Source organism: Dendropsophus ebraccatus, chromosome 1, assembly GCF_027789765.1.
Source record: "Dendropsophus ebraccatus isolate aDenEbr1 chromosome 1, aDenEbr1.pat, whole genome shotgun sequence".
Classification (NCBI taxonomy): domain Eukaryota; kingdom Metazoa; phylum Chordata; class Amphibia; order Anura; family Hylidae; genus Dendropsophus; species Dendropsophus ebraccatus.
In genome coordinates, this window is record NC_091454.1 from 136,105,178 (window position 1) to 136,229,883 (window position 124,706).

At 43.8% G+C, this 124,706-nt stretch overlaps 3 protein-coding genes across 5 annotated transcripts; 2 read left to right on the forward strand and 1 right to left on the reverse strand.

Moving 5' to 3' along the window:
- The first annotated feature begins 22,101 nt into the window (after nt 1-22,101).
- Nucleotides 22,102-52,639, forward strand: IRF5 (interferon regulatory factor 5). The gene is made up of 9 exons (XM_069956273.1): nt 22,102-22,186; nt 31,927-32,177; nt 38,129-38,318; nt 38,462-38,502; nt 40,410-40,443; nt 42,672-42,974; nt 43,407-43,796; nt 48,961-49,079; nt 51,671-52,639. Exons 2-9 carry the CDS (start codon nt 32,004-32,006, stop codon nt 51,917-51,919), a joined length of 1,500 nt encoding a protein of 499 aa, XP_069812374.1. The 5' UTR covers nt 22,102-22,186; nt 31,927-32,003; the 3' UTR covers nt 51,920-52,639.
- A 12,182-nt stretch (nt 52,640-64,821) lies between these two features.
- On the reverse strand, nt 64,822-98,443 carry TNPO3 (transportin 3). Of its 2 annotated transcripts, none has more exons than XM_069979452.1 (23): nt 98,033-98,443; nt 93,641-93,841; nt 91,698-91,771; nt 91,456-91,612; nt 88,759-88,902; nt 87,932-88,107; nt 83,003-83,141; nt 81,480-81,626; nt 78,596-78,703; nt 77,997-78,088; nt 76,602-76,741; nt 76,196-76,387; nt 73,222-73,313; nt 72,212-72,288; nt 72,041-72,101; nt 71,787-71,927; nt 71,173-71,289; nt 70,995-71,089; nt 70,544-70,700; nt 68,378-68,545; nt 67,993-68,105; nt 66,546-66,640; nt 64,822-65,505 (listed from the first exon to the last, which is right to left on the reverse strand). In XM_069979452.1, exons 1-22 carry the CDS (start codon nt 98,144-98,146, stop codon nt 66,580-66,582), a joined length of 2,766 nt encoding a protein of 921 aa, XP_069835553.1. In that variant the 5' UTR covers nt 98,147-98,443; the 3' UTR covers nt 64,822-65,505; nt 66,546-66,579. The 2 variants fall into 2 exon arrangements, with proteins under 2 accessions (XP_069835553.1, XP_069835547.1); XM_069979446.1 differs by having other exon boundaries at nt 71,787-71,945.
- On the forward strand, nt 98,304-112,448 carry POLR1H (RNA polymerase I subunit H). 2 transcript variants are annotated; one of them, XM_069979471.1, is made up of 5 exons: nt 98,304-98,549; nt 105,913-106,046; nt 106,176-106,279; nt 107,450-107,559; nt 112,351-112,448. In XM_069979471.1, the coding sequence occupies exons 2-5, from the start codon at nt 105,917-105,919 to the stop codon at nt 112,373-112,375; spliced, it is 369 nt and encodes a 122-aa protein (XP_069835572.1). In that variant the 5' UTR covers nt 98,304-98,549; nt 105,913-105,916; the 3' UTR covers nt 112,376-112,448. The 2 variants fall into 2 exon arrangements, with proteins under 2 accessions (XP_069835572.1, XP_069835563.1); XM_069979462.1 differs by lacking the exon at nt 98,304-98,549 and adding an exon at nt 105,698-105,771.
- Nucleotides 112,449-124,706: the final 12,258 nt, after the last annotated feature.

Here is a 124,706-nt window from a genome sequence, read left to right on the forward strand (position 1 = left end):
GTGTCTGCCCTCTCCCCCAGTAGCTGCCACCTCCCTAGTCCCCTATCCTCCTTTAACCCCTGTGACCTGTCAGTGCCCTCCCTCCCTGGTGCCAGTCAGCAGTGCCCAGTGCTGCCTGGCTGATCAACTGTGCTCCTCTGCCCCTTGTGCCATTCAGTGTACCCTTGTGCCAATCCCTGATCCCCTGCACCCATCTCTGATCACCTGCCATCCTCCTCCTTTGTCTGCCCTCTCCCTTCTCCCCCCTAAGCTGCCACCTCCCTAGTCCCCTGCCATCTTCTTCCCACCCCTGTCTGCCCTCTCCTAATCCCACCCCTGTGACCTGTCAGTGCCCAAATCCTCCCCTGTGCCAGCCAGCAGTTCCCAGTGCTGCCTGCTCCTCTGCCCCTTGCCACCTCTGTGCTTCGTTGGTGGTACAGCTGCAGGGAGATCCAGCTGCATCTGTGCAGCTTTCTGTTTTCTTGTCCTCCTCCCCTCTTCATCTGTGCCAGTCTCCTCTGTCCCCTTTCCTTTCTGCCCACTGCCTCCCTCCCTGCCCCTTGCCTCCTCCTCTCTTCCCACTGCCTCCCTCTTTGTCCCTTGCTGCCACTTCTTCTCTGCCCACTGATTCCCTCTCTGCCCCTTGCCTCCTCATCTCTGCCCACTGATTCCCTCTCTGCCCCTTTGCCACTTTCTCTCTGCCCACTGACTCCTTCTCTGTCCCTTGCCTCCTCCTCTCTGCCCTCTGACTCCCTCTCTGTCCCTTGCCTCCTCCTCTCTGCCCACTGACTCCCTCTCTGTCCCTTGCCTCCTCCTCTCTGCCCACTGACTCCCTTTCTGTCCCTTGCCTCCTCTTCTCTGCCCACTTATTCCCTCTCTGCCCCTTGCCTCCTCATCTCTCCCCCTTGCCTCCCTCTCTGTCCCTTGCCTCCTTCTCTCTGCCCACTGACTCCTCTTTCCCTTGCCTCCTCCTCTCTGCCCACTGACTCCTTCTCTGTCCCTTATCTCCTCCTCTCTGCCCACTGACTCCTCTTTCCCTTGCCTCCTCCTCTCTGCCCACTGACTCCTTCTCTGTCCCTTACCTCCTCCTCTCTGCCCACTGACTCCTTCTCTGTCCCTTACCTCCTCCTCTCTGCCCACTGACTCCCTCTCTGCCCCTTGCTGCCACCTCTTCTCTGCTCACTGATTCCCTCTCTGGCCCTTGTCTCCCCCTCTCTGCCCGCTGACTCTCTTTCTGCCCTCACCTACACATCCCTAAAATGGCTCAGCAGAGGAGGCATACTTGTTTATTGCCTCTGATTCTGAGACATCCACTGAGGGAGAAGACGACGATCCTTCATTCCTTCTTCCTTCCCCTCCCTCCTCCTCCTACTCCTCCTCATCTAGTGAGTGCCGCCACCCCAGGACTGAGCCCCAGGAAGCTCCACAAGGCCCCTCAACTGACCCTGTCTGGACCCCAGCCCCTGACACCTACGAACCACAGATTCCGGAGTTTGTTGGTCGCTCTGGAATTCAAATTGACCCTAGTGACCCTTTTCAACTAGGACTTTGTCAATTCGATGGTGGCGCAGACTAACCTCTACGCCCAACAATGTTTGGCCCAACATCCCGAGTTCTCTTTTACTAGATCCCAGAGATGGACCCCCGTCAATGCAGCCAAGATGACCACATTTTGGGGTCTCACGCTACATATGGGTCTAGTAAAAAAAAAACACAGTTCGGCAATACTGGAGTGGGGATATACTGTACCATACCCTAACTTTACAGTATGGCCATGCACAGGGCACGCTTTGAGGCAGTCAGGAAATTTTTGCATTACGCTGATAATGCAACATGCCCCCCGAGAAGTGATCCCACATATGACCGGCTTTTTAAACTAAGGCCGGTCATAGATCATTTCTCGACTAAATTTGCCAAGGTGCATTTCCCTGAGAAATACATCTCGATTGACGAGACCCTCGTCAGTTTCAAGGGACGCCTCAGTTTCTGCCAATATATTCCCAGTAAGCGGGCAAGACATTCAACCCCCAGAATGCCCCCCCCCCCTCCTGGGAGTAAGTGGGAAGATAGTTTGGGAACTTATGTTCCCACTGCTGGATAAGGGTTACCACCTTTACGTGGATAACTTCTACACCAGCGTCCCACTCTTCCAGTTGCTCGCTGCCCGAGCTACTGTAGCTTGTGGCACCGTGCGGAGAAGCCAAAGAGGTCTCCCTCTAAGTTCCATCTCCGAGCCCATCCGAAGGGGTGAGAGCAGGGCCCTTACCCATGAAAACATGTGTCTGGTCAAATATAGGGACAAGCGTGATGTCCTTATTTTGACCACCATTCAGGGTAACGGCACCACCCCTGTTGTGTTCGAGGTACCACAACCATGGCATTGAAACCGGATTGTGTTTTGGACTACAACCAGTACATGGGAGGAGTTGATCTTTCAGATCAAGTCCTCAAACCATACAATGCCATGAGGAAGACCAGGACGTAGTACAAGAAGCTGGCCGTCCACTTAGTCCAAACGGCATTGTACAATTCTTTTGTACTTTGCCGAAGTGCTGGCTACACAGGTAAGTTCCTTCAGTTTCAGGAAGTGGTACTGAAAGCTCTTATCTTTGGAAGCCAAGAAGAAGCGGGCCCAAGTACTCCTCGAACTGCAGTCCCCCGTATTGTGCCCGGCCAACATTTTCCTGGGATAGTCCCCCACTCTGGGAAGAAAGGAAGATCACAGAAGCGATGCAGAGTGTGTCATAAGAGGGGCATTCGAAGGGACACATGTTACCAGTGCAACACGTGTCCCGACAATCCAGGCCTCTGCATCGGAGATTGCTTCAAAGCGTACCACTCGGCCATGGACTAAATTCATCTCTTGCCTCAGGTAAGTTATGATTTTTTTTGGAGGGCAGACTTTCCATGTTGGCATCACATACCGACATGGAAAGTCACACTGGCCTGACTTCCTTCATCTACTAGAGATGAGGGAGTATACTCCATAATCGGCTTCGAATATCGGCATTAGGAATGCTGCTATCTGGCTGCTCTGTGGATACAGCCCAAGTCCCGCCAGGAAAACAGGGATACAGCCTAGATCATAGGCTGTATCCCTGTTTTCCAGGCAAGACTCTGGCTCTCTCCACTTTCTCCACGGAACAGCCAGACAGCAACATTCTAATGCCGTTGTTTGAACCCAATTATCAAGTATACTCGCTCATCTAATTTTTTTTTTTTTAGGAGACATACACTGCATAATTAGTGGAGGGCAGACTTTCCATGTCGGCATCACATGCCGATGTGGAAAGTCATACTGGCCTGACAGTTGAGCAGTGTGAAAATTGGTATTTCTACTTTTCATCCACTGCAGCACATTCAGTCCAAGAAAATAAATTTTAGAAATACTGATGCACCCTACACCCCTCAATATATTTTGGGTCGTGTAGTTTTTGGGCATTTATTTTATTTTCTTGACAATGTCTGCAACTGTCAGCCAATGCCATGCATATCTCCTAATTTAAACCTCAAATACACATGGGACTCACTTTGGCTCCTGAGCGCCATTGTATTTGTAGGCTTATGATTATAACTACATTTATTTATTTGTGTTTTTTTCTAGAAGGGATATGCACAGAATTATTAGGGTATGTTCACACTGAACAAAATTAGCCTAATCCCGCCTATTCAGTGTGTCTATGGTAGGGCTTGCACGCCTCCGCTCTCCGTTCAAAGACTTCACTTTTCAATTCATTGAGTGGAGAGTGGAGGCGTGCGAGCCCTACCATAGACACACTGGTTTAAAGTGAGGCAGGCCAGATTCTCTGCTGCAGAATTCCGCCAATTTTGCTCAGTGTGAACGCGTCCTTAGAGTATGTTCACACTAAGTAAAACTGGCGGAATTTCGGAGGGAACTCCGAAATCCACAATACTCCTTGTGATACTATGTAGGTCTATGTCTATGAGAGGGCACGCGCCCGCCTCCTCTCTGCCACTCTCTGAGAAAAAGATTGAACATGTTAATTCTTTCTCGTGGAGTGCGTCAGAAAGGAGGCAGCCTTGCACTCTCTCATAGACCTACATAGTATCACACTGAGTCTGGCGGAATTCCTTCCAAAATTCTGCCAGTTTTACTCAATGTGAACATACCCTTAGTGGAGGGCAGACTTTCCATGTCAGCATGAAATACCGATGTGAAAAGTCATTCTGGCCTTACAGTTGAGCAGTGTGAAAATTGGTATTTCTACTTTTCAACTACTGCAGCACATTCAGTCCAGAAAAATAAATAGAAATGCCTAGCACCCTACACCCCTAAATAAATTTTTTTGAGTGGTGTACTTTTGTAATGGTGTCCTTTTTGAGCGTTTCTCTATTTATATTCCTGAGAATGTCTTCAACTGTCAGCCAACTATGTGCATGTCTAATTTATTTTTTTAAATTTTATTCCAACCTGTCTGTCAACAGTGGGGTCCATATATTCACTACATCCCTTGTTTCATTTTTGGAGGGGTGAAGTTCAGATAATGGGGTCACTTGTGGAGGGTACCCACTGTAGTGGTAGCCTGGGGGTTCTGTAAACTGAACATGGCTTCTGTCATCCCTACTCATTTATTTATTATTTTTCACTTTTAACCCCTTGTGAACATGAATAATTCAAATTTACAGCAACATTTTATTTTAAAAAAATTAATTTTTCATTTTCACAGAACAGTGTTCCACCTATGTGCCCCTCACCAGTGGGGTCCATATGCTCACTACATCCCTTGTTACATTCATTGAGGGGTGTAGTTTCCATATGGGGGTCACTTGTGGGGGGTACCCTCTGTACTGGTAGCCTGGGGGCTCTGTAAACTGAACATGGCTTCCGTCATCCCTTCCGGCCTGAAAAGGGCACTAAGTCCTTTTGGAGGCTTGTCCTGCATCCAAACAGCAATTTATCCCGACATGTGGGGTATTTCCACACTCACCACTCACCAGTGGGGTCCATATGCTCACTACACCCCTTGTTAGATTCCTTGAGGGGTGTAGTTTCCATAATGGGGTTACTTGTGGGGGTTTTCCACTGTTTTGGCAGCACAAAAGCTTTGTGAACCCGACATGCCCTTCGTCCTTCATTCTGGCCAAATCCAGCTTCCAAAATCCAAATTGCGCTCCTTCCCTTTGGAGGCTTTCCGTGCACCCCCTTGGCACTTTGTGTCCACATGTGGGGTATTCTTGTAATCGGGATGAATTGCTCTACATGATTTGTGTTATATTTTTTCTTTTAACCCATTGTGAAAATGAAAAATTGTACATTACACCAACATTAATGTGTAAAAAAGTAGAATTTTCATTTTCATGGCACATTGTTTTACATTTGTGCCTGTCACCAGTGCGGTCCATATGGTCACCATACCCCTTCTTAGATTCCTTGAGGGGTGTAGTTTTCATAATGGGGTCACTTTACGGGTGTTTGTTGGGTTTTGGCACCCCAGAGCCTCTGCCAACCAGAAGTGGTACTTTGAAAATTGGCCAATTATAATGAAAGCTTCAAAATTCACTAGGCGCTCCTTTACATCTAAGGCTTGTGGTTGAGTCCAATAGCACAATAGGGGCACATATCATATATTTCTATAAACTGCAGACATGGGGCAATAAAAATTGTGGTCCATTTCTCTAGAAATAGGTTTTCTATTATGATAGATATTGGATCACAATATAATTTCTGCAAAGAAAATTGAAATTTTCAATTTTCTTACTCACTTAGATTTTATTTCTGTGACTCATCTAAAGGGTTAAACAACTTTCTGGAAATGATTTTGCATAGTTTGGGGGTGCAGTTTCTGAAATGAGGTGCTTTGTGGGGCTTTAAAGCATACAGTCCCCTCAAATTCACTTCAAATGTGAACTGGTCCCTAGCAAAATCAGATTTTGAAATTCTTGAGGAAATTTGGAAAAATGCTGCTAAACTTTGAGGGTCTGTTCACACGTACAGACTCGCTGCGTATTTATCGCTGTTAGTTTCTCGCACATAAATTCACAGTGATACTGATTGCTATCAAGTCAATGTATGTGTATTCTCGCTGTGTGTTTGGTGCGATTTTTAAATGCGAGTTTTGATTTTCACAAGCAAGTTCAACACCACAAAAAACACAGCTACTTTCATGCGTGTTTGATGCGAGTTCTGTGCGAGTTTTACGCAGCGAGTCTGTACGTGTGAACAGACCCTGAAGCTTTCTATTGTCTTAAAAAAATTGAAGGCAAGTTTAATAAATGCTGCCAACATAAAGTAGACATGTTGCTAATGCTATTTTATATCTAATTTATGTGGCATAACCATTTTCCTTGCAAGCAGAAAATTTCAAAGTTAGAAAAATGCAATTTTTCACGTTATTTTGTGGTTTTTCATAAAGATAGGCTACAAGTATAGACTCAAATTTACCAGAAATATAAAGTATAACATGTCACGAGAAAACAGTCTCAGAATCAGCCAGATAGGTAAAAGCATCCCGAAGTTATTAACAGATAAAGTGACACAGGTTATATTCCTGAAATTTGGTCCGGTCCTTAAGGACATTTTGGGCTCCGTCCTTAAGAGGTTAAACCTTTTCTGTTCTTTATATATGAGGATACCTCTACAGGCCTCAACATGCAGATTCTGACTGCACTGCATAGTCTAGTGGTATATGGGTGGATCACAGTGAGCTGTGGAAAACCAGTTGGGACCTGCTGTTTAGTGTCTGTACTGACAAAACCTCAGAACAGGGCAGACAGATCAATATACACAAATCAATTCAGAGATTAAGAGCAGAGAGTATGGCTTCTCATACTTGTGCAAATCTATGATGTTAGCCATTGGTTCACAGTAGACATACATAAACATGACTTTGTATTCGGAAATTGAGAAAGCACATTCGTATCTGTTTAAAAAAAAAAGAATTGTCATATTAAAACTGCTTTTATACTATACCATATTAAGAGAAAACAAAGTGATGGTGGCATTTAAAGGCACATGCCCTACTAGAGTATATAAATTAAAGTGACACTGTCACCCCCTTTTTGCATTCTGACTTCTCTACGCAGGTGTAAAGAGTAAATTTATCAGTTTTCATACCTTATTTTATATCATAGGTCATGGTGCTTGTTCCAGTAAAAAGTGATCTTTTATCACCTGTGGATTGTACTACCTGGGCGGGGTTTCACAACCACAGTGCCACTTAGCCACGCCCACATCACCACAGTAGGTCCCTCTGTAATGTCATTGCCACATAGGCCCACCCTCTCAGTGGCCATTGGTATGGGCAACCTAGAGGGGGTGTGGCCTAGATCTTTAGGCCAGCCCGTTCCAATGGGTGTCAAGGGCGCATAGGCCTAGAAAGTGATGGCGTCACTGAGGGGCGTGGCCTATGATGGCGATGTGGATGGGGCTAAGTGGCGCTGCACAATCCGCAGGTGATAAAAGATCACTTTTTACTGGAACAAGCACCATGACGTAAAATATAAAATAAGGTGTGAAAACTGCTAAATTTACCCATTACATCTGTGTAGATAAGTTATAATGCAAAAAGGATATGGTGAAAAATATGATACTGACATTATAGTCAAACAGAGAAATTATAGCATATCATAGTAGTGGCAAAAAATATCCTATAAAAAGGATAACACACTATAATACTATGGGACACATTCATCAAGAGTGAATTATCTGAATGCTGATCTTTCCTTAATCCCCACCCACACTGTTTTCTTTCTTTACCATAATAGTACAATTATTTTTATTATGTTTTGGGGGTAAAGGATACACGGACCCTTAGCTGTAATATTCTATAACTGCAGGCCGGGTTAACATGCAGACCAATTAGCATCACATGCTGGTTTCCTGACTGCGAAGTTCACAGGCAACGTTAAACAGTCAGGACAGAACAAATGGAGCACACAATACGTGTGCAGCCACTTCTGCACTCTATATGGGACCAGCCGACATTTTCTAGGGCTGAACTTGATAATGTTCTGGGGCCCCATAGGCAACAGATGAAGTGGTGGCCACTAGTGTGGGATGTAGCCCTAGGGCTGCAAGGAAAACATGGATACAGCCTACGGCTGTGTTCACACAACGTCAAAAAAAAGAGCAAAAGTGGGCGCCTTTTCTATTTAAAAAGACATCCATTGCATTGAAATAAATGGGATGAGAGACGTCCTATGCACACAATGTATAAAATAAAGGACCTTGTCTGAGTGGATGTCAAAATAATTATCATGTCAATTATTTTTGGACGTCTATTGCAAACAGCGGACATTATTTTTTAGGTGCTCACACAGTTTTTCTTTTTTCACTATTTCTACTATTAAATTCAATGGACAATGGTATACCCGTCATGTGGCCGTTAAGGGTAAACAGAGAGGGCCCCAGGGGTGAGCCCTCTCTGCAGCCCGTGGTCCCCGCGATCGACGCGGCCGACTAATTAACTATTCAAATGCAGCTGTCAAAGCTGACAGCTGCATTTGAAGAGTATATATGCCCCCTGTCCCTGGTGTCTAGTGGGGGATCTCCCCCCCGCGATGCGATCGCGGAGGGGAGATCTGTTCTATTTAGATCCGTTCTATTTAGATGGTCTGCAGCAGACCATTATAATAGAGCAATAATCTGATGGATCATTGCTCTATTATATACACAGCATTGATCTGAATGGGAGATCAGTGCTGTGTATATAGAAGTCCCCCAGGGGGCTTCTAATTACTGTTTGTAAAAATAAAATAAAGTGTTTTTATTAATAAAAAATCCCTTAAATAAAATAATTTTTCCCATTTCTGATCTTGTACGGTAAACGGCATAAGTGCAAAAAATCCCAAAGTGCAAAATTGTGCATTTTTGGTCGCATCAAATCCAGAAAAATTGTAATAAAAAGCGATCAAAAAGTCGCATATGCGCAATCAAGCTACCGATAGAAAGAACACATCATGGCACAAAAAACGAAAATTAGCCCAGTCCTTAAAGACACACCCAAAGGGCAATTAATAACCCAAACTAGAATAATGTACCAACAGCCATTAGGAGGAGACCTCAAAATGACGGACCTCATTTTAAACAGAGCTGAAAAAAAGTTGTGTGAACATAGCCATTGGCTGTATCCAAATTTTACACAACTCCCCAGGGCTGTATCCAACTTCTCCAGCCACCGGGAGTCAAATGCTAAGCATTTGGGAAAGGCCCCGAATATTCGGCAAGTTTGCTCATCAGCAAATGTGTGATGTGCTCCATTCATTCCAGGATTCTGTGGATGGGGATAACTTAAAGGGAGTTATCCATGCTTACAAAAATATAGCTTTCTTCCTTTATATAACTTGCTTGTGGCTGCAATTCAATAAACAATGCTTTTTATTCTCACTCTGATGTTTTAAAGAGGTGTAAAACCTCTGTTTGCTCTCGTAAACCGCTTTCTACTCTTTTTCATCCCTGATCCTGAGCATTCAAATTGTGGTACACGTACAGTGAGCTTGCCTGCTTTCACAGTTACTTTACTGCCTCTCCGCGCATGCACCGCCACTGATAGCGCTACAGCTATGTTTTGCTTGGAAATTCTGCAGTGTGAACAACAGAGCGGAAATTACATTGAAAATAATCAGACATTGCTCTGTTCATTCTTTTACAGGAGGAATTTCCAGCAGAATTTAAGAGCGGATTCCTCTTCAATTCCTCGTCTTTTGCTCAGTGTGTATGAGCCCTTACCTAGAAAATTGCTATCAAATTGCTGCATTGATTACATAGCTATGGTCACACGTCCTCCTACTCTCCTACACTGCCCTCTCACTCCTCCCTCTTTGACTGACAGACAGGGTTCTTTAAAGGGGTTATCCCAGGGGTGGGGAACCTCCGGCCCGCGGGCCGCATCCGGCCCCTGAGACCTCCCGATGCGGCCCGCGGCCCGCAGCTCCCCTGTGATGCTCGCCGCTCTGCTGGGGAAGAAGCCGGCATACACAGCATCCTCCGCTGTCTGTGACAGCTGCCGGATACAGGAGGATGCTGTCTGTGCCGGCTTCTTCCCCAGCAGAGCGGCGCGTGTCTTTAGTCTCTTGCGGGCCGCGCGCGATGACGTCATTTCAAAGCGCGCCGCCTGCAGGAGAAGACCGGCACAGAGGACCTGGGATAGAAGAGGACATGGGCAGCGTGGGAGCGGAGGTAAGGTGAGAGGGATGTTTATTTTTTTATTTGGGGGTTAACTAGGATCCCAGGGACATGATTGATGGGGGGGACAACTAGGCTACCAGGGACATGACTGATGGGGGGGACAACTAGGCTACCAGGGACATGACTGATGGGGGGGACAACTAGGCTACCAGGGACATGACTGATGGGGGGGGGGACAACTAGGCTACCAGGGACATGACTGATGGGGGGGACAACTAGGCTACCAGGTACATGACTGATGGGGGGGACAACTAGGCTACCAGGGACATGACTGAGGGGGGGGGGGGGGGACAACTAGGCTACCAGGGACATGACTGATGGGGGGGGGGGGGACAACTAGGCTACCAGGGACATGACTGATGGGGGGGGGGGGGACAACTAGGCTACCAGGGACATGACTGATGGGGGGGGGGGACAACTAGGCTACCAGGGACATGACTGATGGGGGGGGACAACTAGGCTACCAGGGACATGACTGATGGGGGGGGGCAACTAGGCTACCAGGGACATGACTGATGGGGGGGACAACTAGGCTACCAGGGACATGCCTGATGGGGGGGGGGAATAACTAGGCTACCAGAGACATGACTGATGGGGGGGGGGAATAACTAGGCTACCAGGGACATGCCTGATGGGGGGGGAATAACTAGGCTACCAGAGACATGACTGATGGGGGGGGGGAATAACTAGGCTACCAGGGACATAACTGATGGGGGGGACAACTAGGCTACCAGGGACATGCCTGATGGGGGTTAACTAGGCTACCAGGGACATGCCTGATGGGGGGGGGAATAACTAGGCTACCAGGGACATGCCTGATGGGGGGGGGGACAACTAGGCCACCAGGGACATGACTGATGGGGGGGACAACTAGGCTACCAGGGACATGACTGATGGGGGGGGACAACTAGGCTACCAGGGACATGACTGATGGGGGGGACAACTAGGCTACCAGGGACATGACTGATGGGGGGGACAACTAGGCTACCAGAGACATGACTGATGGGGGGGGGACAACTAGGCTACCAGGGACATGACTGATGGGGGGGGACAACTAGGCTACCAGGGACATGACTGATGGGGGGATAACTAGGCCACCAGGGACATGACTGATGGGGGAGACATCTAGGCTACCAGAGACATGACTGATGGGGGGGGAATAACTAGGCTACCAGGGACATGACTGATGGGGGTTAACTAGGCTACCAGGGACATGACTGATGGGGGGGGAATAACTAGGCTACCAGGGACATGCCTGATGGGGGGGGGACAACTAGGCTACCAGGGACATGACTGATGGGGGGGACAACTAGGCTACCAGAGACATGACTGATGGGGGGGGGAATAACTAGGCTACCAGGGACATGCCTGATGGGGGTTAACTAGGCTACCAGGGACATGACTTGGGGGTTAACTAGACTACAAGGGGCATCACTGGGGGTTAACTACAATAGCAGGGGCACTAGGGGAACAATACTATGCCTTGTCCTGGGTGCTGCAAACCCCCGCTACTAACTGCCGCGCACGGTATGCGGCCCTCGAATGATTTTATTAATGCCCGACCGGCCCTCGACATGGAAAAGGTTCCCCACCCCTGGGTTATCCAGTGCTACAAAAACATGGACAATTTTCCCCCTCTCTTGTCTGCAGATTGGGTGGGGTTTAAAACTCAGTTCTATTGAAGTAAATGGAGCTTAATTGCAAACCACACCTGAACTGGAGACAAGAGTAGGGAGAAAATTGGCCATGTTTTTGTAGTGCTGGATAACCCCTTTAAAGAACCCTGTCTGTCAATAAAAGAGGGAGGAGAGGGCAGTGTAGGAGAGTAGGAGGACGTGTGAATTAAAGATCACAATAGACACACCGCACCCATAGCTATGTAATCAATGCAGCAATTTGATAGCAATATAGCTCATACACACTGAGCAAAAGACAAGGAATTGAAGAGGAATCCGCTCTTAAATTCTGCTGGAAATTCCTCCCGTAAAAGAATGAACAGAGCAATGTCTGATTGTGTTCAATGTAATGTCCGCTCTGTTGTTCACACTGCAGAATTTCCAAGCAGAATTTTCTGCCGCACATCTACTTTCCGCCCAAAGAAGTAACATGTCAATTCTTTTGGCAGAATCTGCTAGAGGAATCCTATAGAAGTCAATGGGATTGAATTCTGCTTAAAATTCTGCTTGCATTCTGCTTGAATTCTACTCGAATTCCGCTCAAATTCAGAAATCGTCAAGCATAAATTCCTCGTCTTTTGCTCAGTGTGCATGAGCCCTAACAGTTGAGACAAACGTCACAAGGATTCCAAAAACAGTTTGGGGACTCCTGTGTCATATATGGCTTCCTTCAGGCCCTGCACTACACGTAAGACCCAAAGTCCCCCTTTAATGTGAGTGAGACATCTGTTTTCCCTTGTCAGATGTGGTGACGATATTGTAATTTTCCCTTAACTTAAAGGTATTGCTGTAAAAGCATGGCCTAAGGGGAATTCAGAGGATCTACATTTTACTGCTTCCTTTAAATTCAATGGCAAACCCCTAAGATGGCTGCAGGATGACAGAATTACTTTATGTCAAATGTTTTTGCCTCTACAGACTTTCATAGAATAACAATCTTTCACAGCAATTTAGTAGTATATACACTCACCGGCCACTTTATTAGGTACACCTGTCCAACTGCACGTTACCACTTAATTTCTAATCAGCCAATCACATGGCGGCAACTCAGTGCATTTAGGCATGTAGACATGGTCAAGACAATCTCCTGCAGTTCAAACCGAGCATCAGTATGGGGAAGAAAGGTGATTTGAGGGCCTTTGAACGTGGCATGGTTGTTGGTGCCAGAAGGGCTGGTCTTAGTATTTCAGAAACTGCTGATCTACTGGGATTTTCACACACAACCATCTCTAGGGTTTACAGAGAATGGTCCGAAAAAGAAAAAACATCCAGTGAGCGGCAGTTCTGTGGGCGGAAATGCCTTGTTGATGCCAGAGGTCAGAGGAGAATGGGCAGACTGGTTCGAGCTGATAGAAAGGCAACAGTGACTCAAATAGCCAACCGTTACAACCAAGGTAGGCAGAAGAGCATCTCTAAACGCACAGTACGTCGAACTTTGAGGCAGATGGGCTACAGCAGCAGAAGACCACCTGTTACTAGCATGGTGTACCTAATAAAGTGGTCGGTGAGTGTATATTTCCTGTAATACAGGGACAAATGTTGCACCGCCAAGAGGAGGTGCATACTGTCCTAGTTAATAATAAATATCACCATTGAATATTCATAAAAGGGCAAAAAAAACTTTAGGCTATGCTCACACAATATTTTTCAATGGCTGTTATTTTAGATTCAAAACAACGTTGTTTTGACTGTAAAACAAAGGACATTGTTTAGCATACTTTGGTGGCTGCCATTGCAATGACAGCCATTGGTTTATTACTTATTTCAGGTTTAATGCTGGCCCCTTTTAACACCCTTTTGAGTGTGAATTTTAAAAAAGTTACATTGAATTTAGGTTAAAAAAAAAGGTTTAATGACGGCCAGAAAATAAATCAATACGTGAACAGCCAAAAATAATGTCCGAAAATTAATTTCATGATCATAGTGTGTGAACATAGTCAAAATTGTATTTGAATATTTTGATTTTCTTGTATTTATTGTGGGTGGTGAGCATCATAGGTGTTGTTCAAAATTTTATTTGAGTTTGAACCCAGCATAATGCTTTATTTGAGTTTGAGTGTAAACCCAGCATAATGCTGGACAACCCCTTTGAGGCTACCTTTACAATCTGGAGGTATTTTAAGGCCATGTTCGCAATTTGCAACAACGGCTGTGATTTATACAAAACTTACATTGTATGTGTGTGAATGGAATCCCGGCTGGAGCATAGTATACACTCCTGCCGGGATTCTAACCAGCCGCACGAAAAACTGACATGTCAGTTTGCGCGCCCGCTATTAATTGAATAGCGGACGCAGAGAACCGCAGAGCGGATCAGTTCACACAATGGAGCACGCAGCTCCGGCCGCACGCTCCACTGTGTGCAGCGTGAATTGGTATGCGGACGCACACTGATGCGCCCACATCCCAATTTATCAGAAATGAAGATCATCTGCAGTACCGGCCAGGATGATCTTCAGTAACACCGGCCGGGTCACAAAACAGCCGATGTTTTACAATGTGTGAACGTGGCCTAAGGGTGCGTTCACATGGAGAGGATCTGCAACACAAACGCAGCAGATTTGCATAAATCTCGCTGCGAGTTTGTCGGGTCCTGGCAGTTCACTGTCACTACATACTCGCAGCAGTCTGAACGACCGATGCGTGTACGTAATTCTGCCGGCCCCTTAACCCCTTTGGCTCCCACTCTTCTGTGTCTGTATATATGCAGTGTCCCAGAACAGAGTATTTGTCTGTCACTTTATCTCTACATCTTTGTTATAACCATTCCTGTTCTGAAAACCTATTGTCCACTGCAACCGTGTATTGTGTAACCCCCTGCAGTATTCAGGTTTACTGCTATGCTCGCATTCCATGTATATTCTTCTGTATATGTCTTAATGGTGATGATGCAAAGGCTGGTGTATCACGTGACCGTGCCCTGTTGCCATGGTAGCCCCAATGGTCATCGAGCTTTGGCTGGGGTTACCATGTGACTTCCTGTTCCACCTCAGTCCTGTCTCCTACCTTCCAGGGGATAGGGTGTGTTGCTCTGCTGTTCCTGAGTCCTATCTCCTACCTTCCAGGGGATAGGGAGTGTTGCTCTGCTGTTCCTGAGCCCTATCTCCTACCGCAGGAGAGGCCTGCGTGTGCTCTGCTGCTACAGTCCACTGGCTGTGTTCCTGTCTCAAGTATTCAAGATCCTCATCTGGGTGTCGCTTCCAGTTATCCTTCTCATCATCTCAATTCATCTATTGCAAGTATCCATTTCAGATTTATTCCACCCAGCATCTCATCTTCAGTATCACTACTACTCCCATCATCCGTCACGCTACGCCCACAGCCTATTGCAGCATCACCCATTACTCTGCCTTATTCAAGATTGCATCCGGAGAGACTGTTGCTACTAGTTACCACCGTTACAATAAATATACAACTACCGTTGTTTCTGAACCTTGGCATTGGTGTGAAAATTGATGCCCTGACTAAGGACAACGAAGAATCGCATGCCTAGTCTCTGCTCGGTCAGGAGTGACCCCTCGTGCCTAAACCGTGACAACCCTCTAGCTAGCAGCTGCCCCGGTTCCTGCCCGCAACAACACCTCTCAGCGGAGTGGCCCCTAGGGGCCCGGGCACCGCATATACATTACCTCTCCTGCACGGGGTCCCGGCGTACTGCTCTCCCACCCGGCCATAGTGTGTTGCCAAGCCGCAGCCACTGATTGGCTGGGGGGGGAGAGCAGGACGCCGGGACCCCATGCAGCGAGAACAGGTAACGTATATACAGACACAGCGGAGCGGGAGCCGAAGGGGTTAAGGGTCCAGCGGAATTAGATACACACAGCGGTCGTTCAGACATCTGCGAGTATGTAGTGACAGTGAACTGCCAGGACCTGCCAGACTCGCAGCGAGATTTACGCTGTGAGTCTGTACGTGCGAACTGACCCTTAAAGACGCTGTAATTTTTTATGCCAAATCCCCTTTACTTTATTATCCGCTCCCTGCTTTTGGCTTCAAAAATGGCATCAAGGCACGGCAAAGCACCCAAAAATATACACCACTCACTTGTTGTCGGCTAAATTTAGATAACTTGTTCACCTGTGACAGCAAATGCTGATACAGGACGGGTGTGGATTTACCTTGGCTCAGCTAGGGCATGTATGTGTCACACCTGAACTTCATGTAACAGGAAGTGGCTTTCATGTCATAACTTTTTATGGAACTAATTGGCACAATATGGGAAATCCACGTCCAACAGGATAGTCCAGGTCCTGACACACATAGAAAAATATTTACATTGTTTTATAAGCAGGCATTTAGCTTTGTATTGTTTTATCTAATCATGAGTCATGCAGTGACCTGGTCAGACTGTACATTTTCTGCATGGGATTTTCTATGAACACAATGGTCAAAAACCGGACACAAACAGCAACCAATCACAGACCTGCTTTCATTCCTAAGAATGGGCTGTGATTGATTGCGACCTGTCTGAGGCAAAAAGGTTGATAAATCAGGGCAATATATGAAGAAACACAGCATCCTATAAAATACTGAACAGGCAATTCATTTGTTGTCCCAGTTTATTATGAAAGCAGCTGCATTTGGGTGGAACAAGACACAGGGATGGGGAACCTGCAAAACTACCCTTCCCACCATGCCTGGACTGTCAAAGCTGCCTATATAAATATAATCCACATAAATGACCTGTGGCAGCTGTCTTTATATAATTGATGGAAGAAATACTTCACATTTTTATAGAAAAATCGACACATGTAAAAACTTTCAATTCCTACATAATTTACATTATGATTAGATCAACAGTTAGAACTTCACATAATGTTAACACCCTTGAAGTCTGTTTTAATGCAGATTCTAAAGGGGTTGTCCAGCGAAAATCTTTTTCTTTCCCATCAACTGGTGTCAGAAAGTTTTATAGATTTGTAATTTACTTCTATTAAAAAATCTCAACTCTTCCCATACTTATCAGCTGTTGTGCTCAGAGTGCTCACTGCTGACATCTCTGGCCAAGACAGGAACTCTGTTTTGGTTTTATATGAATCCCCATAGAAAATCTCTCCTGCTCTGGACAGTTCCCCCCTGGACCAGAGATGTCAGCAGAGAGCACTGTGTCAGACTGAAAATAAAACATTTCCTGCATGACATACAGCAGCTTATAAGTATGGGAAGACTTGAGATTTTTTAATAGAAGTAATTTACAAATCTATATAACTTTCTGATATCAGTTGATTTAAAAGAAAAAGTTTTTTGCTGGACAACCCCTTTAAAGCCTAAAATAGTAGTAGATTTAAAAGAAAAACAAAACATAATATGAGAAGTACATTATTTTCAAGATCCCTCCCCTCATGATCCACTCCTAGCGTTGATTATAAAACCTCATGAAAAAAACTTAAAGGGGTGGTTCAACAAACAAAATTTTCTTTCAAATCCAGTGCCAGAGATTTACTTCTATTAAAGGGGTTATCCAGTGATACAAAAACATGGCCACTTTCTTTCAGAGAAAATACGATTCTTGTCTCCAGTTCAGGTGCGGTTTGCAATTAAGCTCCATTCACTTCAATGGAACTGAGCAGCAAAACCCCCCCCAAGCTGGAGACAAGAGTGGGGCTGTCTCTGGAAGAAAGTGGCCATGTTTTTGTAGCGCTGGATAACCCCTTTAAAAAAATTACAATCCTTCCAGTACTTATCAGCTGCTGTATGTCCTGCGGGAAGTGGTAGTATTTCCAGTCTGGAGAGCAGGAGAGGTTTTATATGGGGATTTACTACTGCTTTCAGAGGTGGCAGCAGAGAGCACAGTGTCAGACTGGAAAGCGTCTAACACGTGATGCAGGACTTTTTTTTTTAAGAAATAAATTACAAATCTCTGCCATCAGTTGATTTTAACCCCGTAACTGTCATTTCAGGGTCATTTTTTTGAAAACATTAGTACAAGCGATTTTAAGAAACTTTGTAATAGGTTTTATGTACTAAAAGAGTTTCCTTCTGGACTGAAAAAGCAATCTCCCAGCCTCCCCCCTCACATCAAATGAAGCAGGATTTCTGTCTCCATTATGTGGCTATGGAGAGGGGAGGGGCTGTTAGGAGTGACTGAGCACGGAGGATTTCTGCAAAGCACAACACCCTGCAATCTTCTCTCAGTGAGTTCATAGATAAGCACTGACCTTTCTGACCCCAGAATCCTGCGGTTTAGGTGCCCAGACAGTCTTCTCTGTAATGAAGACGTGTTTGCCTGATAATGCACAGATAAGAAGTCAGGGGGGAGGCTGGGAGATTGCTTCTTGAGTACAGAAGGAGGCTTTTTTGGCTGATGAAACCTATTACAGAGTTTCTTAAAATCGCTTATACTACTGATTTCTGCAACAAAAAAAAAAAACATGACAGTTACGCTTTAAGGTCAAAGCCAATTTTCGTTTTTGCACTTTTGCTTTTCCCACTTTATGTTTAAAAGTCCATAGCGCTTGCATTTTGTCACCTAGAGACTTATTGAGCGCTTATTTTTTGTGAAACAAATTGTACTTTGCAATGACAGGCATTATTTTTCCATAACATATGCTGCGAAACCGGAAAAAAATCATTTGCACTGTCAAATTGGGAAAAAAAAAGGAATTTGTTTTGATTTCGGGGAGTTCTGCATTTACGCCATTCGCCCTATGGTAAAACTGACTTGTTATGCATGTTCCTCAAGTCGTTACGATTACAACGATATGTAACATGTATAACTTTTATATTATCTGATGGCCTGTAAAAAATTCAAACCATTGTTAACAAATATATGTTCCTTAAAATCGCTCTATTCCCAGGCTTATAGCGCTTTTATCCTTTGGTCTATGGGGCTGCGTGAGGTGTCATTTTTTGCGCCATGATGTGTTCTTTCTATCGGTACCTTGATTGCGTATATACGACTTTTTGATCACTTTTTATAAAATTTTTTCTGGATTTTATGAGACCAAAAATGCGCAATTTTGCACTTTGGAATTTTTTGGCGCTTACGCAGTTTACCGTGCGAGATCAGTAATGTGATTAATTAATAGTTCGGGCGATTACGATACCAAACATGTTTGTTTATTTATTTATTTTTATAAAATGGGAAAAGGGGGGTGATTTGGACTTTTAATAGGGAAGGAGATTTTTTATTAATAAAAAAACATTTTTACTTTTATTTTTACTTTAACTAGATGTCCCCCTGGGGGACTTGTATATAAACAGCACTGATCTCTCATAGAGATCAATGCTGTGTATATACACAGCAAAGATCGATTAGATCGGTCATAGATTGCTATGGCCTGCTGCAGGCCATAGCAATCTATTGCCGAGCTGGGATCAGCGTCATTTCGACGCTGAGGCCAGGCACGGGCAGAAGAACGGATCTCGGGGGGGGAGATCGCGGGGGGGAGATCCGTCCCACTAGACACCAGGGACGTGAGGTCTGAAGCCTCTAAGTGCAGCTGTCAGGTTTATAGAGGCTAATAGAGGCACTGCCCAGCAGCACATGTCAACCGGGATCAGCGCCGTTCAGAGCGGGGTCCCGGCGGGACCCTGCTCTGAACACCCCACGCGGCACCATGATGTATCAGATACGTCATGGGTCGCTAAGGGGTTAAAGAATTATTTTTTTTTTTGCCAAACTATCCCACCAAAATGGCATGTGTGAATACACTATGAGGCTATTTTTGCCTCCCCATAGAAAACCTCTCCTGCTCTTGTCAGTTCCTGTCTCAGCCAGAGATGTCATCAGAGAGCACTGTGTCTGACTGGAAATAATACAACACTTCCTGCAGGGACACACAGCAGCTGATAACTATGGGAGATATTTAACCTCTTAAGGACATATGCCATACCCATACGGCATACATCCTCAAGAGGTGTTCAGAGGGGGGCCGCGCTGTGCCCCCGCTCTGGACTGCCGCGATCCCAACTGGTATCTGCAGCACGGGACCGCGGCTATTAGCGGGATCAGGCCGATCGCCGCTCCCGCTATTTAAGACCGTTAGATGCAGCTGTAAAACATGACAGCTGAATCTAACAGTCTTATTTGCAGCCCATCCCTGGTGTCTAGTGGCGGGATCCCCCCCGCAATGCGATTGCGGAGGGGGGATCCTTTGGTTTTACCGGGACTCAGTGTTGAAATGACGCTGATCCCGATTCGGTATTGTATTGCAATGGTCTGCAGCAGGCCAGACCGATCTCATGGTTCGGTGCTGTGTTATACAGCTACACTGTTCTCTATGGGAGATCAGTGTAGTTGTATTAGAAGTCCCCCAGGGGGACTTCTAATTAATGTAATAGTAAAAAAAAAAAAATGACACCTCAATCAGCCCCATAGACCAAAGGATAAAAGAGCTATAAAAATGGTAATAGAGCAATTTTAAGGAACTTTTTTTTTTTTTGCAAATGGTTTTATTTTTTTTTAAAAGCCATCAAATAATATAAAAGTTTTAATCGTACCGACTTGAGGAACATATATAACATGTCAGTTTTTCCATAAGACGAACGGCATAAAAAACGAAAACGCAAAAACGAAAATTGGCTCCGTCCTTAAGAGGTTAATATAGAAGTAAATTACAAATCTGTATAAATTTCTTACACCAGTTGATTTGAAAGAAAAATTTTTTTGCTGGACAACCCCTTTAAAAATTCTGCAGCCAGATGTTAGCTGGAAGTCAGATAGGAAATATAAAATGCTATACCTACAATTAGCGTTCAACAGATCTGTCAGAATGTTTGGGTTCGGCAACGTTATCTGAACCTGAAAGTTCTGCATTTGATTCTAGGCAGATACAGAATTTGGACGCAGCCTTAGGAAGTCATGGAAAACATGGAAACAGCCAAGTCTGTGGGGGAAAAACACCAAATCAAAAATCAAAAGGAATGGGAAATAAGAGACCTATACATTATATGATCCAGCGGAAGCGTAGGTTTTAATTATGCCAACTTTGCATATGTTTACTTACACTTTTGCATAGGTGACTGGACATTGTCCCGAACACCCCACCACCACAAAAAAAAAATCTGCATTTTAATACAAACACAACACGGGAAGCACAATCTGATCTAAACAGATGAAAGAAATTTCTTGAACTATGGTGGTAATTTCTCAATGCACTACTTATCAATGTATAGTGCAAATACCTGTACCCTGGTTACCACACAAGCTGCACACATGCCTGTACCCTAGTCACCACACAAGCTGCACACATGCCTGTACCCTAGTCACCACACAAGCTGCACACATGCCTGTACCCTAGTCACCACACAAGCTGCACACATACCTGTACCATGGTCACCACACAAGCTGCACACATACCTGTACTCTGGTCACCACACAAGCTGCACACATACCTTTACCCTAGTTACAACACAAGCGGCAAACAAGCGGTACCATGGTCACCACACAAGCTGCACACATGCCTGTACCCTAGTCACCACACAAGCTGCACACATACCTGTACCATGGTCACCACACAAGCTGCACACATAACTGTACTCTGGTCACCATACAAGCTGCACACATACCTGTACCCTAGTTACGACACAAGCGGCAAACAAGCGGTACCATGGTCACCACACAAGCTGCACACATGCCTGTACCCTAGTCACCACACAAGCTGCACACATACCTGTACCATGGTCACCACACAAGCTGCACACATACCTGTACTCTGGTCACCACACAAGCTGCACACATACCTGTACCCTGGTCACCACACAAGCTGCACACATACCTGTACCCTGGTCACCACACAAGCTGCACACATACCTGTACCCTGGTCACCACACAAGCTGCACACATACCTGTACCCTGGTCACCACACAAGCTTCACACATACCTGTACTCTGGTTACCACACAAGCTGCACACATACCTGTACCCTAGTTATCACACAAGCTGCACACATAGCTGTACCCTGGTCACCACACAAGCTGCACACATACCTGTACCCTAGTTATCACACAAGCTGCACACATGCCTGTACCCTAGTCACCACACAGGCTACATACAAATAGGTACACCACTCACACCATAGTAGGGCCACCAGTCACCACACTGTGGTGTCCGCACAAGTACAGCACAGTGGGGCCGTGCACATAGCCGTACATACAATAATACAGCCTGCATAGTAGTTTCGGGCGCTACCACTTCCGGAAGGGAGGGGTTCCTATCACCTGTTACCCAGTCCCTGCCCTTGTACACTTCTCCCTGACTAGGAGCTTGGACCAGGAAGTTGCTCCCCCTCCTTCTGCTTTCACATGTAGCTTCTGCTTTTTTTGTTTATTCGTAGTGTTTTCACAGAGCCGCTGAATGTGCGGCGCCCGGCAGAGCCCTCACCTCCACAAGGTATGGCTGACAGGAGGGACAGCTGAGGGGCCGCTCCCAGTCACCGGGGCAGGTAAGCGCTCCTGCGAGGGCGGCGGACACCGGGGACGTCTACACTGCAGGGCTGGAGGGCACAGTGGTGCACGGGCAGGGTATATGGGGGGCACAGTGGTGCACGGGCAGGGTATATGGGGGGGCACAGTGGTGCACGGGCAGGGTATATGGGGGGGCACAGTGGTGCATGGGCAGGGTATATGGGGGGCACAGTGGTGCAGGGTATATGGGGGGGCACAGTGGTGCAGGGTATATGGGGGGGCACAGTGGTGCATGGGCAGGGTATATGGGGGGGCACAGTGGTGCAGGGTATATGGGGGGCACAGTGGTGCACGGGCAGGGTATATGGGGGCACAGTGGTGCATGGGCAGGGTATATGGGGGGGCACAGTGGTGCACAATCAGGGTATATGGGGGGCACAGTGGTGCAGGGTATATGGGGGGCACAGTGGTGCAGGGTATATGGGGGGCACAGTGGTGCATGATCAGGGTATATGGGGGGCACAGTGGTGCACGGGCAGGGTATATGGGGGGCACAGTGGTGCAGGGTATATGGGGGGCACAGTGGTGCATGATCAGGGTATATGGGGGGCACAGTGGTGCACGATCAGGGTATATGAGGGGCACAGTGGTGCACGATCAGGGTATATGGGGGGGCACAGTGGTGCACGGGCAGGGTATATGGGGGGGCACAGTGGTGCACGGGCAGGGTATATGGGGGGGCACAGTGGTGCATGGGCAGGGTATATGGGGGGCACAGTGGTGCAGGGTATATGGGGGGGCACAGTGGTGCAGGGTATATGGGGGGGCACAGTAGTGCATGGGCAGGGTATATGGGGGGGCACAGTGGTGCAGGGTATATGGGGGGCACAGTGGTGCATGGGCAGGGTATATGGGGGCACAGTGGTGCATGGGCAGGGTATATGGGGGGGCACAGTGGTGCACAATCAGGGTATATGGGGGGCACAGTGGTGCAGGGTATATGGGGGGCACAGTGGTGCAGGGTATATGGGGGGCACAGTGGTGCATGATCAGGGTATATGGGGGGCACAGTGGTGCACGGGCAGGGTATATGGGGGGCACAGTGGTGCAGGGTATATGGGGGGCACAGTGGTGCATGATCAGGGTATATGGGGGGCACAGTGGTGCACGATCAGGGTATATGAGGGGCACAGTGGTGCACGATCAGGGTATATGGGGGGGCACAGTGGTGCACGGGAAGGGTATATGGGGGGGCACAGTGGTGCACGATCAGGGTATATGGGGGGCACAGTGGTGCACGATCAGGGTATATGGGGGGCACAGTGGTGCACGATCAGGGTATATGGGGGGGCACAGTGGTGCACGATCAGGGTATATGGGGGGCACAGTGGTGCATGATCAGGGTATATGGGGGCACAGTGGTGCATGATCAGGGTATATGGGGGCACAGTGGTGCACTGGCAGGGTATATGTGGAACATTAGTGCACTGGCAGGGTATCTGGGGGGCACAGTGCTCACTGGCAGGATTGTCAGGTGTTATAGAATGGACACTGATCAGATACAAATCTGGAGTTTTATGAGTTGTGCTTCCTTCCTTCCTTCTTTGCGCAGAGCCAGGTGATCACTAATCTGTCATAAGACCCAACTTTTCAAGAATTCTAAATAGCAGATCTTGAAGAGTTCAGTGCTGTATTTATACTGAGAAGCCATTCTAGACCTCAGGAAAGCTGGGTGGCAACCTCTGTGACCGATGTAATAGGGCCAGCATGTAATAATGAACCAGGAGGATAAGTTGTCAATGATCAATGATGTTAGGAGGAGTGTATGCAGTGACAGTCTCTGGGACAATAGAAGATGTATGGAGCACTGGCTGTATATGTACACAGCGGCTCTGTACAGGCGGGGGCCTTTGTAGTAGTAATATTATTTGCTTTATTCTTAGAAAGGTTAAATAACATAACTACATATGTGGATGCAGGGAGGTGGTGCTGTTTTCCCTGTGCAGATTTAAAGTTGTCTACCATGAAAGTCCAGGTGATCAGACATCCTTATACAACCCTGCCAATTCTCTACTGTGTATGGGGGCCTCCCAGCTCTCCACCAACAGATCATGTTAGTACATAGAACAATTGGGCATGTTGGATTTCCACGGTCACATCCTTTTGCCTTATAGAAGATAATACTGTCAGCGGTGTCAGGTAGCGGTATAACTCCCCTCTCCCGATTCAGAACATGTGAACATTTGCCGGAACTAAACATTCATGTGTATGGAGTAAACAGGAGAGAGAGCTGTTTTCCTATTGAAGATACATGGGCGATTTTATATAGTATATACACCAGGGATGGGGAACCTTCGGCCCTCCAGCTGTTGCAAAACTACAATTCCCACCATGCCTGGACAGCCAAAGCTTTAGCTGTCCAGGCATGATGGGAATTGTAGGTATTCAACAGTTGGAGGGCCGAAGGTTCCCCATCCCTGGCACAAGAAGCTGGGAGTAGTTGACTGTGTTATCCCTTTTTATTATAAGCCAAGTCACCCCGCTTCCCTTTTTTATATTTGGTGCCCATATTTCATACATGTAGAATTTGTAGCACTGTCTTCTTCCAGGACTTGATCCTTTCTGCTGCCAGGTGTCATTTAGATTTTGTCTTGGGGACGTTGCTTTGGTGGATGTTTTCATATCCCAATAAATGCATGTATACTTAAATGGTGCCCTGTGGATTTCAAGGACTAGGCAGTATCTGTTCATTGGCAGAAAGTCCATGCTTACATGGGAGGAGAAGGGAAGATGCTGAATTTCCTTGCAAGTAATTTGACTGACTATTCCTACTTATAGAATTCTATTGCAAAATGTGACAAAAACGAGCAGACAACAATCACCAATTCTTTCATGTGTTTTTGACACGTTGTACACGTGTTTGCAGCATGTGCATTGATGTTTGCTAACCCCAAAGTTTATCAACAAATGAATATACCTCGAAAGAACTTTATACCAACTTATGTAGAAAAATGCCAAAGGATGCACTGACACAAGGCTGGAAATGCCCGCAACCCCAGAAGATTTTACAGCTGTTTTAATCAGGGCTGTGGAGTCAGAGTCGCCAAGTGGGAGCTAGTTTTTGCTGGAGTTGGAAAAAATGTACAGTCTCCAACTATATTTTATAATTTAATTTTCATATGAATTTTATAAATGTTCCTTATCAAAATATTTTATGTTCTATGGCTGCAGCAGGCTGCGTGTCATGGCCCCACTTAGAAATGCCCACTCAGTCAATCAGTTAGTGAGGTGGGCACAGCTGAAGTCAATGACTGGCTGAGTTGGTAGTTCCTGTGGGGCCGCGATGATTAAGGAGCATAGACGCAGACAGAGAGCTGATAACTTGGGACCTATGGCTGACCCCTCTCTATCACTATGGATGACCCCTGTATCACAGGGATCTGGCTTTTTTTAGCAGTGTTTCTGTGTTTATGGTGAATATTTAGTTAGAAAATTAGAAGATTGTAAGCAGGAAAAGACCATCTGCTCCTTCTAGTCCAGTTCTGAGTTGTTCAGCACACGGAGGCTGGAGACTGGCTGCATCTACTGCACACACAGGAGAATCTACTTTTTCTTTGCCCTATTCTCTCAGTGTGATAAATAACTCCCCTGGTATATGACTGGCCATTTATGAAGGAGCAGGAGTCGGAGTTGGAGTCGGTCCCTGATAAAATTCAGGAGTCGGAGTCAGAGCTGCGGCTTACCGACTCCACAGCCCTAATTTCAATCCAATGTTGCAGCAAGTTGTGTAGATTTTGGTGCTTTGCTTCAGGGTCTGTCACCTCCTAACTAGATATCAATAAAAGCATTCAAAATATTGTGGATTTCATAGGGAATTATCTGCAACAAATCTACTTTCTTCCTGCAGAATAAATTAACACATTGTGAATATCTGTATAGCAGCTCAACTTTGCCCAGAAATTTTCTGCCACCAAATCTGTTCTGTGTGAACCTGGTTGGTACTCAGCTTTTCCACAAACACTTGAATGGAAATGCTACCATCCTAGGGTATTTATTAGTGTCCATGGAGTTTAAACATTTGGCTGTTAAACATAAAAAAAAATGACTTCCCATATTCTGTAATGGCTGGATCGCAAAACTAAACTCGTATTCAGGTGTTTTGTTATGGATTTCATCATGAAACACTATTAAAATGAATCATGGATTATAAACTAAGTATCTGAACTGTTGTACAAACAGAAAAGAGGTTTTATGGGAGTGGAATGACTTCTGCAGATATAAATTATCCTTTCTCCCCATGGCTCTTAAATATAAAAGAAAAACTCTGGTGTCCCTACAAAATCTGCTCATGGGGTTTGAGAATTAAAGCGAGTGTACTAGCAGTGTATTCATTTTAAAATATCACTGTCAATAAAAATTTTTAGGCAGAAATCAATAGGGTACAGGAGATTTTAAGAAACTTTGTAATTTGGTTTATTAGCCGAAAAATGCATTTTTATCATGAAAAAGCAGTTTGAAGCTCTTCCCCCGTCTTCATTGTTTTCTATGGAGAGGGGAGAGATGAGGCACCAAAACAGGACAAAACAGTGTTAATTTACAGCTACATCACCAGGCTCTCTCCTCTGACATCAGCTCTGACCTCTGAATAGAGGCTCTCAGCGGCTCCCTGTGGTGTAATCCTTTGTTCTCTACTCTCCCTCCTCCCCTCTCCATAGAACAGACAGGATCCGACTGATGTAAAACAGTGGAGATTTCCTGATTCTGAGCAGTGGATGACAGAAAGGAGAGGAGGGGGGGACCTGGGAAAAGTCTTTTTACATGCAGATAATGGCATATTTGCCTAATAAACCCAATTACAAAGTTTCTTAATCGCCTGGACTATTGATTTCTGCAAAAAAAAAAAAGTGTTAACAACAGTGACTCTTTAAGTTTCTCACATGCATAGAATGGTGCCAGCGCAGGGAATGGGGCCTGCCTGTCCCCAGTGGGAGGAAACCCCCTCCCATCTATGATGCGGCTCCATTAGAAACAATTGTGCTGTGTCATAGAGGGGAGGGGTTTCCTCCCACTGGGGAAAGGCTTGCCCTCTTCCAGTGCTCCAGCCCCAGCCTGTGCCGGGAATAGAACGGGGCTGTACACAGGAATCAGGCTGCGGTATAAAAAAAAAAAAAAAAGGGCCACAGTGCCGGCACCATTCTATGCATGTGAGAAATTCACTTAAAGGACAACTCCGGTGGGACCCCCCCCCCCAAAAAAAAAACAAAAAACACAGACACCATACTCACCATCCCTCCGGTGACGATCGCCACTCCATTCGCCCGCCTTACCGCCGTCCAGCGATGTCTCTGACTTCCGGGTCCTGGGGATGGAAAAGGCTGCCAGTGCGCTTGCGCATCGGCAGCCTTTTCATTGGCTGGAGCGCATCACATGGCTTCCAGCAACCTCAGCCAATCAGGGCTGAGCAAGCTGGAAGCCATGTGATGCGCTCCAGCCAAAGAAAAGGCTGCTGGTGCGCATGTGCACCAGCAGCCTTTTCCGTCCCATTCACTCTCTATGAAGACGCCGAGGAGGAAGAAGACCCGGACCGCCCCCCCCGGCTCTGACGTCGTCGTCACCAGATGCCGCCCGGGAGAAGAGGACCGTGACGATCGTAATAGGTAATGTATTTATTCTTTAACTTCCGGGCGGGGGGGTCGGGGGTCCGAAAGTGGGGGAAGGGGGCCAGACCGGGTATTTAACCACATTACAAAGTTATATAACTTTGTAATGTGTGTTAAATAAACTAAAAAAAAATTTAGTCGGAGTTGTCCTTTTAAAGCATGAGACCTATTTGTAAAACTCCCATTTTGTTGGCAGTTTGCCAGCTGGTTTTCACCAGCTGACCCTCTAGAATAACTTATCTGGACTGTACAACAGCTAAGAGTCATACTTGTCGCACAAGTCAACAGAACACTAATGCTCTATTGTGCTCATCTCTAACAGCAACCAATCACAGGCTATTTTGAGAAATGAAAGCTGAGCTGTGATTGGCTGGTCAATAGTTTAGGCTACTAGTGTTAGCATAATTGTGTGGGGAATGTTACTATGGCACAGCCTGTGAATGGACAGTAGGGCTTATCTAAGTATTGTGATTGACCAAGTTCATGCTTTCATGCCCTACGGTTTGGTTTGCAGGGGGGTGGGGAAGGGTACTACATTCTACTTGTCCAAAAAGCTTTTATGTCTTTTACTGTAAAAACTACTGTATTTAGCAAAATAATGCACAAACACTAATGTGAATGTAACCTTAAAGGGTTTTCCCCATAACAAAAACTTAACTGTCACAATCCAAGCTCCAGTACAGTAAGCATATGGTGCATCTGTACAATGGGAATCCACAGAGCTGTCATAATGAAACTAATCCACGTGAGTTTTCTCTATGACTATATACAGTGTATATAATATATATGACTAGTGAAGCATACAGGGCTTTATGAATGTACATTTTTTCCACCGAGAATGATACACTATGCTTCACTGTTTCTGGCACTGCTAATTACACTGCAAGCTAAGTTTTCTTTGTATTGCAATATTCATATCTACACTGTATATTTTCTTAGACATATATTTCCATTTTATATGTGTGTGTGTGTATATATTATATTTGGAGGTACCAGTTGCTGTAAGTCCTGCAGAAAGTGGTGAATTCTTTCCAGTCTGACACGGTGCTCTCTGCTTCCACCTCTGTCCAGGTAAGAAACTGTCCAAAGGAGTAGCAATTTCCTATAGAAAACCTCTCCTGCTCTGGACAGTTCCTGTCACGGAGAGAGATGGCAGCAGAGAGCACTGTATCAGACTGGAAAGAATACACCACTTCCTGCAGGACACACAGGACATACTGGAAGATGATATTTTTAAATAAAAGTAAACTGCAAATCTATATTTTGTGACACCAAGTGATTTGAGGGAAAAATCAGTGGCGGAACTACCGCCATAGCGGCTGCTATGGGGCCCGCTGCATCAGGGGGCCCAGTGCTGCATCCTGTAATGGACCAGGCCCCCTGAGCAGACACTAGCAGCACCCGGCCGCTGAGCGGCCCTACCGTGTGCTTTAAATGCCCATCCGAATGTTAGACACTTTATCTGTGAGCGCTCCTGGTGAGCGCTCGCAGCTAAATGCAGGGCTGTGATTGACAGGGTCAGAAGCCAATGTCTCAGGGCCCTGCCAATCACAGTGTCCCCAGTGGCCCCCCCGTACAGCGTCCTCTGCGGCCCTGCCCCCCTGCATCCCTCTTCCTCCCGTACAGCGTTTCCTGCGCTCCCGCCTACTTCGTGTCCCCTGCAGCCTCCCCACGTCCTGTACAGCAACCCCCTGCTTCCCGTGCATCCCTCCACCTCCTGTATAGCATCCCCTGAACTACCCCACCTCCCGTGCGTCCCCTGCAGCCCCCCACCTCCTGTACAGCGCCCCCGCCTACCGCACAGCCCCCCACCCCACCTCCTGTACAGCAGTCCCGACCTCCCTGCGGCACCCACCCTCCATGCAGTGTCCCTAGAAGCACCTGCCCTCCCCTGTACAGTATCCCCAGAGACGCCAACCCCTCTCCCCAGGGCCCCCCTCACCCACCCCCACAGTGTCCTAGAGCCAATCCCCCCAGTGTCCCAGGGCCTCTGTGCAGTCTGTATCACCCCCCCCCCCAACCTCACGACCTGCCTGCCCCCCCCAAGAGAGAAGAGGAAGGCGGGCACAGAAGCCATACAGGACCAGTGGACAGAGCAGGAACCAGGACAGGTGAGATTACCCCCAGAGAACTACAACCCTCACCATGCCCTGCTAACAGTTTATGGTGAGAGTTGTAATTTTGCAGCCTGTGGACAGTCAAGTTGCAGAACTACAACCCCCATCATGCACTATTGACAGTCCATAATAGGAGTTGTGCTTCTACAACAGACTAGAGGATGACACAGTATAGGAGGGGGGGAGGCATGGGCACAGTAGATCTACATCTCCCAACATGTTATGTGGGGTAATATGCAGGACTACATCTCCCAGCAGGAGTTGTAGTTCGGCAACAAATAGGGCAATGACAGGGTATACGAGGGGGAGATGGTGCGCCTACAGCCATATGAGCCCTCATTCACATACTTATCTTGCCCGATGCGGCGTTCCATCGTTCTTTGTATGTTGGGGAAGGGGGGGGGGGCATACAGTTTCTTGCTATGGGGCCCCATGAATTCTAGTTACGCCCCTGTTGAAAATTGTAGTTTGGCAACAGCTGGTGATAACCTAGGCCCCACCCCCATTTCCCTGAGGCACAGGGGTTTAAGAAATCTACATTGGCTGCGGATCATGTGTAGATTTCTGCCATGATTTACACCTCATGATTGGGCGAAGGATTGGGCTACCCCACCTCCCTGCCCATCAGCAGAATGGACCAAATGCCACAGGAATCAAAATCAACCCCTTTTTCATGGTGTTGGCAAGGGACGCATTTGATAAATGTGCCCTTAAAGCCTTTTTGATTATTTGTGCTCTCCAATTTTGCCTAAATTGACTGGCTGTGTGATTAGAATTACTGGACCTTATAAAATTGTTAATAACAAGAAAAAACCCTGCAATGAAGCCTGGTAATGAACAAATCTCTAGTGTGGTCGGGTCCAATTGAACCTGAGCGTGTGGCATTTGATTATCGGTGGTTGGAAAAGTTAGATGCAGTTCTAGGGAAAATATGAACACAGCCTATGGCATCCAACATCTACTGCCACCGCTAATCAAATGCTGCATGCTGGACAGACTGAAGCATGCTCGATATGGCTCATCTCTACTGGTAACACTAATCACATGGCAACCAATTTGGGCAAACTGCAGAGTCTGGTTAGCTCTAATGATGTTAAAAAAAAGAAACTTAACAGAACTGCTAATGTGGGAACACAGCCCTACACTGAGAAAATAGAGGCACAGAGCAGACAGAGCTTTGTCACAGTTCAGGGCCACGGCTCTGAGGCTGCTATCACATGTGGCAGTTGTTTGGAAAACTGCCACTGAAGTTCTTGAGCCCAAACTAGGAGTGGATTCAAAAGGAATGGGAATATAAGGGTAAATTCACACAGGCGGATCTGCAGCGAATTTTACGATGCTAATTTGCAGCGAAATCTGCTGCAGATCCTCAGGCAATGTCTTTCAATGAGGATACATACTCGCAGCAGAATTTACATCCCGCTGCTAGTATGTATGTGACAGCGCCATTAACCCCGCCTGCCGGAGCATACTTTACCTCTTCCCCACGCCGGCTTGCTTCGGGGGCTCCCGCGTCTTCACGTCCCGTTCAGCCAGTGCACTGTTTGGCTTCTACTCCATGCTGGATCCACTTCTGGTTTTGGCTCAAAACTGCAGTAGAAGTTTTCCAAAAAGAACTGCCATGTGTGAAACCAACTTGATGGACAGTTTGACAGAATAAGCAGAACAGTCAGCTAGGATAAGGACTTAAACGCAGTCTGCAGAAGCAAAATGTTTGTTTAGTTTTTTTTGTTTTTATTTTAATGGAGACTGACGTGAAAGTTGTTTAGATTTGCATGTAGAAACACATTTCAGATAAAAAAAAAATGTTCAATGGTGTTTATAGCCTAAAACTTTATGGATGTGAAAACAACAGCACAAAACCATACAGATGTTGTTCTGAACTCTATAGATATATTATGATATTATTAGAAATATTTCGGCCATATATACATTATAAAAAAAGACATGATCGTCGGCACCCTTTAAAGGCTTGAATGACTGTATTCTGTTGTGTTTCAGGACACAATATGATACTGCAGCTGTTATATACCATTTCCATCCTGATTTCATAACAGTCAATTGACTGGCACGTGGACATGAACCCGCACCCTCGACGAATTCGTCTTAAGCCATGGTTGGTAGCTCAGGTGGACAGTGGGAAATACCCAGGGTTATATTGGGAAGATCAAGATCGCAAGATGTTTCGTATCCCCTGGCGTCATGCAACTCGTCATATACCAACACAAGATGATGAAAACACCATATTTAAGGTTGGTGCAAATCTGTAAGAAAAAAAACTGCTCTAATTAGAGGAATTGGATATAACTGCAACATTTATGGATTTTATCTAGGAATATATAAAATAATATAATTAACGAAACAGAGAAAGAGAAAGGTCACTCACCGCTTTTTGTTGCTTAAACTTCAGTTTATTCGGAACTGGTTTGCGAGTCTGCTCTGCAGCAATGTCGTTTCGTGCTTCTCTTTCTGTTTTGATTACTAGTTGGATTCTGCTGTGTATGTTGTTTAGTACAGAATCAAAGTAGTGCCAGACTGTCTCTTTGTATGCTTGCCATATAAAATTATATATTTTACTGGCCTATAATACTGGCTTATAGTTTAGATATAGAATTAGGTTTTGATGCTTCATATATTCTTTTATGGAACATAAAACATAACAAGATCTAAATGTTGTATGTGACAAACTTATTAGTGCAGAACACTTTTCTCATAACACACGGGATACTGTGAACTATAAGAAATAGTCTGTAAAAACTAGTAGTATAGTATCAGAAATTACAGACGTGTAAGTGTAGAGGCAGTGACTGAGTGTATGCACCCACCTTCTTACATCGCTCACATGTTGCCAAATGCCTCAAACTATTTTTGCCTGATGACTCGCTTGCCAGGGAAATGACAATTTGAGAAACTGTGCCTAAAACCCTCTAATAAACCACACTGTCTCCCACCTATACCATCTGGTGTACTGTTTGCCAGGCCCTTCTAAATCAGGATTTATACTGTCTTGGGAAATGGAGTTGGATATCACTATCTCTGAAGCTGAACTCCACACAATCCTCACCAACTCTCTGGCAAAATCCTCTGGCTTTTCAAGATGTGTCCTGCTTCAGAGGAAACCACTACAAACGCCTGTCCACATGGTTTAAAGAGAACCTTTCATCTAAATTTCACTGTCCCTAATATTAAAGTATATCTTTCCCTAAGTCTATCTATGAAGATACAGACTGCCTTTGCAGTCTGTATCTTATGCCTTACCTACTCTTTCGTATCTGTGTAAGCAAGGCCGGGTGCCGCCATCTTGATGACGTCATTTGCGTTCCACCGTTGGAACGCAAGTTGCGTCATCAAGATGGCGGCGCCTGGCCTTGCTTGCACAGAAACAGAGGATTAGGTAAAGTAGAAGATACAGACTGTAAAGGCAGTCTGTATCTTCATGAAGTCTATTTATGAAGATACAGACTGCCTTTGCAGTCTGTATCTTATGCCTTACCTACTACTTCGTGCCGATGCAGCAGGGCCGGAGCCGCCATCTTGATTACGTCTTTGCGTTCCACCGCTGGAACGCAAGTTACGTCATCAAGATGGCGGCGCCGGCCTTGCTGCACAGAACAGAGGATTAGGTAAAGTAGAAGATACAGACTGTAAAGACAGTCTGTATCTTCATAAATAGACTTCATGAAGATACAGACTGCCTTTACAGTCTTATACTTTACCTAATCCACTTGTTTGGTGTAGCTAGGCCGGGGGGGGGGGGCGCCATCTTGAAGACGTGACTTGCGTTCCAGCGGTGGAACGCAAGTGACGTCATCAAGATGGCGGGCCCCCACCGGCCTTGCTGCCGCTCTGCATGACAGGAGTTTCCGGTCTCGTGCCGGCTCTTTTGAAAAGAGCCGCCGCGAGGCAGGAAAGTAAAACAGAAATATTTAAAAAACGCAGCTTTAAAATTAATTAATTATATTTACAAATATTGTTAAAATTAGGATTTACATCTAATTAGGGAATAAAAAAAAATTCATTTTCGCCCGTGATTGGTTCTCTTTAACCCTTAGGGGACACAGCCAGTTTTCATTTTTGCGTTTTCGTTTTTCCCTCCTCGTGTATATAAGGCCATAGCGCCTGCATTTTTCCACCTAGAGACCCAAATGAGCCCTTATTTTTTGCGCAACTAATTGTACTTTGCTAAGGCAGATGTAATTTTTGCCTAAAATGTGCCGGGAAACCAGAAAAAAATTATATGTGTGGTGAAATTGAAAAAAAAAACGCATTTCTTTTATTTGGGGGAAATGTGTTTTTACGCCATTCGCCCTGGGGTAAAACTGACTTGTTATGCATGTTCCTCAAGTCGTTACGATTAAAACGATATGTAACATGTATAACTTATATTGTATCTGATGGCCTGTATAAAATTCAAACCGTTGTTAACCAATATACGTTCCTTAAAATCGCTCCATTCCCGGGCTTATAGCGTTTTTATCCTTTGGTCTATGGGTCTGTGTGAGGTGTCATTTTTTGCGCCATGATGTGATCTTTCTATCGGTACCTTGATTGCGCATATATGACTTTTTGATCGCTTTTTATTACAATTATTCTGGATTTGATGCGACCAAAAATGCGCAATTTTGCACTTTGGGATTTTTTTGTGCTGACGCCGTTTACCGTGTGAGATCAGGAATGTGATTAATTAATAGTTTGGGCGATTACGCACGCGGCGATAGCAAACATGTTTGTTTATTAATTTATTTATTTATTTTTATTTATAAAATGGGGAAAGGGGGGTGATTCAGACTTTTATTAGGGGAGGGGGTTTTGTGTTATTAAAAATACTTTTTTCTTTTACTTTAGACATATACTAGAAGCCCCCCTGGGGGGCTTCTAGTATATGCACTCTGATCTCTCATAGAGATCCATGCAGTATAGTTATACTGCATGAATCCATGAGATCGGTGTTCTATTACTTTTGGCTGCTGCAGCCAAAAGCAATAGAATGCCGAGCCGGGATCAGCGCCATTACGGAGCAGACCCCGGCCCGGTATGGATGCAGGGATCGCCCCCCCGCAATCGCGCCGCAGGGGGGCGATCCCCCCACTAGACCACCAGGGATGTGTAACCGCAAGTATTTAGAAGCAGCTGTCAACTTTGACAGCTGCTTCTAAGTACTTAATTAGCGGGCACGGCGATCGGACCGCGCCCGCTAATAGCCGCGAGCCCGGGCTACTCGCGGCACCCGGGATCGCGGCAGTTCAGAGGGTGGTCGCCGCGCGACCCCCCTCTGAACTCCCATAGCGGCACGAGGACGTTAAATAACGTCCTGGTGCAGCTATGGGTTAAGACACCAGAGTGGCTATATGCCTATAAATTATCGCCTATGGCCCAATATTTAAAGGGAATCTGTCAGCTCCTGGGCCCTACCTAAGGTGCTAACAGTGTGCTGTAGCTTGCATCCCCCAGTGAGCATGGTAATTTTCCCTGCAGCGGATTATGTACAATCTTATGTCACAGAGCAGTTGTTGGTGCCACACTTGACATGCATCCTCCTCCCTCTTTATAAATAATCAATGCTGCCCGGCCTCCTGCTCCCACAGCTATCAGATTGCAGATCAGTCCTCTGTAGGCAGTTTGTCTGAAAGAAACACTCAGGTATAATTGAATCCCTTCTCCCTAATGTGTTGGAACTGTGGTCTAGGGGTACCTCACCTGTCTAGAGACCAGCCAGCAGTTCATTTTCTGGTTCGAATCCCCTGATGGAAATTAAATAGATGTCTTTTTTTTTTTTTTTCCTCATTATTGTATCATTTTTAAGGTTATGTTCACACACAGTATTTTTGCTCAGTATTTTGCAACCAAAACCAGGAGTTGATTGAGAACACAGAAAGGCTATGTTCTCACACTGTTGAAATTGAGCGGATGGCTGTCATTTAATGGCAAATAGTGGACAATGTTTTAAAATAACAGTAATTATTTGCTATTAAATATGCAGTCATCCACTCAATTTCAACAGTGTGTGAAAAATACTGTGTGTGAACATAGCCTTAAAAATGATACAATAATGAGAAGAAGAAAAAAAGACATCTATTTAATTTCCATCAGGGGATTCGAACCAGAAAATGAACTGCTGGCAGATCTCTAGACAGGTGAGTTACCCCTAGACCACAGCTCCAACACATTGGGGAGAAGAGATTCAATTATACCTGAGTCTTTCAGATGTAAACTGCCTACAGAGGACTGATCTGCAATCTGACAGCTGTGGGAGCAGGAGGCCGGGCAGCATTGATTATTCTTGAAGAGGGAGGAGGATGCATGTCAAGGGTAGCACGAACAACTGCTCTGTGACATAAGATTGTACATAATCCGCTGCACGGAAAATTACCAAAAAGGCACCATGCTCACTTGGGGCTTCCAGCTACAGCACACTTTCACCACCTTAGGTAGGGCCCAGGAGCTGACAGATTCCCTTTAAGATGCATGAAACACAGGTTCTCTCTCACACATCTGGTGTTACTGCCCAGATATAAGGGCTGGAATAGGGTGAGAGAAATCATGACCACAGTAACTAAAACCTCCATTTGGTTATAACGCTTACCCTCAAATGACTTCACTCCCTACAAACGTACCCTAGCCACTCACCTATTAGCAGCGGGCAAGACCTTAATCCCCCTTAAATGGAAACAAACTGATCCCTCGACCCATGTGGAATGGCTGAACAAGATACATCAAATATGCCGTTTTGAAGAGCTCACAAGCTGGGCGGACAGAACCCACAATAGGTTTCTAAAACTAAAAACCATGGCTGGACTCACAATATGCAACATCCATTAACCTCTTAACTTCTAACCAACCCATCCCTCCAGCCCTCAAACACACTAGATAAGGCGCTTGTAATCAGAGGAATGAGCTGGATTAGGGCGCGGTTTGGTCGGACCCTAGTTCTTCTCACCACCACCCACCCCTCTGCTTCTTCTTCTCTTCATCCCCCCAAATCTCTGTCTTTTGGACCAGGAATGTAGGTCCCTAAAGGACTCCCAATGCACTTAACATCTAGGGGCTTAAACTCATATTCTGCTTCAGTTCCACATACTTTATACTTCCCCTCAGTTATCTAGTTTGATAAGGTTACTACTTATAGAGAGGCAGACAAGAAGAGCTGAGACTCCCACACCACCCTCAGAACAACCCAATGTACTTAACATCTAGGGGCTTGAAATCATATTTCCCTTCAGTTCAACATACTTTATACTTCCCCCTCAGTTATCTAGTTTGATAAGGTTACTACTTATAAAGAGGCAGACGAGGAGAGCTGAGACCCCACCCTCAGAACTCTCCTATCTTCCACATCTATGTTATATAAATGTTCTATGTGACAATCTATTGCTATTCCCTGGCTACTATGAAGAGTTAAAGAGTCACTGTCATTTTTTTTTTTTTTTTTTTGCAGAAATCAATAGTCCAGGCGATTGTAAAAAAAACTTTGTAATTGGGTTTATTAGCCAAATATGCCATTATCTGCATTTAAAAAGCCTTTTCCCAGGTCCCCTCCCTCCCTCCTCTTTTCCATCCACTGCAAAAAATCAGGAAATTGTGACTTGTTGCATCAGACGTACCCAGTCTGTTCTAGGGAGAGGGGAGGGGGTAGGAGGGAGTTAGCCGACAGCAGAACACTGAGAACGAAGGATTACAGGCACGGAGCTGGGTGACGCTGTAATCAGAGGTCAGAGAGGTCAGTGGTGACTGTCAGAGGAGATAAAGGGCGATGTATTTGTAGATTAACTCTTTGTTGTCTTGTCTTGGTCTTTTATTTAGCTCTCTCCATAGGAGAACAATGAAGACAGGGGGGAGAGCTTCATACTGCTTTTTCATGATAAAAATGCATTTTTCGGCTAATAAACCTATTTACAAAGTTTCTTAAAATCGCCTGTACTATTGATTTCTGCAAAAAAAATTCACGACAGTGACACTTTAAATATTTCATTAAGTATTCCTCAAGCTGTACATGACTCTTAGAATGTCACTGGTTTGTTGTTACAGCAGTTTTTGTATTCATGTTTTGTTATGCTAACAGAACATAACAGAATAAAAAAAAAATTACAGATGTATTTCAATGCAGAGCTACTTAAAGCTGTGGATAGCTTTCACTGTTTATGTAAGTTATTACGTTCAGGAGATTTTTAACTTGACATTCTCTGTATGTCTATCCTAACTTAAGGCATGGGCCATGGAAACTGGGAAATATCAAGAGGGAAAAGATGAGCCTGACCCCGCTAAATGGAAGGCAAACTTGCGCTGCGCCCTGAACAAGAGCAGAGAGTTCAAACTTTTGTATGATGGCACCAAAGAAACTCCTATGCAACCATTTAAGATCTACCAGCTGTGTGATCTCCCAGGACAAAATGAAGGCACGGGTCAAAACCTATTACATTTATATGTTTAACACAATAATAGTAAATGTTTTACTCACATACATTGTATTACACACATTACATTGCTTTCCATTTTAAAGTGGCCAATTATAACTATGCATATCATATTGATTTTGCAGAGCACTTGGTGGATGACAATGGATGTGATGAAGAGGAAGAGGTAACAATATTGAACTTTACATACCATTCATGGTATTCATTCATACAAATGCATGCAATTTATATTTAAAGGGGTACTCTGGGGAAAAATGTTTAAAAATGTGTCAGAAGGCTATACAAATTCTTGTAAAAAGAGTTTTCTTCCCAGTCTGACACGGTACTCTCTGCTGCCACCTTTTTCCCTGACAGGAACTGTCCAGAGCAGTAGCAGATCCCTATAGAAAATCTTTCTTGCTTCGGACAGTTTCTGTCACAGACAGAGCGAGGTGGCAGACAGAGAGAGCACTGTCAGACTGGAAAGAATACACCACTTCCTGCAGGGAAGTACCGGAAGGATACGTTTTTTTTGTAATTTCTAAATCTGTATAACGTTCAGACACCAGTTGATTTAAACAAAAAAAATTCCATGCAGAGTACCTCTTTAACAGAGACCTGTCAGAACATTCATGGTTTGAATGCATGACTTGCCACCAAGTTGCTTGGTTCCGTTAAATAATCTTTTACGCAGTGCTTTACACAACTTTGATAAAGTGCTGCTGGACTTATAAAGAACCAGTCAGCACAATTATGCTGATATAGATTCCAGCTGTACAGTACAGATCTACTGTGCGCCCCCCCCCCCCCCCCCCCCGCCCCAAGCGCACAAGTCCAGGAGAAGGACGGCAACCAGTCATCTGGGTGGGGAGCACAGAAAGGCCACTAACGGGTCTCCAATGAGCTACTTTTCCACTATCGACCACTCCCTTTTCCTACGATGTAAAGCTACTGCTGCAGAGGCAGCTGGTAGTCTCAGAGAGCTGCACAGTAGATCTATACAATCGTGCTGATTGGTTCCCTTTAAGGAACAACTGTGCCTCCTGCTTTACCCCACCTTTCTCAGCTTGACTGACAATTCTCTCTGTATACAGTAATAAGGAACAACCTGTCAGTCAAGCTGTGCTGGGTAGGACAAGCAAGAGGGTAGCCACCCAATAAACAACTCTTCCTACAGTACTTTAGAGTAAAACATTAAAGCGACTCTGTATGCACCACCCCACCCGACCAAACCACTAGTACCATCTGTTTGATGTGAGTACATCCTTACCAGTCGGGTCTTTTAAAATGCACCTGGTGCATCTCTCTCTCTTAGGAAAATATTAACCCCTTGCCAAAAAATGACGTTCCAGGAACGTCATGTAATGCAGGTAGTTCCTGGAACGTCATGCTGTCCCTGCCTCCCTCCTGCATCCCTAGCTGCAATTGGGCAGCAGGAGGAGGCTATTTCACACAGCCTCCTCCTGCTGCCACTGCCCGGAGGGGAGCAGCTAACCCCATAGATGCCGTGGTCCTTGGGACCGCAGCATCTATGGGGCATCCAGAGGGAGATCTGCTCCCTCCGACCCCCGGGTAACCATAGCAACCCAGACGCTACCCAATGCATGTGGGCTGCTATGGTTGTAACAATCAGGCCCCTGCAGTGAGGCAGGGGTCTGATCGTTTTAATGAGCTGTCAGTGTACTGACAACTCTTCTGTACTGACAGCTCATTCACTCTATAATACAATACAGCACAGATGTGCTGTAATGTATCTAATTTTTGTACAAATTTTGTGTTTTTTACAAAAAAAAACTACTTAGTGTATCAACCAAAGTATACCCCAAACATAAAGAGGAATATATGAGGAAAAAAACAAACTTGAATAACCGCAATAAAGGCATTGCAGAGTTTATTACTACATAAAGAGAGACAGGTCAGATTTGAAAAATACGCCCTGGGCATTAAGGCCAAAACAGGCTGCAGAGACAGGGGGTTAAATAGATTTGAGAGCACTAATATGCTGCAAATTATTAGGTCATTGTTATTACTATATACAAAATATATAGTTATAGCCATGGACATTACTAATATGTATCTCCTCTACGTTTTCAGATCGACCACATGTTCCCAGCGCTGGGTATTAGTGGTAAGTTCAGACATAAATAGGGATTAGTAAGGTTTACAGCTGCATGTTAGCACACGCTGGGAAAGACGGTTTAATAATAGAATTTTTGTAAACTGAATTGCTTTAATGTTAAAGTAAACCTAGCACTAACCTTGCCTATGCCTATGGTTTTATTATGGGCAGATTGGCACTGCAGTTCCAACAACTGGCTGCTTTTCTTAATCCGAGGTCCAGTTCTTGAGTTATAGGCAATAATATGTTTGTGAGGCGGTCTCATCAGGGGTGCTAGGACCACCTCCAGTGCACCAAAGAGGGTAATGGCATACATTGATTGTTTTAACTCAGGAAGAAGAACTCTGTTTAAGAAAAGCAGAAAAGAAAATGTTTGTAATCTGCATTGTGACACTGAGCTGGCCATAAAAAAATCTTAGCACTAGATTCACTTTAATAACTATTTTTCCAATTTCCATCCATAATGTGTCAGGCTGTTGGAACTAACATACACTGTTTCCCCAAAAATTAGACCTCCTCCAAAAATAAGGCATAGTGGAGAATTTACAGGTAGCTTAAATAAGCCCCCCCCAGAAAGTAAGACCCCCGCAGTCAACAGGGTTATGCTGGTTTGTGATGACTACTGTACAGTATACAATAGATATTCTTTTTTTGTAAATTCTTTATAGAAAAATAAGACATCCCCTGAAAACAAGACATGGTGCATCTTTGGGAGTAAAACTTAAAGTGACTCTGTACCCACAATCTGACCCCCCAAACCACTTGTACCTTCAGATAGCTGCTTTTAATCCAAGATCTGTCCTGGGGTCCATTCGGAAGGTGATGCAGTTATTGTCATAAAATATTACTTTTAAAATTGCAGCCCCGTGCCCTACGGGCGTATCTGTCCCCTATCTTTGCACCACCCCCTCCGTCCCTCCTCCCCATTCTCTTCATTATTAGGAATGCCACTGGAACAGATACTTCTGTTTGAACATTGCACAGGTGCCTTAATGATCCAGGCCATGTGCTGTGGTTACACAGGTGGGGAATAGGAAGCAATCTGCCTGGAGCATTCCTAATGATGAGGAGGGTGGGGAGGAGGGACGGAGGGGTGGTGCAAAGTTAGGGCACAGATACGCCCGTAGGGCACGGAGCTGCAATTTTAAAAGTAATATTTTATGACAATAACTGCATCACCTGCCGAACGGACCGCAGGACAGATCTTGGATTAAAAGCAGCTATCTGAAGGTACAAGTGGTTTGGGGGGGTCAGATTGTGGGTACAGAGTCACTTTAATATAAGACACTGTATTATTTTCGGGGAAACACTGTATCCGTGTGTGTAAAAGGCCCCTTCGCATGTATCTTTACCATATATTTTCATGTTGTGGTAGGGCCAGACGAGACAAAAGTGCTGCAGGTTTTCAGCTGCAAATTTGCGTTTAGAGAGGAATATGGAAATGTTCATTATTTTCTGAAGCACAATTTGCCTATTCTGCATTTAATGCAGAGAATCTGTACTAAATTCACAACAGCAAAAACTTTAAAGTGCATGCACTACCTAGATTTTCCTTCACTGATTAGAATCAGATACTAAAAGCTTGTCTTTTATTCTAATCTCCTATTTTCTGGGTGTTTTTTTTTAATTTTTTTCCCCTCTTTATGTACATTGTTATGGGGGCTGCCGTGTTGCCTGAGCTGTATTTAACAGCATTTAGTGACATGCTTTACTCATAGACATAGACAGACTCCCTTGAGATGAATGTGAAACATTACTGAACGTACTCTGTGACCTTTAAGAGTTAACTCCACAGGGAGCTGCTATTGTCTCCTTCTATCTACTGGTGTCACGTGTCACATGTCACTGCAATGCTGTATAGCAGCCTCCTCTTATCACAGACAGAACAGGAAGTCTCTACTTAGTTTTAGCCCCAGTGGCGAGAATGAAAACTGCAAGATTTCAGGATTATTTCATAATATTGATAGCAAAATGGAAAATTAGAAAAAAATTACCAAAAATTCTTTAAAAATATGTTTACCATAAAAGCATTGTTTAAACTGTAGGCCATCCTCTAATGACACATTTCCTTTAATATCACAATTAAAAAACCTCAAGATTGGTCAGTTTCCACACAGATTTTCTGCTGTTTTTTTTACCCAGTGTGTGAATGAAATTTCTAGAATCACAATAGCTACTGTTTTCCAAATTGTAATAATAAATTTGCTGTCATATTTTAATTAGTTTTGCTTTTTCAGATCCACTGCCTTACATCTGGCCTAAATCAGAACCCACTTTTAGCCCATGTGGAAGCCTCCTGCAGCAGAACCTGACCCCTGCAGATTCTGTTGTAAAACCAACTACCTCTGCTGGGTACCCTGGCGTTGAATTGTCTCCCCAAGGCATGGTGCCACAACCTGTAGTTCTTCCTCTTTCAGAACTCGTTCCCGCAGAAAGTATGGAGCCAGCTCAAGATCCAGCACTTCCTATACAAGGGGTAATGACGGCCCCCATTGAACAAGGCATACCAGAGTTGCATATTAGTCCTCAAATGCTGCCATGTGAGTAGAAACATGCAACCACAGTACAAACAACATGGTTGTGTAACCATATTTTCACTGATAATTTATTAGTAATAATTGTAGCATTGGTTTTCTTTTAATTTATGTACATGTTAAATGCCATGGTGTGCATTACATTAACACACCTAGCGTCATACAGCAGGGACTGAATGAGCTGAGAGCTCTTGCACTACGTAGATGTTGGGTGCACAATGTTCAGTTGAGGGTCTTACATGAGCCTGTACAAAAGCATTGCATTTACTGAGACACAGTAAACAAGGAGAGCAGGAGTTTTGTGCATGTGTAGTTTAGACATTTAGCATATTAAGAAGAGATGATTCCTAATTGGCTGTCACTGTACATCGCAGTCTGTTAGTAGTTTTGCATAAGTTTATGCCATCTACTTACTGTACTCTCACTTTGTTGTTGCAGTGACTGACTTAGAAATAAAGTTCTTATATAGAGGGAAGCAAGCAGGAGCGATGATTGTCAGTAACCCTCATGGGTGCCGCCTTTTTTACAGTAACCTTGAGCCAACTCCAGAGCAAGTGGAATTGTTTGGTCCTACAACTTTGGAACAAGTCCGGTTTCCCGGGGCAGCTGATATCGGAAATGAAAAGCAGAAGTTCTACACTAACCATCTTTTGGACGTTATGGATCGAGGACTTATACTTACCCTGCAAGGACAGGATATCTATGCCATCCGATTGTGCCAGTGCAAGGTCTTCTGGTCTGGACCATGTGCAAATAACCTAGGTGGACCCAACCCAATAGAAAGGGAAAAGAGAATCAAAGTATTCAGCCTAGAGACCTTTTTAAATGGTGAGTTTGGTTTCAGTTTGCAAAGTTTTAACAAGTTATTAAAAAATGCAAGTTGGGGGTTAAAAAATAAGTTTTCTATGAACAAGAAGTCGTGCTGTCCCTGGTTTCAACCAATAAACATCTTGCATTGCAGAAAGAAAGCCTGTCTCGACACCTCTCATATAACGTTTGTATATGCCGTTTTTCACCATTTTCACCTTTGATGGCACTTTTTCATAGCCTTAGTTGTAGGAAAATATTATATACTCTAATTATAACAGTTTTTTTTTTAGTGATTGATGAGTTTAAGAGGGGAGGAGAATAGTAAGTGATAAAGAGACTTAGAGATCTAATAAGTTGATTTGAAAATTTCTCATTCATTTGTACTATTGATTTATTTAAAGTTTGTTGAAAGATAAGTGGCCATTAAAGTGTACCTCTCATCATAGAAAACTTAACATTTCATGTAAAAAGTTTTGAACAATCTGGGTCTGAGTGTTTAGACCCGTATTAATTGTGAGAGCGAGCCGGAAGAAGACCACGTTAAGAGTGGTCCTCTCCTGACTTTGTGTCACTTGATGAGTCAGGCTACTAATGTAAGCCTATGGAGTCCAACTCTTTCACTGACACAGAGCAGGGAGTGTGGTGCAGTTAACTTGAGTGGCAATTGTCAGACTTTAGGCCCTTTTACATAGAACGACAATCTGTCGATACAGCAGGTTATCGCTCAGTGTGATAAAGACAATGATCAGCCTAAGAAACTATCATCAGCTGATCGTTGTTGTGTAAACCTGCTTAAAAACTATTGGCTGCTGCCACACATTGCTGCATGTAGAGGTGTGCGGCCAACTGCTTATGACTTATATACTTGCCTATTCTCCCCCAGTGTCCTACAGCCTTTTGCCTGTGTTCTTCGCTCTATGCTGACGCTTCTAGCCCTGTCTCTTTAGTGACAGGCTACTCAGCAAATCACTGGCCGAGACGGGACAGCAATATGGCCAGTGATTAGCTAAGTGGCCTGACACTGAAGAGACGTCAGCAGGGAACACAGGCCAAAGGCTGCTGGACCTGGTATATAGGGAAGTATAATCTTTTATATTTCATGTAAAAAGCAAAGGCTGCATGAACATGGCTAATGGTATATATATACAGTCCTTGCTGCATGATAATCGCTTTCTTGGAAATTTCAGGTCTTACTATGCAGAATGCCCACTGACCTGGTCTTATGTTAGGCGCAAAACTATTTAAGGCATTGGTTCTAATAGGGCTGCTGATATCCACTGTCCAAGGCTCCAGTAGGGACTAGGGTGAGATTTGGAACATCAAAGTAAGAAACTGTTGTGGTATCAAGTCCAACCCCTGATATTTTAATAAAACTAAAACTCCCAGAGCTGTGCACGCTGTGGCTGCTGGAGAGGATGATGACAGAGGGATGCTCAGTGTCCCTCAGTGTCCCCCTTCCATCATCCTCTCCAGCAGCCACAGCCCGCACAGCTCTGGGAGTCGAGTCGTGACATCACCATGTTATCCAGGAAGTGAAGCCTTGATGCAGTAGTAAGTGCAGGGAAAAAAGCACTTTATAAGCATTTCCTGTAATAAGTGTATATTGGGGATTTGTATAACTTTTAGGGGAATACAATACTTCAATAAAATTTTTCGCCAGACTTCTCCTTTAACCCCTTTGGGTGATTTTAGTGCCATTAATGAGCCTCCTTCATGGTGCACAACTGTTTTTCATTCTCCACATTTCAGGGGATGGGATTAGAGCTGGGCTGCCTGTCAGTAGTACACACACAATATTTCCTATGCCTTACTTAGTTTGCCATCACAGTATAGCATCTACTCCTCTGCTATACCATGAATGAGTGCTTGTAAAAATGCAACAAACAGGCTGACAGTGTGCTGAGGGATGATTTACTCAGAACACTACTGTAGGCGACATGTTGGGGGGGAATTACTAATTCCCTGACTTTGCAAGGTGCTATGTGAGCTGAAATAAAAGAAATTGCAGCAGCAAAACTAGGAAGGGGTTACACTAAAGGGAACCTGTCACCCCCTGTGACGGGGTGACAGGCTCTCGACCCTCCGCTACAGCCCCCTATACTCACCTGCTTCTTGATCCGGTCGGGTCACGGAGATATCAACCGATGCAGCCCGCTGAGAGATGAGTCCAACGCTCATAGAGAATGACGGAGCGCTGGACTCTCCGTCATTCTCTATGAGCGTTGGACTCATCTCTCAGCACGCGCGCCGGGCTGCAGCGGCTGAGATCTCCGTGACCCGACCGGATCCAGAAGCGGGATCAGGTGAGTATAGGGGGCTGTAGCGGGGTCGGGAGCCTGTCACCCCAGCACGGGGGGTGACAGGTTCCCTTAAGCACTGAACTGCTGCTGCTGACAAACTAAAGGGAGAGGGGATTACACTGCAGCTCTGTAGATATCATGCAGTAGGTACACTGGTATAAAAGTGGCAACCATAAGGCCAGTGAAGCCTGTCAATGTTTTGCATTATGACTTCTCTACACAGTCATTTTCATGTCTTATTTTATATCATACGTCATGGTGCTTGTTCCAGTAAAACGTGATCTTTTATCACTTGCGGATTGTGCTATTTGGGCAGGGCTTCACGGCTGAAGCGCCACTTGGCCCTGCCTACAATGCCACCGTTGGCCCCGCCTCTCATGATGTCATTGCTGCATAGGCCCAGACCATTGGAAGGGCCGACCTAGAGGGGGTGGGGCCTAGACCTTTAGGCTGTCCTGTTTCAATGGTCAGCGAGGGGCAGACCTATGTTGCGATGACGTCACGAGGGGCGGGGGCAACAGTGTTGTTGTGGGCGGGGCTACGTGGCGCTTTGGTCGTAAAGCCCTGCCCAGATAGCACAATAGTGGCGCTTTGGTCGTGAAGCCCTGCCCAGATAGCCCAATCCACAGATGATAAAAGATCACCTGTGTAGAGAAGTCATAATGCAAAAAGAGTATGACAAAAGTATGTGGACTATGCATCGACAAAATTACAGGGTGCTCAGAAGATGAGAGGAACGTAAATAGTACCAACAAAACTGGAAGGAAAGGCCTGTCATATGTACTCACTGGCACACCAAACAAATAAAGAAGAAAATATGTATCTTTATTTCACATAAATCAAAAAAACAAACATCACACTGGGACATAAGCAGTTAAAAACATCTAAAAAAAAAACAAATACCTCAAGGGGGCCCCACTACATATAGGGAAAAGCCCCCAGGACACTGACAAGCCAAAATGGCAATGACCTTATCTAACCAATGAATCTGATGTGATAACTATGCCCCACTACTGTCAACAATGATTATGAGGTAGAGAAACTACCAAAAGATATGCAAAAACAAGCAAGGGCAGATATAACCAAAATATTACCAAATTGTCAGAAGGTCCATGCAAAAATAATAATAAAAATAATAATTATAATAATAAATAATACAAAAAGGGGGTGACAGTGTCACTTTAAGATGTAAGAAAGCTTAACCCCTAGGCAACCTAGGACGTACCGGTACGTCCTGAGCTATGAAGCGCGCTCCAGAGTGGAGCGCGTTTCATAGCAGGTGGGGGCCGCTGGCGATCGCGCTGCAGCGTGACATTAACTCCTTAAACGGCGCGATCGCGTTTAAGTGTAAGTGACTGGAGTCCCCTGTCACTTACCGATCGGGACCCCCGCAGTGTGACTGCGGGGGTCCCGATCGTTAAAACGGACCGCCGGAGGTCTCTCACCTGCCTCCTTGCGGTCCGATCAGCGCTCTGGTCACTGAGCCTGCACAGGCAGGCTCAATGAGCAGAGCGCCGATAACACTGATCAATGCTATGCCTATGGTCAGTGTATAAAATGATCAGTGTATAAAATAAAAGTAATGTATGTACAAGTCCCCCAAAGGGACTTAAAATGTGTAAAAAAAAAAAAAAAAAAGTTAATCACTAACACACTACCCCAAAACCCCTCCCCCAATAAAAGTTTAAATCACCCCCATTTCCCATTATATAAATAAAACATATAAAAATAAATTAATAAACATAAAAATTAAATAAAATAGCTAATTGTCAAAAAAAGGATTTAATAAAAAAATATATATATAACATTAGAGAATCTGTGTAACCTGCATATGGTTGTGTTCGGAATGACCTATAGAATAATGGTATCATGTCGCTTTTACCATATAGTGCATTACGTAGACACAGGAACCGCCCAAACGTTACCATATTGCATTCTTTTTTACAATTTCACCTATTTATATCTTCATAAATAATAATTTTGGGGTCCCGTCATACATGTAATGGTAAAATGAAAGGCGCCATTACAAAGTACAACTATTCCTGTAACAAACAAACCATTACATGGCCCTGTAAATAGAAAACTGAAAGTGCTAGAGCTCTTAGAAGGGGAGGAGGGAAAAACAAAAGCGCAAAGATCAAAACTTGCGCGGTTCACTGGGTAATTTTGGGCCTGGTCTTTAAAGGGTTAAAGGGGTGGTGCCACGAAGAAATGTTAAATGCAACATGTATTAAACTTACAAGAATTTCTTAAAATGTATTATTTAAGAGATATAGCCTTACTAATTATCCTATGTGCCTGCTTTGTCGGATACCCTGTTGCCCTTGGATAAAGGGAACCTGTCACCCCCCCCCCCAGAGCCCGGCTGACCCTCGGTGGAGACCCTTATACTTACCCCGTGCACGAAGTCCTGCTCCTGAACCCGCTTCCGTTGCTGAGATATCACCGTTGGAAGCCCAGCGTGCGCCCATCAGAGATGAGTCAGACGCTCATAGAGAATGACTGCTCCAATAAAGGAGCGGGTCCAGGAGCGGGACTTCGTGCACAGGGTAAGTATAAGGGTCTCCACCGGGGGTTGGCCGGGCTTTGCCCCGGCACAGGGGGTGACAGGTCCTCTTAAAGGCCCGTTGGGCATCCACTTTCTTGGGTCACACATGCTCAGTTCAAACTCAGTCACATGACCCGTCCCATTATAACAGACAGCTGGTTTTCACTTCACATGCATGCAAGTAAGGGGGTTGTGGCAAAGTGTGTGTGTGTATGTATATATATATAATATTGCGCATCTGATTATACCTTCTTTGCTTCATATTACTTGCCAGCGCCGAAGGATGCATACAGATAATGAATGTTTTTTTGTTTTTGTTTTTTTTTGTCTGCAGAACTCATTGCATGCCAGAAAGGGCAGACTAATGTGCTTCCACCTTATGAGATATTTTTCTGCTTTGGGGAGGAATGGCCAGATCAAAAACCCAAAGAGAAAAAGCTTATTACAGTGCAGGTAATGAATATGTCAGAAAATCTGTGTCAGCATATTATGAACAATTCTGTTTTTTTCCTCAGTTCTTTCTCATAGAATATGAGATAAATAGCTATAAAGGTGATCAGCTGATTTTCACTAAAGGGTCAGACAGTTGTATATGCAGTGAAACCTCTATGAGCTGACTAGAGATGAGCGAACTTTTCAAAAGTTCGTTCCGACCGGACTTCCGGATTTTTTTGAAAAGTTTGGTTCGACCGAATTTCGGATTTCTTCGGATTTCATAGTTTAAAGCATCTATATGATATGGGTGTAGTGTATTTGGTTGAATTTAGCGCTCTACAGTCAGTAACATCATCTTTTCAATATCTCAAAGTCAAATTTTTTTTTTTTTTTTAGACTTTAATATTCACCATTACAGGGTCTATGCAGGAAAAAGGTCACAAATTCAGTGAAGGAGCAGCAGTAGTCATTGGAGGCCAGTGGAGGTCCAGCAATAGTCATTTGAGGCCAGTACAGGAGCAGCAGTAGTCAACACCTATGTCATATACACTCTCGCAAGGGTCCAACTATAGTACTTGTATATCTGTATAGCACTTTTTTTTTTTTAGTGTTTTATTCTACACACATGCACAAGATATATATTTGTGCCTCAGGAAAACACCTATGTCATATACACTCTCGCAAGAGTGACAGTATAGTACTTTGATATCTGTATAGCACGTTTTGGTTCTGTGCACCCTTTGCTTTCCTATGCTTAATCTATCTACCTATCTATCTTTCGCCCTCTCTATTTTTCTCTCTCAATCATATGTTTCTCCTCTCCGCTTCCCTAAAAATCTTTTTGTCTTTGCTTTTGTAGAATATCTTCTCAGTACAGCAGGGTGCAGCAGCAGCGTTTTGTCACTAACGAGGTCTGTGCACTGTTAACAGTCTCCTTCCTCTTTCTGTGCAGACTGCCTCATGTGGTCATGTGACCGCTCCTCTTAAAGCAATACCAACGTCACACAGGGAGTTTGCTAGTGCAACATCCCTGCTGATTGGATGTGTTCCGGGCATCATGGGAAAGTGCTTTTCCCGCCCAGAACACTTCCTGTTTTCTAAAATGGTGGCTGCCATTTTAGAAAGCAAGGAAAAATCTGACCAGACTTGGACTTTTGAAAAAATCTGAACTGGATCCCATACCGGCTGAAGCGGTTCGCTCATCTCTAGAGCTGACCACCCAATTCTGCACAAAAAAAAATTCATTTCTTTATGGGGGTGGTCTAGCCAAACATCAATGTAGAAAATGCAGAATCATGTCTTTTATCATGTGTTTAATGAGACTGCATTCATACAGCAAACAGTATACTGTGTTGTGAACTTATATATGGGAAGTATTGCTCAGCCCTAAAACTATTGTTTGAACTGAATACAGTATACCATAAGTACAGTATCAACTCTATACACTATTCTATTCCATCATTGGTATCAGGAGCTCTTTACACCATTCTATTACATCACTGGTATTACATTCTATTACAGCAGTGACCAGTGACAGTGAAGAGGGGGAGGGGGCATAGATTGTGGCAATGCAGTTCGCCAGCTTCTGTAAGCAGCCAGGACACCCTCCCCTCACTCCTTGTGGCCTTTGTAAACAGCCAGGACACCCCTCTCTTCTCTTTGTTGGCCTCCGTAGGCAGCCGGGACACCATAGGCCTAAGGTCTCTGCTGTCCATGGCTACCATTGGGATTCCGCGGTCACATTATAGAGTTAAAAGTCAGCACTGGAGCGTGACTTCAGTGCTGACAATTGTGGCGGGCCCTGGCTATCACTGACAGCCAGGACCCACCACGGTTGACACAGGCACAGCTTCTCTGTGTCTGTGTCATCCAGAGTACACTAATTACCAGGGAAGTGGGGGGGGGGGTCCCACTGGCTGCTGAAGCCATGAGGCCACTGTGGGTGTAGTTCCTGGACACTGGTGCTGTTTCTTCCTCCTCCCAGCTCAGCTGCACCTCCTCCTTTCGCCCTCTACCCTATTTCTTTCTGCTCGCGTGCTCCCTCCTTCTTCATGGCCCCGTCAGCCCTGTCAGGTAGCAATTTTAACATGTAAGTCCTGCTGCTGGTCTTTTTATGGGAGTCTTCAGCTACAAAATCTGCTCAAAAGTAGTGGTCTTTGGTTGGATCGGGGTGGACTTCTAAAAGAGAGGCATTGTCCATAAGAAATAATGGTTAAAAAATTGATCACAAAGAAGTGTGTGTGTGTGGGGGGGGGGGGATCTTTTCAAAGAAGTGGTCTACTTGGGATGTTTCACTGTATCTCCCTTTACAGCGGCTGCTTTAGGTGAAATGTAGTAGTATATGGTTTCTGTTAGGATGCTTCTTCAGAGCAAGCTATGCTACATGTTTCTAGCTTTGATCTTTGTGTAGGGGACTTCCCTCTATGACCTCATGGATCATTTAGACAGGAATAGTCCTAGTGGGTCAACTCCTTTTACATGAATTTACAATAGCAACTGTTTAATTGTGGTTCAATTTAATAATGTATGCAAAAAAAAAAACTCACAGCACTCTTCAATGTGAACTGGTGCCATTTAATAATGTATATATTTTTTTTGTTACCCTTTAGGTTATTCCTGTAGCTGCCCGCTTACTATATGAAATTTTCACAGGAGAGTCGTCCTGGTCTGCAGATAGTATAAAGCTCCAAATCTCTCATCCAGACCTAAAGGATAAGATGGTGGAGCAATTTAAGGAACTTCATCAGCTATGGCAAAGCCAGCAGACCCAATCTATGGGCCCAAATGCAGGAGTATCTAACCCTGGAGTAAATGTCAGCTCTGGACCCTGGCCCATGCATTCAGGAAGCATGCAGTAATAAGACTGCTAGATGTACAAGAATGTGGTTTGTGAAACTGTGTTTAGCACAGCGACTGAGAATACTGTTACAGAACCACATGAATTCGGTGAAATATACATCATCTACCTTAGAGGATAAGGTAGAAAGCACTGAGAGGCTTATGTGTCTGGTGTAAAAAAGAATGATACAGTTATGTTTCTAGTGCAGAAAATCTCAGGAATAATGTCCCAAACCGTTCTTTGGGGAAAAAAAACTGAACTAGAAAAATGAATGGCCGATAAACCATTGCTCATGGTTTATCCACTCTTTATGATGTTTGTGCAGAATAACATGGCGTTCATATGGCAGCGATCCATGTTCACACTTATGGTGAAACACTGAAGTTCAGTAGTATGCATATATCACTCTAGATAAATATGTAGAATATAGAAGGGAACAGGGATGTGGTTTCCATTTCTGCTTCTTCTAAGCTTGTTGTCTTCTGCTAAGGAAGTTTTGTATATCTAAAAAGAACCTTTCATAGTAGCGAAGGTTTTATTTTTTTAAGTAGAAAAATGTTTGCTTATCTGTCAGCTTTGCCTAATATTGCAGCTCCCAATGCAATAGTAAGAATAGACTGTGGCAAGAGAGGAAAATGTATTTTTTAAATAACATAAATATATATACATACAGTGTAAGGTCCTACACATGAACCTGTATCTCAATAAAGATGCTAATGTTGTATTTAATTATTCTTTACTTCCTGTCTGTGTTGTAGTTTTTATTGATTTAATTAAGCTTTGTCTTTAAGGGAATATGCAACCTTGCATCAATATACACACATATATATATATAATTGTATTTTTTTTTAATAAAGTACGAACCATGAATGTAAGCTGCACTTTTGGGCCGAAAAGGGAAAATTAAAAAATAAAATAAAAATAAATATATGTGTGTATGTATGTATATATATAAATAAATAAATAAATAAAAAAAATATATATATATATATATATATATATATATATATATATATATATATTATTAAAGTAAATAGATCAGATCCGAACAGTCTGGTTGTGGACTGTGTGCAAAAAAAAATAAAAAAAAATCTGGTTAAGCTGAAAAACAATGGCCTGGGATTCATTTTTGTTAAAGCACAGCACATAGTTTTCTGGTCAGTAATTCTAAACAAGATCTCCACCCAAAATATTGTGTGCTCCTCTCATGTAGCCATGGACTCTGTCATAAGCCCAGTTAAGGGGTAGGCATACACTATTGGGACACAGCATAATCATACACAGTTACATGATTTGTAAGGCTGAAAAAAGAAATCCATCCAGAGAGAGAAGCCAATTTTCCTTATATTAGGGAGAAAAATTCCTTCCAGAAATCTTCCTAAATCTGACAATTCTAGTGACTATAACCTGTAATGTTATTGCACTCCAGAAATTCATCCAAGTCCCTTTGGAACTCTGAATTTACTATAACCACAGAATTCTACAATGTCACTGCTTTTACAGAAATGAATACCCTTTTATGTTAATGTAAAAACCTTTACTCCATCCTAAGTATAAATAGATAATTGGAGAGCTCTCTGTACTGCCCTATAGATAGACATACACATAATTAGGTCATCCCTAAGCTATCTTTTATTTTAATATACTCTAATTTCGATCATCATTGTGGGTACTGTAGTCATCCAATTCCATTTACTACACTGGTTGCCAATCTTTTAACCTTCTTCATCTCCACTATATCTATCTTGTACACTGGTGCCTCAAACTGTACACAATATTCTATGTGTGATCTGACTAATGATTTGTACTATGGTAGAACTCTTTGTCATGTGCATTAATGCTTATTTTAATGCTTTGCCAAAAGCTGCAGTTACATTTACAACTAAAACTTCTAAGTCCTTTTCCATGTCAGTGTTAGTTAATGGGGAAAACGCACTAGGAAAGTAATCCTAACCTGCATTTTCCAACCATATGTACATAACCTTACATTTATCAGTGCTGAACCTCATCTGCCACATCTCAGCCAAAGCTCTCAACTTATCCAGGTCCATGTGTAACAGTGATCTATCCTCTACTGGTTAACTGCTTTAAAGTTTAGGATCATCTGCAAAAATTGACACTTTACTGTGCAAGCCCCCTACAAGGTCAATAAACATATTATATAAATGAGTATAGTGCCCAAAACCAACCCCTAAAGCGGCCCATTAGTAACCGTGATCCAATTAGAGTATGTACCAATTGAAGGAGAAGTCTGGCAAAATTTTATATTTAAGTATTGTAATGCCCCCAAAAAGTTATACAAATCCCCGATAAACACTTATTACGGGAAATACTTATAAAGTGCTTTTTTCCCTGCACTTACTACTGTATCAAGGCTTCACTTGTTGGATAAAATGGTGATGTCACGACCCGACTCCCAGAGCTGTGCGGGCTGTTGGAGGGGATGACGGCAGAGGGATGCTCAGTGTCCCTCCAGTGCCCTGTGCCCCTCCTTTAGCCTAATCATTGTGATTCCTTGCTGTATTTAAGTATGGTCTGTGTCATGAGCATACTATGTTTGTCCTGAATCTGACGAAGGGGCGCCATAGCCCTGAAACGTGTTATTGTTGGACTGAATAAATCGTGTTTTATGTGAACATCGGTTTCTAATACGTTGTTTGGTGGTGAGCGCAATCTCCAGGTCATTTTTTGTCATTTTTGGCACCATTTGGTTTTACCTGTGTCCCTCAGTGTCCCCGTGTCATCATCCCCTCCAGCAGCCACAGCCCGCATAGCTCTGGGAGTCGGGTCGTGACATCACCATGTTATCCAGGAAGTGAAGCCTTGATGCAGCGGTAAGTGCAGGGAAAAAAAGCACTTTATGGGTACAAACACACACACTGTATACGCAGCAAATACGCAGCAGATCTGCAGCAGATTTGGTGCTGTGTTCAGTTATTTAGATCTAATCTGCTGCGTATCGCAGCAGTAAATACGCTGCGTATACGGTGTGTGTGTTTGTACCCTATATGTGTATATTAGTGATTTGTATAACTTTTAGAGGGGTAATACAATACTTTAATAAAAATGTTTGCCAGACTTCTTATTTTAATTACCACTTCTATCACTATCACTTCTAGCCAGTTGCCCACTTACACACATTTCCCCCCATTTCGTTTTATGGACCAACCATTTATGTTGCACAGTATCAAATTCTTTGGAAAAATCAGGGTATATAACATCCAGCTGCTCTGGTCCAGTCTTGAGCTTACCTCCTAATGCTGTGTTTACACGAAGCAATAATTCGCCCAATAGATCGTTTAACGATTTTGAAGCAACGATTTGGTTTTTATAACTATCAGCGTTTAGACGAATAAATCGTTAGAAAAAATCATTAGAAAAATTGTTAATGCGATCGTTTTTAAGATCGCTTAAGCCCATCTTTTACATAGGGTGAATCTTTGAAAGACCGTTTACACGAATTTTTAGCGAACAATGAACGACGATTTGAGAACATGTTGAAAGCTCAAAATGAACGATTTTTCGCTCATCGCTTGATCGTTTGCTGTGTTTACACGGAATGATTATCGCTCAAATGCGATTGTTATTGCGAAAATTTGAACGATAATCATTCCGTGTAAATGCCATCTCCCACCTCACAATTTGTCTATTTTGTCTTTTTTTTTCCCCCAGGCAGCGCTGCACGTCATCATAGGTTAGGTGACATGTAATGGAGGGTCTACCTTATCCCTCTGCATTTTACCTGCCATATATTTATTCTCTGTGAATACAGTTATGAAAAAGGTTTAATAATGTTTCACTCGTCACTCTATAATTCTGCCTCCATTATCTTTTAAAGGGCTGACCCTTTAGTTTTAACTTTTTTACCATTTATATAATCTGAGAAAAAAAAATTTCCCTATAGCTCTTTGAGGCTGCTGTCACACGCGGCAGATTTCTTTGGAAAACTGTAGTTTTTCAAAGTCAAAATTGGATCCTGCAGTAAGCAGAAGTCCTTTTTAGTTTTGGCTAAAAAACTGCAGTGGCAGCTGTCCAAAAATTACTGCTGTTTGTGTCAGCAACCTAATGCTTCTTTGCTGCCACGTAAAAGCTTTTTTTTATTATTTATTGCACCCTTTACATTTTTCTTCAACCATATTGTCTTTCCCTTCCTAACCCTTTTACTCCCATAAGGTATGTACCACTCACAGTGAAAATGTAAAATAAGACTACAGACAATAAATGGGATATTTTTTAAGAAGACATTATCCCAGTCTATCAGAGGACAGCTGTTGGCAACACATCCCCTATTACATAGGAAGATGAACAGCAGACAGGTTAGAATTGATGCAGACAGACGACAAGCGAGTATCTGCTTGTTCATCTGCCGCTCACTTTCCTTTATAAAGTTTCAGTTTCCCAGTTTATATTGGATAGAGTACCATTGTAGGCAGGAGAACCTGCGTTACAGATTTTGGGGTGCGATTTCTCCCCTGTTCCTCGTGAAATTGAGAAATTTCAAACTAAACCAACATATTATTGGAAAAATTTGAGTTTTTTTATTTTTACAGTCTAATTTTGAATACTTTCCTGTAATTCCTGTGGGGTCAAAATTCTCACCACACCCCCAAGATGAATTTTTTGAGGGATTTACTTTCCAAAATGTGGTGACTTATGGGGGGATTTTATTCCGCTGGCACTACAGGGGCGCTGCAAACGCACCTGTTGCTCAGAAACCTTTTCAGCAAAATCTGCATTGGAAAAGCTCATTGGCGCTCCTTCCCTTCTGAGCCCGGCTGTGTGCCCATACAGTGGTTTACGCCCACATATTGGGTACCTTTTTACTCAGGAGAAACTGCTTTACAAATTTTGGGGTGCTTTTTCACTCATGTTCCTTTTCAAAATGAGAAACTTTAATCTAAACGTATATATTATTGGAACATTTAGATTTTTCATTTTTTTACGGCCTAATGGTTAATACTTTCCTCAAGCTCCTGTAAGGTCAAAATGCTCAGTATACCCCTAGATTAATTATTTAAGGTGTGCAGTTTCCAAAATGCTTATAGGGGTTTCCAGGATACCAGACTTCTAAATCCATTTTAAAAAAGAACTGGTCCCTAAAAAAAAAATCAGTTTTGGAAACTTTGCTGATAAATTTCTTAGCCCTGTTACACCCTAAAAAGTAAAATATATTTACCAAATTATGCCAGAATAAAGAGGACATATTGGTAATGTGACTTAGTAACTAATTTATGTGCTATGACTTCCTTTTTTTAGAAGCAGAGATTTTCAAAGTTCATAAAATGCAAATTTTTCATGATATTTTGTTTTTCACAAAAAACACACAAAATAGTGACCAAATTTTGCCACTAACAAAGTACCATATGTGACGAAAAAACAATCTCAGAATCGCTAGCATACGTTAAAGCATCACTGAGCTATAAGAGCATAAAGTGAGACAGGTCAGATTTTGAAAAATGATCCTGGTCATTAAGGACCAAACTAGCTGCAGTACTAAGGGGTTAAAGGGGTTGTCCAGCAAAAATCTTTTTCTTTCAAATCAACTGTTGTCAAAAAGTTATATAGATTTGTAATTTACTTCTATTAAAAAAATCTCAAGTCTTCCCATACTTATTAGCTGCTGTATGTCATGCAGGAAATGTTGTTGTATTTTCAGTCTGACACAGTGCATCTCTGGCCGAGACAGGAACTGTCCAGAGCAGGAGAGGTTTTCTATGAGGATTCATAGAAAACCGAGACAGTTTCCATCTCGGCCAAAGATGTCAGCAGAGAGCACTGTCAGACTGAAAATAAAAATACACTGCAGGACATACAGCAGCTAATAAATATGGGAAGAGTTGAGATTTTTTAATAGAAGTAAATTACAAATCTATATAACTTTCTGATATCAGTTGATTTAAAAGAAAAAGATTTTTGCTGGATAACCCCTTTAATACAGTAGGAGAAGGAAGTTTTACCCATTAAATTTGCCTTTCCATGAGGGTTACATATGAGGGCCACCAGTCATCATTGTTTTAAGAACACAAGTGTAGTCCCAAAGAGATAATCATAGATGATTGTGTCCCCACTTGTAGGTAACAAACATGAAAAAAAAATCCTTGAAGTAGCAATAAGAGTAGAAGAACACTACGGACTCAAGTGTCAAAGAGATATTTATTCAGTGTAAGTATTTATGTTAGGGCTGGGTGATATGGCCAAAAAATAAAATCTTGACTTTAAAAAAATTCAGACAATTCTTGATTTGATGTTCTATAGTACTAGCAGCTGTACTTGAATGAGCTGCAAAATTAGTATTTCAGCACCACAAGATTATCATGCCCCTGCCCTCCCCACATGCTGTAAAACAAAGCTGAACTTACCAGAAATCCAGGTCCAGTCTCCTGAAGGCAGATTTTAGACTTGTTCTGGTTGAAAAAAAAAACAGACTAAACACAAAGTCCAGTACAGAGTTACAGCTCAATGTATCAGTCACATGACTGCCTTCTCTGTGAGTGCAGATGAACTGGGATACACAGGACTTCCTGTGTTTAGACTCTGAGGGAAAAAAAAATGTAAATTGCAAACTTGCTTTATATCACATCTACTGTTGATTTAGATTTTGAAATATACAATTACAGGTAAACTTTAAGATAACTGTAAGTTGCTGGTAACCATATTATTTCATTGTGCTTTTGAGAGACTATGGGCTCCCTCAGAGCTAGGGGCATCTGGCCCCTGTAATAATCTGCCATTGCTGACCTCCACACAGGGCAGGAGCCAGAGAAGAGGCGTAAAACAGTCTTCTCTGTTAACTCTTTTAGTACTGCAGAATATTTTATACTGCAGTTATGTAATACTGTACATGACTTTTATTCTGCAATACACAACGAGTTAGTAGCTGAGCAGACCCCTTACTTTTATGCCTCTTCTATAGCTCCTGCACTTTAACAAGGTCAGGTTGGAGTTCGGCAGTGTAGATACTGTAAGACATGAATATATTTTCTACAGCATGTAAGTGATGCACAGTATAATTACTCTGCATTATTGAAAGGGTTAACAGCAGGAGACACTATGGGGGAGATTTATCAAACATGATGTAATGTGAAACTGGCTCAGTTGCCCCTAGCAACCAATCAGATTCCGCCTCTCATTTCTCACAGACGTTAAAAAAAATGAAAGGTGGATTGGTTGCTAGGGGCAACTGAGCCAGTTTCACTTTACACCATGTTTGATAAATCTCCCCCTATATGTATGGCTTACGTGATGTGAATACCAACACTTTCAGTACCTCCTCAGCACTTCTCATGAGGGAACTGACTGGAAACGCGGCTAGGTACTGAGCTGTAACTAATTAAAATAATGACGCAGAATGCTGCTAGGGGGCGGGACTAACACACTGAAGTTCCGGAATCTGAAGCAGTGTGGCGGACTCCATTTTTAAAGTAAGCAAAATTGAATTCACGATTTTTGGAAAAAATTTAATTGTGAGGCCCTTTAAAGGCGATTTAATTTGATGAATCAAAAGTCAAGCAAGCTAATTTCTGCTGAGAAATGATGCAGTAAATGCATATATGTCAGGTGGCACTCTTAGATTAGATTTTGTATCTGCTGCCGCTGTTGCAAGCAATCTGGCTTCTCCACTGATCAACCGACGCGTTTCCCCTTTAGGATAGCTAGGCTTATCAGGGATGTTTGTAGATTCTCAGCCGTGCCAAAGGTCATGATATTACCTCTATTGAGTGCTGGAAGGTCACAAGCACATTTAGAAACCTCTGTAGATATAGAGTTATGATGACAATTTGGTAAGCAGCGTTGTCCTGGCCTTAAATATAGGTGTGTTGCAGGTCCAAGCGACGTGTCACAGATATTAGATGTGTGAATAAATATCTCATTGACATTTGAGCCCGTAGGGACAAAAAAAAAAAAGTACAACAGCAATCTGCAGGTGAAGGGGGTTACCTTACATACTCCCCCTGGCGTACACACAATAAAAACCTGGTCTATAGAAAAATGAGGATCTTGAGGAGCAAACCATTTGATCAAACAGCGTGTACCATGTACCATGAGAGTATTCCCCTCAAAGCTAAAAAATGAAATGCTTCCAAACCTAGCTAGCCTTACTCACCAAGTCCCCCTGAATATTTTGAGCTGTCCCCTATCTTTCTAGCTGCCGCAGTTCCTGAGTTACAAGTTTTTCTAGAAACCGATCTAAATCGCACCAGCCAGTAAACTACATTTCCCATCATGCAGTGCATCTCCCTCATTGGTCCATGATATAACAGAGTTGAGGCAGGGGGTCGGAGATAAGTTGAAAGAGTGTTCAGCCAGTGGCTAAAGTCCAGGCGGCAGTCGGGGCACTTCTTCTGGTGGCTGAGGTTCAGGGGGGCTATTGGGTGGCCGGTGGCTGTACTTGGGGGGGCTTTGGGGAAGCTGTCTGGACACTGCTGAACAGATAGCTTTTTTCATTTTTAAAAAGGCCTCTAAAAATGAAACCTAGAATCTGACTGGTTGCTATGGGCAACTATTTCCCTTTCCCTCTGCAGAAGTTCTGATAAATCACCCCCATAGTTCCTTTTTTTATATAGCTCCAACCTACTCTGCAGTGCTGTAAAGATATTGTAATCACTCATATTGGTCCCTGTCCTCAATGGGGCTCACAATGTTTTGGAGTGTGTGATATAATCCAAGCTGAAATTGGAGGACATACATGCTGCTGTTATCCCAGTACCCAAACACTACAAAGCAACATGGCTACCTCATGCTGCCCTTACTGCTGCAGTTTCTACTGGGCTCATATGTTAGCTCCTCCTACAGGGGTGGGCTAAATCAGTGTGGATGCATAACCCCGCCCACCTGTTGACTCGCTGTTTCCTCACTGGCAGGAACAGGAAACAGAAAGGGAACGTGACATCACAGAAAGTAAACACAGGCAGAGTGGTCATGTGACAGAGCCTGAGAACACAATAAGCTCTCTAAATAAAAAAAAAATTAATTGAAAGTAAAATATACAGAACCCACAGAGATCAATGCAATGCTAGTTTATTGGATAACCCCGGACAATCTCTTTAAGGCCATTTCTGTACTGGTCCTGAAGGTGTTAAACACAGAGCAGTTATTTACAGCTCATGGCAGTTTCTGTAGCCCTTGGCTTGGTCTGTGACCAAGCCAATATAGGCCTTATTGCCAAAACTGTTATTTTTCCTTCCACATAGCCATATGAAGGCTTTCTTTTTTGTTGGTCAAGTTGTTTTTTTATAATGGCACCATTGTTCTGTATTGTGTGGCTGTACTTCCTGGTTGAGCAGTTCTACAGGTTTCAGAATGCATCGCTTTTCCTCAGCTGTTCACCACAGACCTCCACCCTGCCCATTCCCCGGCCAAAACTTTTGCAGAATATCTAGGCTGTGTTCACACATTGCAGTTTCATTGGGTTACTGAATTATTTGTAGTACTTTATCATTTCATTGTGTTCCCACCCCCACAGCACAGCACAGTTACTACCTGTAACATCACACAGCACGCTGTATATAAAGAACTTTTTTCTTACTTAATTATATATTTTTTCTTTTCATTTCCACGCACATATTATGATTAAGCATCTTTTGTCTTTAAAGGGGTACTCCGGTCGGGGGTATTTTTACCAATGGCCGGGGAGGGGGTGGTTATAAACGGCACAGGTGACTTACCTGGCAGCTCAGCCATTCAGCAGCCGAGGCGGGACTCTGCAATCCGGGACCCGTCGCTGGAACCGGGGAGGTAAGTCACCTGCAGCGTTTATAACCACCCCCTCCCTGGCCATTGGTAAAAAAAAATACCCCCGGACCGGAGTACCCCTTTAATGTTAAAGTGAATGTACCATCAGGCCCAGGCTGAAGCACTGGAGGCAGGCCGACCCACCTCCAGTGGGAGAAAACCCTTGCCCCTCTATGATGCAGCTCCATTAGAATCAATGGAGTCGTATCATAGAGGGGCGGGGGGTTCCTCCCACTGGAGGTGGGTCGGCCTGCCTCCAGAGCTTCAGCCTGGACCTGATGGTACATTCACTTTAAGCCCCACAGTAAGGACTTAATCCGATATTATCGTACATGGGATATACTGTTTATGCCATGTTTTTTGTCCAAGTGGGATCGGCAGTGGCGGCTCTGATCCTCTGTGCCGTTTAGCATCATGTAATTCACTGATTTTTAACCAGTGTGCCATGGCACACTAGTGTACCGCGACACATGGTCGGGTGTGCCGCGGGGAAAGTTCCCCAAACTATGGTGCCCCTGTGAAACAGGAGAAAACAATGGAGGAGAGAAACCTGGGGATGGGGGAGAAGCAGGGGGGAGAGAAACCTGGGGATGGGGGAGAGAAATAGCGGAGAGAAGCAGGGGGGAGAGAAGTTTGGTGGAGAGAAGCAGGGGGGAGAGAAGTTTGGTGGAGAGAAGCAGGGGGGAGAGAAGTATGGTGGAGAGAAGCAGGGGGGAGAGAAGTATGGTGGAGAGAAGCAGGGGGGAGAGAAGTATGGTGGAGAGAAGCAGGGGGGAGAGAAGTATGGTGGAGAGAAGCAGGGGGGAGAAGTATGGTGGAGAGAAGCACAGGAGAGAAGCAGGGGGGAGAAGTATGGTGGAGAGAAGCACAGGAGAGAAGCAGGGGGGGAGAAGTATGGTGGAGAGAAGCAGGGGGGAGAAGTATGGTGGAGAGAAGCACAGGAGAGAAGTAGGGGGGAGAAGTATGGTGGAGAGAAGCATGGGGGGTAGAAGAAAATAGGCCCAGGTTTCACACTGAGTGAGTATAAATACATTTAGAATCTATATTAACTATATGTATAATATGTACTGTTTTAGTGTCATTTTGTGCCATTTTGGTTGGTGGTGTGCCCCGGGATTTTTTAAGTATAAAAAGTGTGCCGCGGCTCAAAAAAGGTTGAAAATCACTGATGTAATTGAGTTACTGCATCATTTTTGTGAAGACACTGCAGTACTACATTGAAACTCAAACAGGTGAGAACATAGTCCTAATTTCACTGCAGAGTTTTGCACAGTGAAGTTGCAGCAGCTGCTTCTGGCCGGTCAGAGATGGAGAATCACTCAGGGGATCCAGCCAAGCCTCCTGTGACATCATGTCCTGCCCCCTGTCTGCATCATCAGCAAACACACACAATGTGAGACAGAAGCATGGAATAATTGTCTCCTAAGGTGGCAGAGCAGTGGGAGCAGGAGACAATGTGAATTGGCACAGAGGCCAGCTTTCTTCACTTCCTGGATTTCTATCAGCTACCAGTGTGGCAGAACCGCACAGATATGGTAATACATTATATAGACACATCTATATAACTTTTAATAGAAAACAAGTTTTCCTTATGTGGAGTTCGCCTTTAACTTATTTTGACTGCTTTAAAAAAAAATAAAAAATAAAAAAATTATTTGTTGTGATTTTTTGCGCCATGATCTGTACTTTCCATTGGTAGTTTGCTTGCATATATGTGACTTTTTGATCATTTTATTACAATTTTCTGCGGATTTGATGTGACCATAGTTTAATAGTTTGGGCAATTCCGCATACAGTGATACTCAATATCTTTATTTTATTTATTTTAATAAATTTTTAAAACCACACAGTAATCTGAAGTCCTCATGGGGTTCTTCTATAACCACAGGACTGACCTCTCATAAATATGAATGCAGTACATGTGTACTGCATTGATCCATGAGATTAGGGCTCGATTACAATGGGCTGCATGAGCCCATAGCAATCGAGTGCCGAGCCACGACCAGCGACATTGTAGTGCTGACCAAGAGCCTAGAAAGAAGCATCGGACGAAGCGCAATACATCCACTAGACCACCATGTATCAGAATTTATAAGCATTTAAATACAGCTGTCAGTTTTTGACAGCTGCATTTAAGTGTCTAATTAGCCAGGCGCAGCAATTGTCCTCCGCCCGCCAATAGCTTCAGTCCCTGGCTACTGATCTCCCCAAAGGACGTAATGATGTACAGGTACGTTATCGATCCTTAAGGGGTTAAGGATGTTCCATGAACTAATGAACATGCAATTACTGACAGATGCCTGGTTCCTAGAGATGAGTGAACCTTGTCCGAACCAGAGCATGCAGCATTTGATTACCGGTGGCTGAAGAGGTTGGATGCAGTCCTAAGGCTGCAAAGACTGAGCCTGAGCATACTCGAGGTTACTCATCTCTACTGGTTACCTAAATGATTAACGGACATGTCATGCAAGTAATTTAACAAAGTAGCATCATTTTTAAAGAATAGGGCTGACTTGCTTGGCGATCTCTGTACCCAGTTCTCAGCAGAGTGGGATAGATTTAACTTTGGGGAAAAAAGGGCATGTCTACTCACCTCTCACGCTTGGGTAATGTCACTGTTGGGCTGTCTTTACAATATAGGGGGTTGTTCAGCATCGGGGTACTGGCTTGGCTGTTAATTGCATAGTTTCCTTAAAGGGGTACTCCAGGCCGGGGGGTATTTTGGTGGATCGCCGGGGAGGGAGTGGAAATTGAAGCCAGGGGTCCCTTACCTCCCCCGTTCCAGCACCCGTATCGCGCCGCCCAGGACTACAGTCCTGCGGCCGCTTCCTGGTCAGAGCTGCCGCATGAGACGTGACGTCTCAAGGTAGCACTGCCATTCAGCGGCCGAGGCAGGACTCCAGAGTCCCAAGGCAGGACTCCGCTACGGCCACTGATTGGTAGAGCTGCCTTGAGATGTCACGTCTCATGCGGCAGCTCTGACCAGGAAGCGTCCGGGAGTACCGTGTGGCGCAATCTGGGCACCGGCTCTGGAAGGGGGAGGTAAGTGACCCCCGGCTTTAATCTCCCCCCCCCCCCCCCCAAGCGATCCACCAAAATACCCCCCGGTCTCGAGTACCCCTTTAACTAAACAGAAGCACTGAACTGTTACCACTAATACGGCAGATGAGAAGACCACTGAAGCACATATTTTGTCACACACAATAAACTTCATTTTTGTAAGTTTTATTTGCACTTTTTCTTTTCACAGAAAGTTTAGCTGCATATTTTTTTTGCATTCACGCAAATTTTATTTCCGCCAACTGATGATCTCATCTGACGGCTTGCTTTTTTTTTTTCTTTTTTTTTCTTATCCATTGCAATTTTTTTTAGTATTTTCCTGTATTTTTATTTTATTTTAAAACAAGTCCATCAAGGAAAGCTCTAAACCCTCCTAACCCCACCTTCTTCTCCCCCCCCAATCCCTCCAATAATGCATATGTAGCACTTGGGCACACAACATTGCCTGGAGAACCCCTTCACCCCGAATATTAGGACAATGTGGCACTGTGGGGGATTGGGACATCAGTACACTTCTGGCACGGTTTGCTCATCGAGGTTCTTATCACTGTGGAAGATTCTTACAGAATCCACAGCTCTACAGGGAACATTTGCCTCCGACCAGAAGTGAAGGGGTTTAACATTTTCCCAGTTCTTTACATTATCTTCAGCACACGTTACATAGGGACGCCATCCACAAAGCTTTCTTGGTCTGTCTTTTCCCTTGCTTTGCGTCCCCCATTTGGCATCACACACTATGGGGTATAGAAGCCAATCCACAATGGTTCTCTGTTCGGAAGGTGCCGTCTTAGTGGCCTGGGTAACCTGACTTCACTGAAAAGGAGCAAGAAAAATACACCGTGATACATAAAGAAAAGGCTATTAAATGATGATTGTATATCAATTGAACAGCCATTCACATAAAGAACAGGAAGGAAAAAAGAGATATGCAATAAGTAATTTATTTACAGGAATCTCCCAATGTCATAAGACTGTCATTGTGTACTGGATGACTTGTACCCTGCATGTAACTTGTAATTCCACTTTCGTTAATAGTTGCATTTCTCATAAGCAGTAACAATTCAGAAACACTTTTCTTAGAACTCTGCACTGTGCTCCTCTGTTACTCCAAGATATTTAGAGCTAAACTTGACAATTGGGTGTTCCATCGAGTATGTCCCTACAAGTGGCTATGCTGTGTGCAAACAAGACACAGACACGCCACTTTGCAAGGGAAAGTCCAGCTCCCTTTCCAGGTGTGGGGAAGGGGCGGGGCTACGTTACAATCCTCATCATGTGCATGCAAACCAAGCCTACACATGATATCCTAAAGCTGCACAGTGTTTTTGCAATACTGAAGATACTGTGCAGCTATTTGACATCGGGCCCAGGCGTAGTTTCGTACAAAAGCAATGATCAAGAATTAGATCATACCCACACCATGGGATCTAAGAAAGTAAATGCCGACAAAAGGCGGCTTCAGCTGTCTTCTGCTCGCTAGACAACTTCTTTAATGGAAGCATGTGCTCTAGGTTCACACTCTGTCATTGAGGCACAGACTACAGTAATTATGCAGAGTTCAAAAGAGTTCTCTAGGCAAAGAGGAACCAGAAAAGTGGGCTGGCTAAGTATGTTGTTTTTATTTCCATGCCCTAAGAAACATATGACATACATGAAAAAAATCCTCTGCAATCCTCCCAATGTAGCTTCATATTGGCTTCCAACTGGAGCTACAGGTTATAGCAGACAACTGTACAATATTCTCTGCCACATGTTTTCTCTTTTAAACTATAAATAAATAACAGGCTAAGATTTCCACAATACATCACCTAGTTGAAAAAATGAATCTGGGACACACAACAATCTTAACTTACCGTGACAGACAGGCTGGGTGACGTAGGAGCACAGCTATCGGAATAACCTGGTGAAATCTCTCAGCGCCCAACACACCTGTTTACATTCCTCAGCACTGGAGCAAACACAAGGGAAAGTCAGTATAGTTACTAGGTGCACACTGTAGCCCCTGCCCCAATGTGGATAATGCCAAAAACAAATAAAAATAGAGGCAAGAAAATGAATTATGCTCTGCTCCAGTACATTAGTATCCCAGGCTGTGTTTTTACCTGGTGTTCTTACGAACAGGGTTTCTAATAAATGTATAATTACACTGGTGTCTGTATTCAGCTTGGTGTTTCTGGCACCTGTACATCTTTGCGTAAAGCGACTATGTTCCCACAATCTGCTGCCCCTGTGTCAAATTGGCATGGCCTAGAGTGTCTGTGCCCAAGCTTGCGACACCCCTCCGTCCCTACTCCCCACCTTCTTCATCATTAGGAATGCCCCTGGGCAGGATTTCTCCTAATCATTACCTGTCTGAACACTGCACATGTACCTTAATAATCCAGCACATGTGCACCACTTAGGCAAGTGATGAATAGGAGAAATCCTGCCCAGGGGTGTTGCTATTGGTTAAGAGGGTGGGAAAGAGGAATGGAGGGGCATCGCAAACCTTGGGCACGGGTACTCTAGGCCACGCCAATTTGACACAGGGCTGCAAGTTTAAATTTTTTTTTTTTTTTAGACCAATGACTGCATCACCTGACGAACGGCCACCAGGACAGATCTTGGATTGAAAGCAGCTGACAATACAAGAGGTTTTTTTTTTTTTGGGGGGGGGGGGGGGGGGTAGTTTGTGGGTACAGAGAAGCTTTAAAGTGTAACTAATTTAAAACATTTTTGCATAAATAGTAAAAGCGATTTTAAGAAACTCTATTAAGTTTTATTAGGCAAAAAATCCTCTTTCTGTACTCAAAAAGCTGTTTTGCAGCCTTCCACCTTCTTATCAAAGTCGTTTATATTACAGAGGAGCAAAGTGAAGGCTGGATTGTGGTGTCCATTATAACCTGTTTAGGGACCAGGGATGAATGAGCAGGAACAGCAGATGCATAGTTTGCAGACTGCCTAGGCACATAAAATGCTGGATTCACAGGTCAGAAAGGTCAGTGCAGATCTTGGAAAGTGGTGAGATAAGATTGCAGGATGATGCGCTGTGGAGGGCTGCTATTTCTCCCCTCCGTGCTCACTCATCCTCCCTGGCTTCTCCCCCATCCATAGACCATAAAGGACACAGAAATCCTGCTTCTTCTGCAGTCAGGGGAGAGGTAGGAAACCAGCTTTTTGAGTACAGAAGGAAACTCTTTTACTTAATAACAACTATTATAGAGTTGTACTATTGATATTTATTGATTTCTGCAAAGTGACATTTAAATGACAGTCACACTTTAACACCTGGTGACCATAGCAGCTAGTAATCTGTCTCACCTTGTGACTTGCTTATGGAAGTCTGTTAACTGTTTATGAGTCACTGTGATAGCACCCCCTGACATCTCCTTTGGTAAACTCTTCAACGATGTTTCCAGCCATCTACAAAATGTCTAAAAGGAATAAAAAAAAAATTCACATATTTATCATCAGGTTTAGAAAATGCGAAGCATAGAACCATTACCAAAAATAAATATCCGGAAAAAAAAAAAAGAAACTTGCTCAGTTAGTAAACACTTATATTACAAACTTTTGCCACAAGTCCATCTATAACTTACATTGAAATGCTATATTAACAAATAACTCTCCACACTGATCAAATTAACTTATTCTAGAACTAGTGGACAATCTGAGCAACTAGATTCAGAGTGTGTGTGTTCTTTACCGGCCTATCAAAAATCATGATCTCCCAGACGACTTCAGCCACATCAGGCAAGGTGTAAGGTGGGAGGCAGAAACAGCATGCATGTAGAATCTGACTGATCAGCTGCTGTCCGAACTGGCCCAGCACCTGCTGGATCAGGTCCTTCCGTACCTCAAAGTTTTCTTCATGCTGTGTATGGAGAAAGACAACACAAAATTTTAAAAGGAAAGTTTCCTTGAATGTAAATAAAGCTAAATGTTTGTATGATTTAAAAAAAAACAAAAAAAAAAAAAACCAAGACTAGTATTTCCATTCCCAAAGATCTGTTTCATGTCAGTGAAAAATTCTTGTTTAGGCATTGTACACACTTTATTGCTATACATTTGTATTTTTTTTAAAAGGAAATTTATCACCAACATTTTAGTGTGTGCAGATAGCTGTGGCCATGCTGAATCCATGGATGCTTTTATTATTAAAATTAAAAAAAACAAAAAACAAATTAGCTAATCAGTTCTTATAGTGCACCGGGGGTGGGCCTGAGCTTGTAGTGCTTCTTTACAGCTGCCTGCTCCCTCATGAATATTCACGAGGAGCCCTGCTGCCGACATGGGTCCTGGCACAATGGTAGGACTTCAGGTGTCCGGGACCTATGTCAGCAGCATAGCATTTTCATGAGCAAGCAAGAAACTGTAGTGTTGCAACTAGGACTCATCAGAATATTTGTTTTTAACCCATTTCTCCCGAATGGCACAGCTGATTTACATAAAAAAGCATCCCTGGGTTCAGTATGGCCACAGCTATGTGCACATGCTTAAAAGGTGTTTTTATGTTATGGTATTGATGGATTCCTTTTAACTGACTTCATTTTATTTTAATTGTCATCAAGTGGCTGGCAAATATAACGCAACTTATAAAAGAGACAGAACTCTTTAATATACATTGGCCCAGATGTATTACAAATCAGACACATTTAGCAGATAGTAACCACTGACAACACATTTTGAGGAAAAGCTGAGCTCAGACTAATAAATCCTAATAAATATGGACTTTACATAAGCTTAATATAAACCTACAAACCACTTGAGAAATTTTAATACATACATATTTTCTTTTCTATTAACAGTTTCTTAAACAATCTGTTATCGTTGCAAAACAGGCATTGCCAAAGTTATATGAACACCCGGACCCTTTTTAGGGAAAAAACAGTTTGCAAACTGTTATGTGTACTTCTACTTAAGTTCTACATATATACACAGCTCTGCTGTACCCACACACGCTGATTTTAATAAAAACAAGTTCCTGCCAGGTAGCAAGTGGAAAAGAACAGTACAGTAATAGTTTGCAGCAGTTCTCTCAGTGAACAGGCACGGGGATATATTAGCTGTCACTTTAAGAGGGAGGCACTTTTAGCAAGATTTTTTTTCTTGCTAAAAAGTGCATCTCATAGTCCATTTTGTACGCTAAAAAAGAAAGAAATATACAGCAAATATGCATTATATAGAAAATATAAGTAAAAAATAAACATCTACATAACTAGCTTAACTTAAATCAATAATACAGTTTGCTTTGTAAGTAAGTGATCTGTTGATAATGCTGGAAATGAATAATAAATGTTAAAGACCCACACTATTGTTAACTGCTTCTCAGACAACTCAGAAACATTCTAAATTAGATTTAATGTCACCTATTTAAAATATTACATGTGCCACATGCTTGACTGCCAATACTTGCTTAATAAGACCTGTCGGCAGACTTGACCAAGGATTACGGTAGTTATAACTACAGCAGTTATGCTTCCACTTCCCCCTTATTTGTATTAAGCGCTCTCCATATTGCGCACAAAGCTATTAGCTACTCCAGCGCCCCCTAGGAGGCAATATTGCCCACTTTGGGGATCACCGTTGTAAAGTTTTATTTCTACTACAGGAAAGAAAAGGTAAAGGAAGCTTAAAGTTTAACATGTATTTTATCTAATGTATAGGCAATAATCCTAGTGCTAATCCTAAACTATATTTAGTGTAAAAGACTAGATCTGATCACACCCTTGGCACTAATTGTAAGTTTCCCAAAAAGCCTTAAATTATCAGCATGATTACTGAAGCCACAAACTTTTTTTGATGGAAGCTAAATTTGACAGGAAAAAAAAACAAAACATCCAGCACATGGTAACACACTGTGAAGACTTACATCATTTGCCACCCCAGCATGGACAAGGTCACGGAGAAACTTCATGACACTACAATTGGCATCTCGATGGTCTAGTGCAGTGGCAGCAATAGCCCACTGCAAAACATGCACCAGCACCTGACTGCGCAGCAGGACAATAGGACACCGCTGTATGAACCTAAGGGAGCATATACACAAGATGACCTGGTGAGTGCAAAATAACATTTAGACTGCCTTCATAGTGGCGGTCCAATCCCCAGAATGCCTGGAGATTCTAGTCTTTAGGAAATGTTACCCCCTCTCTATTCGGCTGGGATTCATTCCCACTTTTAATTCAAGTAAGACAAAGAGGACAATTGTTATGCTGAATACAGAGTAAAGTTCCTTAATCCATATGGTGACATTAAAGTTTGAAAGGAAACAATTGATGGTTGGTAATAGGTGGTGAAAGGAAGATGTTACATAGTATTACCTTGTTAAGAGGCGAAACATGTCATCTACTGTATCTGGGTGATTACGAAGCCCATTTGGTTGGTCAAGTAGTTGAAAGGTGGGCACACACAGAGCCTGGTATTACACAAAGCAAATATAAGGAAAGTTCACAGATCAGGGCATAAATATCAACATGGTACACAAAAGAAAAACCTCACCTGCAGCATATCAAGTAACCCTTGCTGACACCCTTCTTCCATTCCATACTCATCTACCAGAATGCTGCCTAGGTAGAGGAAGCATGAGTGTTGATGGATCTGGTACACATTTACCATCTAGTAAGAAAATACAAAATTAACATAATTTAGGTAAAGCATATATGCAAACTACTGCACATGAAGTGACTGAACATGAAACTGCGAAGTCAACAGCATAAACAATCTGATTCTGTAATCTTACACACACACACACACACTATAATATATATATATATATATATATATATATATATATATATATATATATATATAAATATACACACATACATACATACATACATACATACAATACCTAGAAAAACAAAGATATGTGCACCTATTAAAAGCATTAGACAATTCTGGATTAAACTACACCTCCTCTTGAGCACTAGAAAGAAGAGACCCCCTTCTGCCACTATTCCAGACAATGTCATCTTTTAGTTCTGAGATCTCCAAGCTAATAACTGGCATAAAAATTAATTGAAATTTAATGTACACCCCAATTTATTACAAAGTATATAGAACAATGTATATAGTGTGCTCCCTTGCAGCAGCTGTTGGATATCCTATAATACCTGAGTTACAAGAGGTTGCAAGAGAGCAGCTGATCCTTTCCCAACACAGCGCACAGCAAAACGCAGACATCGGCAGCACCGCTCCACAATGCGATTATCTGCACGGTGCTTGTTTAACGTCTCTGACATCACAGGCCATATCTGCGAATAGATGGAATACAATAAGGAAGAGATAAGCACCATGTGCCTCCTCTTTTTCAGGAAACTAGCTTGCATTGCAACAATAAAATAGCATGCACACATTTGGTACTTACTTCTTGGATGACTTTTTGACATGGATGCGTCTGTCCATTTTCCACTGTGGGAGCAGTATGCCTTTATTAAAAAAAAACAAAACCAAAGATAAAACTCCAAGTAACAGTTTCAGTAGAATCCTCTGCCTCAATTTCAAGAAACAAGAATCCACATGTAAATAAATGACTTACCTGAAGATAACTGCCAGTCTATCCAGAAACAGTGTGGGGTCTGAGGATATACCATTGTTAGGATCTTGAGATAGGAGCTATGCAACAGAGGGGAAAAAACAAAAGGCAATTCTTAGTAACTTTTGATATGTTCTCTGATGTAAAAAAAAAAAAAAAAAAAATTACTAATTGCACCAAGCTTCACACCTGAGACCCCCTGTGATCATAAGATATAGCTGGCAGGAGTCAATTAAATACTACTTGTAAGCAACAGTAAGCAAAAAAACAATATACAGTGACTGACAGCCAGTTTGCTTCATTTAGTGTTAGAAGTCTTAGGCTGGGGTTCACATTGAGTTTTTGCAGTCCATTTTTTTCATTAGTTTTCTGCAGAAAACTGATAAAAAAAATGATGTATTGCATTTTGATTAGTTTTTTCATTGACTGCCATTATAAAAAAACAGATCTGTTTTTCTAAAGTACACAAAAAACGTGGTCAACCACCTATATTTTTACTGAGCCAGGTACTTAAATATGTTCTTTTTACCTTTTCTGTTTCTATTTTCTAATAGCAATTTATTTTATTTTGTACATTATTATTAGGGCTGCCACCTTGTCTGAGCTATTTTAACAGAATTTGAGATATGCTTTCCAGCAATCCCCCATGAACCATAGGCAACAAAAGACAGGACCTGTCCCATTGACATAAATGAGAAAGGCCTCCGGGCATGCTCACCAACCTTTATAGAAGCAATTCTACAAAAGGAGGGGGGGGCACAGTGGGAGTAGCAGATATTGTGTGTACCTCTGTGTGTCACTTGTCACTATACTGTCTGCATCCATAAGGAGGGCACTGCTGAGAAACTATCTGTACAGGACACGAAGCCTCAGCTTAGTTTTACGCTTAATGGCCACCAGTTTTCAGGATTATTTTATAACAGAGATAGTAAACGAAGATTTTTTTATATTTATGTTTAACACGAAAAATTCAAAAAGTTCTGTAAAAATAAAAAAAACAAGGATTTTCTTACCTTTTTAAGTGATTCAACCTGGACAGAACACAGCTCACTCAAGCACTCCGAGATCTTATCCAGAGGCAGACGAGTAAGGACTAATGCTGTGCCTACAGAGTACAAAGGCGAGATGGATATGATGAAAATACGTTTTTTTTACCCAAATGTAAATGATGTCCAATACATAATATCTGTATATTCAGTTCATTCTGAAAATGTGACATTTTTTGCAGCAAACTTTTGGCATATGTAATAGTATTCTGATGCACACATTTTTTGATTTTGACGACTCAATTTGCACATACATTTTTTTAGTGAACCTTAGCGCAAAAAAAAAAAGTTTGATTGAATTCAGCAATTTTTTTTGTGAAAGATAGTCATGCCACATAAATCAGTTATTATATGACATTAACTACATGCCTACTTTGGCATAGCGGCTCTGTACCACAATCTGCCCTCCCCAAAACCACTTGTACCATCAGATAGCTGCTTTTAATCCAAGATCTGTCCTGGGGTCCGTTCGGCAGGTGATGCAGTTATTGTCCTAAAAAACTACTTTTACACTTGCAGCCCTGTGTTAAATTGGCATGGCCTAGAGTGTGTGTGCCCAAGCCTTGCACCGTCTCTACGTCCCTCCTTCCCACCCTCCTCATCATTAGGAACGCCACTGGCAGGAGTTTTCCTTTGGTGGATCGGTAAGGCACCTGTGCAGTGTTCACGCAAGGAATAAATAGGAAAAATTCTTCCTGGGGCGTTCCTAATGATGAAAGGTGGGGAGGAGGGACGGGGAGGCGGTGTAAGGCTTGGGCACACACACTCTAGGCCATGACAATTTGACACAGGGCTGCAAGTTTATAAGCTGTTTTTTAGGACAATAACTGAATCACCTGCCAAATGGACCCAGGGCAGATATTGGATTAAAAGCATCTGACGGTACAAGCGGTTTGGGGGGGGGGGGGGGGTCAGATTGTGGGTACACCCTATTACTTTTTTAGTATGTTGCCGGGCTTAGAAGTTAAAATTAAAAAATTCAGATTTTTAAGGGGCCAGTCGCGCTCAGAAGTGGATTTGAGGGGCCTGTATGTAAGAAACACCCATAAATAACCACAAAACTGCACCCATCAAAGTAATCAAAAAAACATTCAGGAAGTTTGTTAACCCAGGAGCCATTGGGTAATGGGCTAGCTCAAAATAGAATTTGCAACTTTGGTAAGAAAAAAACAAAACAAAAAAAACAACAACACATACATATCGTCCGGCACTGAATGGGCAAATTAATTAAACTAATTTGATCAACTAACCCTATGGTGCGTTTACACAGAACGATTATCGTTCAAATTTTCGCAATAACGATCACATTTGAGCGATAATAGGCTTGTGTAAACACAGCGAACAATCAAGCAACGAGCGAGAAATCATTAATTGTGATTTTCAACATGTTCTCAAGTTGTTGTTGGCCGTTCGCTAAAAATTCGCAGATCGGTTTGTGTAAACAGTCTTTCAAAAATTCGCTGTGCGTGAGATGGGCTTAAGCGATCTTAAAAACAATTTTTCTAACGATTTATTCGTCTAAACGCTGATCGTTATAAAAAACCTAACCATTTCTTCAAAATCGGTAAACGATCGATTGGGCGAATTATCGCTCCGTGTAAACGTAGAACTACTGTCTAATGTACAGATGATCTCAAGCCTGAGGTAATAGAAAAGCACCTAGTCCATTCCTAATTACAGGGAAACTAAGAGCAGGTTAGAAATGTTCACACAGGGAAATGGACGCTGAGAATGAAGATAAACTTTAGCTTAATTAATATAAAAAATTGACATTTTAGTGCACAGCCCTCTGTGCACCGATCCACCTGTCTGCATCCTCATGAATACTGGGGTGGCATTCACCATTGCATAGCACCGAATGAATATTCATGAGTAGGTGCAGGCAGTCAGGGCAGATCAGTGCAGGGTACGTTTACACAGACAGATTTCTGAAGCCAAAGCCAGGAACAGACTATTACCAGGAAACAGGTTATAAAGGAAAGACTGAGATTTCTCCTCTTTTGTAATCCATTCCTGGCTTTGGCTTCCAAAATCAATCAGATAAATCTGTCTGTGTAAACCCACCCTGAGGGTCCGGTCCCCAGTGCACCAAATCATCTAATTTATTTAAGAGTTCTGTGCGCTATGGAAACATAATAGCTGTTAGTGTCCTCTTGATAGAATTCACACACCTCACTTGGAACCATAGGATTGGCTCGCCAGCCTGACCACTCAATCTGAAGAACAGTGGGGGCTCGGCTTTATAAAGTACACTTCAGGGGACTTCAGATCCCGGAACTATAAGGGTACGTTCACACCTACAGGATCTGCAGCAGATCTGCAGCAGATTTGATGCTGTGTTCAGTTATTTAAATGAAATCTGCTGCAGAAAATCAGCTGCAGATCCTGTAGGTGTGAACGCACCATAAATGTCAATTTAGCCATATGAATTTCATGCATCATCTATAGTTTTTACCATACTGTGCATGATGACTTTCTCATCAGGTATGCATAAAACTATGTAGAATAAATACAATTGGAATATTACACTCATGTTTCAAATATTTCTTTCTTCAGGGGCGAGCAGCTTAAAATAAACATGAATATACTTGACAGCATAAGGTGATCTTTCATTTTTCATGCCTTAAAGGGGTTTTCTGACATTTAAAAATTTCCCTACCACATGGGATTGCGATAAAAGAAGCCGCCAAGCTATACTCACCAATGTGAACCACATCAAGTCCATTACTGCTACCCTTGTTCTCCCAGCCAGTCTTTGTTCATATGGCTGCAGGGATGAATTGCCGGTATACCCACTGCAACCAATCACTGGTTTTAGTGGGTATACAGGCATGAAACTGCTGCAACCACGTAACCCAAGACCACAGCATAATACTAATCTTTGCTGAACATTTGTGAAATAACTTATCAAAAGGTGAAAAATGGCCCAATAACGTCTAACCTTTTAAAAGTCCCACAGAAGCCTCGGGTGGCAGAGTAAAGGAGTCCAAGGATTTTGCAATCCCCAGCAGTCCAGTAAAGTGCTGTGCCATGTGGTCTCTACACACTGAGCAAATATTCTGAATGGCTTTGGCAGAGGGGGAAGCCAAGGTTGGCTGACACAAGCCTTTCATTAGGTAAGTTAACACAGCATCTACAATGAGAAATGTATTTCAGATGGTTAAAGTCTAAGACATTAAAAAATAGGCATTAATGCAAGCTTTGTAAGAATACTTAGTTATTGGCATTAAAATATAAAACTAGAATAAGCAACCCAAGAACAGACATAGATTTATTATTAAAGTATAAGCTATACAGCAACACAAGGACGTGCATAGATATCATAAACTTTAGGTTCAAAGACTCACCAAGAAACTGAGGGTTTCTGTCAACTACTTCACTCATTTCCCCTACTAGTTCGATGCTGGTATACCGCACAGCAATATGCACTGATTCAGGAAGCCTAACCACACCTTCCAACACCTCTATTAAAGTTGGGTTTCTCTCCCTGTAAGAATAATAAAGAAATTACGCTATGAGGGACAAAGCAGACTAACAAGGAGAATCTAGAAAAAATATATCATCTTTAGGCAAATTCTAAGCTGCACTGCTTTTTTTATTCATTTAAGATTACCTAGCTATTCATCTAAATCAGTGATTTTCAACCTTTTTTGAGCCGCGGCACACTTTTTATACTTAAAAAATCCCGGGGCACACCACCAACCAAAATGGCACAAAATGACACTAAAACAGTACATATTATACATATAGTTAATAATATAGATTCTAAATGTATTTATACTCACTCAGTGTGAAACCTGGGCCTGTTTTCTTCTCCCCCTGTGCTTCTCTCCACCATACTTCTCCCCCCTACTTCTCTCTTGTGCTTCTCTCCACCATACTTCTCCCCCCTGCTTCTCTCCTGTGCTTCTCTTCACCATACTTCTCCCCCCTGCTTCTCTCCTGTGCTTCTTTCCCCCATGCTTCTCTCCTGTGCTTCTCTCCACCATACTTCTCCCCCCTGCTTCTCTTCACCATACTTCTCCCCCCTGCTTCTCTCCTGTGCTTCTTTCCCCCATGCTTCTCTCCTGTGCTTCTTTCCACCATACTTCTCCCCCCTGCTTCTCTCCTGTGCTTCTCTCCTGTGCTTCTTTCCCCCATGCTTCTCTCCTGTGCTTCTTTCCACCATACTTCTCCCCCCTGCTTCTCTCCTGTGCTTCTCTCCCCCATCCCCATGTTTCTCTCCCCCCTGCTTCTCTCCCCTGTTTCTCTCCCATCCCCAGGTTTCTCTCCCCCATTGTTTTCTCCTGTTTCACAGGGGCACCATAGTTTGGGAAACTTTCCCCGCGGCACACCCGAACATGTGTCGCACTGGTTGAAAATCATTGATCTAAATGATGCTGCCTCCCCCCTTCCATTTGTATGTTACTCCACAAGACTTTATTACTAGAGAGGAGCGAACCTCAAGCATGCTCGAGCCCATCCGAACCATATCGTTCGGCATTTGATTAGCGGGGGCTGCTGAAGTTGGATAAAGCCCTAAGGCTATGTGGAAAACATGGATACAGCCAATGACTATATGCATGTTTTCCAGACAACCTTAGAGCTTTATCCAACTTCAGCAGCTAATCAAATGCCGAACGATCGGGTTTGGATGAACTCGAGCATGCTCGAGGTTAGCTCATCTCTATTTATTACCCTTTAAACTGCATGCTAGATTTCATCTATTTTTTTTTATATTTTTCATGCACTGGAATACTTACGGATCTATACTTTTGGCAATGGAAGCCATGATGAACAATACGGCCTCCGTGACTTCCCATGGTGGATTACTGTCTTTTAAGGTAGAATACAACTGTAGATAAAAGCAACACATAGGGAAGGATTTATTTAAGCGATTTGTAAGTGTTTGGGGGTAAGGGGACAGTTATCGGTAATGTACTGGTTGAAGTTTCCTTGTTATTCTTATATTGTTACTTAGTATTAGTGGGGAACAGGGCATATTGTGGTTCTTTTAATGGAAAATATTTATTAAAGGAACCTCTATAGACTCAAAGGTAACACAGGAATTTTCAAGCCTTTCCCCTCCTATCAAGCGAAGCTAAACAAAACCCCTCAGCACTGAGAATAGAAAATAAGGGAACAAGGCCCCATTTCTGACTACAAGGGCAACTAATGAGGACAGTAAAAGGGTGTGGGCAGTAAACACTTAAGGGATGGAGGGCAAGGTTTTGGATTACATAACAGGAAAGTTTGCAAAAATTAGTGCTAGTGGGAAGCACACATTGTCAGTAATTTATATGTAAGACCTTTTGCTCTATGATCACATAAACAATGGCTTCCAGGAATTATACAAACGCACCTGAGCAAAACACTCCACAGAGCCCACCAGAAAGATCAGATCCTTTACCAAGTCAGACACTCTCATACGAAATTCTCCAAAATCATCTGTGTCCTCAGGAACCCCCTCCTGAGAAGAAAAAGCAAAACAAAAATAATTACTTTATAAGGAAGGTAAAGGGATTTTACAGCACTTTCATAGGAAGGTCATTCATAACCTGAAAAATCCATCTACCTGCCAAATAGCAGCAATACTAAAATGTATTTTGTAGTATTGTTTAGCCTGGAGTTGGTCAACCTTTTTTTTGCCAAGGACAACACTGTCATTGTTTTTAAAGTGGAATAACACGTCTGTGACTAAGGTGAATTGTGCAAATAGAATCATGTACTAAACCCTTTGGGAGGTTAACACTATGTATACTTGTTTACATAGCACTGTAGAACTTGTACATCGCACATTCCTGTTTCATTTTCCTGCTACAAAATAATAAAAAAAAAAAAACCTAAACAAAAATACTTTGTGTCACAGTGCTCTGGCAGTCCAGTTTTTTCTCAATTTCCATATATTTCCCGGGCATTGTTTTTGAAAGAATGAGGGTTGTTTATTTAACAGCAATACTGTGAGGTACATACATTTAAAGGAGAAGTCCAGTGAAAATTTTTATTAAATTTTATTATTAAAATATTGTATTGCCCCCCAAAAGTTAAACAAATCCCCAATATACACTTATCACGGGAAATGCTTATAAAGTGCTTTTTTCCCTGCACTTACTACTGCATCAAGGCTTCACTTCCTGGATAAAATGGTGATGTCACGACCCGACTCCCAGAGCTGTGCGGGCTGTGGCTGCTGGAGAGGTTGATGGCAAAGGGATGCTTAATGTCCCTCCAGTGCCCTGTGTCCCCCTCCCATCATCCTCTCCTTCAACCACAGCCTGCACAGCTCTGGGAGTCGGGTTGTGACATTACCATTTTATCCAGGAAGTGAAGCCTTGATGTAGTACTAAGGGTCCTATTCCACAGGCCGAGGAGGGCCCGATCAATGATGTAAACGAGCGGCGATCTGCTAGATCGCCACTCGTTTACTGGGCCCATTCCACGGCCCGATGATCGTTGAGCATGCAAATTAGTTAAATTAGACAAATGTGGGATGTACGTGCCACATTTGTCTAATTTAACTAATTTGCATGCCATGACGTATAGAGCGTGGATTGGTCCATCTTGGCTTTTAATCTCATTGTTTTTCTCATTTTTATATGTGACCATGATTAAACGCGGCAGTGCGAAACGCGTTGGTTTTAATGAATTTTTGTTAATTAAAAGTTATGTTTTAATCTTATCTTCATGATCCGGTAGTGCTGACCTACCTACAACTCACCTATCAGTTCCTCAGCACTCTTTGGCCTACTTACAAATGATTTTACTTCAGAGTTTTGAGAAGGATGGGTTGGAGGTGACAGAGTCCCTTTAAGCATTTGGCCTTTACAATTTGTTTTGCTGGGGAGACCAACCAAAGCTACTACTCTTTGTTTTGATCATGTAAATGCCAAACTCACTACTAACATGAGCATCTAAAAGGGTTAAATGGTAAAGATGAGAGCTCTCTAATCTCAGTGATTGCTTTGGAAGGCTAGCTATCAATCAGATCAAGTTATGCATGTGTCACAATGGGAGGGTGGGAGGAGAACGCTTCTATTTAGCAAACTAATAACACCCCGCATAGGAATGGGAGAAGAGAGATTGCTTACCTCTCCCCGTGCCCGCGATGCACTGCTGGACCGGCTCCAGAACCCCTGCCAGAATGCATCCCCCCATCCCCCCCAAGGTTGTGATGTCACGACTCAAGAGAAAATGCTAGTCCCAGCTGATGGACACCCACTGACTGGCTGAGCAGGCTGTCGATAAACCAGGTTGTGCTGTCAGCAGCTCAGGATATCCCAGAGCTTTGCGGGGGTCCCGGAGCTGCCATGCATTGCTGTTAAGGCACACGGGGAGAGGAGAGTTAACATTGTTTGTCATGTCCCCCTTGTGCCCTGCCATTTATGAAAAAAATTTTTGCTGGACTCCTTTAATTTAAATTAAGGTTGGAGATTCCAAGCTAGATGTTAGTTGTTTGATTGTTGCCTTCATACACCCGGAAAGATAATCGATTAGATTCAAACTTCAAATGTGTGGGATTCTTGTGGGTTATTTATCATGTCTGTGTGAGTCACCATGCAAAGACCAGTGAGCAATTTTTATCACTACTTCTGGAAAACTTATTAGTAATACAGGTTCTATCAATGCGCTCTGTATTATCCATTTGCCCAGCTCCAGCAATCTCCAAAGACATGCAGCAAATGAGCTGCTATGGTTCTATCAAGCATGGCAGGGGCTGAAGTAGCAGCAGAGCAGGTCATGGTTAGCTATCGCAGTCTAGGGTAACGGTTGGGTTATAATGCTTAGTTCAGGTTGCTGGTGGCTCCTTCAGTAACCACCTGGTAGAGCATATGGATGCAAAGGAATGATTCTGTACGCCAAAGACCATACCTGATCGCAGAGAAATAACTTGACATTATGGGGCCTCTTTTCAGCTGCCTTTTCAGGCACGGACATAAAGAGACACCGTTACAGAGGAAGTATGGCTCTTCTTCCAACAAGCTAAACACATACAGGACATGGCAGTACTTAAAGTATAAAATTTTGTCAACAGCAGAGACACTGTCCCATCTCTAGCTCAGCATCATGTGGAGTCCTTTTAGTTGTACATCACATTTAAGGCCATACTTTTGCATGCTGACCACAAATCATCTATGGCTGGCTAAACATACATTGAAAATACAACACATGTAACACCGAACATTTGTCAGACTTTTAAATGGCAATGCATCATGTGTAAAAATAAATGACCTAAAAACAGCACTTACATGATCTGGGTCGAGTTGACAGTGTCGAGCCAAAGCATGCAGAAGCCTCTGTATGTACGGTTTGAAGATGCTGTGGAGCACAGCATCATTTATTTTGTAAAGATGTTCACCCAGTCTATACCAAAAGTTGAATGAGATTTCAACTACCTGCAGGACAAAAAAAAAAAAAGAATGCTAAACCAATTACTTTCACAAAGAGTGATCTATCCAGCCTTTCCTAGATCTAAACCTAAAGGGGGTGGCCATTGTGTTTCACAAATTGGGTAGAAACATTGTTTTGTGCCACTTAATAACTAATAATAACTGGGTGTTATTAAGATCAGTTCTTATAACTACCTGCTAGTGGTACTATCCCTTTGTCAGTACAGTCATCCCCAATGTTGATCCCATCCTATGGCTGCAGGGGAGGGATGTGTGGCCAGACAGGTTTATCAGCAGCTTCCATTGCAATACCCAATATGGGACAACAGCTTATGCAAAGTGTTTAAAGTGTCTGGTCACACACCCCTAAGAGGATACTATTAAGAGTTATCAGTACCAATGCTAAGAACTAGAGTTGAGCGAACCTCGAGCATGCTCGGGCCCATCCGAACCCGAACATTCGGCATTTGATTAGCAGTGGCTGCTGAACTTGGATAAAGCCCTAAGGCTATGTAGAAAACATGGATATAGTCATTGGCTGTATCCATGTTTTCCAGACAACCTTAGAGCTTTATCCAAGTTCAGCAGCCCCCGCTAATCAAATGCCGAACGATCAGGTTCGGGATGGGCTCGAGCATGCTCGAGGTTCGCTCATCTCTACTAAGAACTATATATCAGTAAAGGGCACATACTGGTTCTAACACATTTGTGAAAAGATGCAAAGTGTCCTTTTAATGTTATCACATTATTTAGAACCATGGCCCTACTAAGTTACCAGTCATGAACAGTCAGCTAATGACCACCAAACAGAAAACTATTTAGGTGTTAAGAGGACTATCAGACTGACCATTACAGATTAATTCTGTCAAATTATTAACATAGGCCTGAAATTACATTTATAATGTACGAGCTGTATAAAAGGAATATTCCCATAATATAAAGTGACAACAAATCCCAAAATATGCTAGAACTTTATGAAATCAAGTGAATGGGAGAGCTGCACTTACAGACCACATAATATTCTAAAATTTACTATCCCTTCAGGTGGGAATAATGCAACACTCAGCTGAAGACTACATACATATAACAACGCACCGCATAGTTCATGAGGGAAAACACATGTTGTAAGCGGGCTGGGTGGGTATACAAGGTGTACAATAGGATGCCTGCACACATATCCCTTATTGCCGTCATGGGTACAGGGGGTGATTTATCCTAGTTAGAAAAAGGGAGGATTATAGTCTTTTGTGCTATGGTTGGCAGTATTTCTGAAACTGCAGTTTATGAAGTGGACCTGTGGGACCTGCGGCTCCATCATAGCAGGACATTGGATTTCAGGTGGGAAAACCCTTTTAATACCAGGACTTTCCAGGCTTAACTACCTCATATTGTGGGTGCCCCGCACAAATCAGGAGAAGATCCAACGTTCGTAGGTCACCTAGCTCATGACCTGGAGTAGAAACAATCTTCTCTAGAAAGGTTTCACACAATTCTGTAAACATCCTGCAATAATTCAACACCCTGAAACATAAAATAGGAGACAGACAATTACATAAATAAAATGAATCCAACTAAGACTCCAAAGGTGAAACATGGCTATATTTCCGTGAGCATCTTAAATCAGTATACGTAAACCAAAACCAGAAATGGGTGCTAAACATGGAAGAAATGCAAATCTTCCCTTTCCAGTTTTTCTTTGTAAGGGATACAGCCTGAGAATCCCAATTACAGTGTACAGAAATGCTGGATCTAATTTAAACCCAAATACTAAGTTCCCTTTTCACCCGGGTCCCAGTAATATAACCTAGCCTGAACAGAAGCTACATTCCTGAATGATTGATGTGCTGTGTGTGCTTTGGAAGGATCATGTGGCCTGCTCCTTATGTCATCTGTGCCATGTACATCTAAGGTTCTATCTACTCCTCAGACCCTCAAGACAGTGCAAAGAAAAAGAGGGGGGGGGGTACATTTAATACACTTGACAAGCAACAGACGCAGCAATCTTGTTATAGCCAACACAGAATAAAAATAATAAAGATCACAATTTAGTGGTGACTACCATCTCTGCTGAATAGCTCTTGTAAATATTATATTAGTCACACTCACTCAGTGATCTAAATATGCTGGGTGACATTATAAAAACAGTAAAGTAAAAAAAAAAAATCTACACGACAAGGCAACTAATAATGTTTAAGGGCAAGTTCACACTGAGGAATAAGCGCTGAATTTCAGCGCTGATTCCTCACTGAAAATTCCACCTAAAAATATAGTGCAGAGCCGAATTCCATTAAGTTCAATAGAATTTGCACTCAGCAGTTCACACAGCAGAATTTCCGCAGCGGATCTGCTTTCCGACAGAAAAATTAACATGCGGAATTCCACGAGAACACTTTCCTCACTGATTCCGCAGTGTGATTGAGTGACAGCACTGATGAGAGGAGTATGCACTGCTTGGCTCAGATTAGGTATCAAATTTCATGTGTAACCTTCTTTACATACCACCAAAGTGTCTGACTTATAGCATGTTATATGAAACTTGTGTCATGAGAGTGCATTCACAAGTACAGGATCTGCAGCAGATATCAATGTAACTAAATGACTGAATACAGCATCAAATCTGCTGCAGATCCTGTATGTGTGAATATACCCTTACAGAGAAAATGTATTGTGTGTGCACCATTCATAATTCCTGTCAAATGTTATGAAAGATTATGTCCTTTCACAGCAGCTTAGGCGTACACTTGTTCCTGTTTTCTGACCACATGAAACTGCTGATCACACAAAAGATTAGAGGAGGTCTTTTCTCACTTCCATTCTAAAACGGGATGAATGAGACCTAATGCCATCAGCCAGTATAATATGGAAGCAGACAAATGAACAGGGCTTAAGAATACCCTGAGTCAGCAGGCAGACAACACTAAATCAAACAGATCTTTCCAGGTTATCATTCTTATGTATTAGTTTACATAAAAGACTAAGTGAAACCAAAACACTATCTGAAACGTTAGACATGAATAATCTCATCATGACTGCCATATACTGCAAAAGCAACATTTTTTAGTAACATTTTGTAGCTCAGCTGATACACAGTAGTTCATAGAGATGGGGCTATTACAATGTAATGTACGAATGCAGCATGATGCATGAATTTAAAGTCATGTAAGGCCATTCCTACTGGATGATGCCGATAAGCTAATGGACAACTTTCCCCTTATGTTTACTGCTAGCTGAAATAAGGCTCAGACATGTTAAACACCAACATGTTTAATCCTTTTTACCACACAAGACACAAGTCCTTTAAGTTCACTAGCCGCTTTCATTCTGGCAGTAAATATGTACGCAGGGGGCTTCAATATTCACCACAGATCACTTATTCTGACCAAGTGTTTGGCTAACAGGTTTGAAAGGCAGACTATGCACCAGATAACAAAGAGTGGTCAGCACTCACAACAAAAAAGTCCCTTTAGATGGAATGTGGTGTTCTTATTATGGCTGTATGCCTCTCCACGAGCACGCGAGAAAAAAACATTATCATTGTAGGGCATGGACAGGGAATAGTCCCCCCTTATATTTTGGGTGACGACTTCTTAATTCATGGGTCGTCTTGGGACCTCCTGACAGAGAATAGTCCCCCCTTATATTTTGGGTGACGACTTCTTAATTCATGGGTCGTCTCGGGACCTCCTGACAGAGAGCCATGAATAAGGGCAAGAGAGCCCGAAACGCGTCGGCCTTTTAAACATTATACAATAAAGGTTTAAAAGTAATCAAGCGAGCTGGAGAGTCCTTTCGTGCTTATACCTATGCACCAGATAGTGAATGATTGGCATGCTTGCTATATCAGTGGTCTAGGGGGATAGGACTCAGGGAATTGCCAGGATTGGGCATGACCAATATCATTTATTGGTTTTCCATAAGGGAGGGGAAATGTCAAGCTACATTAGAGTGTTACAGAAGCAGCAGGGTTTTTTTGGCCCTGGCAACAAGCTTGCATGTATACGAACCTTGGCTGATTGTATTCCCGCTGCACAGCGCTATTCAATGTTCCAAACGCCATTCAGGTCCTGCTGGTGCCCAAGTGGCTTTCCCTCTGACTATCCCAATTCTATAATGCTTTTGCAAAGCTGAAAGTCACTGCCCTTTATGCTTCTCCGAGAATTCTTTTAGAGATGCATATAAGACAGTGACTTCTGGTCTCTGTAGACTCAAGACAGTCAGAGAAGTAGTGACATAGCCTCCAGTGGCACCTGAATGGCATTGGAACACAGGAATAACGCTGCACTGCAGGAACGCACTCAGCTTGCTACCGGTGGAGAAATAAAAAACTTCTTTAACCAATCCAGCTCAACTGTACACAGTTTAGCCAATTGTTAATCCAATGTAAATGACCAGATTTAACATAGTATTAAACTGTGTGGCCTTGGATCAAAAATACTCTGATCAGATACACAAAAATTTAGATATGCATGGGATGTATGCAACCTTACACAAAATTATCAAAAAACAAAAGGCTTTGTGAAAACACCCCACAAATAGATGAACAGAAGTTATTTTGTTATTTTAGTTAACAGCATATGTTTTAGCAGATAAAGTACAGAATGAGATAAAAACAGAATGACACCAGAGAAACACTCTGGCATCATTTCCTAGGTCAATGTAAATCTTGTTCACTGTTATCTTCCAATCTTCCACACTTTTTTTTTTTCTTTAAGTAAATCCTATTTATTTTGCCTGTTTGTAGCAGTTCTGTCACAGGGAATGGTTTCTGTTCCTGCTTATTTATTCTGATGTACACTTAATATTTTTAAGGTATATTGCATAGAGATCACCTTGTGACCATTTTACATATTCTTTAGTCTACCCAAATGTTTTCCTTTTATTACCTTCCCATCCTGTTTATACTTGCACCAAATTTTACACACACGACTGAGAACAGCCAACATGTTTTGTTACATTCTAAGTAGGATTTCTTTTTTTTTATCATTCTTTCCATTGTCTTTAATGTAAACTCTGGTTGGGGTTGTACTTTCTTTTATAAATGGTTACTGTCATTAACGGTCACTGCAAGAGAGCCTGGACTATGTACATGCATCCTAAGCCTGTCTAACTGTGGCTGAACATTATATAAACACTTCCCTTTTACCTCTGACCACCCATAAGGCTGTGTTTCAATATGTTTTCGGAATGCGTTCCAATCGAAGTGGAAAGCACGTCCCCCATTCCCCCACCAATAGCCATACAATGTAGAGAGGATTATCACCGAAACATTGCATGGCTATTGAAAGAGAAAAGAGAACCATGATTGGAAAGCAATCCTAACACACATGCGCATCTTATCCCCAGCATTTCACCGCTTAGACAAGAGCAGCTTTCATGATGTACATCCTTCCTTGCTACTTCCAAGGCTACTTTCGAGATATAAATCCTTCCTTGCCTACCCCCCCTCCCCCCTCCATTTAAGGCAGTGCAGAAATGGTTGGTAAAACTACAATAACTGACAACAGACCAACAATCTTCTGTTTTGACAGCAAACTAATTTGCATTTTTAGACAAATAAACATTTTAAACTCAATCTTTTTTTCTGTTTACTTAATCTGGAAAAACCCAGGCCCTTAAAGTAAAACAGTTCTGTCTTATTTCTGATTTGTGCAATTGCTATAAGGTAAAAAAGCTGAATAGACTATTAACTTTATGGATAGGCTATCAATTTTATAAATGTGCAGACCCAATGGCGACACTAAAAGATTGCACTGCCCTGGATAGGTCCCATGTCAGCTGAGTTCCATACTTGAGCCTTATTAACTAGAATATGGCTTGGGCATAGAACTCTGTCAATATGTATCCAGACAAATGCCTTCTTCCATTTCTCCCAAACATGAACCATTTTAAGGCTGTGTTTACACACACAGATAATTAACCGATTTATCCATTATTTCTGAAGCCGAAGCAGAATGGATTTGAAGAGAGGAGAAATCTCAGTATTTCCTTTATGACCTGTTTTCTGTTTATAGTTTGTTCCTGGCTTTGGCTTCAATGAGCTGTCAGATAAATCGGTCAATTGTGTGTAAATGCAGCCTAAGGCACACCTCCAGTTTGACTGCAGAGACATTGGGTTAATGTAAAACTAAAACAAGAGAAAAGTTGCCCATACTAACCAAATTCTAGATATAATTTCTGTAAAAGAAACGGTATTGTTTAAGTTTCTGCTTTAATTTTTTTCTAAGAAGCACACACAGGAAGAACATGGTGAACTTTCTATAACTCCTTCACCAAGTTAACACCCATTCTTCTACTATTTTCCTATGTCTTACTTGTCCATGTCCTCTCGAGCCACTGCCATGTGATAAGCTGGTTCGAGGGTGAGCACTCCTTGGAAGAGCTGTGTTCCCAGGTTCAGGTGGGTCTCAACATTTTCAATAGCATACAGGGCAGAACAGACACAGTCAGAAGCAGCTTCATGCAGATTGGAAGGGGTCTGGTCCTGTTGCTGCAAACACAAAACACCTTATGTAGCCATACAAACAGGCAGCAATAAAAGAGGAAACCTGACATTTTTAAAATGGCTATTGAAATGTATAATGAAAATTTTAACAATGAGTGGAAGCAGTAAGGGGCAAAACTCCTCCTCTACGGCCACCGCCTTAGTGACTATGCAACAATGATTAAAAAAAAGCACTGCAAGTGTAGCAGAGATTGACAGTTATTGCACAGTATTTTGGTCAGTATTTTTCAACCAAAACCAGGAGTGGATTGAAAACACAGGAAGGCTATGTTCTCACACTGTTAAAATTAAGTGAATGGTCGCCATTTAATAGCAATTAATGGCCGTTATTTTAAAAGAACGGCTGTTTTAAAATAGCAGCAATTATTTTTCATTAAATGGTTGCCATCCACTCAATTTTAACAGTGTGTGAGCATAGCCTTTCTGTGTTTTCAATCTACTCCTGCTTTTGGTGGAAAAATACTGACCAAAAATACTGTGTGAGAATATAGCCTAAAAGGTTTATATGAGGGACATTTAGTTCCTTAGCAAAATGGTTTACTGCCAGCAGGCTGTATAAAGCTTTAAAAACAGCAGTACAGAATCCCACACAATAGGAGTTTGTTTAGGTATCTACACAAATTTGACAAATCTTACCAGGACCTGGAAGAGGAGCAGCAAAAGTCGATTGTTTGCCATAAAATTGCTGTCTAGGACGCCCAAATTAAACCAACTGCCCAAACATTTAAATGTTTTTATCAGCGTTTTTTCATTGCCAGAAGATTTCTCTACGCAGTTCATCTAAACGACAAAATGAGAAGACCATTATCATGCAGAACATTTATCTTATATGTATAAGCTGTAACAAGGTTTGCTAACCACTGTCTGAAGTGAGAATAATTTTAAAGACAAAAAAGTAACAATAGTTTAACTATACTGAAGTAGAGAAAGGAAAGATATGTAAACTTCAGGGTCACATAACAAATTATGACTTTGCTGAAGGCCATTTGCAGAGTTTTAAGATTGCATTTTCCCTTGAAATCTGTAGGGCCAAAGAAGCGATGCTGAGCCACAGCATGCATGCCTCTTTCCACCCTGTCTTGACCGCCTGATGTACTGAGCTGAGCCTCCAGGCCGGTACATCAATGAATCAAGGCAGGGAGGGATGGGGAGGAGGCATGCATGCTGTGGCTCAGTTTCGACTCTGTGGCACTTCAGCTATCAAGTAAAAATGAAATGGTCATAACAAATGGTTATCAGCAAAAGGCATAATATGTTTTATCTCCCTATCAACTATCTGCCTGTCTGTAGCTCTGTACCTAGTATGGACCTGACAGATTCCCTTTAATTTCTCCCCCAAAACAAGACTGGATACCAGCATGTCCAGGGTTAGAAAAGGCAAAACAATTTTCTTGAAAAACAGCACCACCTGTCTCCAGTTTGTGCGTGATATTACAAGTCAGCTCCATTCACTGCAAAACCACAACCAAACTGAGGACAAGAGTGGGGCTGTTTCTGGAAGAAAGCAGCCATGGTTTCCTATGTCTGGAGAACTTCTTTAACCCCTTCAAGACAGAGCCCTTTGATGCACAAAAGTCCAGGTCAGATAAATGCAATGTTCCTCCCCACCTTCTAAGAGCCATAGCACTTTTATTTTTACACCTACAGGGCTGGTTGGGGTGTAATTTTTTGCGCCATCATCTCTAGTTTTTCTTAATATCATATTGGTGTAAGAAAAAAATTTTGATAGCTTTTTATTAATTTTTTTGTGATATATAAAATATTAGCAATCCTGGTGCATTTTTTTCCCTTACGTTTGCGCCATTCACCGTGCGGGAACAATAATGTTATATTTGAATAGATCAGACTATTCCGCACGCTACGATATGTAATATGTTTATTTATATTTTTATAATGAACAAGGGGGTCTTTAAAAATGGAACCAATCACGCCAAATATGCCCCTAATGATAAGGAAACATGCTGGTACATCACCCAGCACGCTACCCAAACATGCCCCTGTACCCTCCTTTATTACACCGTAATCTTACTTTTCCGAAGTCCTGTGCTGTATGGTAATAAGCTCTAAGTAGTCAAGGTGGGCTGAACTAGTCACGGTCCTGGGCAGTTTTGAGCACTGTAATCACTTCCAGAGGGACGTGATTCAAAGACCTGTGCTCCGCTGACGTCACCCGGGGCTTGCGTTCCACCTCGGCGGCGCTGCAACGTTTTCAGCACGCCGCGCATGCACAGTATGACAGGGTCTTCTTGCACTGCACTGCGTCTGTGCGGCGCGCTGAAGACATTGCAGCGCAGCAGACGAGAACCGCAGGCCCGGGACGTGGAACGCAAGCCCCATGTGACGTCAGCGGAGCGCAGGTTTTAAATCAAGTCCCTTTTGGCATTATTACAGAGCTCCAAACCGCCCAGGACCTTGCCTAGTTATGCCCAGGACCGTGACTAGTTCAGCCCACCATGACTACTTAGAGCTAATTACCATACAGCGCGGGACTTCGGAAAAGTAAGATTACGGTGTAATCAAGGAGGGCACAGAGGGTACAGGGGCATGTTTGGAAAGTGTGCTGTGTGATGTACAAGCACATTTCCTTATCATTAGGGGCATATTTGGCGTGATTGGTTCCCTTTAAACTTTTATTGGGAGGGGGTTTATAAGGGTTTTTTTAATGCTTTTAAAAACTTTATTACATTTATTTTTTTTTACACTTTAATTCACTGTAAAATATGCAATCATTAGATTGCATATCCTGATCTATGCTATAGCATAGCATAGATTAGTGTTATCGGCAATCTATCTATAGAGCCTGCCTGGGAGCAGACTCTATACATGGATCACCCATCCGACAGGACGGAGGTTAGGAGGTTAGGAGCTTACTCCCGCCTGTCGTACATGCGATCGGGACCCCCGCAGCGTGGCTGCGGGGGTCCAGATCACTCAGTGACAGATGCTTGATCTGTCACTTAGCACCTTAAACGCCACGATCGCTGTAGATCGCGACGTTTAAGGGGTTAATGAGAGTCGGCTGCGGGATCACTGATGTGAGCAAGATCGCTCTCTCTGCAGCGCTCACGCTCACATCAGAAAGCCCCAGTCAGTACAGTAACGTATATATACATTCCTACTGCACTTGGTATGTGCAGTAGGAACGTATATATACAGATTGCTAATGGGAAGAGGTTAAATATTCCCAAAGGCTGGCTATATAATTTACAAAGTGTCAAGCCCTATATTGAAGTGTTTTTATGCTTAAGAGTTGAAATATAGCAGTGAGATGATAACACAAGTAATAAAAAGAATACTGGGTCAACATCAAATACAAAGATCAGAGCTTTATACCAGAAGAGAAACCACAGTGCTGGAGTAGTACGCCAAGTCCTCAATAATCTCAGAACGTCGATTAGCACCGATGCGCAGGGATCGGCTATGCACCTCCTCAGGCAGCACAGTGAGGATCTCAAGGAGAAAGGGTAGTGAGGCGGCGTCATTACTATACCTGTAGATAACATAAGCCTAGTGAGAAACAAGCCATCATAATACAACACAGACAGGCTCATAAAGGGCAGGCTGGGAGTACTTACGTTTCTACAAGTGTTTGCACACAGCCTTTCCAAGAAGCCATCTGCAGGGCAAGATCTGCTATTGCTAAAGCCAGCTAAAAGACAAAAATCATTTGACTTCTTATCACTAGAATCTGCACACTTCCAAAGTACTTTTCAGAATAATAATGTGTATATTATATAGCCTACATGGCCAAAACCACATGGACAGCCAAACATAGCGTGCATGTGTATGCTTGCTGTACCACTTTTTCTTAACCATTTGTATTAACATGGCGTTGGTTCCTGAATGCTGTGATAACAGTCCCTGGAGTTGAAAGGAGGTCAGAAAATTATTTTCTATAATAAGGCTCATTGACAGAGTTTGGAAAGACCTTCCTGATCCCAGAGTAGATAAAATAATGCTAATAAAATTAATACTTCTCCCAAAACTGTTGCACTTTTTTTGCATCCCCAATAAGGTTTAAGAAGAGAATGTTTAAAAAAAAAAAACTTCTGGAGGAGAGGGAGGATCCAGATGAAGACAAAGGACATATTGTTAATTGTGACAAAATATCCCACGCTATTATATGCCCTTAACCTTTGGACCACACGTGGTTCCATGGTAGCGGTCAAAAAGTGACCTGTCACTGCACTGTTTTAAATATCCAAAAGTAATGAGAAAGATTTATTCAAATTGCAAATAAAAAGCTGCGCAGTAACCCATGGTTTTACATTTGCATCTCATTGGTTGCCAAATAAAGAAATTTTTTTTCAAATATTGTATTGCTGGCCCAAAAGTTATACAAATAACCAATATACACTTATTACAGGAAATACTTATAAAGTGCTTTTTTCCCTGCACTTACTACTGCACGACCCGACTCCCAGAGCTGTTCGGGCTGTGGTGGCTGGAGAGGATGATGGCAGGGGGATGCTCAGTGTCCCTCCAGTGCCCTGTGTCCCTCAGTGTCCCCCTGCCATCATCCTCTCCAGTAGCCACAACCCACACAGCTCTGGGAGTCGGAGCGTGACATCACCATGTTATCCAGGAAGTGAAGCCTTGATGCAGTAGTAAGCGCAGGAATAAAAGCACTTTATAAGCATTTCCCGTAATAAGTGTATATTGGTGACTTGTATAACTTTTGGGGGGCAATAAAATACTTTAAAAAATTTTCACCAAACTTCTCCTTTAAACATTTCTGCTTCACAACCACACAATGGCTGAGCAGCTTTGGCAGAAAGTAAATGGAGCAACTTTGTTGGAACAATGCCATTCTGTGTCATCTCTATGGAACTTTTTAGGTGCTAGATTTTATGCACTTGTTAGCAATGGGAGTGGCTGAAACAGCAGAACCTGCTAACTAAAAGGGTGTCCACATACTATTAGTCATACAATGTACATACAAGGAAGCATTCTTGGCTGTTCTCATTGAATGCACATTTGAGAGGTCAGATTCTTAATCACTTTGTGCCCATTCTCTCCTAGCAATCTGTATATGGAATGGCCTTTATTATCCACAGGAGCTAAACACCTATAAGAACTTTTCACAGCCGAGTGTTTTTTATCTAGTGTAGGCAATCCCCTGTAAATTAAAAAGTACATTAACACACACTGGACTTGCCCCAAACAGAATAAGTTGACTGATCTGTGAATCTTGCACGCAAAATTTACAAGAAAAATGAGTATGCTCGTTCTTCTTGTGGATGATTTTCCTCTGTAGCATGGACAAAAAAAACCAAACACTTGCTGTATGAAATTGGGGTATGCTAAAACTAATAACTCACCTCAAAAAAATGTCTGCTATAAGGGCTAATGATAGTTTCCAAAGGGGATAGCATGAAATTATTTCACTGACAGTAAGCTAGGCCAATAAAGCAGCACTTGCCTGATAGTTCTCAATCTTGGTTACTAGATTATATACGTAGTAGGTACTAGCCACAGTTTTTTTTACATTTTTAGACCAAAGTGCATGCAAGTGTACCTGAGTTACAATGACAGGTGACATGTCCTTTAAGTTCTGTATATGAGACAACAAGGAGTCCCGCAGGGAAGCATGGGAGTCTGCAGGCAATTCATAAAAAGAGGTCTGAATCTTCACTTTCATGGTTTGCGCTGCAAAGTAGCAAGACTCCACATCCTGGTGAATCTGCAGCAACTGGTCCGAGATCTCCCAAGCATACACCTATGAAAGAGATGGTAAAGAAAGTCAAGCAAAGTGTCCTGTTTGATTCATGCCTTACTGTTACAAACGATAGTAACGTAGTAAATAAGGTCGAAAAAACGACAAGATTCCATCAAGTTCAACCTACAGAAACCCTACTGTGTAGATCCAGAGGAAGGCAAAAACTCTTGAAACAGAAGCCAAATACCCCATATCACAAGGAGAAAAATTCCTTCCTGACTCCAATGGCAATATCTCCTTAGCTACAGCAACAACGGTTTGGTATATACAGAAAATGATACAGAACAATAAAGGTCTTCTAAAAATAAAGCCTTACCATTCTAAAGATCAGACTGTTACAGTAACAACTGAATCCTAGTATGGCAGGTAGCTGGACAAAACCAGCATCCCCAAAACTACTAAAACCAACTATCTAACTTACAACCACCGCTACTGCAATGCATGGGTTCCTATTGAGAACTGTGATGTCTTATAGACTTGATGGAGGGAACCTATGAAAGACTATGAAGTGCAAATCAGAAATTTTTTATAGATTTTTATATTCAAAGACAACATTCACAGAACAAAATGCTGAGGCTGTGTGGCTACAAATTCTTGTGACAGCATTTCCTGTTCTCATTCCTGTCAGGTGCAGCTTTAACATACAGACCTTGTGTGGATAGATGTGTCACTCACAACTACATGCTAACTACCCTGGTTTCTATCAGGTGCAGTGTTGTCACAAGATGTATGGGTTCAGGTCACCATAAGGGGGCGTGTTTTTTATTTGGTAATGCTGCCTCAGATGTGGACCTGTAAATTGTAGTTAACGCACTTTATTCATGTTTCTCTTCTCCTCAGTGTTGGAAATTCTTTCAAATTCTTGCTTACTAAGATATAATAAAAAGTAGATATCCTGTACACAGCCTTGGTGCATGGCCCCAAGTATAGTACCATTCAAAAGTAAGTACAACAGGAAACACAGCTCCTTTCTCCTGAACTGTGGGGGCTGTAGCTGTCCACTTACAAGACATTTAGGTTGTATATTAAAATACTGACAGCAATAGGCTGATATTCTGCTCTGGTGTCATATGTATAAACGTGCATTCATACATACAGGATCTGCTGCAGATCTGATTCTAAAGATATCAAGGTAACTAAATATACACAGCTTTAAAGGGGTTATCCACGGTGCTATAAAAACATGGCCACTTTCTTCCAGAGACAGTCCCACTCTTGTCTCCAGCTGCTCAGTTCCATTGAAGTGAATGGAGCTTAATTGCAAACCGCACCTGAACTGAAGACAAGAGTCGTGTTGTCTCTGAAAGAAAGTGGCCATATTTTTGTAGCACTGGATAACCCCTTTAAATCTGAAGTAAATTGTGTAAATGTACCCAAATATGCTGTAAACAAGCGCTGCTCTGCTAGATGATCGTGCGGCGAGGACTGTACAATCACTAGACTGTAGTCCTTTGCCTTAATCAGCCTATTACATGTGGAAATGTGCGGGCAACGGCAGATTATCTTTTGACAGGTTTAAAGTGATCGATTGGACAAGACACTTGCTTATTCGTCAGATAATCGCTCGCCATATCACACTGTGTGATATCTGCCTGATTTGGCAGATAATCATCACGTGTTAGAGGGCCTTAAGAGGTATCTACCACTATGTCACCACTGAAGGATACTTTGTGAAAATGCCAACATGTAGGCTCGATTTCCTGAAGTGAGCAAGGTATGGGAACTCCCAGAAGTGCCATGGGCTCCACCGTAATGCACTTGAAACAATGGAGACTATGGCACTTCCGAGAGACCCCGTACCTCGCTCCCGCAGGGGACACAGTCTACCTGTTGCAATTTTCACAAACTATCCTGATGTGCCAACATAGTAGTAGGTATCTTATGGGACTCTGGAAGTTAGCCGATATCACCAGGGAAAAAAATAAGTGGCCATACATTTTATCTCAGTAGCTACTGTATGGCAAAAAAATAAATAACTGGCTGCCCAAATAGCCAGGTCCTCCAAGACAGTCAGAAAACGGCTAAATAAGGAACAGCTTATAAACCACAATGGCCTTGTGGTATTATTTATCTGTGTGGTCACTGAGACTGGGCGGGCTGAGTTTCTGGAGATATCTTCCCATGCCCGCATAGAGGGTATGTCCAGGGCTGTATTAACAGCTGCTGCTGCCCTAGGCACTAAACCTGAAGACGCCCCATCTACACGCACCTATTGGCGATACCAGACCTGACCAATACCACCATACCCCCTACCCCCCTGGAAAAGACACCAGATTTACTGGCAAGTCTGAACGGGAGGAGGGAAACTAAAAAAAAAATTAAAACAAAAAAAAATATTTTTTCTGTCCCCTTGCTCCCTGGTGCTGCCCTAGGCACCGGACCATGGGTGCCTAGTGTTAAATACAGCCCTGGGTATGTCCCAGGGAAAAATATGCACCATGTTCCTGTGACACTCCCGTTCCTCTGAAAGTTTGTTTACTAGCTTCAATAACCCATCAGCTCGCTACTTTGTTACTTCCCCAATTATACAGATTATCATCAGTAGTGGGGCAGTGCTATACAAAGAAGCATAGAAGGATTGAATCCTGTTCCCATTTACCTGTATTAGGACAGGGGTAAGTATCTATGAAGTACAGACAGGGATGACAGCACCCTGTGAACTGGGTGGTGCACGTGGGAGGAAAACTTATAGCAAATATAAATCCTGGCACTCACAGCTTCTGGTGAACTGAAAAGTTACAGATGTTACAGGATGTGTTTGAGCTATTGCAGTTGATAAAAGCAATAGCTGAAACATGTCCTGTAACATCTGTAATATTGTGACAAGTCATCCTACAATAAACTTTCAAGTTCATCAGAAGCGATGAGTGCTGGGATTTACCTTTACCATCTAAAAAGTGACCATTTAACCCTCAACTTGGCCAGACACTATGAATAATTTATTGGTGGTGACATATAAAGAAAAAAAGGCATACTTACCTAACCACCACTCCCCCATGGCCCTTAGTCCTTGCAGCCACATCAGAATGAACCAGGTGGACAAGTGATGTGTGATGTCACCAGCTGTGCCCACTTGTGTCATCCATATCACAATTTGGCATGTGTGCTGGGAAAGGTCCCTACTGATCTGACATGCTAGAAGAGTGTCAAATCAATATACAGTGGGGTGGTATACATCAATGGATTCACATCTCTGTAAGGCACGGCATCACAGACGCCAATGGTCAATGCAGATAACATATACTGTATATGGCACTATGGGTGACGTGACACCGAGAAGCCCCTGCCATATCACCAACAGAGGCCCTTAGGGTCCTATTACACCAGCAGATTATCTGACAGATTTTTTTGAGCCAAAGCCAGGAATAGACTATAAAAAGAGAACAGGTAACAAAGGAAAGACTGAGATTTCTTCTCTTTTCAAATCCATTACTGGCTTTGGCCTAACAAAATCTGTTGGTGTAATAGGGCCCTTAGACTATGCCAATGACTATTCACAGGCATCAGCCCCATATAGGCCTCATCAACTACTACTTTCCTCTTCTTACAGCTGGAGGAAGTTCCAGTCCCGGTGACATCTGTTGCCATGACTACTGCTAGGATTGAAATGTCAGCTTTTAGACACTTGTAAAATCTTATGGGGAAAAGAGGGTGGCTGGATATAGCGACTCATATGCCATGTAACTGTACAAGTGACAGCAGCATAAGAGTAAGGTCCTGACAGTACTGCATCTGCTCTCCTGGGCCTGGTGACAACTCTTCTGGTCCTGCCACCAGTCATGGGGGAGCATGGGTTACCCAAGGGACCCACAAGCTTACCAGCCTAGATCCTGAGCAATAGCCATGGAGGCCCCTCAGAGGCTATGGCACTGCCTGGCACAGCTGTAATGATGGCTATGGGAATAAGGAGAAGAGGGCAGGGCCCTGTGCCAGTACATAAAGCTAGAGCGGAGGATGCAGCCCCCTGCAGGGCACACCCGGCTGTCTGCATGGCATCCAGCTCCCCCTGATGCCCTCTGTGCCAGGCGGGGCTCCTGTGCCATTCCCCGCAATGGCCGGTGCCCGGGCAGCCGAGGCCTCCCAGCCATCCTATGCTCCGGCACCGTCTTCTCTCCGCCAGCAGGTCCGGGAGAGGAGCCCCAGAGCTCCCCGCCGCCGTGTCCCCAAGGACTGGCACATGCGGCCTCTCACCGATCTCTGGAGCTCTCCTAGCCATAGCGATGCCCTCTCCTTTCCGCTCGGGTCCGGGTCGTGGTAGAGCGCCTGCACGGCCTGGTAAACGGTCTGCAGGCCCGGCTTCTCCATAGCTCAGCGTGGCCGCTCTGTTTCGTAGTGTCTTACAGCCGCCGCTCCCCAGGACTCATCCTCCTTCTCGGCCGGAACTGTGATTGTGCACCAGCAACGTGTCCGACCAGCAACTCCTCCTCAGCGAGGCGACGTTCCGCCTCCACTCCCGGAGATGGCGGGGAGCGATAGCCGTAGAGCGGTGTAAGCAGCAGCACCAGCGGGGGATCCTCGCCCGTCACACGCAGCCTCCCCACCTCTCCAGCACCTCAGGAAGGCGGCTGCTTCCCGGGCAGGACGTACGTCACCAGCCACTTCCTGTCAGTCCGCCGGACATCTCAGCCCCCCAGCTGGACGGAACTAAGAAAGCGGAAGCGAGTGTTGCCATTGTGTATGGGAGACGATCCCGAGTCACTCCGCACAGGTCGTGTATGTGGGTGTACGAGGGACTCCTCCTGTACTTACTATGGGCTATCCCAGCTAGTGAGGAGATATCACTGGGCATGATCGGGGGGAGTCAGGCCCGGGGCCACCAGAAGGGGCTGTAGCGCTTCGTCACTGTCACTGTTTACATTGCGGCTGCCCCTAGCCACCCTGTGCAGAGGTTGCAGTTCCAAACATGGCCAGGTGGCTGAGAGCGGCGCTGTGCCGGGAACACTCAGAAAGGGACAGCGCTCTACAGCAGCCCTGCATCTCTTCCTTCTCCCAGAGGTCCGACCCCCACAGATCATAGGGTGATGTCATATCCTAGCCTATGCCTTGTCTTTAGGAGATAGGGGAGACCCCTCAAAGGCCAGTTGTACAGTAATACGGATGCATTTCTCATGAATTTGATCATCTCTATTAGTGGAGGAACACTTTAACCCCCTCCCCTCCATAGATAGTGTTGAGCTGATCTGTCAGAATGTTTCAGTTTGGCAGCTGGAAGGCTGGGCATTTGATTACCAGTGGCTGCAGAAATTGGATGCCGCCCTAGGGCTGCCAGGAAACATGGATACAACCTATGGTCATGGCCATGTTTTCCTGGCAGCCCTAGGGTGACATACAATGTCTTCAGCACCCGGTAATCAAATGCCCAGCCTTCCAGCTGCCAAACGGAAACATTTTGACAGATCAGCTCAACACTATCCACAGGGCGGCATCCAACCTCTGCAGCCACAGGTAATCAAATGCAGAAAGTTCAGGTAGAATTTGTTTGGGGTTTGCTCATCTCTAGTGACCACACTAGAGGGATTGTACATAGAGAGGTTTAAAAAAAAAAAAAAAAAAAAAAAACGACCCCTCTGCATTTGATTACTGTTGGGTGAAGAAGTTGGATGCAGGCCTATGGAGTCCTAGAAAACATGGATACAACCTGTGGGGCTGCATCCAACTTTGTCAGCCACCCGTAATCAAATGCAGCATGTCCAGATTGAACTCCAGCATGCTGAAGTGTTGATGTTTCTTTTAAAACACTATACAGTGGTACCTTGGTTTAAGAGTAACTTGGATTAAGATCCGTTTGAAAGAAGAGCTCACAGTTTTCCAAATTGTGACTTGGTTTAAGAGCATCGCTTTGGTTTAAGAGCTCCCTGTATTGGGTAGAAGGGCGAATGGGAGAGGGGCATGGCCTGAATAGCTGGGTTTACAGCACTGTACTCTGACCCAGGAAGTCTCCCTCACCTTCCAAACCATAGCAGATACACTTCAGGCTGGGGCTCACATCAGGGGACAGGACTGTGGAGGCAATATCTCCATAGCTGTAACCCCTCTTTTCCCGGACAGAGAGTGCTGCATGTATGTGCCCACATCTGCCCTGCTCATTCCTTCATGCTCCCTGCAGTCTCTGTCAGTCCTTATGTTTCACATACTCTCTGTTCTTGCTATAATGTGCCTGGACTTACACTCAGCTATACACACTGCTGCTATAATGTGTCTGCACTCACACTCAGCTATACACACTGCTGCTATAATCTGCCTGCACTCACACTCAGCTATACACACTGCTGCTATGATGTGCCTGCACTTACACTCAGCTATACGCACTGCTGCTTTAATGAGCCTGAACTTACACTCAGCTATACACACCGATGTATAGAAAAGTTTCTGTCACTGCTTCCTGCACAGCTCTGTGATTCTCACTTTCTGATTGGTCCATGCTGAACACACCCATTCCCCATAGCTGTCATGTGACCACACAGACCTCTGACAGTAGCCCTGCTTCTCTATTCTAGCCTGTCGTACTACACTAATGCATTATGGGGATCTGCAGCTCCATCCTGTATCTACAAACTGCTGCTGTGTTATCAGGTTTATGCCCTTACTATACATTATACTCCACATGCTGGTTGCTGTACTGTACAGTAACTTATAACATATTCTGCTGTTTCTGAATGTTTGTTTTATTAGTTTTACATGTTTTTCAGAATAAAAAAAATGTTTTTTTTTTAGGTGTGGAACAAATTTTCTGCATTTCAGTAATTTCTAATGGGAAAATTTGCTTTGGTTTAAGAGTGGATTTGGATTACAAGCACAGTCCCGGAACGAATTATGCTCGTAATCCAAGGCACCACTGTATAACTATATACAAAATACTGGTTGGTCTATTGTATAAGATTGTTGGGAACTGTAACTGCTTCACCCTGCTTTTTGTCCTGCTGCTTGGGACCTACACATCTGACTACACAGTGCTCCTGGCTGTGTAAGCTCTCACATCTCTTCCTCTTCCATGACCGCGTCTACATACAGAGATTTATTTGACAGATTTTTGAAGCCAAAGCCAGGAAGAGACTTTAACACAGAGAACAGGTCATAAAGGAAAGACTAAGATTTCTCCTCTTTTCAAATCCATTCCTGGGTTTGGCTTCAATACTCCCAACTCCTCAGGGGAGGGCACTTCACACCGGCTGTACTGTCTTACAGGGGAATCACATACTATTCAGCATTAGGGTCTTCCTGTACAGAGAAGAGAGCAGTGCTAATGCATGAGATCTAGTTAAAGCAGGGGAATCCAGTGGAGACGGACCTCACATCCAGCATTTATTACTGGGGGAATCTCGAATGGGACCAGTTAAACCATGAGCAGGCTGCAAACTGTATATCCGGATAAGAGAAGGAATGAAAATTGAGTGCAACTTTTCTTATTCAAGGTAACGACAAGCCCTATTCACACGCCTATAGAGCATCGGACCTAAAGACTTCAGTGGCCCTGTTCACGCGTCCGTGCCACACACAAAAAAGCACAGGTTGTAGTGCGGACCCACATTTGTACATGTATCACATGTATCGCTCTCTTCAATGTTGTGCTCTGTGAAGCCCTCTGTGATGTACATCATAAGTGCAGTCCACGATCATAAGCTGTATCCATGTTTTCCAGGACTCCCTAGGTCTGCATCCAACTTCTTCAACCACCAATAATCAAATGCACAGTGGGCTCGAAAACCCCAGCAGGCTCCAGATTCGCTCATTAGCACGCTCCGGTTCGGTTTCTCTTCCATATTTTTACACTTCTTTAGTTCCCCTAAGAGGGCTTTAGAAGGCCCCTGACATACATGACACCCAATCGACACTGTAGTTTTGTACAATATCTGTCAGATAACTACCTAGATGCTGTGGTGACTATTGACTGTGGCATCTAGGAGGTTAAAATAGTAGTGTGATCTCTGATTGGACCATTGACAGCAGGTGTCAGCTGTGAAAAAACCTGTACATGTGCATCATACATTGAGAAGGGGCTACTGCCCCTTGACTCTCATTCACCTCTATTATCGCTGAACTGCTGTGCCCAGCACAACCACTACACAATGAACATAGCTGTCTGCTTCCAGTTCTTCCATTCACTGCATGTATGGGGGCTCTGCCTAACAGCTGTTTGCTTAGGTGTCGGGAAAAGCTATCGGCACAGATGCAGAGCACAAGGAAACAGTAACCTTTTAGCATCAATATGTTTATAAATGTATGGTTGTGGATTTTGCTGCAGATTTTGACTACCCTGTTAAATAAATACGCTTGTGCAGATTTCTTACGCAGGATGTCAATGTGATGCTTAAAGGAGAAGTTTTAAAGTACAGTATTGTATTGCCCCCCAAACGTTATACAAATCCCCAATATACACTTATTACAGGAGAAACTTATAAAGTGTGTATTTTCCCTGCACTTCCTACTGCATCAAGGCTTCACTTCCTGGATAAAATGGTGATGTCACGACCCGACTCCCAGAGCTGTGCGGGCTGTGGCTGCAGGAGAGGATGGTGGCAGGGGGACACTGAGGGACACAGGGCACTGGAGGGACACTGAGCATCCCTCTGCCATTATCCTCTCCAGCAGCCACAACCCGCACAGCTCTGGGAGTCGGGTCGTGACATCACCATGTTATCCAGGAAGTAAAGCCTTGATGCAGTAGTAAGTGCAGGGAAAAAAAGCACTTTATAAGCATTTCCCATAATAAGTGTATATTGGGGATTTGTATAACTTTTGGGGACAATACAATACTTTAATGAAAATTTTCACCGGACTTCTTGAAAAACTCATCGTACTGCTGCTACTGTAAACGCTGCACGTTTTGTGCACAGAATATCCACAGCAAATACAGTGAATGTGGCTGTATCCCTGTTTTTCAGGACTCCTTAGGGCTGCATCAACCTCTGGGCAGTCAAATGCCGAGCATTCGGGTTCAGAGAACACTACCGAATCAGAACTCTTGAGGCATGGTTGCTGCTTGAGGATATCTAAATGAGGCCAATCACCTTCAATAGCTGCCATCAGTTATCTCTCCTGTCCTATCCCCATAGACAGGAATGTTCAGCACGGCTGTGTTATTTATGGAGAGGGGAGGGTAAGCTGCAGACAGACTTATTGACTTTTTGTCTGCTGAGACATGACTCTCGTCATCCATGAATTTGAAATTAGGCCGGTGTTGTTCACTGTTGACTGTATTGATGATATTCAAGCAGTATGAGCTTGTTACTGTACCATTCACAAAGTGTAGGGCATTCCTGTATTCACTAGACGCACCTGCCCAAACTGCACCACCAAAGCCAACAGTGACTGATGCATAGCGCTCTCCTTGATGTCTCCAATGTCATTGGTGGCCATCGTTTCTGCTCAGCGTTAATCAACTTTGATTATTGAGCAGCGCTGATGTCCACAGGTCCTTTGTCCAGCATAGTAGGAGAGCATCCAAGGAATAAAATAACACAGTTCACCATTTTTTGGTGCACATTGCACCTATAAAGAAGTGGGCACATATAGAAAATGTGGTGCATCTGTGTGTGCTGTGCACCAGTTCTCCAGTTCTTCAGTATGAGCTTATAGAAAAATTAGGTTTACATGATGCAGAAACAAGCTTGAGTTTTGTATGCCCCAGACAGTGCCATATTTCCAGGTCACCTGCCTTCTCAGTATTATTAGGTATCACAGGTTCTGTATATGCAGGTTGTTCATATATGTTACAAAGTGGCACAAAAGTAAAGATTTAGGGGGAAATTTATCAAACATGGTGTAAAGTGAAACTGGCTCAGTAGCCCCTAGCAACCAATCAGATTCCACTTTTCATTCCTCACAGACTATTTGGAAAATGAAAGGTGGAATCTGATTGGTTGCTAGGGGCAACTGAGACAGTTTCACTTTACACCATTTTTTTTTTTATAAATCTCTCCCTTAGTTTTCATAAAACACAGTTCACACTTTTTTTTTTTAAATTTATTCCCCCAATGGGTCCACTGCTGTTACGCTACCAAATATCATGAGGAACCTTCAGGTGTTGAAATACTACAGTTCCCATTGTGCCTAGTCATAGCCAAAGCTTTTACTGTGAAGGCGTGATGGGAACTGTAGTTTTGTAAAGGTCCTTTGGTCCTTTTTAGTGGCATAAGTAGAAAGGGACGGGCCCCATAACAAACTTTTGATTGGGCCCCCCTTCTTATCCATTCCCTCTGTGGATAATCGCCATTTGTTAGCCCTTTGCCCAGTAGATAGCATATGTGTGTTCCCTGACACACATAGATAGTGTCCCCTATGGTAGGCATCTCCCCTAGTATCCTACCTCCCCCAGTACATAGTTTCCCCCATGGTAGGCATCTCCCTGGTATCCCCCCTGTAGATAGTGTCCCCCATGGTAGGCATCTCCCTGGTATGCCCCCTGTAGTGTTACCCTAAATAGGCATCTCCCCTAGTATCCTACCTCCCCCAGTACATAGTGTCCCCTATGGTAGGCATCTTCCCTTAGTATCCTACCTCCCCCAGTACATAGTGTCCCCTATGGTAGGCATCTCCCTGGTATGCCCCTTGTAGTGTCACCCTAAATAAGCATCTCCCCTAGTATCCTACCTCCCCCAGTACATAGTGTCCCCTATGGTAGGCATCTCCCCTAGTATCCTACCTCCCCCAGTACATAGTTTCCCCCATGGTAGGCATCTCCCTGGTATCCCCCCTGTAGATAGTGTCCCCCATGGTAGGCATCTCCCTGGTATGCCCCCTGTAGTGTTACCCTAAATAGGCATCTCCCCTAGTATCCTACCTCCCCCAGTACATAGTGTCCCCTATGGTAGGCATCTTCCCTTAGTATCCTACCTCCCCCAGTACATAGTGTCCCCTATGGTAGGCATCTCCCTGGTATGCCCCTTGTAGTGTCACCCTAAATAAGCATCTCCCCTAGTATCCTACCTCCCCCAGTACATAGTGTCCCCTATGGTAGGCATCTCCCCTAGTATCCTACCTCCCCCAGTACATAGTGTCCCCTATGGTAGGCATCTCCCCTAGTATCCTACCTCCCCCAGTACATAGTGTCCCCTATGGTAGGCATCTCCCCTAGTATCCTACCTCCCCCAGTACATAGTGTTCCCTATGGTAGGCATTTACCCTAGTATCCTACCTCCCCCAGTACATAGTGTTCCCTATGGTAGGCATTTACCCTAGTATCCTACCTCCCCCAGTACATAGTGTTCCCTATGGTAGGCATCTCCCCTAGTATCCTACCTCCCCCATGGTAGGCATCGCCCTTGGTAGTATGATGAGGGCCCAGTGTATTGCAGGGATGGCCCCCCTGAGGAGACGGGCCCCATAGCAGTCGCTATGGTTGCTGCAGTGGTAGTTACGTCCCTAGTCCTTTTACACACACAGATATCTGACAGATTTTGGAGACCAAAGCCAGGAATGGATATGAAAAGAAGAGACATTTGTCTTTCCTGTATGACCTGTTCTCTGTTTATAGTCTGTTTCTGGCTTTGGTTTAAAAGAATCTGCCAGATAATCTGTGGGATATCTGTGTGCATAAAAGGACCCTAACAGCTGGAGGGCCACAGGTTCCCTATCCCTGCTATATACATCATCCCTATTAGACAGGTTGCTGACATATACAGCAAACATACTGAGACCTCCAAGGATCCCTGAAAACAAGCATGAGGCGATACCTCCTGGAATAGAGGGCACACCCCGGCTACACGGAAGAGAGCGCAGATGTGCTGCCTAACTAACATAGAAATGAATTGAAAACGATAGTTTGGCGCATCGGTGACACGTGACCAGCGTGCTTGTTGCATCACATTACAGCTGCTGCGCCGCCAGCAGGGGGAGCTGCTACTGTATGTTCTGCAACTCTATGATCACTGATAGAAACACGTGACTGTCCGGGCTGACGTAGATATTACAGTACGCTGGGGATTCAGCTGGTGAGTAGACGAAGCACTTTCCGGTGTCCATTCCTGGAGTGAGCGGGCACGCTGCTTCCTATAGTACACCACTATATAGCGAAGCCTAGGCTCTAGCTATCCTGCAGCTGCCCGCTTCTAACGCTACTCCTGTTTCCATAGCGGGATGGACGCCGCCCCCACGTGTTTCTGCTCTGAAGCTGAGTTCTGCTCAGACTGTGGCTCAGTGCTGCCCCCTCCCGGCATTCAGGACACAGTTACCTGCAGGTCGTGCGGTCATCACACCCAGGTGACAGGTGAGCAGAGCAGCCAATCCCAGGGCAGCTAATCCCAGGGCAGCTCTCAGTACCACACACTGATACACAGGGGATGGGCTGCACTACTGTTAGCACTCCGGTGGTTTATGTGTCTTTCATGTGTTGCAGAATTCCTGGGGAAGTACGTGCAGCGCTCGGTGCTCTTCAATAAGCTGGACACCTTAGCGCTGCTAAACGAGGCAGATGAAGCTGGAGCTCTAAAGGGCCCCCTGGTAAGACATGGCTGCTGTAAGGTATTACATAGTGGAGGCAGGGACACAGGTCTGTGTGAAAGTGTCCTGCTCAGAAGCACATGCAGCATTATTGTGTACAGGTATTCCTAAGAGAAAATTCTTCATGCAGAGGTGATCAGATTGGCCGTATAATATAAAAAATCAAAGCACTCCGTCCTGATTACCCGACATTGCCGTTCTCAGGGTATATGCACACTGAGCAATTCTCGAGGAATTGAAGCAGAAAGTTCTCAGGCAGAATTTAAGCCCCCATTGACTTCTATAGGATTCCTCTAGCAGATCTACAGCAGGAAATTCTGCAGTGTGAACAACAGCAGAAAACCCATTGAACACAATGGGACTTTGCTCTGTACATATTTTACGGGAGGAATTTCAAGCTGAAATTCCTCTTTAATTCCTCACCTAATTCCTCGACTTTTCCTCAGTGTGCACATACCCTAACAGTGCCCATGCCCAGTGCTCAGGCTTTCCTTGTGTTGGGACTGGCAGGATCAGGACTGCATCGGCAGCAGGTAAGTAGCTTTTTTATGTTATACTGTGGACACTTGATCATGGGAGAGGGTGGGTGAAAACAATAACATCCACTTACCTTCCTGGCTCCAGCACCAAAGCCTGCAGTCCTCCGCTTCCTGGTGGTAAGAAGGGGCCTTGGACATGACAAGGCAGTACTGCTCAGCCATTCTGCAGCAGAGGTGCGACAGCGGTAATGCACATGGGCATTTTTCTGTGCCCCACCCTGCCCCCAGTTCTGTATATTTTCAAAAAGTCCTGTCTGCATAAAAATAGGACATGCACTTATACAGTCCATATTTGCAAACTAACTTCGGCCATAGAAGTCCTTGAAAAATGTGGATAGCATTCAGATGCTGTCTGTATATGTAGATTGTTTCCCTGGCAATCACTGGGTCTTCCAGGCTTGTGGCATCATTTCAAACATCCCATTATTATTTAGGCACATTTTCCAATTTTTCAAGAGAAAATGCAGACTACGGATGTGCCTTTTTTCCAGTCTGCAAAGCACTTACAGTTGTGTGAAGGAAGCTTTGAACTGCATTTTGTGCTTTACAGGTTTCCATTTTGTGTTTTTTTTTTTAGCAGTTTTCATTCTCTGTTACAGATTTTTAACAATCTAATTCTTCTGTGCTTTAGATTGATAGGCGCTGCAGCCGCTGTGGCTACGAGAAGATGGCCTATTACACAAGGCAGATGCGCTCAGCAGATGAGGGACAGACTGTTTTTTATACGTGTGTGCAGTGTCGGTGCGTACTCTTTGTGTTCTTTGTACAGTACTCACTGTATAGACATTTTTCTGTTCATTTTAACAGGAGCTAAGCTGCAGCAACCAGTCATGTCCACTATGCAGGGAACAAAGCCAACTGCTTCCATTGTTCACAGCACCGACTTGGCAGCCCTGCAGAACAGCAGAGCAGTCACAGTGCTAAGGGTTGGCAGTCATCTCAACTATTGATAGCCAACCCTACACGTACGAAAATTTGCGGACATTACAGACCGGGAAAAAATGTAATGGATTTGTTCCCTGCCCGGCACGATATGTCAGTATCATGCCAGTAACGAGGAGACTCTTTAAATTGCAGAGGCTCTGTAGTGACAGAGCTGCGGTGATTCAAAGTGTTTCCCTGTTTGATAGTGACACATCAAGGCGGGCGGGGAACGAATCCATGACATTCCTTCCCAGTCCGCAAATTTGCGGACTTGTGAATGCTGCCTTCGGATAAATCATCAGTCAGTTTAGCCTGGAAAACCCTTTTAGGCTGTGTTCATACATTTGCATTTTTGATGTGTAATTGCTGCAATTCTTATATTTCCAGGGCTAAAACAGCTGCTCTTGGCCTCTTATGAGGAGTTTACACCAATTTCTGTTTTACACAGTTTGATAAATCTGTACCATTGTGTGAACATAGCCTGGTCAATTAGATCAGTGCTGTATTTCTCTGGGCTGCTACAGCCTAGATCTATAGATTGCCAAGTTGGTATCAGTATCAGTGCGATGCTGGGGCCTGGCCCGGTAAGAGAAAGGGATCCCCCACAAGATACCAGGGATGGGGGACCCGGCGCTGGAACCGGGAAGGTGAGTAGACGTCTTTTCCCTCGGCCACCTCCTCCCCGATCCCAGCAAAAAAGTGGTTATCCAGTGCTACAAAAACATGGCCACTTTCTTCCAGAGACAGTCCCACTCTTGTCTCCAGCTTGGGCAGGGTTTTGCTGCTCAGTTCCATTGAAGTGAATAGAGCTTAATTGCAAATTGCACCTTAACTGGAGACCTTTTCTCTGAATCTAGCTCCACCCACTTCCCATAGGCACGTGATGTCTGTCTTCCTACAAGTGTCCTTTGAGCAACATGGTGGCTCAGTGTCTCACAAGTACAATATTATCAAATAAACTCGTTTTTTTAAATCTTGTATCTGTTGTAGGTCTACAATCCCCAGCACACATGTACATGTTAGGAGTTGTAGTCCTGGGTTACATATACACTACAGTAGCCATCCTACAGGTGGGCGGCGTCTCAATGAGCCAGGATTCTGCTGCACGTTTACCTGAGCAAGAAATAGATATTATAGTGACTGACATGAGGTGAAGCAGCATCTCTCCTCTCCATATTACACACAGCAGCAGCCTCTCTCCTCTCCCTATTACACACAGCAGCCTCTCTCCTCTCCCTATTACACACAGCAGCCTCTCTCCTCTCCATATTACACACAGCAGCAGCCTCTCTCCTCTCCATATTACACACAGCAGCAGCCTCTCTCCTCTCCCTATTACAGCAGCAGCCTCTCTCCTCTCCATATTACACACAGCAGCAGCCTCTCTCCTCTCCCTATTACACACAGCAGCAGCCTCTCTCCTCTCCATATTACACACAGCAGCAGCCTCTCTCCTCTCCCTATTACACACAGCAGCAGCCTCTCTCCTCTCCCTATTACACACAGCAGCAGCCTCTCTCCTCTCCATATTACACACAGCAGCAGCCTCTCTCCTCTCCCTATTACACACAGCAGCAGCCTCTCTCCTCTCCATATTACACACAGCAGCAGCCTCTCTCCTCTCCCTATTACACACAGCAGCAGCCTCTCTCCTCTCCATATTACACACAGCAGCCTCTCTCCTCTCCCTATTACACACAGCAGCAGCCTCTCTCCTCTCCATATTACACACAGCAGCAGCCTCTCTCCTCTCCATATTACACACAGCAGCAGCCTCTCTCCTCTCCATATCACACACAGCAACAGCCTCTCTCCTCTCCCTATTACACACAGCAGCAGCCTCTCTCCTCTCCATATTACACACAGCAGCAGCCTCTCTCCTCTCCATATTACACACAGCAGCAGCCTCTCTCCTCTCCATATTACACACAGCAGCAGCCTCTCTCCTCTCCCTACTACACACAGCAGCCTCTCTCCTCTCCATATCACACACAGCAGCAGCCTCTCTCCTCTCCCTATTACACAGCAGCCTCTCTCCTCTCCATATTACACACAGAAGCAGCCTCTCTCCTCTCCCTATTACACACAGCAGCAGCCTCTCTCCTCACCATATTACACACAGCAGCAGCCTCTCTCCTCTCCATATTACACACAGAAGCAGCCTCTCTCCTCTCCCTATTACACACAGCAGCAGCAGCCTCTCTCCTCTCTATATTACACACAGCAGCAGCTCTGCCCTAACACTGTACTTCTTTACAGTACAATAGTAACAATATAGGGGAAGATTTAGGCTAGGTTCACACTGCGTTTTCAGCATCCATTTTTTGAAAAAAACGGATGCATTTGTGTGCATCCATTTTTGATCCGTTTTTCCATTGACTTCCATTATAAAAAAAAAAAAAACAGATCCAAACGGATGCGTTTTTTTTTTTACGCACAATAAAGTACTGTTGACACTACTTTTTTGACTGTTAAATGGATGCTGAAAATGCAGTGTGAACCTACCCTTAGCAAAGCCTGTGCAGAGGAACAGATGGGCAGTTTTTAAAAAGGCCGCTAAAAATAAAACCTAGAATCTGACTGGTTGCTGCGGGCAACTGTTCCTCTGCACAAGTTTTGATAAATCTCTTTCCGCCATAGTTCTTTTATTTATATAGCTCCAACCTAATCTGCAGTGCTGTAGAGATTGTATACACTCATATTGGTCACTGTCGCCAATGGGGCTCACAATGTTCTGGAGAGTGTGATAAAATCCATGCAGACATTAGGGCACATACATGTAGCTGCTGTTCCAAGTACCCAACACTACAAAGCAACATGGCTAACCTGCCAGCCACAACATAGCTATCAGCTAATGGTTTCCTCCATGCCACGCTGCGCTTACTGCTGCAGATACTACTGGGCTCAGATGTTAGCTCCTCCTACAGGGGTGGGCTAAATCAGTGTGGATGCATAACCCCACCCACCTGATGACTCCCTGTTCCCTCACTGGCAGGAACAGGAAACGGAAAGGGAACGTGACATCACAGGAAGTAAAGAAAACACAGGCAGAGTGGTCATGTGACTAAGCCTGAGAACACAATAAGCACTCTAAATAAACAAATAGGTGTATGTAGAATATACACCTACAGTCGGTGCAGTGCTGGTTTATTGAAAAATTCCGGACAACGCCTTTAACTGCATTGCAAAAGTGCAGCAAATTGTGGTAAGAATTGCAGAGTGTGAACTTAAAGTGACTGTACCACCAGGCTGAAGCACTGGAGGCGGGACGACCCACCCTTAGTGGGAGGAAACCCCAGTCCCTCTATGATAGGGTTCAATTGATTCTAATGGAGTCACGTCATGGAGGGGCTGTAGTTTCTTCCCACTAAGGGTGGGTCGGCCCGCCTCCAGTGCTTTAGCCTGGGCCAGGTGGTACAATCACTTTAAAAGGGTTGGCCACTTTATAGTATAAAAATTGTTCAGTGTAGTATTAGTTATATATTAGTTATAGTATTAGTAACTGTGCTCACAGCTCTTTTTGACAGCAGCTCCCTGTGTTACCCCATAGAGTTAGTCAGACTCCCCCCCCCCCCCCCCCCCCCCTTAGGCTGTGCTGCCCTGTATAAAATGGCTGACATACCATCAGGTACACCATAAATTATTTTTTATTTTATTTTTTTTTTTTGAAACGTTGCCCGGATCCCGAGCTTTTGTCGTGCACTGGCCAGGCTCTGTGCACTGGAGCCCCCAGTGTGATGATATCCCCTTCCCTCTGTTACGCGGCTCTCGTTAGAATCAATGAAGGCGCGTCACAGAAGGTCACATTCGGCGTGCGTGCATAGAGTCGAGCCAGTACATGGCAAAAGAAAGACTCCAAGCACGGGAACCTGATGGTGCATTCACTTTAAAAGCATCTTCAGAAGCATCAAAAAGCCATTGTCTTCTTCCTAGTGCCCTGTGTAGATATTTCACACTGAGAATGAAATTCACTAGAAAATTACATATCCTCAGTGGGAGTGATTAAAATTCAGAAATAAACAAGAAGTGTATTTATTTGCATAGTGGGATAGCGTGTATGTGTTTGTAACAGTAAAAGTTGCCTAGTTATGAACAAGGTGTGTGGCACGCTGAAACGCGTCATCTACAGTTACATTTCCTGTATTTGTGATGGTTTCGCAATAAAAGAATTTGTGGTTGCTATCTCCTGTTTGGGTGCTGGATCATTTTTTGGAGTTGGTTTGTGACCCTTGTTCCGTGTTTTCTGTGCTCCGCTTGTGGAGACAAAGCTGGTGAACTGAGTACTACAAACTGTAGTAAATGTACTGTCATGTATTTAGTAAATATTTTCTACCTTCCACCCCCTCCCGATTCTGGCTCATGACAAAGATGACTGTGAAGCCTGAAAGTGACGTAGTGGAACATGTGAAAGGCGCATGTGCAAAAAAAACTATTGCATGCTGTGCAATCTCTGCTGAGAGCCTGAACGGTGACAGGGTAAACATTAGAAGGATGTATTCATTTTTATACTCTCGTTCATTTGGCTAATAGCACATCAACACCTATATGAATAATACTGTACCCAGATTCATATTAGTTATCTAATCACTTTTTCCCCCTCTTTTACAGTTTTCAGGAGAAAGAAGATTCTTGATGATGCAATTTCAATATTAAAGTCAAATTCTATTTCAGTTGTTTTGTAATAATAAAGCATTATATTTCATTTACACTTTTTCTATTATTGGCTTTATACAGTACATCAGTGTTTAGCTGTAGAGAAAGTGTGTGTGTGTGTGTGTGTGTCTCTTGGTTACCATTTGCAGTGTAAACCACCCCACCACGATAAGGTGGTCCCATGCCAGGATGGACCTACACTGTACTAGCCTCTCCATGGCATATAATAAGCCTATGCTTTGGGCATGCAGGATCCATTCTATAATGGCAAAAGTAATTGTGCTGCATACTATAGATCTACTGTGCAGCTCCCTGAAGCTACCAGCGGTAGCTTTACATTAGGGAAGTCGGTAGAGGGGTAGCAACTAATCATGTGTGTGGGGATGATTGACAGGCAGAGAGACCGCTAATGGGTCTCACTTCCTGTCAGTCATCCCCGCAGAGCGGAGGGTCCCCCATCCAGATGACGTGTTGCCGCCTCTCTGCTGGCCTTGCGCACCCAAATAACACTCCTTTTTCACCTCCATATAAAGCTACTGCTGCAGATGCAGCTGGTATGCTCGGGGAACTGGATAGTAGATCTATACTGTGCAGCTGGGAATCATATCTGCACAAGCGTGCTTATTGGTTCTCTTTAGGGTGCGTTTACACAGAGATTTATCTGACAGATTTTGGAAGCCAAAGCCAGAAATGGATTTGAACAAAGGATAAATCTCAGTCCTTCCTTTGACTTGTTCTCTGTTTATAGTTTTTTCCTGGTTTTGGCTTCAAAGATCTGACAGATAAATCTCTCTGTGTAAACGCACAAATAAGGCTGTGAATTTATCAATCACAGCAAACTAATGAAAGAAAACTTGTTCATTGTCTGATTGCAGCCATTAAAATCATTCCTAGGCCCTTAGGTTTTTTTTGCAATAAACAGAGAGAATTATTACCATCTCTTGCATTGTGCCAGTTGTGAAACATATCATTTGGGGATGTGTCAGATAGTCCAAAATCTTCATGATAATTGATAGCATGTTGGTAAGGAGTGAATGCTGACAAGATCTTTAAAGGGAACACAATCAGAAAATGGCTTATTGTTTAGAACACGCTTTATGTTAAATAAATTTAAAAAAAAAATCTGTCATCATCCTAATGAAAGAAAATCCAGTGAATCATGGAGTTTTCACTCAGGCCCCTGGGCCTCATAATAAGATGACACTCATTGTTCTGTAGAGTTAACTTGTGAGCAATCATGTAAATATCAAAGACTGGATAGTAACACTTTTATTACAGAGCTAAGAGCAGATGAAAAAAAAAATATGGTAGGTCACAATAAAGCTTCTTTATCCAAGTATATGATAATCAGCCATAACATTAGGGAAATCTTTTTTTAATCAATTTTTTTTATTAAAGATTTTCTTTGGAAAACCAAGGTTTCCCCACTTTTCATCATACACCAAAAAATACAAAAAGTACGGTGAGAACTTTGGCGTGAAATGGTAACATATACACATAATCATTACCAAACAGAGTATGTATTATAATTGTTCACATCCATCCGTCATGGAATATCCTGTTCGCAGAAGTGCAAATGTCCCAGGTCTCTAAGGGTACTATTACACGGAACGATAATCGGCCGAATTGGCCCGATTCGGCCGATTATCGCTCCGTGTAATAAATGCAACGATCAGCCGATGACAACGATCATCGGCTGATCGTTGATATAGGTTAGACCCTATTTTCGTCGGGCGTCGACCGCGCACCGCTGCATGTAATAGCGGTGTGTGGCCGGCGACTAACGATATACATTACCCATCCACATTCCAGGGCTGCTCCTGCCATCCGCTTCTCCCGGGGTCCCGTTACAGGTATTATCGGGCCCTGCTCGGCCCGTGTAATACCACCCTAAGTATAACTTGTAAGTATACCACAAAGAGCTACAACCAGTAGCTTCAAAACAAAAAAGAAAAAATACACAACAAAAAAGGGAAAAAGGTCCTTGGGCCACAGGGAAAGACATTGAGTAATCTCGGTCATCAAAAAGATTTGTCTCCAACCTCAACCATTTGTCGGGGGAGATTAGACAGCCACATCATTCCCTACCCGCAATGGTGCATCCCATTCCAGAGAGGGTTAATGAGTTGTGGATGATCTGAAAGATTTGTCTGGCATTTCTACAACATTCCCATAGTATTCTGCTTGGCAACCCCGGAGTATCCACCCACCTACCCCAGATGCGTTCAAATTTAGCTGTACATTTTCTCTTGAGATATACACTCCTTTCCGACCTGATTAAAGAATTAATTTTGTTTATAAATTCGGGAATCTTTGGAGGTTCAGGTTGGATCCATCGAAGGCAATTACCTTACGAGCCTGATAGAGGATTCTCTGTCCATCTCTTCCATATTGGGAAAACATTAGGGAAATCTACTTAATATTCGGTACATCCTCCTTGTGTTGCCATTAGTGAGTGAATTTCCAGTAATAAGGAAGCAAAGCATTTTATTTCTGCAATCCGCTCATCAGCCTGTTGCCCTTTGACTGCCGCCCTGTACTGCTCCTACCGGGTGCTGGGAAAAGCTGGATCCAGTCCTGGGAGAGTGGGAGTTTTTCAGGACTGAATCCAGCTTTCCCCAGCACCTGGGGAGGAGCGGCAGTCCGTTAAAAGGCAGCAGGCTGATGAGCGGATTGCAGAGATAAAGCGCTTCACTTCCGTATTACTGTACTGTGAAAAATAAAAGTGGATCATGGAACACCTGGTTGCATCAGGGGCAGGCATACACTTTTTTATGTTCACATACAAAAAAAGTTAAATTTTTAGTATATATCAGCAGAATGGTATGCTGCTACATATTGCAAGTTCGATGGACCGAATATAGTCTAATAGTGACTGTTTCACCCATTTCAAAGCATATACAACTTTTTGCAGAACCCTAAAGCAGGGCTGCTTGCATTTTGAGCCTCCCAAAAACAGTATACAAATAGAAATGGCCAGAACAACTCTACAAGAGAATACGGCTACTGCGGCTTCTCTCTCTGAACAAAGGGGTCACCCGAGATTTTTCCTGAACCCTATCACCACAGACATCATCTGTTGGTGGCTGTTCAGGGGGTCTTGAACGATGGACTGATGTTCGAATCGGCCGTGTGCAGTTACATTTTTTGCGCACCTCTAATTTTACATTTCCCCCGTTATCCACTGCTGGATTTATCAAGAGGCACATGCTTCTGGATAAATCCAGTGCAGTGGAGGTTGCTGCGCACCAGGTGAAGGTCTGTTTTTGGCCTATTCCAGGACAACACATTTGATAAATTAGCTGTGCCCCTTCTCCACCTATATGGTGCACAAACATGAAAATTAGAATGCACAGTTTATGCACATGGGGGGCTATGTGCAGACCTTGATTTTGTAATGTGATTGGACTCTTAAGGGTTAATAAACTCATGGCAACTTTCTACAAGAAACAGCACCTCTCCTTGTCCTCAGTTTGGGTGTGGGTTTTGCAGTTCTGTTCCTTTGACGTAAATGGAGCTAAATTTTAATACCATACACAACCTGGGGTGGGGTGGTATGCTATTTTTGCTGAAAAGCTGTATAACCTCTTCAGAAAGTTCAGCAATCTGTACCTTATAGGTTCCTCTGTGGTGTGGGCTGGTCTTCACTTTCCTTGTGCATTAAGAAACCCTGGATGACCAGGGACCTCTTACAGATTCACAATTTGTCCCTCCTCGGACCTCTCTTTGTAGGTGCTAAGCATTGCATGCTGGGAACACTCCATAAGACCTGCCGTTTTGGAAATGTGTACCAGTCATCTAGCCATCACATTTTGGTCATTATGAAATCCCGTTGGAGCCTTATGCTTGTCCATTTTTGTTTTTCTATTTCCAGTACATTATCTTCAAGGAACTGTTCACTTGCTGCTAATAAATGTCGCAGATGCCATTTTCATAAGATAATTCTATTCACTTGTCACTGTTTTTAGTTCAATGTTTGAATGTAGTGACATGTTGCAGTTGTGTGCAGTGTAGCCACAAAGCTTGCATGTGTTAAAGGGGTTGTCCGGCGATAAAAAATTATTCACAGAATAACACACATTACAAAGTTATACAACTTTGTAATGTATGTTATGTCTGTGAATGGCCCCCTTCCCCGTGTCCCACCACCCCCACCCGTGTACCCGGAAGTGTGGTGCGCTATACATTACCTGTCACGTGCCGACCACGGTCTCCGATCCTCAGCAGTGACGTCTTCTTCGGGAGGCCAGCGGATCTTCCCGAGTGCTGGCCGCCCTCTGCAGTGTCATCCGAAGCTCAGCCGCTATTGGCTGAGCATAACTGTGCTCAGCCAATCGCGGCTGAGCAGCTGATGACGTGGCCGCGTCATCAGCCGCTCAGCCGCGATTGGCTGAGCACAGTTATGCTCAGCCAATCGCGGCTGAGCTTCGGATGACGCTGCAGAGGGCGGCCGGCACTCGGGAAGATCCGCCGGACTCACGAAGAAGACGTCACTGCTGACGATCGGAGACCGTGGACGACACGACATGCGGTGAGTATAATGCACCACACTTCCGGGTCTAGCGTGGGTGGGGGGAAACACGGGGAAGGGGGCCATTCACAGACATAACATACATTACAAAGTTGTATAACTTTGTAATGTGTGTTATTCTGTGAATAATTTTTTATCGCCGGACAACCCCTTTAAGGTTGTCATGATTTTATCTTGTGAAGCCATTACAATATGGTGCTTACCTTCTAAACACATTCCTCAAATCTTATGTATATAAACACTAATGCTATGCAAGTAACTCTTTCCATACCTCAGCCAGTGAAGTACTGCCAAAAGCCATTGTAGAGGAACCCCCCCCAGGATATATTCTATATATATATATATATATATATATATATATATATATATATATATATATAAACCATTAGTGCATTAGTGTTAATTCAGAACAGACAGTCAATATAACAGCACTCTGGAGATGCGTCTCTTTCACATGTTTCACCAAGTTGTTAACAGGTGAAGAATGTACCTGTAAAAATCATGCAACCAATAATCACATTGAACAACCTGGCAATTTGTGGTTAAACACATGCACTTTGGCCTGCAAGACACTTCTGCAACACGTTAACTAAGGCTGGGTTCACACTACGTTTTTGCAATCCTTTTTTTTCATCTGTTTTTTTGCAAAAAACTGATGAAAAAAATGGATGCATTTGTGTGCATCCGTTTTGATCCGTTTTTTTTTTTTTTATAATGGAATTCAATGGAAAAATGGATCAAAACGGATGCACACACACATCTGTTTTTTTGCAAAAAACGGATGAAAAAAAACGGATTGCAAAAATGTAGTGTGAACCCAGTCTAATGGTGCGTTTACACAGACAGATTTATCTGATAGATCTTTAAAGGGGAACTCCGGATAAGAAAAACTTGTTTTCTATTAAAAGTACATTAAAAGTTAAATATATGTGTCTATACAATGTATTAACATATCTGTGCAGTTCTGCCACACTGGTAGCTGATAGAAATCCAGGAAGTGAAAAAATATGGCCTCTGTGCGGATCCACATTGTCTCCTGCTCCTTCTGCTCTCCCACCTTAGGAGACAAATCTTCCAGGCCTCTGTCTCACATTGTGTGTGTTTGCTAGGCACACGCTGATGATGCAGAGAAGGGTCAGGGCGTGATTCACCATCAGACTGGCCAGAAGCAGGTGTTTCAGCTTCGCTGATTGTACAAAAGTCTACAGAGAAATTAGGGCTGTGTTCACACATGTTGGAGTGTCATTGCAGTACTGCAGCATCTGCACAAAAATGATGCAATAACACAATTAGATAATGCTAAACAGCACAGAGGATAAGAGCCAACACTGCCAATCCCATCTGCACATAAAACAAGGCATAAACAGTATATCCCATGTAAGATAACACCGGATAAAGTCCTTTTTGTGGGAATCAACTTCAAAGATAAAAGATGCTTGATCATAATATGTGCGTGGAGATGAAAAGAAAAAAAAATTAAAATTTAATGTAAAAAGTTCTTTGCTTTATTCCAATATCAGCATTACAGGTAGAGAATATAGCGCTGTGCGTGTGGGACTGCACTGTAAGTACTGTAAATAATTCAGTAACACAATGAAACTGCAATGTGTGAACACAGCCTAGATGTTCTGCAACAGTTTTGGGCGGGGAATAGGCAAGGTGGGGGACTGTGATGGAACAGCTGAGGGAAAGCATTGCATTCTGGAACCTGTAGTACTGAGTACATCTGCTCAACCAGGAAATACAGAAACACAAAACAGAACAAACCCCCCAAAACAAATGGATTTTTGGTAGTTTCAAAACTGGGATAGATAGATAAGTATTGTTATATGCTTCTGCAGAAGTTTCAATTTTTTTTTACTTCTACCTGGAGTTCCCCTTTAAAGCCAAAGCCAGGAACAGACTATAAACAGGGAACACGTCATAAAGGAAAGACTGAGATTTCTCCTCTTTTCAAATCCATTCCTGGCTTTGGCTTCAAAGATCTGTCAGATAAATCTGTCTGTGTAAACGCACCATTAGTCTAACAATTTAACCGTCTCAATTCCTTTACATGTTATTTCCCTGTGGCCAGGGGCGTAGCTAATGTCTCCTGGGCCCTGGTGCGAGAGATCTACGTGGGCCCCCCCCTTCACAACCAAGTAATGCTATTGGTATATATATATATATACACACGCCAAGACAGATATTACCAATAACACCAGCATAAAGGAAGAGAAAATATTATCACCATACATATTACCGCCATACTGTAACTGACCAAATCCTGTATACTGAGACCAATATTACCAGTATATAGGAAGGAAATATTACTGCCACACCACAACCATCACCACCATATTGTTACCGACCAAATCCTGTATACTAAGACCAATAAAACACAGTACCAGATAACAAGTAACAAATAATTCCACCGCATACTGACTAACACCGCCTCATACCGACTAACACTACCACATACTGAATAACACAGCTACATACTGACTAACACCAACGCTGCTACTAATACCACCACCACATACTAACACCACCGCTGCTACTGAATAACATCCATTGTACACAGATCACTATAACCTCATCCAGTCATTTAGAGGCTAACGCAGCTCTACACAGGCTCTATACACCATATACATTATAGTGCAGTTACATCAGGTGACTCACAGGGGACGTCTTCTTTGATCGGAGTTCTTCCCTTTTCATCTTCTTCTCCATCTGCCCTGGGCCATTATGAGACCTTCTCTGAGCCACGAATCCACAGAATCTGCCAGACAGACATATTAGGCTCCTCACACTGGCACCATCCTCATCTCTCTACACACTGAACATCTGTATTGGCCCCTGTACGCCCTCATTTAGTAGGTAGGCTGACTGTATGTGACCCCCCTTATAGTATATGCCCGCCACTGTGCAGACTCCTTATAGATGCCCCCCCATGTTGCCCCCCTTATAGATGGCCCCCTCTCCCCCTATGTTGCCCCCCCTTATAGATAGTCCCCTCTCCCCCCCTTTATAGATGCCCCCCCTTATAGATGGCCCCCTCCCCCCCCTTATAGATGGCCCCCTCTTCTCCCCCCCTCTCTCCCACCCCCTATAGATGGCCCTCTCTCCCCCTCCCTCCTATCGATGGCCCCCTCTCTACCCCCCTCCTTATAGATGGCCCCCTCTCTACCCCCCTCCTTATAGATGGCCCCCTCTCTTCCCCCCATCTTTATAGATGGCCCCCTCTCCCCTTCCTCATATAGATGGCCCCCTCTCCCTTTCCTCCTATAGATGGCCCCCTCTCCCTTTCCTCCTATAGATGGCCCCCTCTCCCTTTCCTCCTATAGATGGCCCCCTCTGCCTTTCCTTCTATAGATAGCCCCCCTCAACCCCCCCTCCTATAGATGGCCCCCTCAAACACCCTGCTCCTATAGATGACCCCCCTCAAACACCCCACCTCCTATTGTTGGCCCCCCTCAAACACCCCTCCTATAGGTAGCCCCCCTCAACCCCCCCTCCTATAGATGGCCCCCCAAACCCCCCCTCCTATAGATGGCCCCCCAAACCCCCCCTCCTATAGATGGCCCCCCAACCCCCCCCCCCCTCCTCCTATAGATGGCCCCCCTCAAACCCCCCTCCTATAGATGGCCCCCCTCAACCCCCCCCCCCCCCCATGGCCCCTGCAGGCAAATAAAAAAAAAAAAAAAACACACTCACCTAACCCGTTCCCCTGTCGATTCTCTCCTTCAGACTCCGTCTGCCCCCGGGTGATGCGCGGCTGCCAGGGGTGTCGCGTCCTATCCCCGGCAGCGCGCGCATCATAGAGTTTCTCTGTGGCTGTGATGTCCTGCACAGGGAGCGTCTCTAACGTGCGCTCCCTGTGCAGGACGTCACAGCCACAGGGAACTCTATGATGCGCGCACTTCCGGGGATAGGATGCAACAACCCCAGCAGCCGTGCATCAGCCGGGGGCAGACGGAGTCGGCCTTTTGTGACCACAAGCAAAGCAATGCTTGCTGTCACAAGAGTGGCTGATGGGGGGGCCCTACGGGCCCCCCTGTGGCGGGCCGGGTTGCAGCTGCGACCGCTGCGACCCTGGTAGTTACGCCACTGGCTGGAGGCTCTCTGACTAAGGGCCGGTTCACACTGAGCAAACACGGCGCAATTCCACTGCGGAGAGCTCCGTGCTCAGTGTGCTGCTTTGAGTGAATGGGAGAGCGCGCGCTCATCTGCTTCCTCTCCTCTCCGCTCAAAGAATGAACATTTTAGTTCTTTGAGATGAGAGCGGCGGCAGCGGCCGAGCGCACGCCCTCTCCATTCACTTACAGCAGCACACTGAGCACGGCGGGATTTCGCGGCGGAAATTTCCGCCACGGAATTCCGACGATCTTGCTCAGTGTGAACTAACTTCAGAGGGTGCCTGCAATAACTACTGTTCTGATTAATTGCATATCTATGTGACCATTTCCTTACAGACGAGACTATGAGCCCTATTACACGGGACGATTATCCTGCAAAAAAATCGTTATATTGTTCGAATTTCAACGATAATTGTCCTGTGTAATTGCAGGCAACGATCAAAAAATCGTTCGTATGTCGTTGATCGTTGATTTAGATCTGAACCTAAAATTATCGTTAATATTTCGCTGTAATTCCACATTCGTTCGCTCAAGTTCCGCATTTGTTCACTAATCGTTCAGTGTAATTGCACATTGTTCATTGTTTTGCTGGGATCAGAAGGAGTAATCAATTATAGTAACGCTCACAATAACAATCATAGTAACGATCTTAACTAACGACCATTGTTCTGTGTAATATGGTGAACGATTTCAGGTTAACCATAAACAATCTCGTTTGCGATCGTTTATTGTTAGTCGTTAATCGTTAAAAATCCCTCCGTGTAATAGGACCCTATCATGGCCTGGTCTGGGAAAGAATGGAGTTAACTTTAACCCCCCTGATTGCCGGGGTGTCACCCTTTCTTAGATCCGCCGCTCCATTCCTGAGTTACGGCCTTCTAATGGATCAGATCTGACCATCAATATACAAAGAAAGCCGTACATTATAGTTTTTCTTGCAGCCCAGCCCAGTGAGGCAGGGGTTAAGGCTATTAAAGGGGTTATCCAGTGCTACAAAAACATGGGCACTTTTTTTCAGAGACAACACGACTCTTGTCTTCAGTTCAGGTGCGGTTTGCAATAAAGCTCCATTGACTTCAATGGAACTGAGCAGCAAAACCCCACCCAAGCTGGAGACAAGAGTGGTGCTGTCTCTGCAGGAAAGTGGCCATGTTTTTGTAGCGTTGGATAACCCCTTTAACCCCATTCCTCTCCATGTCAGGCTGGGCCAGGCTGCAGGGACATTATTAACAGTGACAGCTACAGAGCTATCTCATGAGATTGCTCTGTAGTTCAAGAGCGCATAGGATGCCTAAAAATTGCTATAGCGCCTCACAGAGGCAATAAGAATAATGACATATATTTACAGTTATGCAATGGCACTTAAGGCCATTGCATTACTGTAAAGTATAAATCTGGTGATGGGTTCTCTTCAAGCTTTCTAATGGTAAGAGTCTCTTTGTTGCCCATAGCAACCAATCACAGCTCAGCTTTCATATTCCCAGAGCAATGTGAGAAATGAAAGCTGAGCTGTGATTGGTTGCTATGGGCCGCTTACTATAAGACAGCACAATACATTTCCCTTAGTCGCCCATAGCAACCAATCAGAGATCCCCTTTTTCTTTACCAAAGCAAATTAAAATGTGAAAGCTGAGCTGTGATTGGTTACTATCTGGAAAAAAGGACACTGCATGATAAATCTACCGAGACCCCCGCCCACCGGGTGTTTTTGTCTGGTGGCCGGCAGAAAAAACAGGCAGAGTATATTCATACAGCCAGTAGGAGAGAGAAGAGTTGGAGGAGGAGAGTGACCAGCAGGGGGCGCTCCTGTGTTCCGTCCATGTTTGTTGTAGTTCTCCTTTCCTCCTCACCTCACACAATAACGGTGTGTACTGCCGGGCGGCCATCTTTAGGGAAGCCAAGCTGACAGGTACAGTGTATAGTGTATAGTGTTTATAGTGTCTCACACTGTAATTTTTACACACTTGGGACACCATACTCCAATGTATTTTTGCTTCAAACCAATATATAAAGTGATGGTGTATACTAAATTCCCCCCATGTCTATTTCCTAACAACAATAAATACACAGTTTTGTCAAATAAAACATTTATTTCGTATTTTAAATAATTCTCTGCCGGCGGTGGGGATGCCCCTCGGAGCGTGGTGTGGCGGTGGTGGTGGGGAAGCCACGGAGCAGCTCCTGGGATATCATGGTGATGCATCTCCTTAGCTCCTCTGTGCTGGTGAAGCATCTCAGTATGAGTCTGGTGGTGGTCATACAGCCGATCAGCATCCTGCAGGTCATGTTGATCCAGCTTAATGTCTCACTGGCGGTTATGAGCCAGGACCACCTATTGAAGAGGCTAGTCACCCACGAGAGAAGCTGAATAGTTGTGGCTATCCAGACAAGCTTCTCGCTGACACTGCCCATCAAATTTAGCAGCTCACCGGTGGTAGTGGGGGGGATCCAGCTGGTAACAGTTGTCCAGATGTCCAGGGAGCTGCTGCAGGTGAGGGTGGTCGTCCAGATGATCAAGTCGCTGGTGGTGGTGATCCAGGACATTATATCATTGGTGGTGGTGACCCAACTCAGCTGCTCAAGAATGGCAGTGATCCAGGTGAGCAGGTGGCTATCAGTGAAAATCCAGCTCAGCAGGCGGCTGGTGGTGGACACCCAACTGAGCACATCACTGATAGCGGTGATCCAGCTAACCAGGGCAAAGAAGGTGCTTTCCATGCTGTGCAGATGGCTGGTGATCGAGATCAGGCTGATCGGGTCTCCAGTGGTCACATTCTGGTATAGCAGCTCTTCAGTGGTGGTGTTTGGACCCTGTAGATTGCTGGTGCTGGAGCTGGGCCTCTGCAAACTTCTGGTAGTAAAGTTGGGACACTGCAGGTTGGTGATGCTAGAGCTCAACCTGGGCAGATCTCTGATCGTAGCATTTGGCCACTGCAGGTCCCTGGTGGCTTTGTCCCAGCTGAGCGGGTCACTGATGGAATTGCCCCAGCTCAGCGGGTTGATCAAGGGTTCAATCAAGGTGAGCGGGTGTCTGGTGGAGAGACAGCCCACCAAGATTGGAACCACATAGCACAGGAGGTTGCCAAAAATGGCAAGACTCCTGTCAATCCTCTCCTCTCTATCCATAGATTGATGAAAATCAAAAACACTAGAAATAAACTGTCAGTATACACAGGCAGAACGCACAGGTAGTACAGGCAGTGTGATCGCTAGTGAGTTCCTAAGAACAGAGAATCTGGGGCTCTGCACCTTCTTTTCTAGGGCCCTGGGATGACATCACCAATTATGTCACTTACTTATTGTCACTTCTTGTCGGGTTCTGATGTGATATCATGGGTGTGCCCTGACACGATGTTGCCAAGCAACAGTGCAGACACTTTGCCAGTGATTCCCCTTGTCTGCAAGTGAAGTGAAAACCAACTGCCAGTACTAATGTGACAGATCACGTGACTGTGATTGAACTGAGCATATGCGATACAAGAAAGAGGATGCCTGGCAGGCTGTTACCTAGGGTATCAGGCTCTGAGGCTAAGCAGCACATGGGGGATTACAGAGTCTATATCTCTGAAACGCTACATTTTAAGTAATGCTTGTACATTGGGAATGTGTTTCATTTAACATAATGCATCACTATAGACATGATTTGGACAAAACCTCTTTAA

What these genes read in the sequence shown, in the direction of transcription:
- IRF5 (XM_069956273.1), top strand. Translation starts at nt 32,004, where the DNA reads ATGAACCCGCACCCTCGACGAATTCGTCTTAAGCCATGGTTGGTAGCT. An exon ending in ATGAAAACACCATATTTAAG is followed by an intron (nt 32,178 to 38,128) that starts GTTGGTGCAAAT and finishes TCCTAACTTAAG; the next exon opens with GCATGGGCCATGGAAACTGG. An exon ending in CCTAGAGACCTTTTTAAATG is followed by an intron (nt 43,797 to 48,960) that starts GTGAGTTTGGTT and finishes TTTTGTCTGCAG; the next exon opens with AACTCATTGCATGCCAGAAA.
- TNPO3 (XM_069979446.1), bottom strand. Translation starts at nt 98,146, where the DNA reads ATGGAGAAGCCGGGCCTGCAGACCGTTTACCAGGCCGTGCAGGCGCTC. An exon ending in TTCTGTGGGACTTTTAAAAG is followed by an intron (nt 73,314 to 76,195) that starts GTTAGACGTTAT and finishes TGTACTCTGTAG; the next exon opens with GCACAGCATTAGTCCTTACT. An exon ending in TCATGATTTTTGATAGGCCG is followed by an intron (nt 68,106 to 68,377) that starts GTAAAGAACACA and finishes TATTCCTTTTAG; the next exon opens with ACATTTTGTAGATGGCTGGA.
- POLR1H (XM_069979471.1), top strand. Translation starts at nt 105,917, where the DNA reads ATGGACGCCGCCCCCACGTGTTTCTGCTCTGAAGCTGAGTTCTGCTCA. An exon ending in GAGCTCTAAAGGGCCCCCTG is followed by an intron (nt 106,280 to 107,449) that starts GTAAGACATGGC and finishes TCTGTGCTTTAG; the next exon opens with ATTGATAGGCGCTGCAGCCG. An exon ending in TATACGTGTGTGCAGTGTCG is followed by an intron (nt 107,560 to 112,350) that starts GTGCGTACTCTT and finishes CCTCTTTTACAG; the next exon opens with TTTTCAGGAGAAAGAAGATT.